At 43.1% G+C, this 105282-nt stretch overlaps 1 long non-coding RNA gene across 1 annotated transcript; it reads right to left on the bottom strand.

Annotated features, from left to right (window-relative positions):
- Positions 1-23038: 23038 nt before the first annotated feature.
- On the bottom strand, positions 23039-81835 carry LOC143837745 (uncharacterized). Its single transcript, XR_013231078.1, has 3 exons — positions 81766-81835; positions 79844-79902; positions 23039-23111 (listed from the first exon to the last, which is right to left on the bottom strand). It is a non-coding gene; the product is annotated as an uncharacterized LOC143837745 (long non-coding RNA).
- Positions 81836-105282: the final 23447 nt, after the last annotated feature.

The following is a 105282-nucleotide window of genomic DNA, read 5'->3' on the forward strand; positions in this document are numbered from 1 at the left end:
GGGGTACTTGTGGACTATAAGCTAAATATGAGTAGACAGTGCGATGTAGCAGTAAAGAAGGCAAATGCAGTCTTGGGCTGTATCAACAGAGGCATCACACCAAAATCATAAGATGTCATAGTCCCACTGTATACCACATTGGTCAGGCATTACCTGAAGTACTGTGTGCAATTCTGGAGGCCTCACTTCAAAAAGGACGTGGACAAAATTAAGAGGGTTAAGAGGAGAGTGACAAGAATGATCCGGGACCTGGGGACCAAGCCCTATGAGGAACAGCTGAGGAATTAGAGAATGTTCAGTCTGGAGAAGAGGTGGATAGGGGATATAATTGCTGTCTTATTTGAAAGGTTGTCACTTAGAGGAGGGCAGGGAAATGTTCCTGTTGGCAGCAGAGAATAAGATCCATAGTAATGGGTTTAAACTGTATGGAGAAAAATATCAGCTAGAATTCAGTAAAAAAAAAAAAAAATCCCCACAATCAGAGTAGTTCAGCAGTGGAATCGACTTCCTAAGGAGGTGGTGAGCTCCCCCTCACTGGCAGTCTTCAAGCAGTGGCTGGACAGATACTTAACCTGGATGCTTTAGGCTGATCCTGCATTGAGTGGTGGGTTATACTAGAAGGCCTATATGGCCCCTTCCAACTCCGTGATTCTATGAGTCTTATAGACTCATAGTCCTGATTATTATTGATATGTTCAGTTCATCCAAAGGGCTTGTGAGGTGCATCTCATCTACATATCACAGAAAAACACTGAATCTAGTCTACACAGAGAAATGTAATTTGGAGGAAGGGAAGTATATGTGTATGTCTGCCTCTTAAATTTGTCTAAGAAACAGCTATAAAATGCTAGCTTTATTTTTCCTGACAGACCAAATTCATGAATATTAATACTGATTCCGCCCCCTGCCCCCTTAAAAAGTGCCCTTGAATATCTCTGGGCAAGATGGTTCAATTACTTCTTCAGCTTCAAAATTCATTTTCAAAAACAACAGCCAAAAGATCAGTTCTAGCAAGGGGCACATTCTTTTCTTACATATGTCAAGGTTGGACAAATCCAACTGAAAACCACTCCAGGACAACATGGGCAATATATCCCTGATACCAGTTCACCAACATTTCCAGGAGGATACTCTATATGAAACATTCAAATGGGAGAAATATGTGTGCTGTTTCAGTTCAAAAATTCCAGTTTAACTTTCAGTGTTCCCTTGTGTGAACAGAATGCATATTTATTTCTGTGAAAAAAACTTTCCCCTTGCACATGTTTTCAATGTTATTTGGCATCAATCAATCAGTATTACAGATTCTACATATATTGGCTTCTAGCCAGTTCTTAAGACTTTAGGGCACTTCCATCGTCAAAAGAGGAGGACATGGAAATTTCTGGTTATTTTCTCTCACACTGCAGACCAAGCTGGGGTTGCCAACAGCCTGGAGAAAAAATGCTGTGTCTCCTCAATAGAGGCTTAATTGTTGTTTACCAGGAGAGGTTATTTACTTCCATACTATGGGAAGTTTGAACTGCTCTTTTCCTTTAATTAAAGAGGCAGGACATTTTTTTCCTGCTGGGTATTAGCAATACTTTCCCCTCTATGCTGTTCCTTAGAGTCATATCATAATCCATACCATCATATAGATCAGTGGTTCCCAAACTTATCTGGCCTACCGCCCCCTTTCCAGAAAAAATTTCCCTGGAAATTATTTTTTTTTAATTTTAATACTTATTCATCGCCCCCAAATGCACCTGTGGCCCATCTCCGCCCCCCTGAATCGCTGCAGCATCCACAGGGGGCGGTAGTGCCCACTTTGGGAATCACTGATATAGATTATGTATAAAAACTATGGAAAAGGCCTCTCCACTCTTTCCTGCAGTTCTGGGACTGGCCAGAAGGCTGTGGTGATGTCAAAGATGGAGCCTCCCCCTTACCACACTATTACTTCCAGGACATGTCTAGGTGGCTACAGCTATGTTAGTGGGGCAGGAAAATCCCTCCCCATTCCCATAAGGTCACAGAACTGTTCTGAAGGGCCACAGCCAAGAGGTAGAAACAACTCAGAAAAGGGGAAGGGGAAGCCCAGACAGACTTACCTACCAGTAGTAGCCTGGGTGGAGCATGGAGGAGGCCTCACCTGTACTGCCAGGGACATCTGGCCAGGATGACTCAGCCACCACAGGCTAAAGAGCCTGGAGTAGGCTGGGAGTTGGAACCACAGGAAGGGCCAGGAGACCCGCAGAGGTTGGGGGTTGTGACTCCTAGCACTGGCCAGCAGGAGGTTGTTTTGAAGTAGTGCAGGGCAGATGAGGGAGGGAAACACAAAGAGTGGTTCACTGGCTCAGAAACTGGGAATGAGACAAGTTCCATTTCTAATTGGAAACCATTGGCATAGCCTGGAGTGTCCCTGCCTCCAGGCAGACCTTTATTAAGCACAACTCTAAGACAGTCTGGGCCTAGTCATGCCTAAGCAATCAGAGGGTAGACTAAGGGCTACAGAAAGATGGCTAGGGTGTTGTAACCGCCCCATCCCCTCCCAGTTCTGAGATGCATGTGGTGTGTGCTAAAGAAAGGAGACGACTAGAGAACATACCAACATTGGACTCAGACCCCTGAGGAGGTGGAGCCTGACAACACAATATAGAAACATTATACATATACATAAAAAGGAATGAAATAGGGAATATACATCCATCTGTGGTTGTGTATGATATATTGTGAAGGGTTCAGTTGCTAGAAAATGGAGGTATGTGACTTTCAAGTGTGAAAGGGTTAACACTGTGTAAGTGCTGAGGTGGGAGAATTTGCTGGTTGCTTTCTTTTGTGAGGTGAAAGGTTCCTGTTTCCTCTCCAGTAGGAAGTTTTTCTTGAGCAGGAGCCAAGAGTCTCCTTTGCTCTTGAAAGAAAAGGTGTGGCATAGATATCTGGAACTCTGTAGAAAGGTTAAGCTAGTTTTCTGAAATCATTTAAGTAGTCAGTGCTCAATAGATGCACCCATGTGTTAACATAAGACTGTCTCCATTCATGGGTGCTATTCTCTATGCCAGCAGTCAATGTGATTTCACATAATCAAGCCAGCACATGAAGGTTGCTATTATAATGTGGTTAACAGAGTCCTGTGTCCTAACATGGACAGCCTAGACTCAGGACCACTCAGCCAGCTTGTTTTAGTGGTCAAGAGCAGCTGCCCCTAATCTAGAAAGCAGGCTTTGATTCCCAGAGCATTAAATATAGTGTAACGCTTACCTTATGAAGTCGTTATATTCCAGCCCCTCCACATGACGTTGCCAACATCCAGCATCTGAGTAGTAACAGGCCAGCTACATCCTCCATTTGAAAGCGCTAATTGGTGAATCCCAAAAATTGGATTTACCAACATATTTAGCACTACCTAATGGAGAGCAGCCATCAGCCCACCAGCCAAAGACAGGTATGGAGGCTCAAGCATATGAAAGGTGCCTGCTTTGTCCCGCCCTTGTTCCTGCCCTGTCTTCCAGGGAGGGGAACATCATTTTCAAAATGTCTGACATCTTAAAAATGCCCCTACCACCCACAGCAAGGGAACAAGGTTCCCCATGATGTTCTGATGGATAAGTTGAAGGACTGCAATCTGGATTTTCAGATAGTTAGGTGGATAGGGAATTGGTTAGAGAACCGCACTCAAAGAGTTGTTGTCAATGGTGTTTCATCAGACTGGAGAGAGGTGAGTAGCGGGGTACCTCAGGGCTCGGTGCTCGGCCCGGTACTTTTTAACATATTTATTAATGATCTAGATGAGGGGGTGGAGGGACTACTCATCAAGTTTGCAGATGACACCAAATTGGGAGGACTGGCAAATACTCCGGAAGATAGAGACAGAGTTCAACGAGATCTGAACACAATGGAAAAATGGGCAAATGAGAACAAGATGCAATTTAATAAAGATAAGTGTAAAGTTCTGCATCTGGGTCAGAAAAATGAAAAGCATGCCTACTGGATGGGGGATACGCTTCTAGGTAGCACTGTGTGTGAACGAGACCTTGGGGTACTTGTGGATTGTAAACTAAACATGAGCAGGCAGTGTGATGCAGCGGTAAAAAAGGCAAATGCCATTTTGGGTTGTATCAACAGAGGCATCACATCAAAATCACAAGATGTCATAGTCCCATTGTATACGGCACTGGTCAGACCACACCTGGAGTACTGTGTGCAGTTCTGGAGGCCTCACTTCAAGAAGGACATCGATAAAATTGAAAGGGTACAGAGGAGAGCGACGAAGATGATCTGGGGCCAAGGGACCAAGCCCTATGAAGATAGGTTGAGGGACTTGGGAATGTTCAGCCTGGAGAAAAGGAGGTTGAGAGGGGACATGATAGCCCTCTTTAAGTATTTGAAAGGTTGTCACTTGGAGGAGGGCAGGATGCTGTTTCTGCTGGCTGCAGAGGAAAGGACACGCAGTAATGGGTTTAAACTTCAAGTACAACGATATAGGCTAGATATCAGGAAAAAGTTTTTCACAGTCAGAGTAGTTCAGCAGTGGAATAGGCTGCCTAAGGAGGTGGTGAGCGCCCCCTCACTGGAAGTCTTCAAGCAAAGGTTGGATGCACACTTTTCTTGGATGCTTTAGGATGCTTAGGGCTAATCCTGCGTTGAGCAGGGGGTTGGACTAGATGGCCTGTATGGCCCCTTCCAACTCTATGATTCTATGATTCTATGATTCTAACTCTGTGGAGTGTGCGCACGCGCGTGAATGCAGGAGGAGGAGAAACAGTGGTACTGAGTCCTCACTGGGTAGTGTGTGTGTGTGCACGTGCATTTTGCGTGCGACAGGAGAAGCAGTGGCAGCAGAAGGGAGGTTTTTTTTTTCAACTGAACTGCCTGGAGCAACGAATAGGCATTCAGTCATGCAGGCAAAGGCAAAAAATCCCGCCCCCCAAAAAAAAGTTGTAGCACAAAGCATGCCTCTCTAAGCTTCCCCCCAATCAGGAACAAGATTTATTTTTAAAAGAAGCAAGCATAGTGATTCCACAAGCAGTGGCAATATGCATCTATGATTAGATGCATAGGCATTTCAATGGAGAACTACTTTTTAAAAATTAGTGGGCATCACAGGGGGCCTTCAAACCATGGAGATAGGGGATTGGCTGCCTGGCTTGATTGGCAGGCAAAAGACATTCATGTATAAATCGTGTTGGTCTCTTCCGCCATTTCTAGTAGCACTTGTGGAGTGGGAGAAGTGCGAAATGGCAGCAGAGAAGAGTGAGACAGCAGGCAAGTTGAAGAGGGGCCAGGAGGCACGATTTTATGTAACATTATGTGACTCAGCTGGTGTAATGTTATTTTTAACCATGTGCAGAAATGCTCCCAGTTACTCCACATGAAACCAGCTGGATGATCTTGGGCTAATAACAGTCCTGTCTGGTGGATCAATTCTTTCAGATCTCCCTCACCCCCCCAGCCACCCCCACCCCCGGTCACAGAGTATCTGTTGCAGGGTTTGGAAAGGAAGGTGATTGTAAGTCGCTTTGAGACTCCTTTGGTTAATGAAAAGCGGGGTATAATAAACCATTTTTTCTTCTTCTAAAAGCCCTGGGAAAACCCCTAACCTTGCCATGCTGAGTCCCAAATACCTGATCTGTGGAAAGTGGTTATATACGTTCACCACTACATCTGTGAGCTTCAGTATATAGCATGCCACTAAAAATGTTCAAAAAACGTACTTATTAGCATTTCTAAGGTAGAAATTAGGTTTGAATCCCAGGCAGAATCGACAATTAAGTTTGATTTCTGGGCTGATTCCATATGGAGGTTTTTATCTGTTTTACTCTAGTTGCGTGCCCTTTGTTTGTTTCCACACAAAATCATCTTACATTCCTGTACAAATTGTCAACGGCCTGTTTTTCTGCTAAAGAAAAAACTTCTTAAGAGAACTGGAAAAAAACGATCTCTTCCAGCAAGCTGTTGTAACAATATTTTTCATGTGTCCGGAAAGGAAGGTATGCCTTGTGTTTGAATGAAAGGAGATGCCCCTTTGCCCTCGTCCTCTGCATTGTCACTATGAACTGCCTTGGTGGCATGCTGAGACCAAGAAAATTGAGTTTTAAAAATATTGTCACTATAGTACATGTGGCAAGAGGTTTTCTCCATTGTTTTTGATTTGCATTTGAAAAGCTCCTGAATTGCTCTCTTGTTTCCCCAAACAGTAGGGGAACAATTAGCCTTGTCAATGAGTGTCAATCAGTGCACACTGATACAGAGTACCTTTCACCAATTAGTGTTACCAGCAGATCCAAGTATTGCGTTACTTGAGCAATGCTATACTTTCAGTGAGTTTTTTTTAACTATATGGAGATTCATGATGATGGCATGACATCCGCATGGGAGAGTGGAAGCAATCTGCATCTGATGTGAATCTGCATCTGATACCCCGCCTTCGGGGGGAGGCGGGGTATAAATATAAATATAATAATAATAATAAAAGGAACCCTTGGCTAACAAGGGTGAAAATATGGATTCCCTTGTCCTTTGTGGAATCTTGGCTACATGTGCAACAAGAACAAGCTCTATGACCACAATGGAGGGGGGGGGGAAACCCTGTGTGCAGTCAGCTCTGAACATGCCAATGAGGTGCTGACATGGGCTGGGAATCAACACACACTGAGTTTGTTTCCTAACCATAGTGCACTGAACTATTTGTGAAAATAGGCTGAAATATGCCAAACAGCATATATGGAAGATAGCACAATTGGTCTATAATTAGAGCTTAAATTGATAAACTGGAATTTGGGTTTCCTGTGTGTATGGCTTACCTAAGTTGATGCTAAGCTTACCTAATACAATGAACCTGTTCAGTAAAGGTAACACTTCTGCCTTGGTATAACATTACCCCAAATATTAAACATTTCAAAGCACAAGACATGCTATGCCAATAAGTTTTACAGATGGAGCATCTGATCAGTGGCCTGCCACAAGCCACAGAGTATCTGATCAGTGGCCTGCCACAGGATTTGCTCATGTCAAATCTTGTTTGAGCATGATGTGCAGAGAAGTCTCATGGATAACACCACAGCGTGCCATCATGATTATAAACTGTAGGTCCAACTGCAGTTCATTTCTCATATTCCCAAATCTTTTCCATACTTTTGGCAGGGTTGTGCCTCAATCCCCAAGCTTTTGCTCCACCTTTCTTGTTTCCCTAATCTATTTAATGCTAGCCAGCTGTTTGCAGTCAGCCTTAAAAACTATAACTAAATTAGCATTCCTGCTGAAGCCTATTCCCTGAACAGATATTGTCCACATCACTGACATACTCTGTTAATGTTTCTGGAGGATCAGATGAGGCTTCACTTTTATTTGCACGAAACTGTATTTTATGCAAACAAACAGCAACAGACGTGTTAAAAGAATTCAAGCAGGCCTGAAACAGCCCCCTGATCCTTTCCCCATAATCCTCTGTATTTCTGAGCATCTTTGATCCAGAATAGATACAAGGTTTTAAGTCTTGATTTGAGACTTTTCGCACTCAAACTCTTCTTCTGGATTCTGTGTGTTTGTGTGTTTAAATACAAAGATGGAGATCGAGCACTCATAAGTGGCTCCCCTGTTAGAATCTGCAGACCCAGATGACTGTTTCTTCTAGCAAAACTTAAGGAAGGTTTGGTGCAATATCCCATGCTTAAGAACAAGCATTGTGTTCCTGTTAAGGTGTGCATTCCTTCTTTTCTTTCTTCTTTCTATCCTTTAGCTGGTAATTGGTGGAGCAAGTTGTCCCCTCAGCCAATATGCCGCTGCAGGTGCCGCTGGAATTTTTGCCTTGTTTATAATAGGTTTCCACTCTTAGCAATTGGTGGTAGTGTTTTTGTCCATATGGATAGGCATTATAATATTATTGTGATGTTGGTCAGTTTTATCACTGCCTATGAATGATCAGAGATATAAGAAAAGATTATTAAAACCCTTGGTACCTCTCGCCCCTTATGAAAGTGGGGTGTGCATAACAATATGCACAAGGCAACTGCCCCAAACCAGTAATCATTTATCTATGGGGATGGGAATGAACCAGCTCACAAACAAAGGTTTGTCACAAATTTTGGCTAGTTCATGATTCACAAAGTAAAGTTTGTAGCAGGGTCACTGGCATAAACGTTCCATTAACTTTCAAACTATCTATGGTTGTTCATGGCAGTATGTGAATGGACACATTTCCAGATAGACTGTTTCGATTAAATTAAATTTTTACTACAACAGAGAGGCAGATTTCTACAGCTTTGGAAACATCAATAGGGGCCCTCCAAAGCATAACAAGCACTGGTGGCTACTAGAAGAAGAAGAAGAAGAAGAGTTGGTTCTTATATGCCGCTTTTCCCTACCCGAAGGAGGCTCATAGTGGCTTACAGTCGCCTTCCCATTCCTCTCTCCACAACAGACACCCTGTGGGGTGGGTGAGGCTGAGAGAGCCCTGATATCACTGCATATAAGAACCAACTCTTCTTCTCTTTTATTTGTTGGTTTATACTCTATTACAGCTCTACTCCTGTACAGAAGCTCCCAGGGCTGGACAAAACCAAAGATATTGAATAGTGACAGGGTGGGACAGGGAGCTTCAGTTTGGAGGGAAAATTGACCACCGAGGTGGGGAAGTGTGTAGAGTGGTATTCTGAGGTACAATTCAGAGGACAGATGCAGTGTATAGCAAAAGTACCTCAGTTTCGTCACTTTAGGAAGAAAGAATTAAAATGCAGCCACATTGAGCATAGTTCCATTTCAGAGCTGGAAATTCTTTATATTGTCTTTACCGTTGAACAATTCTTTGGTGAAACAAGGGTGTACTGGAAACTTGCCCAGAATTGCTTTGTGGATATATTTGTGAATATTTTTCTCTGAGTTATTTTCATTGCACATCAAGATTCAAACAGGAAAGAAAAAAGATGTCTTTGCCACAGAGAGATATACATCTTGCTGTGACAGACCTTTGAAGATGCCAGTCACAGATGCAGGCAAAACGTTAGGAGCACAAACTACCAGAACACAGCCTTACAGCCTGAGAAAACTACAAAAGCCAACTTCTTTGTTTATTTCTGCTTTATTGTATACATAGATATTGGCCACACACAGATTGTTGTTTTCTTGTCATATACCTGGCACTCTGCCCCACAGGAGTCACTGGGAAGAGTGCAGAAATGTTTCCAAGCTGTGGTCTGGAAACAGGGCCCCAGAACTGGAGAAGGTGGAAGGCACAGCTGCTTTGTGGTTCTAGAGTGGGAGGGGCCAAAGAGGTGTACTTGAAGTGGGAATAGCAATACAGAATTTGGATATGGAAGAGGAGGATGCTTCCCCTCACCCTCTGAATCACTACTGTCAGATTCTTCCTCTCCAAAGAGTTTTGCCAGCGGTAGGTATCTCTGGCAATGCTTTTGCCTCTGTAGAGAGACCCAGGAACAGATCAGGGGAAGAAAGATGCCAATACTCCTGGTGCTCCAGTGGTCTGGCAGGATGGGTTTGGTGCCCAGGGATAGGGCCCTGCGATAAACAGGGGGTGGAAGACTTCATGATGAGCATCTTTTGCATGTACTTTCACCCTCATGCCATACAGAGGTGTTTGCACTCAGGAGAGGCCAGAGGGCATAAATGTGGGGAAAATCTAATCCATCCACAACTTTCAGAGATTGTAGAGTAGCAGATGGCTTGTTGAAGTTCACTGTACATTTGGTATGGGTAGCTTGCAGGGTGTCCATTCTATACTCCAGTGGTCCCCAGCCTTTTTCCAGCTGGGGACCGTGGGGAGAGAAAGAGCGGCACTCGCCGGCAGGTGCAAGTGTGGAGCTGCTGCACCTGTGCGTGTGTGCCTGTGCTCCCCCACACAGCACGGTGCTCGCTGGCAGGCACAAACGTGCAGGCATGGAGCTGCCACACCTGCGCATTTGCACCCACACCTCCCCCCACAGTGCAGCTAGGCTTGAGCGATTCGGCCACCAAAGCAGTCGATCGCTCCCAGTGCAGCGAGTGCCACAGGGGGGAGGGAGGCACAACCACTGGCGAACCCACGCCTCCCTCCCTCCCTCCATGGCCCAGTACCAGTACCGGGCCACACCCGGGGGTTGGGGGAACACTGCTATACTTCTTTGAACATGAGTCTGACTTGTCCCCAAAAGCATTTTCCTGGGACATCTTCTTGGGGAAGCACAGTTCAAATGCCCTAAAGTCAATCTGCACATAACTTGGAGGGCATACTGAGAAGCATTAGGGGGATGTTAGAAGTTAGCTAGAAGTCTGATGCTTCTAGCTCTCACATAGTTCATTCTATACACTCCTGAACCTTTTGAACTTGTAGCTGTCCTTTCTCCAGAAGTCACTTTCCTGGGGGCACCTTTTTTGTTGGGCTGTAACTCAGATTCCATGAGCCTCTTGTGGCGCAGAGTGGTAAGGCAGCCGTCTGGCAGCTTTGCCCATAAGGCTGGGAGTTCAATCCCAGCAGCTGGCTCAAGGTTGACTCAGCCTTCCATCCTTCCGAGGTCGGTAAAATGAGTACCCAGCTTGCTGGGGGGTAAATGGTAATGACTGGGGAAGGCACTGGCAAACCACCCCGTATTGAGTCTGCCATGAAAACGCTGGAGGGCGTCACCCCAAGGGTCAGACATGACTCGGTGCTTGCACAGGGGATACCTTTACCTTTACCTTTAACTCAGATTCCAGAAATCCAGTCCTTACCAAATGTGGAGGCAAGCAGAGGAGAGTCAGCCAGAGATGCACTATGAGTTTGGTGTGTCTGGCATACTGTTCTACTGCATCACAAACCAAACAATTTCATTTGATGCCTTAAAGTTCATGGTTCGTGGTTTGCAAACAAAGCAATCAACAAACCATGAACCAAACCACATTTCCCAATTCATGCCCATCTCTCCTCATACTTTTTCCCTTTTCATAACATTTGGTGCAAATACTCCTTATGCTGATGGTATGATGTTGTGTCTGGCAGTCTGGAGTAGCAGCTAGACTAAGATTTTGCAGACTTAGGTTCAACTCCATGCTGTGTCACAAAGTTCACTGGGACCAATTATTCATGGCACTGGGCCACACCAGGCCACTGCCAGAGCACTGTGGTGGGGAAGCATGCTCAGACATTTATGGGGAATGCATGGGGGATGCAGTAAAGCAGTGCAAGTTGGTGCACAGCTTTCTGTGTCCCCACAGGGGACACATTTTGACAACAGACCAGCTCTCTGCCGAAATACATTCCTCTGGGGAATGCCACTGCAGCAGAATGGTTCCACTGTGGGGGGGAGGGTTCATTTTACAAAATAGCGGACAAAGCCCTAGTCGACCTTAATCGACCCCATGGTGCCAGGCAATGGCAAGGAGCTAACTGGGGCAGATTTGGTCCCCCCTGGCTACTGTAGCACAGGGAGGAGGCCTGGCACCTTCCCATGCATGGGCCTGCTCAGCTTAGCCTCCAGTGGCAACCATGGCAGAAAAGGGTCATCGGAGGCCCTACAGTGGGTTGGGCTGGGGAGGGTCTGGGATGGTGCATAAGCAGGGATTAGCCATACTGCCACCAGTCTGGCCTTTCCTCCCCATGACAGAATGATCCTGGATTTGTCATTCTTTCTCATGCTATTTACCTCCTAAGATTTTTGTGATCATAAAATGAGGGAAGGGTGGACCATGTGAATCACACTTAGCTCCCTGGGGAAAAGGCAGGATAAACAGTATTAGACCCAGCACCCCAGGCTAATGTTTGCAGAGGAATGTCAGTATTGTTATAGAGGAGAAGGGGAAACTCAGCATGCAGCCATTTGCATTAATGGCAACAATGCGTAATGTGTATTATGTAAGGCTAATCTGAGAACTCAGTTTTGAAACACAGGGTGACTTTTGCACATAAGAAAATCAGAGTCCAGTAGCACCTTTAAGACCAACAAAGATTTATTCAGGGTGTGAGCTTTTGAGTGCAAGCACTTTTCACACTATGATCTCCTTCCTGACAGGGAATATATAGCAAAAATCAATTCTGTTACATCAGTAGTCTGCATCACAACCAAATACAGCCAATAATAATCCTTTGTCAAAACAGCCAAACAATCCCCTAGAATTCAGTGTACTTTACACAGGGAGAACCCAACTGCCTTTTATCAGTGTTCAAAGGCTCACCTCCCCATATGCTGCTTGCTCCATTTGTCTCCATACAACTGTGAAACATTCCTGGCAGGGAATTGCTGGTAACTATCTATCCCAAGGCTAGGGAGTCAAACTCAAAATTCCATTACATTGCCATATCTTACAGTCACATTATCACAAATAAAATACATAGTAAATAATATGGATACACAAGTTGAACAAGGTTCGCATGAATAGTGAGATAAAAAAACCTTTGTCCCTGTTGAGTCCTGGGTATGTCATAGTATTGAGTGTTGTAATAACTTGCATTTCTGTAATCTCCCTTTCTAGGCCTGTTCTTGAAGTTCCTTTGAAATACAACAGCTACTGTCAGGTCCCTTATTGAATATCCTGGAAGGTTAAAGTGTTCTCCCACAGGTTTTTCAGTTTTGTGGGTTTTGATGTCAGGCTTCTGTCCATTAATTCTTTGGGGTAGGGTTTGACCTGCTTGCCCTATATGGAGAACAGAGGGGCATTGTTGTCACTTGACAACAATGGGCCTTTGATGGCATATACTAAGTTGGAAGATGAGCAGGTGTATAGGCCTTTGATGGTAAAGGTGATGTTGTTAGGTCTGATAATTGTGGCACTGGAGTGTATATGGCTGCAAAGTTGGCATCTGGGTTGGTTGCAAGCTCTAGTACCAGTATCCATGTTCATATGAGATGCTGCATTGTTGGGGGTGAGGAGTTGTTTGAGATTGGGGGGCTTTCTGTGTGAAAGAAAAGGTTTATCCCCTCCCCCCCAGTGCTTGGGAAAGAGTACTGTCATTATGCAGTAAAGGTTGTAAGGCACTGATGATGCGTTGTACTGTCTTGAGCTGAGAGCTATATGTAACCACTAGTGGTGTTCTGTTGTTTTGTCTTGTAGCAGGTTTTCTCTTGGTATCCTTCTGACTTTGTTAATCTATTCCTTGACCTCACTGGCTGTGTACTTTAGCTCCAAAAAGGTTTGTTGTAGATCTTTTAGGTGGGAATCTCTGTCCGTGGGATTGGAGCAGATGCGATTGTAAAGTAGCGCCTGGCTGTATACAATGGATTGTTTGGTATGTTCAGGATGGTAGCTGGAGGCATGCAGGTACATTTGTCGGTCTTTCAGTATAATGTAGTCTCTAGGCATCCAGTGTTTATTTTTACAGTAGTGTCCAGAAAATGTATTTCTTGCATAGATTGGTTCATTGTCAGGTTGATAGTGGGGTGAAAGTCATTGTATGCCTGGTGGAAAGTATCCAGGGCTTCTTTACCATGTGTTCAGACAATAAAAATATCATCAATGAATTGCAGGTATAAAAGAGTTGTGAGTGGGTGAGAGCCAGTTTGGTGTAGTGGTTAGGAGTGCGGACGTCTAATCTGGCGAGCCGGGTTCGATTCTGCGCTCCCCCACATGCATCCAGCTGGGTGACCTTGGGCTCGTCACGGCACTGATAAAAACTGTTCTGACCGGGCAGTGATATCAGGGCTCTCTCAGCCTCACCCACCCCACAGGGTGTCTGTTGTGGGGAGAGGAATGGGAAGGCGACTGTAAGCCGCTTTGAGCCTCCTTCGGGTAGGGAAAAGCGGCATATAAGAACCAACTCTTCTTCTTCTTCTTCTATCTAGGAAGCATTGCTCCAGGTCTGCCATGAAGATGTTCGCATATTGTAGTACCATGTGGGTGCCCATGGCTGTACCATTGATCTGAAGGAACAAGTCATCACCAGATCTGAAGTGGTTATGGGTGAGAACAAATTGGCACAATTTGGTGGCTGGGTCAGCTATGGTGTTGTTAGAAACTGTATTCTGAATGGCTTGTAATCCATCTTTGTGTGGGATATTGGTATATAGGGACTCCACATCCATGGTGGCTAAAATGGTATTCTCTGGAAGGTTGTTCAAAGATTATATTTTCCTCAGAAAGCTGTGGTGTCTCAAACATAACTAGGAGCCTTAGTGGCAAAAGAGTCCATATAGCCAGATACCCCCGTGGTGATAGTGTTTATGCCTGAGACAATTGGGCATCCTGGGTTGCCAGGTTGGTGGATTTTGGGTAGAAGATAAAAAGTACCTGGATGTGGTTCCTTTGGTGTGTCTGAAAGGATTTCTTTCTGAATGCATGGGGTAATTCCTTGATACATAGCATTCTTGTATGTCAGTGCTGAGCATATGCAAGTATTTTTCAAACACTGGAATGATTTGTGCAAATAAATGCTCAGTTTAGTCATATGAAAAGCATTGCTAAAAAGACCTTTGGAACAAAGGTCACAAAAGAACATGTTCACAAACTATTCTCTAGGTTGGGGGACTGGCTAACATAGACACAAATACCTCCTTAGGAAGACGGCTGAATGATATGGACTAGTCAGGTATTTGGAAATTTGATATTGCTAGCTATACATTACATACATGTGAGCAACCCTTGTACAGCTACAGATTTCAAAGTTGTGGAAACTTTGAGTAATAGCCGGTTCACAGGCTCTTTGTATAAACTCTATAATACAGTAAGGTGTTATTTCTTTCTTTGTTTTTTTCTAGCTTTAGGTTACACATTTCAGCACTGAGAGAGTCTATTGTTAGCTGGATATTTCCATTGCTAATTCTGCTATGAGCTATGAACTGCCTCATGACATTATAGAATGTATACTTTATAGCTTTGGGGGATCCTTTGGGTTGTTTGACTCACATTTCTTTGGTTACCTTTCATTATGATAATTCTGATGTCTTTGTTAGACCATGCCTAAGAAGAAGGCTTACGTGCAATGCCTATTGGAGCCAGGTGCACTGGTCGAAACTGGCTTCCCTATTAAGCTTTGTGAGTTAAAATATCGGTATTCTTTTAAGTTATGGGACCAGCACACCCTTAGGAATTGTTGCATTGTGTTCTTACCTACACATAGGAATCCAAAGAGTGGATTATATTCCAATCTGAGGGCCCTGTACAAGATTCTAAATATTTGCTCTAAGCATGAGACATTGAATCCATTGACAACAGAGTAATTTCATGTAGGTGTCAGTTTAATTTCTCCAGAACACCTAAGCAGCCCCTTAAAAATCACAGTTTGGTTGTAAAGGCTATACATTTTCCATTCCTCGGACCTCTAAATGTACAAAATAAACTTGTACCTTTCCTTTTGAATATCCTTTTTGGATTTCTTTACTCCATTCATTTGCATCTTTGCCTCTGGGGTTTAATGGTTACATTAATGAATAGTGCCATCCTAAACTGAGTAACACGCTTCAAACCCCACTGATTTAAAGGGGCTTAGAAGGATATAACTCTGCTTAGGATAGCACTCAAAATTGCTTATTTCAGCTTCAGACCTTGTCTAACTTCCACTTAACCACAAATCTCACTGTAGACCACAGATAAACAAGAAATGGTTTGTGTGTACAGAACTGGGTTAAAGAAAGTAGTTGCAGAGAACTAGTATGTTGTCTTTATATTGCTGGGCAATGCACTACACCCCAAAAAGCTTTCTAGCACCAACAGAATGTATGCACTTAACCCTGTCTCATACATGTTTTAGTTTTCAAACCTTCTTTCATATTTCTTAAACCTTGCTGCCTTGCTATACCTTGATACATACCTAGATGACCATGACCTGGAGATGAAAACTCTTGTCTTCTAAACATAATAATGATCCATTCTCATATAAATCTAATTACCTGATGTTGTTACAGGAACATGGATTTGTGAAACTGCTCATAGCCTAAATAGAAAGCACTTGAGAACAGAGCATAGTTGCAATGGAAAAGGAATAAAAACCTTAAATGCATAGAAACCTTAAAGGAATTACAACTTGCCTGATAAAAAAAGATATGAGGTGCTCTGATGAGATGCAAGGGCTCAGGAATCCCTGACCATAAGCAGAATTTGAAATACATCATGGTAATTTAGGGAGACTCCTTCTGGGACTCTGGGTTGGGTTTGGGGGGTTTACATAGATATTTAGGGCCCTTCCGCATCTGTTAAATGTAGTGAAATGCTTACCTTATGCAGACACCATATTTTTGGTGTTTTGTGCGACGTTGCCAACTTACAGCATCCAAGCAGCAAACCGAAAGCTACAGTCTCCATTTTAAAGTGCTAGTTGAGAAATCACGAAGTGGATTCCCCAGCCTAAAAAGTGTGAGCTACAGGAGAGCATCCAGCAGGCCACACACTAAGGAAATGTGCTGAGCTGAAGTAGCTTTGTCTCTGCCTCAAATGTCCTGCCCTTGCACCTCTCCCTTCTCCCGGGGAATTTTTTTTTTAAAGCAAACTGCCTGGAGCAACTAATAGGTATTCAATCATGCAGGCAAAGCAACCCCCCACCCCCACCACAGTTTAAACACAAGGCATGCCACTAAAGTTTTCTCCACCCCAATCAGGAACAATTCTTCCCCTGTCCCCACAAATCAAAGGACTCACTAAGGGCCCAATCTGGCTGCCTGTGCTTCGGCACCCATAAGTCTATGGCACCATAGACTATAATGGGAATTTCAGCATTCCTGCCTTTCCCAGGGTCTGCAAAAGGTTGGCTTTGTGGTAGAGCCTCCAAACTTTCAAGGTAGCTACAGGAGGCTCTTCCCTAACTCCCCTCCAAATTTCAGAATGATTAGTCCAAGGTGTCCATATCTAGGGGCTCCCAAAGAGAGTGCCCCCATTCCTCCATTTTATCTTAAAGGACAAACTCTCCTTAGGACGTAATGGAAGGGATGCGAGTGCCCTCTTCAGGAGCCCCTAGAAGTGGATCCCTTGGACTAAACATTACGGAACTAGGAGGCGAGTCAGGGAAGAACCTCCTGGAGCTACCCTGAAAGTTTGGAGGCTCTACATCAAACCCAACCTGCCCCCTAGACCCCAAGAAAGGCGGGAATGCTGAAATTCCCATTATATAATATAGAAAGGGGATTGGCTGTCTGGCTTGATTGACAGGCAAAAGAGAGTCGCCTGTAAAGTGCATTTCTGTCTTCCACCATTTCAAGCATGCATGCAGAGTGCAAGGAGCATGAGAAGGAGGCAGACAAAAGCAAGAGCGCCAGAAGGTGAGGAATGGCCAGAGGCGGGATATTTTTTAGCGCTATGCCATTTTGCTGCTGTGTAGTGGTTAGGAGTGCGGACTTCTAATCTGGCATGACAGGTTCAATTCTGCGCTCCCCCACATACAGCCAGCTGGGTGACTTTGGGCTCGCCACAGCACTGATAAAACTGTTCTGACAGAGCAGTGATATCAGGGCTCTCTCAGCCTCACCCAACCCACAGGGTGTCTGTTGTGGGGAGAGGAATGGGAAGGCAACTATAAGCCAATTTGAGCCTCCTTCAGGTAGGGAAAAGCGGCATATAAAAACTAACTCTTCTTCTTCTTCTTCTAGTAGCCATCAGTGCCTGTTAAGCTTTGGAGGGCCCCTATTGATGTTTCCAAAGCTGTAGAGATCTGCCTCTCTGTTGTAGTAATCATTCAATTGAGTGGAAACAGTATATCTGGAAATGTGTCCATTCACAAACTACCATGAACAACCATAGATAGTTTGAAAGTTAATGGAACGTTTATGCCAGCGACCCTGCTTTGTGAATCATGAACCAGCCAAAATTTGTGACAAACCTTTGTTTGTGAGCTGATTCATTCCCATCCCCATAGATAAATGATGACTGGTTTGGAGCAGTTGCCATGTGCATATTGTTATGCACACCCCACTTTCATAAGGGGTGAGAAGTACCAAGGGTTTTAATAATCTTTTCTTATATCTCTGATCATTCATAGGCAGTGATAAAACTGACCAACATCACAATAATATTATAATGCCTATCCATATGGACAAAAACACTACCACCAATTGCTAAGAGTGGAAACCTATTATAAACAAGGCAAAAATTCCAGCGGCACCTGCAGCGGCATATTGGCTGAGGGGACAACTTGCTCCACCAATTACCAGCTAAAGGATAGAAAGAAGAAAGAAAAGAAGGAATGCACACCTTAACAGGAACACAATGCTTGTTCTTAAGCATGGGATATTGCACCAAACCTTCCTTAAGTTTTGCTAGAAGAAACAGTCATCTGGGTCTGCAGATTCTATCAGGGGAGCCACTTATGAGTGCTCGATCTCCATCTTTGTATTTAAACACACAAACACACAGAATCCAGAAGAAGAGAGTGCAAAAATTCTCGAATCAAGACTTAAGACCTTGTATCTATTCTGGATCAAAGATGCTCAGAAATACAGAGGCCCATTCTGCACCAGGATCAATGTGGCAAATTGATTATGGAAAGAAAAAACGGAATTTAAAACAGTGGAATTCGGCGTAACGCATACCTGCCTTTGTAGTGGAATCCAGTTGCGTTTCAATTGTTTCCCACATGTTTCCGGTCTCGGCAAAAATCGCTAGAAAGGAAGCGATTTTTGCCGTGCTTTGTCCCGCCCCTGGCCGTCAATCAAACAAGCAGCCAATGGCTGCTTATTACCATGCTCCGGAAAAGTCCCTTTGCCTTTAAGAACATGTTTTTAAAATAAAGAAAAACACACGTTGCAACGAATATGCCTTGATTCCTTGATTCCTTGCTTTCTCCTAATGTAGAGACCCATCTAGCTGGCAGCTGGCCTGTGAGCTGCCGATTCATCGTTGCCACGCTCCCCTGAGTGAAAATAAAATCCCGCCCCCCATGTGCACGGGTGCAATTTTCAGCCAAAAATAAAGGGAACTTGCAAACGGGGCTGTGTTGTGCTTGGTGACTTGAGGCGAGCTTTAAAGCAGCTCTGTTGAGGGACTGCAGCCAGAGAAGTCTTGCTGGGTGAATGAAGGCTCACCGGTTTTTTGCTCTCCGCTCGCTCCGAGAAAAAAAAATGGTGATTGCTTCGCTGGAAGTTCAGAGGAAAGAGCCATCGGGAGGGACTTTGCTGAAACTGCAACAATGGTAACGCACAGAACTTTTTCGCTAGTGTTGCAGATTGGTTGCAAGAGTGTAGCGCTTTCTAGAGGGTGAATCCACTTTTTGGGATTTCCCTGGAAGCGCTACAACAAAGCGCTTCTAGTGGGACTGTTTCAGGAGTGTGGCAGATTGTGTACTACGTTGTGCATAACTGCATATTAGTAGTGATTACAATTTGCCACACTCCTGCTACATTAAACTTGTGCGGAATGAACCAGAGGATTATGGGGAAAGGATCAGGGGGCTGTTTCAGACCTGCTTGAATTCTTTTAACACGTCTTTTGCTGTTTGTTTGCATAAAATACAGTTTCGTGCAAATAAAAGTGAAGCGTCATCTGATCCTCCAGAAACATTAACAATGTCAGTGATGTGGACAATATCTGTTCAATATCTACAACTCTTCTTCTTCTATGAAGTTTAAGACCAGTTATTGTATTATGGCTATACCTGTATCACTGACTATTTGTGCAGCCATGATTGTCAATGCTGAAGACTTTAGTCAGAAAAGCATAAATAAATAAATGGAAACACAGATATTATACAATGAATCTTTACTGGAAACAGAGAACAGCTGAGAGCAGGAGATAAATAATATAGTATTTTGGGGGGCCATGTGTAAAAAAGCCTACTTGAGGAGTTGTGTTGGGAAATAAAAGGGGAGGAAGAGACAATAGATAAGACTTGACCAGACACGCTAAGTTGCTAGAGCTGCAGGGGATTACTTTGGATGGAGAATGCTGAGGAAAATGGTCCATCATGTCAAAGTGCAGCTTATGCATTAAGGGTTGCCTATTGTAATAGGTAGATTAAAAAATGGGGAGATCCAGGATCCAATCCCTAATCAGAGCCATTTCTGGTGTAGTGGTTAGTGGTTAGGAGTGCGGATTTCTAATCTGGCATGCCGGGTTCAATTCTGCACTCCCCCACATGCAGCCAGCTGGGTGAGCTTTGGCTTGCCATGGCACTGATAAAACTGTTCTGACCGAGCAGGAATATCAGGGCTCTCTCAGCCTCACCTATCTCATAGGGTGTCTGTTGTGGGGAGAGGAAAGGGAAGGCGACTGTAAGCTGCTTTGAGCCTCCTTTGGGTAGAGAAAAGCAGCATATAAGAACCAACTCTTCTTCTTCTTCAACCATAAAGCTTACAGAGGGAATTAGTCAATCAATAATTTTCCAGACTGGCCTAACAGGATTGTGACAAGAGGAAAAGTGAAGAGGGCCATTTATGCCACACTTTGGTCCTTGGGGGAAGAGTATGATGAGAACCAGTTTGGTGTAGTGGTTAGGAGTACAGACTTCTAATCTGGCATGCCAGGTTCGATTCTGCGCTCCCCCACATGCAACCAGCTGGGTGACCTTGGGCTCGCCACGGCACTGATAAAACTGTTCTGACTTGGGAGTGATTGGGAGCAGCTTGCCTCATCCACAAACCAACACTAACTGTGTTAAAAGTTTGTGAAAGCTTGTGATAGTAGGCCCATCACAAACCTTTGTTCCCAAATCACAAACAGAGCAACATTTGTCATAAATTTTGCTTTGTGGTTCAGTTTGTGCCCATCCCTATAGATCTTTGTTTTATATTTATATGGAAAACTGAAGGTTGTTGCCAATATTCTTGCCTTTACAGTTGATTAGCTAACTTTGTGAGTTACCGCAGGATATGGCATGGCCTATTAGGAAATAATAAAATTGACAGAGCTGTGTAAAACTGCTTCCTGAACTGCTTATTTCTCAGGGCAAACCATTTCCATTTAAAGGAAATGGACTATTCAAACAATCTTCATGTTTCTGGCTTAACTGAAAACAGAGGTAACTAATGTAACTCAACAGCAATAGGAAATGTGGTAGGAATCCATCTCCTAAAAGAAGATGGAAAATGTTGCAGGGGATACTTTGAGGAGGAGATCCCACCCATGAGCTAAGACCTTGAATTAACAGGATTTCCTAGGTAGCTCAGCAGATACTTATCTAGGTTGGAAAATATACTAACTGGATTCAAAAATGAAACAATGAATTTAACAGGGAATGGAGGAAGGATAATTGTGAGGTTGCACCAATTGCAAAATAAGGCAATGAGGATCATTATCTGCGATAATTCAAAAAGAAATGGAATAATGCTTTCTTGCCATCATTTTTTTACAGAAACAAAAAAAAATTCACACAAAACAGTGTTCTCATGATTGAGAGGGAAAAATCAATTCCACAGATTAATGAGTGATTCTTTATTTGCAAGAACAAAACCGTCAACCACTTTTAGGCTATTTGATCAGGAATTTGTTAAGATTGTAATTAAAGGTTGACCTCCTAATCTGTTGTATTTTGCAATCCAGAGGCTGTTTTAGCAAAACCCAGGCATTCTTTATTTCAGAAGCAGGAAGCTTTGTGGAGTCTCTTAAAATGCCTTAGTTAATCATGATCTGGTCACCTGGTCTATTTTTCTTCACATGTTCCTCATACAGAACATGAATCTGGTATTTTTTTACATACAAAATAGGTTCTTACAGAATGTACACAGAAGCTCCTCCATGGTGGACATTAGTACATCCTCCACAAGGACACCATTAGTCCACCATTCATCTCTACATTGGAAAATAAACAAGAATAGAAATCTTTAGGTTAAGCAGAGACACTGCTGGATGGCAATATGTAATTTTTGGCAACTAATTAGAAAAGCAGTTGGCCTGCATGGGGAATACCTGAAAACCTATAGCTGATAGTCTAAAGTCAAATAACCTTCCTGCCCCCCCCCCACTCACACACACATTCCCCAATGCAAGAAAGCAAAGTGCAGCATCCAGAAGAAGTTCAACTGAGTATGATGAACTTTGCAGATGAAGCACAAGCAGATCCCTAAGAACCAAAAGGAGATGCAAAGCTGGGGGGGAAATCAGCTTGAGCAAATAAGGATTTACCACCAAGAAGATTCTCCTAGGCAAATTCCGTGTGGGTGGAAAAGACCAAAAGGGTGCCCATATGGAAGTGGGGAAAAGATAAGCATAAAGCTGCCATTTGATAATATATACCTTTTGTATCATCTTTATATTATATACCACATACTGCATTTTTCCAGAGTTTGCATTTTCCCCAAAGTTAGCATATATAGCCTAAAGATCAATTATTTCTTTTTATCTCAGTTTCTACTGTTCAATATAATCTAATATTGGATTCAATTTTCTTCTGAATTCCGATGTTGATTTATTGTGCATCATAGATGTATGTTTGGCCATTGACCCATATTCCATCAGTTTATTTAAACTGTCCATTTGGTAAGAAGTTTTGTTCCATCTTGATGCATAAAGGAGCTATAACCAAGTCAGGGCAGTACAGCCAGTTTTGAGCTTTTCATAAGCAAAAAAAAATGTGAACTGAATCAGCATGAATAGGCATGAAGAACTCAGAAAGGGGCGGGGGAGTTAGTTGGCCAGTTCTGTGAGGAGTTCTGTGAGAAAAAAACCAGCACCCAAACCTAGAATTGAACCAAGACCCTTCTGTTCTTCAGCCTAATGCTCAACGGAGGGCATGCAAACAGCACACACAACACAATATAAACCTTTCCCTGTTTTGTTTTATTTAACCAGGCATCTGATTCTCACAAGGCAGCAATGTATGGACAGACTGACTGCGAGGATAAAACTGAGCAATGAGGAGAGACCAACTATGCTGTACAGTGTAGGTGGTGGAGGAGTTTCCTTTCAAGGGCAGGAAAAAGGAAGAGGGAGAGAAAATATGATGGAATTATGCTTATGAATGACCTTTGCCTTGGGAGTGAAGGAAAAGGGGAGCAGATATCCTCTACAGATGCAGAATTTGTGTTGGTGGCAGAGGCATATAAGCAGCTGAAGAAAATATAACAATTAATACAGGAATTTGGAACAGAAGAACCCAGACCAGTGCAATTTTTGATGATAATGAGGGATGCATAAGGCTTGCACAGGCTGAAATAATTAATTTGAGAACCAAGCATATAAATGGAAAATATTACCTTGTAAAGAACATGCAGAAGGAAGGGTTTATTGAACTAGAGTATTGTCCCACTGAGGATATGGTTGCAGACACATTTACAAAGCCACTCCCATGTGACAAAACTAAGGAGAGCCATATCCTGCAAAGTCAATGTGAAAATTAACACACCTAGCATTCCATAAGAATTTTATTGTTAAAATACTATACAGGTCATATTTAGGTCATCAGTTTTTATTTATGGGATTATAATAATTTGTATTTTAGGAATCAGTGAACTAAAATGGACAGGAATGGGTGAATTTAATTCAGATGACCATCAGGTATACTACTGTGGACAAGAATCTCGCAGAAGAAATGGAGTAGCCTTCATAATCAATAAGAGAGTAGGAAAAGCAGTCTTGGGATACAATCCCCAAAATGACAGAATGATCTCAGTTCGAATCCAAGGCAAACCTTTCAACATCACAGTGATCCAGGTCTATGCCCCAACCACTGCTGCTGAAGAGGATGAAGTTGATCAGTTCTATGAAGCCCTACAACACCTTCTAGAAGCAACGCCAAAAAATGATGTGCTTATCATCATGGGGGATTGGAATGCTAAAGTAGGAAGCCAAAAGATAACCGGGATAACAGGCAAGTTTGGCCTTGGAGTACAAAATGAAGCAGGGCACAGGCTGGTAGAATTTTGTCAAGAGAATACAATGGTCATAGCAAACACTCTTTTCCAACAACCCAAGAGACGACTCTACACATGGACATCACCAGACGGTCAACACAGAAATCAGATTGACTATGTGCTCTGCAGCCAAAGATGGAAAAGTTCTATCCAGTCAATAAAAACAAGACCAGGAGCTGATTGTGGCTCAGATCATGAGCTTCTTGTTGCAAAATTTAGGCTTAAATTGAAGTAAGTAGGGAAAAGCACTAGGCCACTCAGGTATGAACTAAATCATATCCCCAACGAATACACAGTAGAGGTGACAAATAGATTTAAGGAATTAGATCTGATAGACAGAGTGCCTGAAGAACTATGGACGGAGGTTCGCAACATTGTACAAGAGGTAGCAACTAAAACCATCCCAAAGAAAAAGAAATGCAAGAAATCAAAATGGCTGTCTGAGGAAGCTTTACAAATAGCTAAGGAGAGAAGGGAAGTGAAAGGCAAGGGAGAAAGAGAAAGATACACCCAATTGAATGCAGAATTCCAGAGAAAAGCTAGAAGAGATAAGAATTCCTTCTTAAATGAACAGTGCAAACAAATAGAAGAAAACAATAGAATGGGGAGGACCAGAGATCTTTTCAAGAAAATTGGAGATATGAAGAGAACGTTTCATGCAAAGTTGGGTATGATAAGGGACCAAAATGGTAGGGACCTCACAGAAGCAGAAGAGATTAAACAAAGGTGGCAAAATTATACAGAACAACTATACAAGAGCGAGCTTAACATCCCTGATGACCACAGTGGGGTAGTTACTGACCTGGAGCCAGACATCCTGGAATGTGAAGTCAAATGGGCCTTAGGAAGTCTGAGCAACAATAAAGCTAGTGGTGGTGACAGCATTCCAGTTGAACTATTCAAAATCTTAAAGGACGATGCAGTAAAAGTGCTACACTCAATATGCCAGCAAATTTGGAAAACTCAACAATGGCCACAGGATTGGAAAAGGTCAGTTTACATTCCAATCCCAAAGAAGAGCAATGCCAAAGAATGTTCAAACTACCACACCATTGCACTAATTTCTCATGCTAGCAAAGTTATGCTCAAAATCCTACAAGCTAGGCTCCAGCAATATGTGGACCGAGAACTTCCAGAAGTACAGGCAGGATTTCGAAGAGGCAGAGGAACTAGAGATCAAATTGCCAACATACGCTGGATCATGGAGAAAGCTAGGGAGTACCAGAAGAACGTCTACTTCTGCTTCATTGACTATGCTAAAGCCTTTGATTGTGTGGAGCACAACAAATTGTGGCAAGTTCTTAAAGAGATGGGAATACCAGAGCATCTTATTTGTCTCTTGAGAAATTTATATGCAGGTCAAGAAGCAACAGTGAGAACTGAACATGAAATCACTGACTGGTTCAAAATTGAGAAAGGAGTTCGGCAAGGCTGTATACTGTCGCCTTGCCTATTTAATTTGTATGCAGAGCACATCATGAGAAATGCGGGATTAGAGGAGTCACAAATTGGGATAAAGATTGCAGGGAGAAATATCAACAACCTCAGATATGCAGATGATACCACTCTAATGGCAGAAAGTGAAGAGGAACTAAAGAGCCTGTTGATGCGGGTGAAGGAGGAGAGTGCAAAAGTTGGCTTGAAACTCAACATCAAGAAAACAAAGATCATGGCATCCGGCCCTCTCAATTCCTGGCAAATAGATGGGGAAGAAATGGAGATAGTGACAGATTTTATTTTCCTGGGCTCCAAGATCACTGCAGATGGGGACTGCAGCAAAGAAATTAAAAGACGCTTGCTCCTGGGGAGGAAAGCTATGGCAAATCTAGACAGCATCCTAAAAAGCAGAGACATCACCCTGCCAACAAAAGTGCGTTTAGTCAAGGCTATGGTCTTCCCAGTTGCAATGTATGGCTGCGAAAGTTGGACCATAAGGAAGGCCGAGCGTGAAAGAATTGAGGCTTTTGAACTCTGGTGCTGGAGAAGACTCTTGCGAGTCCCTTGGACTGCAAGGCGAACAAACCGGTCAGTCCTAGAGGAGATCAACCCTGACTGCTCTTTAGAAGGCCAGATCCTGAAGATGAAACTCAAATACTTTGGCCACCTCATGAGAAGGAAGGACTCCCTGGAGAAGAGCCTAATGCTGGGAGCGATCGAGGGCAAAAGAAGAAGGGGACGACAGAGAATGAGGTGGCTGGATGGAGTCACTGAAGCAGTAGGTGCAAACTTAAATGGACTTCGGGGAATGGTAGAGGACAGGAAGGCCTGGAGGATCATTGTCCATGGGGTCGCGATGGGTCGGACACGACTTCGCACATAACAACAACAATAATTTGTTTGAAATCAGGACCTTTAGAAACTGGTTCTATGTATATTGCTGTGTACAGATAGTTATAGATTTTGTAAATGAACAATTAAACCAATATATTACTGTATAAATTATTCATCCTCAATCATATTTAAAAAAATTGATTTGGCTGAGTCATGCTAGATTTTTAATTTATGGCTCTATTCATATGTTATTCTGGAAAAGAACTAAATACTGAATCAATGCTCCAAGCACCTTTCATAATCCACTTGCACCATAAAATTATTTTGCTGAAGTATTTTGGCATGCCTTTCATTGTTGGTTCACAACATCAATATCCCCCCCCCCCCTCCAATCTTTTGGAAGGGAATGAAAAAAAAACCCAAGACTTTTATAGAGATATGCAGCATTTCATTTTCAATGTCATAAAAGTCCTAGAAAATTAGTTTCTCTGACCTAATCAGGATGTTTTAAATTCTGGGTGGTGTTGCATAAAAAAGATATGGAAATATGATTGGAATCTCAGGTTCAGTACAAGTATCTCCTTCAGTCCAAGGAAAAAGAATGATGGTAAGTGTAGGCTAAGCTGAAGTATCACCTTTATAATGATTGCTAAAAATATTTAATCACTGACACACTTGAAGTAATATATCATTAAAAGATTGTGCACTTTTTCAAACTAGTTTATTGAAGTCAGCCTCTACAATATGTGTATACTTAAAATATTTTCTTTGTTATATTCTTCAGTAATACAATCAGTGTATATTAAATATAATGACTAAGCTCACAGGATCTAACATAATTCCATGTTATGTAAACCAGTTTATGTAAAATCCGGGGACACAACAATTTAAAGAAAGTCCTTTTTGCTAAAGAATCTGGCTATCCCTGAAAGTTGGCACTAGTGATAAAAAAAAGTTGGGCCACACTTGAGAAAGTTGTGCTATATTCTCTAAGAATGGGATTCTGGAACTCTGCATAATATGTGTGTTTTTATATGTCTGAGTTATGCATATAGCCTTATTATAACCTAGTCTTTTTTCTGGAAGATCATGGTGATGTACATGATATATACATGATATATCCCTAATTTCTTACAACAATTTTGTGAGGTAGGTTGAAGAGAAAGAGAGAGAGAGATTGCACCAAATGCAACAAATGTTGTTCATGTCTGAGCATGGATTTGAACCAAAGTCTCCATGGTTATGCTAGATTAGGTTATGCAAGTTCAAGAGACTTCATTTGCCTATTGTCAGGATGTTCCCAAAGTCCTGTGTGCACATGGATTTGGTGTGCGCATATTCAAACCAGGATGATGAAGTTAAAATAAGCTCTAAAGAGTGTTCATGTAAATCAGCCCCTAATCAGTAAGAGACAGGATTCAAACAGACCCTGGTCCTTTAGAAAGTAGTGACAGAAGACCCACCCTTTCAGTGGGATTCTCTACGAACTACGAACTACGTAGTTCGAACTACGTAGAACTACGAACTACGAAAATTGGAATAATGTTCTTAGATTCTTGCTTTTTTCCACATAAACAGGACAACAGTATCTCATAGCTAACTATGTAGAATTCTTCAGAGGGAATAGGAATGGAATCGCTCCCCTCCACCCCAAAACAGCAGGACATTGTCCATCAGCACTACTAATGTTGTTTTCTGTCCCACGTTCTGGCTGCAGTCCATATTGTGCTGGGTTTAGAATACTGCCGTCATCTGCAGAAGTATTCAAGTGGCCTTTGGCTAACTTCTCTCAAATGTGTGCTGTTCAGTGCTGCAGTCAGTCAGTATCTGTGGGCTTTCCTCTGTTTGTTGATGTGACTCTTTGATCAACATATATTCGGTCCAAGGCATTGGTACACAGACTTGGACTTTCTTATGTCAGGTTTGATAGAAGTCCTGCTTCTAATGTGTAGTAACTTGAGGTTTCCATTTGGATCTTATTCATACTTTTTCACAACCATATGTCCATAATCTTGAGATCAGGAGCAACAGTATTCATTAAAATCCTGGAAAGTGAGTTATGGTACATTTCTCTTTACTAACCCAAATGTCTTTACAAATGGCACCAAATTGAATTTTTCTCAGTTTTTTATATGAATGTCCCTCCCCACAGATGTACTCATGTATAATTATTAAAGCTGCATAGTCAGGATTCTTTTTTGTCTATTCACTATTTAGGTATTCCATAGGATTCTGTTGACAGGGAATATGCATAAATTGAAGACTCTCACAAATTTTTAATTTATGGGAGACAGTTTAAAATAAGAGTCCAGTGGTGTCTTACACTATGTCTGTGTGTCTATGTGAAATTGAATAATGTGAACTAAATTTGATAGGTTGTCTTAGCTTCAAGAGAGTAGGCATATGCACACAAATAAAAAGGACCATTACAGATGCAGCCCGAATCAATTTGAACTGATTTTGAAACACCCAATGCTCCAGTCCCTGGCTCAGATTCTCTATGTCTTTCTTCAGCTGTGGTGCCCAAAACTGAACATAGTATTCCAAGTGAGGTCTTACCAGATTCAAGTAAAGCAGTAACATTCCCTCACATTAAATGGACACCATACTTCTTTTAATATAGCCCAAAATCCCATTTGCCTTTTTTAGCTACCGAGTCACACTGCTGACTCATCTTCAGTGTCTCGTCTACTAAGAACCCCAGATCTTTTTCACATGTACTCATGCGAAGACAAGTTTCACCTATCCTATAGTGATGCATATGAATTTTTCTACCTAAATTAAAAACTTTACTTTTCTCACTATTGAAATTCATTTTAGCCCAGTTTTCTAGCCTGTCAGGATAATCTTATATTCTGATTCTGTCTTCTGGTGTGTTTGCTACTCCTCCCAGTTTACTGTCATCTGCAAATTTATTAAGTACCCCCTCTATTCTATCAGAAGCAGGGGCTTCCAATGTGGCTGGTATTCAGTGAGCAATATGGCTTGGACAAAGGTGGTTTCTGGTGACAGCAGAAGGTGGGCCCCAGCATTCAGGCCACTTCTGTAACTCACTCAACGCGGGCCTACCCTTGTCTCTGACATGGAAATTGCAATTGGTACAGAATGCAGGTGCTAGGGTCCTCATGAGGTCTTCATGGAGGGCCCATGTCCTGCCAATGCTGGGTGGCTGCATTGGTTGCCGGTTAGCTTCTGGATCAAGTTCAAGGTTCTGATTTTGACCTTTAAGGCTATATCCGGCCAGGGTCCTACCTATCTGTGGGACCGCTTATCTCCTTATGCCCCCCACAGGGTGCTCCGCTCTGCGGGTATGAATTTGCTGGTTGTTCTAGGCTCCCGGAAAATGTGCCTGGCCTCAACCAGGGCCAGGGCCTTTTCAATCCAGGCCTCTTTCTGGTGAAATGAGCTCCCAGATGTCCTGAGGGCCCTGGGTTCTCTGGGTTCTGCAGGGCCTGCAAGATGGAGCTTTTCTGCCATACATTTGGTTGAGGATGGGCTGGAGACCGGGGCAGTAAAATCGAGCCCCTCCCTTCCTTGTGATCAGCACCCCCTAGGTTGACATCACCTGGGGTCATCTATTGAGGACATAAATCGTGAGCAAAAGAATGAAGGGTATGCAGGAGATAACAGGGTATTGTTTTATTGCCGCCATCAACTGTGTTGTTTGTACCAACTGTATGCCCCAATTGTAATGGAGTTTTTAATGGTTTTAATATTTTTATTGTAAACTGCCACAAGCTGGCCTGGCCAGGACCGGCAGTCTATAAATCCAATAAATAAATACTAAATAATAAAACAAGATCAAATCTAATGAATAATCAGAATACTTTGAATGCTTGAGGAGCATTCCCAACTGTTGACAGATAACAAAATGGGATTAATATAACATCCCACTAGGAGTATCAAGCTCTTGTAAGCTCCTAGAATAGGTATTTGGATCATGTTTATTGCTTTTATACATTTTTAAGCATTCTGGAATCATAGAATAAGGCAGATTATACAGTTTGTATTTATAATAATCTCTATTCATATTCTGATCTACAAGATTTGTAAACTACTAGTTCAAGGAATACAGTGATGGAAATGGCCTTTGCTCATAGTATTTGGAAGATGATCATAGAAGAACCCTGAAAATATTTGCCTTAAGTTAAGGTAGAAAATACATACAGGTGTCCACAGCATGATGTGCTGCCAGCTTGTTATGTGCAATGAGTAGCTTCTGTGATATATATATTATATTATACTATATAATATAAATATATATACCTTTTTTCCTTCTTTGAAAATCAAAACATCTTTCATCTCACTTCTCGGCTGATGAAGAAGGTCAACTGGGACATAGCTGCTGGAAATCAGATCACATGCAAACAGATGAAATGGATTACCTAACCCAAAATGAAGTATTGAACATTCCTATGCTTGATAGTGAGGAATTGTGCTTCCATTGATGTTCTCTTCAGTGGGGAATTTGGTTGTTTTAAGGGGAAGAATTGCATTTGTGCAAACTCCAAAGGATAACACTCCAAGGATCTGATGTGTTCATGCAAATATGAAACTTCAATATATCATTTCATAGTTGGTGAGAGGGGCTGACCATCATAATTGTGACAGAAAGTCATAGGTGTAGAAATCACCATGATACAAAGGAATACAATAAAATCTCCATCTTTCAAAACTTGATTAAGTGGACTGTCAAAATTATCAGAACTGTTGATAATTCACACAGAAACAATAGGTGAGTACAGGAATCATACTTCCAGAAAGAGCATGAACTACGTAAAATTACATTCCATGAAAACAGCTTCATCCACCTCAGTATAATGGCACATTTTGGAGCACCCAAGAACAGAGATATTACTAGAACAACACTAGTTCACATACTGCACATCATTATGATATTAGTTGTTTACTGTTAATAAGCTCATAGAGTCAAATGTAACCATGGCCTGGTCCAGACATTCTAATACATGTCACAAAAGTGCCATCAAGTTACTACCATGTGCAAGAAAACTAGTCTAATCTGACATGTCAATATACTGGTTTTGTGGCAATTTTCAATTAGATCATTGAGGGGGAAAATGATATCTTGGGCAAGTGGCTAGAATACATAAAAAGTGGAGGTATAGCCAATTTCATCTGTTTCCTGTAGGTTTGTTGTTTTGTTAGCCTCAACACTGCCACTGGAATCCTGCTTGGCCTCATTAAATTAATCTTATCTAACATGTTTACTACTTAATGCTCACAATATGCATATTTTGGAGTCACCCTTCTGGACAACAGTACAATCCTAAGCGAAGTTACTCCTTTCTAAACTAACTGACTTTAGTGGATTAAGAAAGTTATAGCTCTGTTTAGGATTGTACTATTAATACTCATGGGAATAGTATCATCTATCTACAAAATATACGTTTCATAGAAATAGAAAACATTCACATTTAAACAACTACAGTAACCCAGAAAAAGTCACCCATTTAAAAACAACAACAACAAATCTTTGTATACAACAACAAATCTTTGTATGTGGAAAGCATCTGGGTGAAAATAAGCGAGGGGAAAACAAACAGTGTGGTGGTTGGTGTCTGCTACCGTCCGCCTGACCAACGAGAGGATGTGGATGCTGCACTTTGTGAGCAGCTTGAGAAAATATCCAAGCGGCAGGACCTTGTCATCATGGGTGACTTCAATTTCCCAGTTGTGTGCTGGGAAACAAACTCTGCGAAGCGTCCTCAGTCATGCAACTTTCTGACCTGCCTGGCTGACAATTTCATTTATCAAATGGTAGATGAACCCACAAGAGGTTCAGCCATACTGGACTTAATACTGACCAACAGGCAAGAGTTGGTGGATGAGGTGAAGGAGGTGGGGACCCTAGGGGGAAGTGACCATGTCCTCATAGAATTCCTTTTGAGATGGGGAGCCAAGGAAGCTTGTAGCCAGACGCGGATGTTGGATTTTCGTAGGGCAAACTTTAATAAACTCAGAGACATGATGAGTGTCATACCATGGACAAGAATGCTGTGTGTGAACGAGACCTTGGGGTACTTGTGGATTGTAAACTAAACATGAGCAGGCAGTGTGATGCAGCGGTAAAAAAGGCAAATGCCATTTTGGGCTGTATCAACAGAGGCATCACCTCAAAATCACAAGATGTCATAGTCCCATTGTATACGGCACTGGTCAGACCACACCTGGAGTACTGTGTGCAGTTCTGGAGGCCTCACTTCAAGAAGGACATCGATAAAATTGAAAGGGTACAGAGGAGAGCGACCAAGATGATCTGGGGCCAAGGGACCAAGCCCTATGAAGGTAGGTTGAGGGACTTGGGAATGTTCAGCCTGGAGAAAAGGAGGTTGAGAGGGGACATGATAGCCCTCTTTAAGTATTTGAAAGGTTGTCACTTGGAGGAGGGCAGGATGCTGTTTCTGCTGGCTGCAGAGGAAAGGACACGCAGTAATGGGTTTAAACTTCAAGTACAACGATATAGGCTAGATATCAGGAAAAAGTTTTTTTCAGTCAGAGTCGTTCAGCAGTGGAATAGGCTGCCTAAGGAGGTGGTGAGCGCCCCCTCACTGGAAGTCTTCAAGTAAAGGTTGGATACACACTTTTCTTGGATGCTTTAGGATGCTTAGGGCTAATCCTGCGTTGAGCAGGGGGTTGGACTAGATGGCCTGTATGGCCCCTTCCAACTCTATGATTCTATGATTCTATGATTCTATACACACTTTTCTTGGATGCTTTAGGATGCTTAGGGCTAATCCTGCGTTGAGCAGGGGGTTGGACTAGATGGCCTGTATGGCCCCTTCCAACTCTATGATTCTATGATTCTATACGTGAAAGCAGAGTTTTAGCTTGAGGTAGGCAAAGGTGTGTTCATTTTCAAGGGATTTAAACAAATAGTAGTTAGCAACACATTCATAAAAGATTTTAAATGGTTTAACTGTTGTTGGGAGAAAAAAAAACAGTGGATTCTTCAGAGTGCTTTCATAACCCCTTTTTAAAAAACACTTGGTTTAAATTTCCAAATAGCCTTATTTCAAAAGGACAGTATTAAAACACATGCAAAAAATAAAAATCTTAATAAAGCACAATAAATTATTTCACTGCATAGATATTGGATTTCAAAGGGAGACAAGAGAACACACAAGGATATTAGAGTGGACTATATTGGATCATTGGGAATTGCTGTCAAATATTGATGAAAACAGAGAGACTGTAGGAGATCAGATAAAAGGAAGAAATGATTACATTTGGAAGAACAATGTAAAAACTGTAGCCAGCGGAGACTTCAAATGTAAGTGAATAGCATTCTACCAAAGAACAAAGTTGGAGGAAGTCCCACATATCCCACTGCATTTGCACTCAAGCAACATATGCGAAAAATTTTATTTCACATTTCCCCTTCTTTTTGAAACTTACAAAATATAGTGTTTAATGGCTTTGGCTGTACATGCAACTGTGACCTTGTCAATCAGCTTTTCATGAGGGAAAATGAAAATGGAAGACAATGCCAGATTGGGTTCCGTTCCCATCACTTTCTCATTAGCCTTTTTAGTTCAGTACTCAATATAAAATTATGGCACTGTATTACCGACCCATTATTGATAGGCAATGGTTCATTTATAATTATTAGCCAGTATGGTATCTTGAATAAGAGTTGTAGACCTCCACATGAAGCCCACTGGATGAACCTGAGCCAGTCACAGTTTTCTCAGAACTCACTCAGCCCCACCTACCTCACAAGGTGCCTGCTGTAGGGAGAGGAAGAGAAAAGTGATTGTAAGCCACATTGAGACTCCTTAAGGTAGAGAGAAGCATGGTATAAAAACCAACTCTCCTTCATGGGAAGGAAGATGGCATGGTATAGCCCAATCATGACAGATCTCAGAAGCCTAGCAATGTTGGTACTTGGGAGACTACCAAAGAAGTCTTTGCAGAGAAAGACAGTGGCTCCACCTCTGTTTCTCACTTGCATTAAAGCCCCTTGCTGGAGTTTCCATAAGTCAGCTTTGACTTGTTGACAGTGTCTTATCCATGTAAATCTGAAAACATGCAGCTAGATCTAGTGTGTCTATATAAAAGGAAGACACCAGCAGAGAGAGAAGTTCCACTGGCTTCCTACTTAAACTATCCCCATGCTCATATTCATATAGACAACATTCAAAGAAATACATGTTAAAAAGAATAGAAGGAAGAAATATGGATATGCAGAGAGAGAAGCTCCATTGAATTCAGTGGTGACTAGCTATCACTGAAGCTTGGAGATTTTAGATACTGGCCCAGGCCAAAAGCTGTTGTGATGGCTGCTCTTGTATAAAAGCAAAACAAGGCAGGCAGATTGCATGGCTTCCTAGGCCTCCAAAGTAACCTGGGAATACAACCGAAGAATACACTCAGTAGTCCCCATTGCAATATGCTACAAGAAAAGATCACAAAGTTATATTGTAATATATTACTATAAAATCACTAATGGCAGAGATGCTTCTGTAGAAGACTGTTTGTGGGTATTGCACAATACTTCTAGCTTGTTTTGTGGCACTGGTTTTGTTTTAAAGAATGGAAGATAAGAAAAATAACTAACAAAATTATAATCTTCCCATTGAGGAAACCCTTTTCCAGGATTCCAATATTTTGAAACCACTGACCTAATTGAATGGTAAATTAATGTCTTTTGGTGAGTCAAAACATTAAAATAAAGTTTATGAAACTCAGAATGTTGTTAATATGCTGATTTCCCTGACTTAGACAAAAGATATTTGAAATAGAGTCTCTGAAAACCACAAACTCCCACCCACGAAACCTTCATGAAAAATTGAGGTCTTTAGAATTTTCATTGACAATACACTGCATAATATGACAGACTAGGGGCAAAGCCCGTTGTATCCAGGAATCTGGGGGAGAGTCAAGGCGGCCATCCATCAGGAGGAAGAGCTGGGTGTCATCTGCATATTGATGGCAACCCAGCCCAAACTTCCATACAAGTTGTGCGAGAGGGCGCATGAAGATGTTGAATAGGATAGGAGAGAGGACCGCTCCTTGTGGGACTCCACAAGTAAGTTGCCGTTGGTCTGGTGTTTTCTCTCCTATTGCAACTCTCTGTCCACGATCCCGGAGGAAGGAGATCAGCCATTGAAGGGCTGTCCCTCGTATTCCAGCATCAATGAGGCAGCAAGCTAGAAGCTCATGAACGACTGTGTCGAACGCTGCTGAGAGGTGTAGTAATATCAGCAGTGCTGCCGACCCGCCTCGGTCCAACTGGCAATGGAGGTCATCTGTCAGGGTGACTAGCGCTCTCTACCCCTTGGCCAGGCCGGCAACCTGACTGGGATGGGTATAGGACCGAAGCTTCTTCCAGGTATTCCATCAGTTGGTTTGCAACTGCCCTTTCTATCATCTTCCCCAGAAACGCTAAATGCGAGACAGGTCTGTAGTTGTTAGGCTCTCGCGGATCTAGAGATGTTTTTTTCAGCAGTGGGCATACCACAGCCTCTTTCAATCCCTCCGGGAATTATCCCATTGTGAAAGATAGGTTGATTATCTCCCGGAGGAGGCCCTTTATCCTTATGCCAGCTGTTTTTAAGAGCTAGGATGGGCAAGGGTCTAGTGGGCATGTGGTTGCCCATGCTGTTGCTAGTATCCTGTCCACTTTGGTCAGCGTGAGTCATCTGAAGTTACTCATAGTTTTCTCCAAAGACAGCCAAGGGGCCTTTAGTTCACTTTTTGTATCTAAAGTTGGAGGGAGGTCATGGCGGAGTGTTGAGATTTTATCTGCAAAATGACTTGCAAATGCCGCACAGCTGATATCCAATTGGCTACTGTTTTGTTGCCCTTCAACCAGGGCAGTGAGGGGTCGAACTACCTTAAACAATTGAGTCGGGCGTGAGTCTGCAGATGCAATGGTAGCCGAATAAAATTGTGTTTTACTGACTTCACCACCATCTCATAGACCTTCATCTGCATTCTATAAGATGTTCTCGAGGCTTTGTCACGAGTCTTCCTCCAAACTCGCTCTAGCCATCTCAGTTCCCATTTCTTGTTGCGAAGCTCCTTGGTGTACCAGGGGGCCCGCTTGAGATGGGGCCGGAGAGGGCATCGGGGAGCTATCTCATCAATGGCAGTCAGCAGTCTGTCATGCCAGTTGCTGACCATTGAGAGACGTGCTGGGAGGCATTGGTTCCCGCAGAGCGTTCAGGAATCCAATTGGATTCATACGTCTCCGCGGGCGAGCTAAAATTTGCTTGGCGCCCAACTGAGGAGGTGGCAGTAGCCTTAGCCAAGCCTTTAGAGCATAGTGGTCTGACCATGGCATGGCAGTTGCCGTGACCAGAGCCACATCCAGACCTATGCCGGAAATAAGATCCAGGGTGTGACCTGCTTGATGGGTGGGGCCAACAACAAACTGTGAGAGCCATGGTTGCCATGGTTGACACCAGGTCCTGTCCAATTCTAGAGGATGGTAGCTCAGCATGGACGTTAAAGTCCCCCAGGACTAATAGACTGGAGAACTGTAGAGCGCAGGCTGCCACCACCGCTAGCAGGGCAGGCAGGGCATCTGGCGGTATACACCAGCCAGATGGCCACGCTCTTGATTGATCCCCATCCAAGGCCAACACATTCATTGGCTGGTATTGATGGTGCAGGAATGGCCCTGAAGGAGAAAGCCTCTTGGGATAGGATTGCCACCCCTCGTCCCTGCACCACTGTCCAAGACTGGTGGAGGACAGAGAACCCGGCAGGATGTCGCACCCCCGCTGCCTCCTCCCGAGTTGCCAGAGCAATCGGACCCAGCAGCTGACCCAGATCAGGCTAAATACTCAGGGGAGTCTGACGAGGACCCTGGGGAGGGCTGCTCCAGGCAGCCAGAGAGATCCCGGACACTGGCATGGCAACAGCAGGCTGGATCAGATTCTGATGATTCTCTCGAAAGGCGCAGGTGACAACATAGGGTGGGGTTGACAGAACGCCAAAGGGGCCATCGGCTGCAGGCGAGCTGTCAAATTAGATGGGGCCCAGCTGAAAGCACTTTGGGGGAGATCGAAGTGAGTCATCCCCCAGGTGCAGGGAATAAGCTGGGCTGCATTTAGCTGACACGGCAAGAGGCTTCTTTGTGGAAGCAATTTTATGTAGATATCCTTCAGACCAGCTTTTAATTCCTGCACTTTGTTTTGACTTCCTCTGGCTCCTGAGACCCCAGCACCGGCTTGACTACTCTTCTTGGACATCGGACTGATTATTACTGGCTTCCCTCGGCTTCTCTGACCACGGCACCAGATTTTGACAACGCACTCGGTAAAGTGGACTAGCTTTGTGTAAATATCTGATGACTGGACTCCGACCTTGGCTTGTTTTGACTACTTCCTGTATTGCCCCTGCACTGTGCTGATTTACCTCCTGGCAACACAGACTGGACTTGACCTTGCTCCGGTGAGGCTTTGCAGCCCCGGCTAATCCAGCACAGCGGCCACAGGGCGTGGCCGGCTAGGGCAGCATACAGGGGCTAGGTCTTTGAGGGCAACTGTTTCGCCCTCCCTGGTCCAGGTTTCTGTCACGCACGCCAGGTCCGCTCTTTGTTCTGCAAAGTAGTTTTGCAGGGTAGAGGTCTTGTTGCTTATTGATCTGGCGTTGCACAAGTTGTTTACCTTTGCCTCCACCCTAGTGTTGCGAGGGATGGGGGTGCTGGTTCAGGAAGAGGATGTGCTATGAATTTAAAGCACAGGTTGTATCCAGCAACCCAGAAAAGTTCTCAGGGCTGCCAGCTAGATGCACAGGGGCTGGGAGGGTAGGGATACTGGGCACATGTCAAAGGGTTTGGACACCTCAATCCTGACCCTGGGGTTCCTGGGTTGCCAGCATCAAGAGATATGGAGCACTTATAGCCATGGAATTCCCTTTGTTCTATGGGGATGAGGTCCAGGATGATGAACTCAGTCCCTGGATCCAAGGCGACTTGTCTCCATGACAGCACTTGGGAAGTGGAGGGACCCGCATCCAAGTTCTCTGGCTACTCTCTTCAGTGGCAGGCTTCCTCACCTTTATCTTAAGGCCACACATTTTGGATGACTGTTGAAGTAGAGGCAAGTCACTGATTTGGCTCTGGAGAACTTGTTGTGGTTAACACAATGAAAGTACTCCTGCCTGAGGCTCTTTGTCTTTGTTTGGCACTCGAGCTCTGTCCGTTTGTTCCCCAGAGCCCACATTTGGTGTGCCAAATCCTCACCTCCCAGTTATGAGAGTCATTGAGAGCCTCCTGGACCTTCTAATTGGAAAAGATGGCCAGAAGGTCTCTAACCTCACTGTCCCTCTATGTTGGTCCCCTCATACCAGTGGTAGAGGGCAAGGGGGTAGCCTATGAGGTCAAGGGTAAGGATGGTCCCTATGAGCTGGAATTTATCTTGGCTGTGCAGCTGTTCACAGAACATGGCTGGCAAGATGAGCTTGTAGGCTCTTCTGTCTTCCTGTCTCGAACTGCCCAAGGGGATTCTCAACTCCTGATTGGGTACAAAGCCTTGCTGGGCATGGTGAGTGGACCACAAGGATCATGAGTTGGCTTACTTTGTCCTTGGTAATGTTTCTCTCTTCTGTGGAGCATGCAACTGCTGCTATTTTATGTAGTGGTAGAGCTCCATACATGTCTTGCAATGGCCAGTAAAAAAAAAAAAATTGCGTATTCTAAGCACAGAAGAAATACCCCCAATACACAGATGCCTGGCAATGGGTGAGAGGTCTCCCACATAAAATCCCCCTCCTGACCCATTCATGTTCTAAAAATAAAAGATAACAAATAAATGTTTATAGGTGGTTGCTGCTGGCCGCTCCCAATATAAGCATGTGCCCTTAAACATTTAAATTTCTGTGAATTCCATTTATTTACTATGGAATGTATAAATGTTTGTTTTGTGTGACAATGTAATTATTAAAATATTTTTTTTGTCTGCTGTTTTGCGTGTGCGTGGATATGCAAACACATTGCTATGCGAACGGCACCATTGTTTTAATGTCTGCAATCAGGAACTGCATAGAGAGAGGTGGGTGCAAGGGCAGGACAATGTTGACTAGACTACTGCGCTTTCCCCCCTCCATATGGGAAAACACTTGGTTGCACACTGGTTGCTCAATAATCGGACAGGTGATTGAGAATGGTGAATCGAGTTTTGGCGATTTCTGTCATCATGAATTAAATCTGGCTGAAACTCGAGGCAGCTCCTGGACAGCCTTGGGATGCAGGTGATGTCATGTGAAGGAGGATCTAAAAACCACCAACATCCGGAGGATGACCAGTGGCAGATTCCTCATGCAGAATTGGTCCTGGTTCTCATATTATGGACAAACCCTGAGAAAGAAAATTAACTGTGGAAAAGATTTGACAGAGCCTGGCACACTTTTCCCTGTACCGTATTCTTGCATTTTTCCTGGTTAGCACTTTTACTTCAATAGTCTTCAACTGTGCCTTTGAGGAGGAAAAATCTTATTTTGTTTATTTAAGAAAAATATCTTTCTTGGTCATCTACAAAATGCCTGTTTTGCTTCTTCAAGTACAAATTAGTATGTATGCCAAACCTTATTCAAATTTCTTTTAGACGATTGTAACAATGCTCTGCATACACATGTGTGTGCACAAACACACACTTTCAGGATGAACACAATGTAACCAAATCTGTTTCCAGTGACATTTGAACATTTCTGCTCATGTGTAGCCACATATACACTGAATGGAGAGAACAATTTGGCAGTGTTCTTTCCATGGAGTATATGCAAACATACAAGAGTGTTATCCATTGTCACACAGCTGGAAGTGAGACTTAGACTTTTCCCACAAGTACTAGAAGTACTACAATTAGGAAATCCATTATGTTATGCCTTTAGTTCTGAATCCCCTGGGCTGAAATTTTAGATCTGAGGCTTTTGCCCAGAACAACTTTGTACAATTGAGTTACACACATTGGCTGAAAATGCTGGTATACAATGGAAACTCTTCACTCAGTGCCAGTGATAGTGGTATATTTATGTCACTATGAAAATGTATATTCTAAACAGAGAATAAACTGTTGCTACTTTTATGATCAGAAAGTATCTGTTGCACAATCCACGTGGAAAAGCAAACTAATGGGAAGGGCAAGGGTGAATATTGGTACCTCTGTATTATTCATTTTTATTTATTTTTTAAATTTCATGTTATTTAATAGGGTAACTTTCTCGTTGGGACTCAAGGCAGATGACACAAAGCGAGTCAATACAATCAACTGGATGGGACATTCAGTAAACAGTGAAATAGGATTTGTGTTGTAGAACCAATAAGAAATCTTAAAAAAAAAATAAAAACAGAACTGAACTGAACTGAACTGAACTGACACAAATTATGTTAACATGACATATTAAATGATGCCAAATGACATAGTAAGATCCGGCTTAGACCAGGCTATACATAGAAGTATAGACCACAGAGCCTGATCATTTGTCCAAGGAACTTTGTGGACCATTTAGTACAGTGCAACTTGAATTATTCAGTTTTGTGCAGTTTGCAGAAAGCCTGTAGAGTGGGAGACCATGACCTCAAGCAGGCCATTCCACAAATCAGGGGCCACAACAGAGAAGGCACATGAACAGAGAAGGGGGTTGTTGATTGTTCCTATTTAAATGTGCTTTAAGCTTAAAAGGTTAGCATGTTGTTTAGTCCTTTAAAAAGGCTAACAAATGTACTGTGGCATGGTCTTTCATGACTTACTTTATCTGAAGCATCAGGGAAATACTGCACAAGCAGGTCCAAAATAGGGCAAATAATGCCTAGGATGTGTTTTGGCTTGGATGCAACAGCACAAGAATAATAGAATCCTAGATTTGGAAGGGGCCATACAGACCATCTAGTCCAGATCAGCCTAAAGCTTCCAGGATAAGTACCTGTCTAGCTGCTGCTTGAAGACTGCTAGTGAGGGGGAACTCACCTCCTTAGGCAGTTGATTCCACTGCTGAACTACTCTGGCTGTGAAAACATTTTTCGTGATATCTAGCCGGTACGGTCTACACATTACTGTGGGTCCTAGCCTCTGCTGCCAACAGGAACTGCTCCCATCCCTCCTCTGAGGGGGGCAGTTGCCCTTCTCCCAGACTGCAAACCCAAACTGAATAAACTTTTTAAAAGTAGTTCCCTACAGGTGCTGTATGGCTGTAAGGAATGCAAGTCAGATCCAGGAAATACAGACCTGATTGAGAAAAGATGTGTAGTTTGGCTCCCAGCTACTCTCTTGATGCAGGTCAATAGCTGGAACAGAAGATCCTCCTTGAGCTGGCTTTGGTTTTGGAGAACAGAAGGCAGCTGCGGACCTTTCACCTTTTTATATCTCTGATCAGCCGGAGCTTGTCCAAGCTTGGGAGCTAAGTGAGATCAGCACTGGTTATGGATGCCAACCCACAGGTGGTGCCTGGGGATCCTCCAGAATTACAACTCAACTCCAAACTATCCTGATCTGTTACTCTGGAAAAAGTGGATGCTCCACAGGGTGAACTCTAAGGCACCCCTCTTGGTCCCTGTCCTCCTCATGCTCCATACTCAAATATCCAGGAGATTCCCAGCCTGAATCTGGCAACCCTATCCCCACATCCCCCTCTGGCAGCTGGGAGGGACCTAGCAACCCTAACACCGGATAGTACTTGGCTGGAAGATCACCAAGGAACTCAAGGGCTGCTATGCAAAAGAAGACAATGGCAAACCACCTCTGTCCATCTTTTGCCTTGAAAGCCTCTTGAGAGGTCACTGGAAGTTGGTTGTGACTTGATGGCACTTTTATTGTTGTTGTTGCTATTGTTGTTATTTATTTATTTGTTGTTGTTGTGTTTATCCCTTCCTGCCACTACAGTCTCTGGCTCTCACCCCCACTGTACATTCTGCTGTAACCTCAAGGATGGATGACTGTAAGACATTCAACATGGGGCTGCTGTATCTGCAATGCTTCTGCACTGCTTTTAATCCCAAAAGTTTCTCAAAGCAGTTTCCTACTGAAATCAATTGAAAACCATATCACATCGAAGTTCTAAACCACTAGAACAAACCTACCATGCTAATAGAAATTTCCTGTCAGCCCAAATCACTGTGCATTGGCATGACCACTCCCATTTTATTAAATGAATGCCTCCTGCTACAAAAGTATGGAATCGCATGTATAAAAATTAAAAATAGTTCTGGCTCCTTGTGACTAGATACTCAGTACTAGTATCCATACCTTCAAAGTTTGGGGAGGAAAGGCAAGTGGAGGCCCGCATAGAGATATATCCCATCATTAGCATTCATGTCTTTAAACCATTCTTAAAGTATTCTCCCTTCCAAGCATGTCTGTCTGTCCAGTGATACAATCAATTCACAGCCTGCAGGACCTGCAAGGGTCGTTATGCAAAATAAATACATGACTGACAATGGAGGAAAAACAGCCTTTCACTCGCAAATTATTGTGCAACTGAGTTATGCAAGAAGGAAACACCAGGGAGGTAAATGCTGGGATTGGCAGCCAGATAGCTTTGCCTTTCAAACACCATGCCTGACCTTTCAAATTCTTTAGGGAGGAAACAACAGCAACAGAATTTGGGTTAACACGTCCTGATTGTATAAAAGGGGAGAACCCTCTGGGGTGGTCTTTCAGAAATTAATGACTTGTCAGAGAACAGAGGATAGGCTGTGGGCCAAGGAAAATATTAAGACTCGGTGATGCACTGCACTGAACACTGTGTTGGATGCTTCCCTTAGAGCATTATCTGTGTGTGAGCAGCACTCATCAATGGATGATATGTATCTCAGGATTAATTAGGGGACCTCTCTGGGCACATACAGATTACCAGCTGACATTATGAAAAATGCAGGAAACTTTGTTTCTTCCTTCATTGTGAACTAAAGGGCTCTAATATGGGTTTTGTCTTATTCCTTGGTTATTATTGATTCAGTCCTCATTACACACTCATGGTTTTCCTATGGAGTAAAGATGTCCATTACACTTTTCTCTTTCAAACCTGGTACAATGTTTTGCCAGATTAGAAATTTCCGCTTTTAACCATGACACCACACTGGCTCATAGGTCTACATTCTAACCCCTGGGTAGGTAAAGTGATGTCAAGTCATAGCCGACTTATGGCAACCTCGTGAGGGATTTTCAGGGCAAAAGAGAAGAAGATGGTATGCCTTTGCCTTCCTCTGCAGAGTCTTCCTTAGTGGTCTTCCTTCTAAGTAACAACCCTGTTTAACTTCCAAGATCTGACACAAATAGGCTACACTACGACACCTCTAACCACTACAGTCAACCTGTGGTCCTCCAGATGTCCATGGACTACAATTCCCATGAGCCCCTGCCATCAAATGCTGTCAGGGGTTCATGGGAATTGTAGTCCATTAACATCTGGAGGACCACAGGTTGACTACCCCTGCACTACAGTACACCAAATATTGTACTACTAATAGGTATCATAGTTGAGGTGTGTACACATAGTCTGTAGGTATCCCAAGTTGTATGTGTCATTTCCCTTCTTGCTTATTTCTGGCTTGTACTGAGAAGCTGTTTATAAAAAGTCAGCTTTTACCATAAAGCTAAAGAGCTTGAATATACAAGTTCCCTGCTCAGTGCCACCACCCATAAATCATAAGAGACTTCAAAATATATCATGCATGGCACACAAAAATTTGACATATTTTGTACAGAAAAATCCTCTTATCTGGCAAGTCGCATTTACCTTCTGTTCACCAAAGGTAAAGATACACCACTTGAACTTCTCACATAAAACTTTTGGGCTGATTTTCATAGGGTGATTCTGATGGCTTTGGGACAGACTTTCAGCAGCACATATCCAAACAGAACTCTGGGTGTGATTAAGTATGCTGAGAATTTCATGGTGAGTATGCTTGATAGGCAAACTTACCATTTTCAGCAGCTGTGGTCACTCATTAGCTGATCCTCAGATCAGCTTGTTTAGCCTTATATTCTTGACCCCTGACCTGAACACTGTGCCAAGCAGCTTTCCAACTGGGCGGTAAGCATTATGATGCACCTTCTTCCTTTTCCACCTGTATGGCATGTTAAATCAATTTCCCCTAAGCTATGGATGGTTGGGTCAGGTGATGCTGAGAATGCATGTTGAAAACTATAATTCCCATTGAACATTATTCAAATGCTCACATGCAGAGCCAGATTGTGATTTCATTTCAGTGTTTCAGAACATGAGTGCACTCATGTTCTGAAACACTGAAATGAAATCAAAATCAGTAATAAAATGGAATGGGGTAGCTTAATTCAGTTACTTGTAATAAGTGTTCTCCCATAGCTCCTGTGATTGCAAAAGAATCTTTTCTGAAGGTTTTTCATTTTCTGAGCACTCAGTACATATGTTCATATACTTGGGGAAATGCTATAATTCCTTGTACAGAGATACTTATGGATGCTTAAGGGTGATCTTGCATTGAGAAGATGGTTGGACTAGATGACCTGTATAGCCTCTTCCAACTCTTTGATTGTATTGTGTCCATTCCCCACAGACATGATCAGCCATTGGTACTCCTGTAGTGTTGAGTGATTTTGGGGGGAAGAGGAAAATAAGTGTCCTTCCCTTGCTGGGAGAACCATACTTTTCCACTTGGGAACCAACTTTCAATAAAAGTAAACTGACTTTGTCCAAATATTTTAATTGGCTGAAAAAACCCCATCAGAATTGGTTTGTTGAAGCAGCATCTATTGCTACAGTAATAAATCCAAAAGTAAGTAGATTAGAGTAAATTAATTTAAGTGATTATACTAACAAAAAGAGCACTTATTTGCTAGCAAGTTTACATGTTTCCTGCTTGAAGCACACATTTTGTTTCTTTTAGTAAAGAGGGGAGCTTAATCCTGCCTTCCAAAGCATTTGGAGAGTTATTCAAAACCAACATTAAATAGACAGTGGTGTCAAAAATTGTTCCATAGAAACACAGACACTAAAACCTTCAGCACAAATTAAGTCATCCTTATATTTCGGTGGAGTTGGAAGGCAGGCTTGGTCATAAAATCAGTGATTCATTAGTGCTAATTAGCAAGGTCTCCATGCCAGTTATGACTAAACAAAGATTATTTTCTTACATTAATCTGGCTAAAGTTTTAATAATGTTAAGATTTATGTTTCAGTCCCTTACAATTTCAATTGAATGCATTGCAGTGCAAGCTTCTACAAGCAACTGAGGATGATAATGCTCAAGAGAACATTGTACAACTGTGAAAACTCCAGATTACATTCACAAGGCCAAAAGCACAAATACCTGCATTCCCCCATTAAGGTTAACTAGCCCACAGATGCAAAGAGGCTACCAAGTTGCTTGTGAGGGGTAGAGAGCTCAAGAAAATGAGGTTGTACTTCAGCAGGAGTAGTAGGTGTCCTTACTTTAGAAACATTTGTTATCCAGGAAAAATTATTAGCTTGAACTATATGGGTACTAAATGGGATTTAAGAGCACTTTGATCCCTCATATCCGCTGAACCAGGCCAAGCTCTGTGTGATATGAGCTAATATCTTAGTCTAAGCTTGTATGCCTCCAAAATTCTACCCATTTAAAATTCTCCCCAGATTCCAGAAGTCTAAAGAGGACAGAGTGAGATAGGGATCCTCCACTGTCATATTTTGATTTTTCAATTTTGCACCAAGCTCCATGCATGAGTTTGCTACAGCCATTTCCTTCATTCATGCCTTTTCACCCCACCCAAATCTTGTGTACATGGCAACTTTTTAGTTTTTTTTTTTGTTTTCATTTCATTTCATGGAGGAAACTCTCATTATTCCCACCCCTGCTATCAGAGCGGCAGGGAGGATGGGGAGGAGATCTAACTTACTAGGTCCAGGGGGGGAATTCTGACTCTCATTCGCTGGCCCCGGCCTGAACCAAAAACCTGGTGGAAGAGCTCCATCTTGCAGGCCCTACAGAAAGCTGGTAAATCCCGCAGGGCCCGCAGCTCCTCCGGGAGCTCATTCCACCAGGTGGGGGCCAGGACTGAAAAAGCCCTGGTCCTGGTTGAGGCCAGGCGCACTTCTCTAGGGCTGGGAATGACCAGGAGATTCTCCCCCGCAGAGTGTAGAGCCCTGTGGGGGGCATAGGGCGACAGGTGGTCCCTCAGGTATGTGGGTCCCTCAGGTATGAATGAAAAATAAAAGCACACACTAATCGAAAACAGCTGTACTGATGGAGAACAGTTGTTCGTTATATACTGCTTTTCTCTACCCAAAGGAGTCTCAAAGCAGCTTAAAATTGCCTTCCCTTTCCTCTCCCCAAAACAGACCCCTTGGGAGGTAAGCTGAGGCTGAGAGAGCCCTGATATTCCTGCTCGGTCAGAATAGCTTTCTCAGTGCTGTGAGGCTACATGTGGGGGAATCAAACCCAGCTTGCCACTGATCTTAATCGCTACACCATGCTGCCTCACACCACAATAAATAAAAGGCTGCTATAGCTCATGCAGCAGCTTCCTGGGGACATTGCATCTCAGGTCCATTGTGGCTATGGCAGCAAGCTGACAGAGCCATTGAACTTGGATACAGGGGTTAGGTACAGCTGCCTTTTGGCCCCCTTTCTGTTTAACATACTTATCTATAAATGATACATAAAAATGACTTGTATTAGTGAGCATTGTAATCCACCGCATTTGGCCCATTGCAGTATTCTATTTCTGCTTTATGCTGATGATACTACTCTGCTCTGCCAGACAAGAGTTAGTCTGCAGAGATCATTAAACATTTACTCAGAATATTGTAGTAAGGAAGACCTGAAAATAAACATCCAGAAAATGAAAGTAGTTGTTTTCTCCCCAAAAAGGAAGGCTTAAGTGTTCAGATGGACTTTGAATGGGGAAGAAATTCAGCACATGAAGTTTTCATATTTGGCTTTTCTTTCACATCTAACCTAAAATGGGAGCCTCATCAATCACTGATAAGGGGGGAAGCAATAATCTGTGCTGACAGCATACTACATTTTTTTTTAATGGCAGTGGGAATATTCCAAGTGGTGTTCACTTTTTAACCTAAAAGTCATTCCTAGTATCCTCTATGGAGTAGCCATAAGGATTGTCTTGGTAAAAGGAAACATTGGCCATCTTCTTTTATATTTGTAGAGAAGTTGAGTAAACATCTCTTACTGTGTGGCTGGCGTAGTTTTCCGCTCAGAATTCAGACAGCCTTTTCTTGAGGCAAACGCTTGGTTACAAGCATTTATACTGTTCATTGAGGCATATTTGAGCAACAAGGGCTACAAGGCATTGCTGGAAAAAGACTCTTATACATCAATGCAGTTTAAGACTGTCTTTCCAGACACTATCCAGGCCCTGGGTTTTCATGCAGCATTTGCTTTGGTGAGAAGTCATATAAAATGAACCAATCACCGAAGCTCTGCCTTTAGGGCATGCCACACCTGTTCATCCCAATTTTTTTGTATTCCACCTACAAAATGTCTTCCTCCTTATACCTACTAGACGCAAAGCCCGTTGGACCCAGGAATACAACAGGCACTAGCACATTTACCTGCAATGTAACCTTGCTGGGTTCTGACCCTCTTCCCCCCCTCCTCCCTCCCCATTCTCCACTCAGTCTTGAGGTCCAGTATGGTGAGGTGGTTAAAGAGTAGCAGATTCTAATCTCAAGAGCTGGGTTTGATTCCTGACTCCTCCTCAATATGCAGCCAACTTCCTGGTGGGGGCCTGGAAACCTTCAGGAAAATGAGAGATAAACAGGATGAGAAAGAAAGAAAGAAAGAAAGAAAGAAAGAAAGAAAGAGAGAAAGAGAGAAAGAGAGAAAGAAAGAAAGAAAGAAAGAGAGAAAGAGAGAAAGAGAGAAAGAGAGAAAGAAAGAAAGAAAGAAAGAATCAATTCTCCTGGAGAAAACAGCTGCTTTGGAGGGGCTCTTGCCCTTCTCCCCCACACCCATACAACAGCGTCTACACAGGTCATCACTATACCCACCTTCCCATCAAACCCCGCATCTTCCAAAATTCAGGCCAGCCAGGCTGTGAAGGGATGTACTACCACCTTCCCGCCCCACATCTTCCAAAGGCCAGGCAGGAACGGCCACAGGTAGAGTAGGCTGCAACTTTCCTGGCCCCTTTTCCCAAAGGCCATGGAGAAGCTCCCTCTTTCCCACCCACCCCCACTTCCCCCAAAGGCCAGGCTGCTCTGGGAAGAACATAAGGGATAGGCTGACTTCTTCCCACCCATCCACATCTCCCAAAGAACAGGCCAGGCCAGGCCAGGCATGGAGGGGATTGCCTCCTCTCCCACACATCTTCTAAAGGCCAAGCATAGTGGGGAATGCGGTGGGAGAGTGTAGGCTACCTCTTTGCCACCCACTCCCACATCTTTCAAAGGCAAGGCTGCTTGGGGAAGGACAAGGAGGTAGGGCTGCCTCCTTCCTATGTCCTATCACCTGAAGAAGAGTTGGTTCTTATATGCGGCTTTTCTATACCAGAAGGAGTCTCAAGGCGGCTTACAATCACCTTCCTTTCCTCTCCCCAGAACAGACACCCTGTGAGGTAAGTGAGGTTGCAAGAGCCCTGATATTACCTCTTGGTTGGAACAGCTTTATCAGTGCTTTGATGAGCCCAGTGTCACCCAGATGGCTGCATATGGGGGAGTGGGGAATCAATCCTGGCTTGTCAGGTTAAAAGCTGGTGCTCCTAACCACTACACCAAGCTGGCAGGCTGGGCAGAGAAGGCCATGGTGGTGGGCTGCCTCCTTCCTGCCCGCCCCCACCCCTACATTTCCCAAAGGTCAGACCAGGCATGGAAGTTTGTGAGGGGGCTGCCTCCTTCCCACCCCCAACATCTCCCAAAGTGCTTGCAGGACAGGTAAGGCAGCGGAGGGAGGCTGCCTCCTTCCCATCCCCCTCCCACATCTCCCAAGGGCCAGGCTGGGTGGGGAAGGCTGCTGGATCACCCCAGGACCTCAGAGGAGAAGAAGGATGGGGGAAACCAAATGGCCAGCTGCAGGGCCATGTGGAGGTGTTGTGAGCCTACTTCCTGTTAGGGAGGACTCCTTGGAGGAAAAACATTGCCAGGAGATCCCAGATTCACCCAAGCAGCTGGCTGAGAGCTTAGCCAAGCCAGATGTACAACAGGAAGAGAGCTCTGACCAGCAGGAGGGAATGGAGTTGCAGACAAGCCAGGGCTTAGATTCCAAAGTTATTGCAGGAGATCCTCATTCCTCTGTCCAACCTCCAGCTGCAGCTCTCTGTATTGTCAGCCCACTTAGCCAGTTAAACAATGCAAGTTATATGCTGGAAGAGAGATCCAGTCTAAAAGGCACCACAACTTGTTATCAAGACAGTTGCTGACTGCAGAAAACTACGAGTCATCGCAGAGTGAGGACTGAGAGGCTGCTGATAGCCTATATTAACTTGAGGCTGGGAGGTCCAGGTTGTGGACTCAACCTGTGACCTGCTCCTTCTGCTGATGCCCTTGGACTTCTTGAATGAGCCCTTGACTCACTGGACTGAGTTAAGACATTTATTGCATTCTGTTTGTCCCTTGGCATAGAGCTGCCTCCTTCCCACCCACCACCCACATCTCCCAAGGGCTGGGCAAGGCAGGAAAGGCTATGAGGGGCTGCCTCCTTCCCACCCCCATATCTTCCAAAGGCCAAGCTGGGCGGGGAGGGCCATGGAGGATGGGATGCCTCCTTCCCAACCCCCATCTTCCAAAGGGCAGGCCAGGTGGAGAGAGCCACCAGGGAGGGCCAATTGGTTAGGGAGGGCCAACTGGTTAGTCGGGCTAATCAGGTAGGCAGTGAGTTGTCTGCATACAACTTTAACTTTATAATATTTAGTGATCTGTTGTCTTCCCAAAGCCTGTTAAGGACGTTCAGTTTGGCCAGACTAAATGCTCACTTCTTGGCAGTTATGAGTGGCAGGTTCATTCATTTACCTTTTTCAGAATGAATCTGCCTCATCTCTTAGGTAAGATTGACATGACAGCACATATTCTTCTAGTGTGTCCTTTTTGTGTTAATCTTAGGAGATATTATATTTTATCATGTTTGCAAGTTCATTTAGACATTTATTCCTCCGAGTTAACTTTTCACTTTCTGACAAGGATCCAAAAAGAACTCTAGCTGTTAAAAAAAAAATCACCACTCTTGTCTATTGGGTGATAAGTGATTAATAACTATTATCCACTGCACAAGACTGATGTTAAAGGAGAAGGAAATGCACCTTTGCACCACATTATACACATACACACACATATTCTAGGAGCTACATCTTTTCCCAGCACACAAATTGTACCATTTGCACTTCAAATATTCTAGAGTTAGACCACCTCTGAGTGGAACCCAAGATGGCATTGCTATTTTCTCATTCTAATTAAATCTGAATATTGGCTTTCTTTAACCAAGCCCCAATTGCTATCCATGCATTTTAGAAAGTGTTCACACAGACACTCAAGCATAGAGATAACTGGATAAAGACTCAGAAGGAGGAAAAAGATGTAATTAAGAAAGGAAAAAAACAGAAATCATTTTCAAATTCTATTTAAAAAGATTAAAATGATGTAGAATGAGAATAAATAATGAACAGTGCAAAGAACAAGTGCTCACAATAAATATGTAAGTAAAACACAGAAGCAAAATAATAGTACAAGGAGAAAAAGAGAAAAGAAACAGTAGAGGAAAAACATTCTGCATGCCAAAAGTTTATAGTAAAACCCAAGAGCTGGAAAACAGCACAGACAAGCCACAAAACTGCAGTTTCCTCAGCAAGCAAATCTCTACACTTGCTTTCCATGTTATGGTGATGTGTTCCGGCTATGAGTTCTTCAACTGGAAGAGGACGCTTAACAAGGCTATAGGTATTTCATAACCAGAATGTTCATAGTTACTTACAATGTCAAAGTGATTCTTGGGATCAAAAATGCACTTGTCTGAAAATTCAGAAAATATCTACACACTGAAGCAGCCTTTTTCAACCTTTTGACTGTAGAGGATCCCCTGAAATACATTTTCAGGCTTCAAGGACCCCCAGAAGTTATTTCAGCTGGCCATGCCCTACTGCGATGCAACCCGGAAGTGACATGTCACTGGAATTGACATCGCCACGCATACCATTCATACTCCTTTTGCTCCCTCTCCCGTCTTTGCTAGTACTACAGCAGTTACACCTCATCTAGTCTGGAAAGAAGGGCCGGAGCTGAGCATTCAGCCTGGACCCCCATGCCACTCCACAACCAACTCCCCCACTCCTTGAATTTTACATCCAGGAGACAGTTATGGCCATAGCTGGAGTCAGGAAGACTGAGAGAGGTAGGGAAAGAGTGGGAAGCTTCCTGCCTGTGTCACCTTGATTAGGCCAGAGTGTCCCAGATCCCTTCCTCTGCAGCATTGCCCTCCTAACAGAGTCTGTGGCTTCATTAACAGCAAGGCTAAACCATGTGTCTCACTGAGGAGGGGAGAAAAGAGGGAGGCAGGCCCTACAAATTTGATTGTTATGGGCCAGCCTTATTCTGAGGGCCCTCACCTCTTTCTGTACCCCCCCCCAGCTAACCTCACCCCCAAAGCCCAGCCTCCCATTTCCTTCCTGTGGGAACTCCCTGACATTTAAGGCGGGAAAGAAATATTCTCAAAGGATCATTAGTGTTAATAGGCAGCCTCGAGGAGGGCTGGGGGGGGGGGGTGGAAAGGCAGGAGGTGGTTTAAGGAGGGCATAGTTGTGCAGGATTTGCCCCCTTCCAGGTACAAAATGGAGTCCTGCGTTATAGGAGTTTAGATAGCTCTTTGCTTCAGTCAGGTTTTCTTGATTTTCTCAGGGCAATATAAACATGTGAAGAGAATTAGTCTGAGAGCATTAGCTGACCCTACTCTGTGAGAGGATGTATGTACTTGACAAAAGTACCTCTCATAACTGCATGGCACAAAATATTCCATTTGTTTTTTCTAATCTCTGACCTAGAGTTTTTCCTTCCTTATGTTAAAGCAATAAATGAACAATCTTACAAAGATCTATTGCTGTCAATGAACATTGTATCAATTTAAGATGCTAGATTCAGAAGACAAATTATAGGGAGTTCAGAGATTGCAGACTTCTGTTCTAGAAACTGGGTCTTATCATTTAAAAAGAAAACCCAGCCAGGTGCATTTACATCACTTGATAATTTATCAAACTATTGTTTGGGTCTAAAGATGTCCTTAAATAAGTAAAGAACATAAGCTAAAGGGCTGGACTATTTTATTTTGAATAGATTTTCTATTGGAATTGTAGTCCCATATGTTGTATTTCATGCTATTTACTGAGGTTCAGTCTAGATTAGATGGGCACCTCCAGGTTTGCCTTCGGGACACACTGCTGTTTTAGAGCCTGAGATCCCACCTGGGAACTCTTCAGTTCTGGCTGAGATGACTGTAGTGTAGTGTGTAGGGAGGAGGGGATCTTGCCTCCCCACACACGCTGGTTTTTGGATGTACTGTGGCACAGGGGAGTATGGCAAATAAACATTCCACAGTGGGAAGCACGATTCCCTCTTTCTCTAAGCCAGAATCAGGTCCCTGCAACACAGTTGAAAGAACTTCCCAGTTGGTAACTCACTCTCTAAAATGGCAGTGCATTCCTGGACCAAACTCAGGTCCCCTCATCTTATCTATCTTATCACCCTAAAAATTCCAAAAAACACAAGAGTAGCTTTTTACATGGTATTGTATGGTGTGGGGGGAACTATAAAAAGGTAAAGGTAAAGGTATCCCCTGTGCAAGCACTGAGTCATGTCTGACCCTTGGGGTGACGCCCTCTAGCGTTTTCTAGGGGGGAACTATGGAAGACAGCAAAACATGGGGGAAATCAGTTCCATGACCAGCAATCCACTTTTAGTTCTTTACATCCAACTTGTATACTTACAGCAGATTGTGAGAACAGTTTCCACTAATCACATGGAGCTATTGTAAAGCAGGTGTAAAAGCATCCGGGGGCAGTCCCTTGTGACTTTGATGTCCATAGCTTGTACAAGATCCATTCAATACGCTTCTGACTCTCCTGAACCTGTGGCTTTCAGGAGGTTCAGAGTGTATAGAATTGATCTTGAGTAAGCTAGAGACACAAATTTGAAGGGAACTTCCCCCAGATGCTCTTCTACATGTGCTCCAAATTTAGTGTCTCTAGCTTGCACAGAATCCATTCACACTTCTGTACCCGCACCTGTCAAAATGACCAAGTAGTCATTTCCACAGAATGTACTTTCCTGGGGACACCTTCTTTTTTGGGGGGGGGCATAACTTTGACCCCATAAATCTAATTTTCACCAGACTCTGAAAGCAGGTAGAGGATAATCAGCTGGAGATCTCCTGCAAGTCTGGGGTCTCTAGCCTTTGGGGAGGGGGGACCTTCTACCTCATGATCCACATGGCTAAAAGTGCATGATGGTTCATTGTTTATGAATGGGGCACATCACAAACCACAAACTAAATCACCTTTCCCAAATTCATGCCCATCCCTATTCATAGGAGCACAAACCAGCCAAGATCATGGAGAATGATGAAACAAAGATTCTTTGGGACTTCCAGTTACAAACAGATAAACACCTGGATAATAGCACCACTGATGCCACACTCATGGGAGGGGGGAATGAGAAACAGAGTTTCAATCATTGATATTGCAATAACAGGAGACAATAGAATAGAAAAGAGAAGATAAAAAATAACAAGGCCTACAAACAGAATTCCCAAAAGTTGGCTAGATCTCCAATTGCAAAACACCACCTGCCAGTCAAATAAATGACTGTGACAATCAATAATAATATCTGTGGCCTATCATTAACCCAGGTGTTCAGTATCGTGATTTCATTGCAGCATGTTGGGGCAGTTACAGTAAAAGGCAATGGCTGCTGCTGCCATATTAAATCTGGTTCCTGGTGCTAGAACAGACTTATTGGTTGTCCCAAAAGTAAACCTCATGGCACAATGCTTTTAAGGTAACATACAAACTGGCTTATATGGAAGCACTTTGCCTTAATTACTTTTTGGCTTGGCTTGTACAAAGGCCTGTTGACTTTCCATAGCAGGAACATTTCACTGCATATAAATCCGAATTGCTTCATTTTTGCATCAGTAAATTTTGGGGATCGAGGGTGTTTCTGAAGATAAGATTATTTCCATAAAGGCCTTCTATTTAAAGAACAGTCAAGCTCTTGAAATAAGAGTGCCTTTTGTTGGGTCTCTGCCCAATTTTTCTTTTGACAAAACAGTGTATATATTATTACGAGTGCTTTTAAGCAATGTTTTTCCTCTGTGCTGTCTCTCTGCTGAAGATCTCTCTCTAGATAAGCAGTGTAGACAGAGTCCATCTGCAACACTGAAAACCATGCAGTTCCAGTGAGATGGAAATATAAGAGGCTTGAATGGCTTTAGCTGTTCTTGATCTTCAAGCTACAAAATGGAACCTGGGCCTTAACTGCTGTGCTAATGTATATGAAATGCTTTGAATATTGAAACTGCTATATGAATGCTAAGTAGATGTAGATGATGATGATATTAATTATACACCCACTCCAACTATTCCATCAAAACATTGTTAATTGGGTGAACTTACATCAGGATAAATGGGGTTGGGAAATGGTTCATTTTATTTGGTTACTCGATATGTGCTTATTCTAATCAATAACTGCTTTAGTGTATACTAATTGTATTGCATTTTATCAGTTCTAGCTAGCCACCCCAAGATGGAAGTGAGGGGAGGTATATAAATTTGATAATAAAAAATATTCTTACCATTGTTCTCCTTAATATTTGGGAAAGGCCCCTGAGGGCAGAGCGCTGTCCAGGACACATCTGATGTCCGGACTGTGCTCCCGCCTGCACGGGCCAATCCAGCCATGCCCAACAAAGCTAGCTGCAACTGGACCGCCCACCTCCAGAAGCCAGCCGTGGAGTGCTTTGGCAGCCTCGTTCCCAGACACTGCCTGGATGCTGAGGACAGCACTCCTGCCCTGCCTCGGCTACTGATCAATGCGGGCTCCGGCAACTGCCACAAACCAACTGGCTGTGCGGACATTGCCCCAGCTGGCACCACACGTTCCGCCTCACCCGCCACATGCCAGGCTGACTGGCTGTGGGGCTGTCATCCCAGCAGACAGTGGGAACACGAGGTCACCTCGCAATGGCATCAGTGGCTGCGAGCCGCTCAGCCAGCCACGAGCCATGAGCCATGAGCCTCACAACCAGGCCCTGCCTACCCACTGAGCTGGCCACTCCCGTGCTGCCCTGCCTCACCCACCCAATGACCCACCAGTCACCGGCTGTGCCACCTGGACTGGCTGCACACCCATCTCACTGGCTGACAACCAGCCCTCCAGCTCGACCACTGCTCGCATTACCACCTGTGGCCCCATCATCCCGCCCGCCAGCAGGAACAGCACATAAGGTGGCAGCTGCACCCTCAGGGGGGGGGAGCACCGCTAGCGCCTGTTGCATTCCTGGGTGCAACGGGCTTTAAGGCTAGTAAATAAAATAATTGTGTGTAATGGAACCACACCACACCCACTACCCTTCTGTTATGCATAAACACATAGCTTACATTTGTGGCACTATTTAGAAAGACCCCCACCCCAAAAAAAGTTCTAATGACAACAAAGTTATCAACACTGTCTGCCTCGTGTCCTCTACTGCAGTGGTCCGCAATCTTTTACAGGTTGCGGACCAGTGGCAGCAGGGAGGGCGATTGCCTGGCCGCACATGCCGCGCACGCACGGCCGAAAACGCGCAATGCGCATGTGCGGCTGGGCTGCGCACGCACACATGCGCCATGTGCGACCAAAACACGCATGCGTAGCACTTCTGGGCATGTATGGCACTTTCGCACATGCACGCATGCACTGAAGTGCTGTGCATGCATGGCCCTGCTTCCCTCTCCCCTCCTCCCACAGTAAGAAGCTTGCTGGGGCGCAAGCTTGTGGCCTGGGAAGTTTCTTACTGTGGCCTGGGGGCGGGGAGAGGGAGCTGCAGCCCGGTGCCAGGGCCTTCGCAGGACCACCGCTCTACTGTACACTGCAGTTATTTTTATGAAACCCTTTGCCACAAATATCTGGCCTTACAGCTCAAATTCTATGAAAATTAAAAGTATGCAAATTCTACAAAACTTTGCTTTCAATAATTGAATTTTGGTGGGCACTGGGTATTTCTGAAAACTCTTTTGGGGTGAGGGCTGAATTTTAGAACATGTATGAACTGAGTGCTATGACCTGACCACTGAACAATTCTATAACCAATTCCTGCACACCTGGCATTAGAGGAAAGGTCAGATTTTCAGATTACATTTTTCAGATTAAGTGTTTCGACCTCACAGGGTACACAGAAAAGAATTCAATACATAAAAACTCAACCTAACCAAAGTTCCTTTATGAAAACCACTTGTAATGCCCTTCAAAAAAACAGTACAGTTACCGGAAAGCATTAGTTTCATATAAAATAAAATATCTATTTTCAGTTATATATATATATTCAGAAATGCAGGCGGTATGGAACAAATAAAAAAGACAGTATGCATGTAACATTGTGATGGAAGTGAACCAAGGCTAAACTGAATACATAAAATCTTTATTGGATCTCTGGAGGAAGCAAACTCCAAGGTTTTCTAAGGAAAGACGGTTGCTATGTACCATCAACGTTGATCCAACCACGACTGAACAGCCCTTCTAATTATGCTCTGGAGAAGAACAGAGCACTATAGAAAGCATTTGGGAGCTTGTATCCTATTTGCTTTAAAGTATTATGCATACTTTACCTCATGACTTAAATAGGCAAATTATTTGTGAGTGACAAAGCAATTTCTTTGTAGGGACAACCTTGTTCAACTGTTCCTTCCCACCCTTCCCTTCTTGAACTCTTCTTCATAACAACCAGTATTATTTCATTAAAGAAATCTTAGCTGGTTGATTATGAGCTTTAATTAATTGAGTATATTTACATGAAATTCAATTAATAGCATTGAAAAAAAGTTCTTTGTTTTTTTATTATGCATGTATATATGTTCCCCAGATCTGACTCAGATCTAGCCCAGACTAGCCCAGTCTCTTCAAATTTGGGAAACAATCAGGGTTGGCCCTGGTCAGTATTTGATGGGAGACCACCATGGAATTCCAGGGCTGGTATCCAGAGGTGGCCATGTCCAACCATCTTAACATCTCTTGCCTTGAAACCCCTATGAGATTGCCACAAATTGGCTGCAACTTGATAGCCCTTTACATGACCATGGATATATGTTAGAATGAACCGATTAGTGTGATTTGTTGTGAGAGATTTGTGATAGTTTACATTTTATTTTCTGTTTATGTATTTATTTAAAATATGTATATCCAGGTTATCCCTATCTCCAGGTTGAGTCCAAGAAGCTAACAAAGCAACAAGTTGCAAGCACATAAAGCACAATGTAATCGTAAATTGTTAAAATAAAAACAACACAGGCAGTAAGCCAAAGCAATTTATCTTCCACCAAATGCTCTTTGGGTAAAAAAAAAAAAAAACCTGTTTTATATGGTCATATATATATATGCAGCAAATAAACGTTCTTTCTGCACCGACTCTGGTAAGACATTCCAAAGCATTGTTCCTGCTACAGAAAACAAAACAAAACATGGAATCCAATAGTTTTTAGCCAGACACTCCTAAGAGAAGATACCATATGCAGAAGGGCGTCTGAAAAATGTAACTGGTGAATGGGGGTATACCTGTTGATATAATGCCATAAGTCTGAGGGCCCTGGAACACAAAGGTCTGTAATACCCAACTCTTTGATTTGGTCCCCAAAGCAAACAAGTAACAAATGTAGTTGATGCAGCCCTGGAGTTATGTGCTCCATGACAGATACCAGGCAAGAGAGATGCTGTTATAGTTTGTACCAGCTGCCATCTCTATCTAAAGCAACTGAAGAAAATGAAGGGTTCTATATAGACACTAGCATTTTTCTAAAACGACTAATAGCAGCTCAGTGTGATATGGGAAAATAGATTTCCATTAGGTCTATGTTGACGGGCAGGTGGGCATCCCCCAAGAAGGCCCCAAGAAGGACGCAATGCATGGCTTGCCTTAACATGGCCACAGCTTTATTATTATAACCAAACATTGAGTGTTGGCATGACCCAGCTGCCGTAGTCAGTTGACCAGGCCCCCGTTTTTCCTGACAGCCCTCCAGAGATCCCCCAATTTCCCTGCCATGGAATTCCAGGATCTCTTTGCTGCCAGTATCCCGCACAATGGAAGTGCCACAGGGGGTGCACACATCCTTTGGTCCCTTCCAGGCCACCTGGCAGTATGAGCCCCTGGTGCCTTTCTCTTAAGGCTGGCCCTGCTTGTACCCTGCCGCCTCATATGGAGGCCCCTGGCCTGGGAAGTCTGGGCTGAACAAGCTGAACAAGCAAGCTGAACAAAGCTCAGAATACAGGGTGGAAGAGAGGGAAGCTGTCTGGCCACAGCTGCAGGTGAAAGAGGCCGGGCCGGCACACAAGGTGCCTTTTAAGGGCCTGGTCTCCCTGTCCCCTAGCAGCACGACACAGCTGCATCCTGCCACCTTTGGTGTGCCTTCCTAGCACATCATCGCTACGTACCCTCTTGCCGCCTGTGCTGCCGCCCGTCAACATGAGGCCCCGGTAAGGAACAAAGCAACAATTCTTCACTCTCCAGCACAAATGCCCCAATTCAAATTAATGCTGAAAGTGCCATTTTCACTTTAATCATCAGTAGGAATGCCAGAGAGCTTGGAGAGCTGCAGCCCATTAGAATTGACAGTATAGATCAATGGCCTGACTCAAAGCATGAGAGAAACTCATACCATTCATTTACTTACTCATCATGTGTTTAGTTCAATTGTTATATCATTTGTATCCAGCAACGCAATGTACCACCTAATTTGCCAGTTAAAAATATCTCCTAAAGCTTTATGCCCTTGTTGCTTTGTTCGTCACAGCTGGTGAGTTGGGAGGTGCCTGCTTTTGGGGGAACCCAGTTTGCGGCCCAGACTTCCCAGATGGCAGCTAGACTTCCCAGGTTGCCCATGCCCCACCTCCCCTAGGATCGTCTGATATTGCTGATGAAGTGATATCACTTCTCATCAAGATGTCTGTGACAACCCAAGGATTTACACATGGATTAGTCTGTCCACTTGGAGTGGGCAGAAAGTAATCCTATCATACAGTGATTTCATTATTTAGCACATAGAATCATGGAAGGGGCCATACAGACCATCTAGTATAACTCCCTGTACAATGCAGCATCTGCTTAAAGCATCCATGATAAATATCTCTCCAGCCACTGTTGAAGAATGCCAGTGAGGGGAAGCTCACTACCTCCTTAGGCAACCTATTCTGATGTTAAACTACTCTGACTGTGAAAAAGTTTTCCCTGATATCTAGCCGGTGCTATTTTACATGTAGTTTAAACTCATTACTGCATTGCCTATCTTCTGCTGCCAACAGGAAGAATTCCCTACCCTCCTCTAAGTGTCCCCTCTCAGTCTCCTCTTCTCCAGGCTGAACATTCAGCCTTTCCTCACAGGCCCTATCATCCTCATCACTCCTCTGCAATTTTGTCCATGTACTTTTTTGAAGTGAGGCCTCCAGAACAATACACAGAACTTCAGGTGCAGTCTGACCAATGTGGTATGCAGCAGGAGTAGGAGCCTATAAACATAGTTGCTATTGTTTCACTGGGCAATAATGTGGTATGTAAAAAATCCTTCCTTTGAGCTCTGTGTCTGCTGTAAATAAGAAGTCCTCTCCATGGCTTTCACTTGCTCCAGAAGCTACTCCATACAGAGAGATCCAGTTTCTAGTAGGCCTTACAAAATCATGCAGCATGTCATACAAAATCATGGAGCTCGGAGCTGAAGTCACATTGCAGCTTCCACCTCTCCTTCTCCAAACCCACGAAAAAAACAAGGAATAATCTGCCCTCAGAAACCTATGTGTAAGACTACTATATAAATATTGTCCATGTAAAAATTGGCTTACCGACAGGAAACAGAAGGCGTTAGCAAAAGTGAAGAGTTGAGAGTAGGAAGAGGTAATGAGTAGTATGCCTGGAAAGGTCAATATTGAGATCCGGTTTTGGTTTACCATATTTATGAATGGCCTTGAGAAGTGCAAAAGTACAACTTCAAAAGCCACAGTTGCTGATGACACATAGTTAAGTGAGGGTGGGAAGCAACAAAGAAAATGAAAAGGGGAAAAGCTCCACCAAAGAGTCTCAAGGAAATGAATGTTTGAAGCTGTTTTGGTACAAAACCAAGCATAAAACAAAATGTCAGCAGCACAGAAAAAGACTTATGCAGCTTAGGCTTGACTTAAAGGTAATATTGGAGAAGGGAAAGTACTGGCTTGCATTCAGGGTCACCAATAAACTGGGCGGCTCCCTTTGAAAAGCACTCAGATAGAGTCCTTATCAGCCAACTAAAAGCTATCCTTGAATTGCCACAGTAGGGTTGCCAACTCCAGCTTGGGATATTCCTAGAGATTTGGGAGCAGTGCCTGCAAAAGACAGTCTGGGAAGCTGAGATAGCTCTGAAGCTGCCATTGCCCTCCAGGGGAACCGATCTCTGTAGTCTGGAGATTAGTTGTAATTAGTTGTAATTCCAGAAGGATTCCAAGTAGTGTTGGGCGCTTGGGCGTCCGAAGTGGCCGTTCGCACCCAAAGCAGCCAGCGCCATAGGGTGGGGGAGGCATGAGCAGAGGCACGTGCCTCCCCTCCTCCCCCCATGCCATGGCACTGGCTGCTTCAGGCCCATTTCGAACACCGAAGTGCCCAACCCTAATTCCAAGCTCCACAAAGATGTCCACAACCCTAAACTGCAGTGAGATTAATTTATTTATATTTATTGAGAGACTGACCCTATAAAACCGGCCATCTAAGGGCAGTTGACATCAATTAATCTTTGGCCCTAGTCAAGGCCAGACAGACATCTTTGGGCCATGGGCAACCAATCTGTTTACTGTAGCTGACCAAAGCACTCTCTGAGGGATATATTCAGAGAGGCAGTCCCTTAGATACACAGGGTCCAGAATGCATATGTCCTTAATGATTAGTACAAAAACCTTGAAGCAAACCCAGAACTCAACTGGGAGCCAATGTAGCTGCCACATGGTGCCCTGGTGAGAACCCGAGTGGCAGAATTTTGGTGCAGTTGTAATTTCCAGGTTAGGATCAAGGGTAGGCCCACACAAAGCAAGTTACAGTAATCCAATAAGAGGTGACCGTTGCATGGATCACTGTAGTTAGGTGTTCTGGGTGCTTGCCAAAGATGGGGGGAAAGCCAGCTTTGCTAGTCTCATTATTTGAGCCTCCATTTTCAGAGGCATCTAAAATCATGCCCAAATTCCTGGCCATATGTGCAGTTGTCAACTGTACTCTGTTCAGACACACACTTCCTGGTCTGGCACTTTCCTCCCCAGCCACAAGACCTCCATCTTCAAGGGGTTCAACTTCAAGCAACTACCCTTGAGCCACTCCATTACTGCCCTGAATCACCTAGCCAGAGCATCTGGCTGACCATTTATTAGGAGATAGAGCTCGGTGTCATCTATATACTGGTGACCCCCAAGCCCATAGCTCCAGGTCAGTCTGGCAAGAGGGTGCATAAATTTGTTGAACAATGTCAGGGAGAGAAACACCCCCTGCAGAACTATGCACTGTGGTCAGTAGAAGTGCAATTGATTCTCCCTGATTGCAACCCTTTGTCCTCAACCTTGTAGAAAGAAGGTAACCCACTGATGGACTATCCCTCATGTCCTCAAGAAGCTCATGGTCTACCATATCAAGTGCTGCCATAATATCTAGCAATACAAGCAGCCCTGACCCACCTCATCCCAGCTGTCTCCAGAGATAATCCATCAAGGCAACCAATGCCATCTCCACCCCTTGGCCAGGGTGGAAGCCCAAATGGACCAAAGCTTCTTCCTAGTAACTGGTCCATGGCTGCTCGCTCAACCACCTTCCCCAGGAATGTAAGATGCAATATGGGGCTGGCTCACGTGTGTCAAGTGATCGTTTCTTCAATAGATGGTGAACCACCACCTCCTTCACACCCTCTGGGAAGATCTCTATAGTTAGGGGTAGGTTTATTATCCCCCGGAATGGTCCTCCCACCCTCTCGTCACTCATTTTAAGGAGCACGGGTCTAGATTTCAGATTGTGGGCCTCACTGAAGTTAGCACCTTGGTCTGGGTGGACCTGTATGACCTGATTCTTCTGTCAGCACAGTTATGATGACATATGTGAGGACAGGACAGTATCCCCCCTTTCTCTCCTCATGGCAGCCTCATGACCTGCTTATTTATTAGACTACATGGGTCCCGACGTGGTTAAACAAGAAATGAGAAGACTGAACGACGTGGTTAAACAAGAAACAAGAAATGAGAAGACTGAACATCGACATTTTAGGAATCAGTGAACTAAAATGGACAGGAATGGGTGAATTTAATTCAGATGACCATCAGGTATACTACTGTGGACAAGAATCTCGCAGAAGAAATGGAGTAGCCTTCATAATCAATAAGAGAGTAGGAAAAGCAGTCTTGGGATACAATCCCCAAAATGACAGAATGATCTCAGTTCGAATCCAAGGCAAACCATTCAACATCACAGTGATCCAGGTCTATGCCCCAACCACTGCTGCTGAAGAGGATGAAGTTGATCAGTTCTATGAAGCCCTACAACACCTTATAGAAGCAACGCCAAAAAATGATGTGCTTATCATCATGGGGGATTGGAATGCTAAAGTAGGAAGCCAAAAGATAACTGGGATAACAGGCAAGTTTGGCCTTGGAGTACAAAATGAAGCAGGGCACAGGCTGGTAGAATTTTGTCAAGAGAATACTATGGTCATAGCAAACACTCTTTTCCAACAACCCAAGAGACGACTCTACACATGGACATCACCAGACGGTCAACACAGAAATCAGATTGACTATGTACTCTGCAGCCAAAGATGGAAAAGTTCTATACAGGCAATAAAAACAAGACCAGGAGCTGATTGTGGTTCAGATCATGAGCTTCTTGTTGCAAAATTTAGGCTTAAATTGAAGAAAGTAGGGAAAAGCACTAGGCCACTCAGGTACGAACTAAATCATATCCCCGACGAATATACAGTAGAGGTGACAAATAGATTTAAGGAATTAGATCTGATAGACAGAGTGCCTGAAGAACTATGGACGGAGGTTCACGACATTGTACAAGAGGTAGCAACTAAAACCATCCCAAAGAAAAAGAAATGCAAGAAATCAAAATGGCTGTCTGAGGAAGCTTTACAAATAGCTAAGGAGAGAAGGGAAGTGAAAGGCAAGGGAGAAAGAGAAAGATACACCCAATTGAATGCAGAATTCCAGAGAAAAGCTAGAAGAGATAAGAATGCCTTCTTAAATGAACAGTGCAAACAAATAGAAGAAAACAATAGAATGGGGAGGACCAGAGATCTTTTCAAGAAAATTGGAGATATGAAGAGAACGTTTCATGCAAAGATGGGTATGATAAGGGACCAAAATGGTAGGGACCTCACAGAAGCAGAAGAGATTAAGCAAAGGTGGCAAAATTATACAGAAGAACTATACAAGAGCGAGCTTAACATCCCTGATGACCACAGTGGGGTAGTTACTGACCTGGAGCCAGACATCCTGGAATGTGAAGTCAAATGGGCCTTAGGAAGTCTGAGCAACAATAAAGCTAGTGGTGGTGACAGCATTCCAGTTGAACTATTCAAAATCTTAAAGGATGATGCAGTAAAAGTGCTACACTCAATATGCCAGCAAATTTGGAAAACTCAGCAATGGCCACAGGATTGGAAAAGGTCAGTTTACATTCCAATCCCAAAGAAGGGCAATGCCAAAGAATGTTCAAACTACTGCACCATTGCACTCATTTCTCATGCTAGCAAAGTTATGCTCAAAATCCTACAAGCTAGGCTCCAGCAATATGTGGACCGAGAACTTCCAGAAGTACAGGCAGGATTTCGAAGAGGTAGAGGAACTAGAGATCAAATTGCCAACATACGCTGGATCATGGAAAAAGCTAGGGAGTTCCAGAAGAACATCTACTTCTGCTTCATTGACTATGCTAAAGCCTTTGATTGTGTGGAGCACAACAAATTGTGGCAAGTTCTTAAAGAGATGGGAATACCAGAGCATCTTATTTGTCTCTTGAGAAATTTATATGCAGGTCAAGAAGCAACAGTGAGAACTGAACATGGAATCACGGATTGGTTCAAAATTGAGAAAGGAGTTCGGCAAGGCTGTATATTGTCGCCTTGCCTATTTAACTTGTATGCGGAGCACATCATGAGAAAGGCGGGATTAAAGGAGTCACAAATTGGGATCAAGATTGCAGGGAGAAATATCAACAACCTCAGATATGCAGATGATACCACTCTAATGGCAGAAAGTGAAGAGGAGCTAAAGAGCCTGTTGATGCGGGTGAAGGAGGAGAGTGCAAAAGTTGGCTTGAAACTCAACATCAAGAAAACAAAGATCATGGCATCCGGCCCTCTCAATTCCTGGCAAATAGATGGGGAACAAATGGACGTAGTGACAGATTTTATTTTCCTGGGCTCCAAGATCACTGCAGATGGGGACTGCAGCAAAGAAATTAAAAGACGCTTGCTCCTAGGGAGGAAAGCTATGGCAAATCTAGACAGCATCCTAGAAAGCAGAGACATCACCCTGCCAACAAAAGTGCGTTTAGTCAAGGCTATGGTCTTCCCAGTTGCAATGTATGGCTGCGAAAGTTGGACCATAAGGAAGGCCGAGCGTCAAAGAATTGAGGCTTTTGAACTCTGGTGCTGGAGAAGACTCTTGCGAGTCCCTTGGACTGCAAGGCGAACAAACCGGTCAGTCCTAGAGGAGATCAGCCCTGACTGCTCTTTAGAAGGCCAGATCCTGAAGATGAAACTCAAATACTTTGGCCACCTCATGAGAAGGAAGGACTCCCTGGAGAAGAGCCTAATGCTGGGAGCGATCGAGGGCAAAAGAAGAAGGGGACGACAGAGAATGAGGTGGCTGGATGGAGTAACTGAAGCAGTAGGTGCAAACTTAAATGGACTCCAGGGAATGGTAGAGGAGAGGAAGACCTGGAGGATCATTGTCCATGGGGTCGCGATGGGTCGGACACGACTTCGCACATAACAACAACAACACATGGGTCCCATGACACCCAGGTATTCACCCAATGCATACCCTGATTAGGAAGCTGGAAACTGATTATTCAAACATGGTGTATGAAGGGCAAAGCTGATTTTGCGGCATGAATACACATCAGTATACACACCTTTATCCATACATACACACCTTTATACACACATAAATACACACCTGTACACCCCTTCATGCTGCAGTAGCAGTCTGATGTAAAGCCGAAATATGGATGGTATTCAAGAGCTGTTAATTGCAAAGCGACTGAAGCAGCCAAGAGCATTTCTGTAGTTAAATTAGGAAAGTTTGGAAAATGTTGTAACTTGTCTCCAAGTTGATCTTTTTATTACTTTATAGTAAAAGCTGTTTAAAACCATATTCACGTAGCCACTCTTTATATTCCATAATAAAACAGGCTGTACTTATAACTAAAAGGTAGAGGTGCAGTTAAATAGCCATTCATTTAATCTGGCAGTTTTTACATTCAAGAAAAAGCATGCTTGAAAAGAGTAATGTATTTGTGAATTATTTTTTTTTAATGTACAATTTTACACAGTTTTATTGCTTGGTAAAAAGCAATGAAACACCTTATATCTCACTAGAGACATCTTTATACAGTTCTCTCCTGGCTGATCAAAACTAATGCCTTAAAACACATTGGGATTTTCCAGTAAATTTAGTTTTAAAATCTTTTCCTCCATATTTTGTATAGGCATGTAAAAGACCCCTTGCAAAATTGCCCTTCTCCTGCAAGACAATAATCTGTAATGCACTTAGGTGCTGTGTTGTTTATCAAACTGTGAGAGTATTTTTAAGCAGCAGATCCTTTTTGGAGTTATATAGTTCACAAGTCAATGATGTTTGTTTAACAAGGGTTGGAAATAGGGTTGTAAATCAGTTTAATTATCTAGTATCTTTTCAGGCTAGCCTGCCAAGCTACTAGCTGGGATGGGAGATGTCCCACTCCATGCTCTCAAGTTCCATGTGGCAGTGGAAGAAGAATTTTTAAAAAATATAAAACAGCTATGTAAGTGTGATGGCATTAATCCCAGGAAAGCTCATAAGCAACAGAAAGAGTTCTAGGAATCAACAGGAACTCTGGTAAAATATCATTTTACCAGAGTTCCATGTGATTCCTAGAGCCACTGCCATAGCTTCCAGATTTTCCCTGGAAGTGTATCATGTTTGCAGTGCCATACCCCAACCATATTTCTGCTCTCACACTCCTTGCCAGTTGCATGGCCTAGCCTGGCAACACTAGTTCAGATCTATCAATGCATTATAAGTATGGCTGTGATTAACTTCACAGTAGGTAGGCCTGGCAGATGACTGACTGTTACTAGTTCTGAGGGCTGAGCCTGCCGCACGATAGTAAGCCTTGAGCAGCTGGCTGTGGCAGAGGCTACGGCAGCAACGAGAGTCTGCAGGAAACCTGGATGGCACCCTGCTTGTCAAGCCACTTCCACATGACTTTCACAGCACTGTACTATACTACCTACAGAAGTGGCTCAACAAACAGGCACCCTTATTAGCCCACTAATGGGAAGAAGAGAAGGAAACAGAAAAAGAGGAGAGGCTATTGGTTTTTTTTAGGAAGGGCAAAAAAGAAAGAGCGGGGGAGGTTAAATGAGATGCTCCTCACAAGTCCTTGCACGTCCCCACTTGTATAATGTAAAAACATGTCACTTATTTCATATGACAATTTCATCTTCTGTCACACTGTCACACACAATTTTGAGTCTATCTGTCTTAAAATCATAGACTTGAAAACGGCCTTGTAAGCCATCTAGGCTAACTTCCTGCTTAATGCAACAAACCTGTAAAACTGCATCCCTGACTGGTGGCTGTCCAGCCTGTTTTAAAGCTTCCAGCAGGTAAGAACCCACCTACCCCTACAGGCAGAACCTTCACCAACAGTATACTTCTCTGCACATTCAGTCGAAATCTGCCTTTCTGAAATTTAAGCCCATTATCAGATAACTCTCTTAGTATTGTCTTTTCCAAGCCGTATACTCAGGGTCTAACCACACTATCCTCATATTATGTCCAGTTCAGCCATGAAGATATGCTCTCAGGCATGTGCTGATACTGGGGACTGAGTGTCCAGGCACATGGAAAAGCCAGCTTGGTGTAGTGGTTATGAGTGCTGACTTCTAATCTGGCAAACTGGGTTTGATTCCCTGCTCCTCCTCCACATGCAGCCGGCTGGGTGACCTTGGGCTTGCCACGGCACTGATAAAGCTGTTCTGACCGAGCAGTAATATCAGGGCTATCTCAGGATGTCTGTTGTGGGGAGAGGAAAGGGAAGGTGATTGTAAGCGGTTTTGAGACTCCTGGTAGAGAAAAGTGGCATATAAGAACCAACTCTTCCGCTACTGCTGCTTCCGCTTCATGGGGCCTTGATTTAGACTGGGACTTCACTGTACACACACAGAGAGAGAAAGAGTACTTAAGCCTCCATTGCTTACTAGTTCCAATTTTCTGACCAGAAACTGCCTGAGGAGCACTATTTGCCCCTTTCAAGAAACCAACAAGTTGGAGAAGGCTTCTGCAGGTTCCATGAACAGCAAACCTCACTAACAAGCAAATACTACAGCATATAAAGCCTGATATAACACTGGAAAGCAAAATCACAAAACTCCAACTCATTTACTTTGGCCATATCACGCAATCCAATTCAATGGAGAAAGCAATTAAGCTACGATTGGTCAGTGGTAGAAGGAAACCATAGAATCATAGAATCATAGAGTTGGAAGGGGCCATACAGGCCATCTAGTCCAACCCCCTGCTCAACGCAGGATTAGCCCTAAGCATCCTAAAGCATCCAAGAAAAGTGTGTATCCAACCTTTGCTTGAAGACTGCCAGTGAGGGGGAGCTCACCACCTCCTTAGGCAGCCTATTCCACTGCTGAACTACTCTGACTGTGAAAAACTTTTTCCTGATATCTAGCCTATATCGTTGTACTTGAAGTTTAAACCCATTACTGCGTGTCCTGTCCTCTGCAGCCAACAGAAACAGCATCCTGCCCTCCTCCAAGTGACAACCTTTCAAATACTTAAAGAGGGCTATCATGTCCACTCTCAACCTCCTTTTCTCCAGGCTGAACATTCCCAAGTCCCTCAACCTATCTTCATAGGGCTTGGTCCCTTGGCCCCAGATCATCTTCGTCGCTCTCCTCTGTACCCTTTCAATTTTATCTACGTCCTTCTTGAAGTGAGGCCTCCAGAACTGCACACAGTACTCCAAGTATGGTCTGACCAGTGCCGTATACAATGGGACTATGACATCTTGTGATTTTGATGTGATGCCTCTGTTGATACAGCCCAAAATGGCATTTGCCTTTTTTACCGCTGCATCACACTGCCTGCTCATGTTTAGTTTACAATCCACAAGTACCCCAAGGTCTCGTTCACACACAGTGTTACCTAGAAGCGTATCCCCCATTCAGTAGGCATGCTTTTCATTTTTCTGACCCAGATGCAGAACTTTACACTTATCTTTATTAAATTGCATCTTGTTCTCATTTGCCCATTTTTCCATTGTGTTCAGATCTCGTTGAACTCTGTCTCTATCTTCCGGAGTATTTGCCAGTCCTCCCAATTTGGTGTCATCTGCAAACTTGATGAGTAGTCCCTCCACCCCCTCATCTAGATCATTAATAAATATGTTAAAAAGTACCGGGCCAAGCACCGAGCCCTGAGGTACCCCGCTGCTCACCTCTCTCCAGTCTGATGAAACACCATTGACAACAACTCTTTGAGTGCGGTTCTCTAACCAATTCCCTATCCACCTGACTATCTGAAAATCCAGATTGCAGTCCTTCAATTTATCCATCAGAACATCATGGGGAACCTTGTCAAAAGCTTTACTAAAATCCAAGTAAATGACATCAACCGAATTTCCCCGATCCAGCAAACCTGTTACTTGGTCAAAAAAGGAAACCAGGTTGGTCTGGCAGGACCTGTTGGAGACAAATCCATGCTGACTTCCTTGGATCACCAAATTGTCCTCCAGATGTTTGCAGATCGCTCCCTTTAATATCTGCTCCATTATCTTCCCCACAACAGAGGTCAGACTCACTGGTCTGTAGTTTCCCGGGTCACCCTTCCTCCCTTTTTTGAAGATCGGAATAACATTTGCTCTCTTCCAGTCCTCCGGGACATCTCCAGTCCTTAAAGAGGTTCCGAAGATGATGGACAAGGGCTGTGCAAGTTCTCTGGAAAGTTCTTTGAGTACTCTCGGGTGCATTTCATCCGGACCAGGGGATTTGAACTCATCCAGTGCAGCTAAATGCCTCTCGACAACCTCTCTATCCATGTTAACCTGCCACCCAGACACTGTCCTTTGGCTATGGCCATCTCTAGATGTGCCTAAACACTTTGACCTGTGGGAAAAAACAGATGTAAAATAGGCACTAAGCCTTTCTGCTTTCTCTGCATCTTCCGTTAGAGTTTGTCCATCCGCACCCAACAGTGGGCCTATTGCCTCCTTTACTTTATGTTTGCTCCTCACATAACTGAAAAATCTTTTCTTGTTACAATGGGCTTCCCTGGCCAATCTTAGCTCACTCTCAGCTTTGGCCTTTCTGATGATTGATCTACAGTGCCTAGAAACCTGTAGGTACTCTTCTTTAGAGCTCTGCCCTTCCCTCCATTTCCTGAACATTTTCCTTTTCTTTCTTAGTTCCTCTTGAAGTTCTCTGTTCATCCAAATAGGCTTCTTAGAGCTCCTGCAGTGTTTTCGTCTTTCTGGGATAGTCATTGATTGAGCATGCAATAGCTCCTGTTTGAGTAGTGCCCACCCTTCACATGCTCCCTTCCCTTCCAGCATTCTCGTCCAACAAAGGATGCATTGGTTAGAAGCAATCAAAATGGACACCAGACAGAACATTACACAACAAGAAGAAGTAGTACAAGATCAAAAATCATGGTGGCAGTTGAACCATAGGATCACCAAGGGAACTCCCACACATCGAAAAAAAGTGTTACACTAGTGTAATGGTCTAATGCTAAATATTATCGCACCTCCAGCCATTCCTCATCTTCTTGCTGTCTCGTGTCTGTTTGCCGCCTTTTCACGCATAAAGTGTGCCCATACAGCATGCCTCCCACCACCAAACAAACAAACAAACAAACCACTACCACCCATTTTTTTAAAAAGCTTGAAGGCTCCGGATTGCAAGAGGGCTTGCAGTAAAAAGAGCCCTATGCATCTTGACTGACAGAGGGAAGAGAGGAGCATGTATAACATGTTCCCCTCTTCTGCCATTTCAAGCAGCTGTGCAAAATGCCAGGAAGCATGAGACAGCAGCAGAGGAGTTAGCAGGTGAATAATTCCAGGAGGCGTGGGGGTTTTTAGCGTTACTCCATTGCACTGGCTTAAGACTTTCTTTTTTCTGTGCGGAATGGCCCCTGCTTTCTGCAGAGAGCAGAGGGTGAAATGACTCCCATCCATTTCAAAGTGGTTTTTTGCTTGTTGCCCAAAGCTGCAGCAAGCAAAAAGCTGGCCATGAATTAGCTGGGAGGCATTTTACCCCTTGCTTTTTGTTCCCTGCCAGTCTGTGTGGTAAACAGAAAGCAGGGGATTAAATGGTTCACAAACTAATTCAAACCCGTTTGTTTCACAAACCAGCATATCTGTCCCTTGTTCAGTTTGTGGTTCAGCCACGGCCTATGAACCACACCATAAAAATGTGATTCATGCCCATCCCTACATGGACTTCAGGAGCTAAAGTCCTCATGTAGTGTTGCCAACTGCAAGTTGGAAAATTACTCAAGGTACAACCTGGGGAGGCTGGAGTTCAGGAATGAGAAGGAGCTCTGCATGAATGTAATGTGATGTCACAGACTCTACCTTCTGGAGCTGTTATTGCCTCTGGGGATCTAATGTCTGTCATTTGTACATTAGCAGTAATTCCCACATGGAAGTTGACAACCCTTCCCCATGATGAGACTGAGTTAAGGGATTGCCATTGCTTTTGTTAAAAGGCCTGAAAACAGCAGGATCAAGAACGAATACAAATATGCTGTTTTTCTTACAATGTGGACACAGTGTTAGACCCTAAACTACTAGCTGGTTGGAACATTAATTTGACCAGTTTTAGCTGCCCTTACATCAAAACAAGGCAACTTGCTGCAATGTAAAACCATAAGAAATACAATTTGAAAAATGTACCAATATGCATGCAAACATTAAATTCTTTAAGTACAATTTGGGCCTTTAAGTTGGCAAGAAATGAAATATCTTAAGGGAAAAAATGGTGAGTTCATAACCCCAAGCTGATGGAGTCATAGAAATTCTTTTTAAGAAAAAAAGGACTCAAAGTTTCCACTATGATAAAACCAGAAGCTAGTCTTGATATAAGTTAGTTTTAACATCCATTGTTCAGTGTCACAGGAGGTTATTTTTTTCATTATGGGGGAACAGTGGTTAATTCATGGTTAGTGAGATTTTTAAAAAAACATAAATCAATATTACTTTTCTCTATCAATCAGAGGTTTGTGAAAAAGAAGAAGGATGAATAAACCATACACACTGGCAAGCAGAATTAGTGGCAGTTAAAACAACTGTGGTAGTCATAAACAGTAAATAAAACATAGTAACTGACTGAAACACAAGAGATTGTTGTATGGCAGGAATGCAAATTATTAGTTGAATAATTTCAACTGCCAGGATGGCAAAATGCAAAATCAAGCCAACAGTTCCCCCTGTGGCAATTGTGGAGAACTATATTTCTAAACAGAGAAACAATTTGCAAAAAAAGATGCTAAATTGCTGCTGAGCATGTGAAGATGTAGCATCTTCCTGGACTGAAACAGACCATTGGTTCATTTTAGTTCTGCCAACTCTGACTGGCAAAGGCAGTCTTGGGCACTGATGTGTGTGGGACTCCCAGGGCGTGGCCCAGAGAAAAAGAGAGGCTTTTTGCGAGTCTCTCTGTCAAGTGCTCAGCTTGCAAAAGGGCTATTGCAAGTGCTTGAAAAAATGCCCATGGAAAAAGAACCTGACAGCACACAGGCAATTTCTTCCTCCTTTGCCAGCTTCTACCAAGCAAGAAACCTTCGTTTAATGAGGGGGGACTGTAAGAGAGGGTTCGTTCATGCTGCCATAACGTTTCCCAGCAAGTCCCATCAGTGTTTCCTGTCAGCAGGAATTACAATTTTCTCTGCTATCCTGGAATGTGAAGAAGTACAGGCAGGATTTCAAAGAGGCAGAGGAACTAGAGATCAAATGGCCAACATACGCTGGATCATGGAGAAAGCTAGGGAGTTCCAGAAGAACATCTACTTCTGCTTCATTGACTATGCTAAAGCCTTTGATTGTGTGGAGCACAACAAACTGTGGCAAGTTCTTGAAGAGATGGGAATACCAGAGCATCTTATTTCTCTCTTGAGAAACATATATACAGGTTAAGAAGCAACAGTGAGAACCGGGCATGGAATCAATGATTGGTTCAAAATTGAGAAAGGAGTTCGGCTGTATACTGTCGCCTTGCCTTTTTAACATGTATGCGGAGCACATCATGAGAAAGGCGGGATTAGAGGAGTCACAAATTGGGATCAAGATTGCAGGGAAAAATATCAACAACCTCAGATATGCAGATGATACCACTCTAATGGCAGAAAGTGAAGAGGAACTAGAAAGAGCCAGTTTGGTGTAGTGGTGTAGTGGTTAGGAGTGCGAACTTCTAATCTGGCATGCCAGGTTCGATTCTGCGCTCCCCCACATGCAGCCAGCTGGATGACCTTGGGCTTGCCATGGCACTGATAAAACTGTTCTGACCGAGCAGTGATATCAGGGCTCTCTCAGCCTCACCCACCCCACAGGGTGTCTGTTGTGGGGAGAGGAATGGGAAGGCGACTGTAAGCCGCTTTGAGCCTCCTTCGGGTAGGGAAAAGCGGCATATAAGAACCAACTCTTCTTCTTCTTCTTCTTCTAAAGAGCCTGTTGATGTGGGTGAAGGAGAAGAGTGTAAAAGTTGGCTTGAAACTCAACATGAAGAAAACAAAGATCATGGCATCCTGCCCTCTCAATTCCTGGCAAATAGATGGGGAAGAAATGTAGATAGTGACAGATTTTATTTTCCTGGGCTCCAAGATCACTGCAGTTGAGGACTGCAGAAAAGAAATTAAAAAACGCTTGCTCCTGGGGAGGAAAGCTATGGCAAATCTAGATAGCATCCTAAAAAGCAGAGGCATCACCCTGCCAACAAAAGTGCGTTTAGTCAAGGCTATGGTATTCCCAGTTGCAATGTTTGGCTGTGAAAGTTGGACCATAAGGAAGGCCGAGCATCAAAGAATTGAGGCTTTTGAACTCTGGTGCCGGAGAAGACTCTTGCGAGTCCCTTGGACTGCAAGGCGAACAAACCGGTCAGTCCTAGAGGAGATCAGCCCTGACTGCTTTTTAGAAGGCCAGATCCTGAAGATGAAACTCAAATACTTTGGCCACCTCATGAGAAGGAAGGACTCCCTAGAGAAGAGCCTCATGTTAGGAGTGATTGAGGACAAAAGAAGAAGGGGACGATAGAGAATGAGGTGGCTGGATGGAGTCACTGAAGCAGTAGGTGCAAACTTAAATGGACTCCGGGGAATGGTAGAGGACAGGAAGGCCTGGAGGATCATTGTCCATGGGGTCGCAATGGGTCGGACACGACTTTGCAGCTAACAACAACAACAACAACAACAACTGTTATCCAAATGGAATTTGCACCCTCGTGGAGAACTATGAACAGAGAAGATAGGGAATTATAGCAGCCAGATTAACAAAACCACCCTCACTACTAGTTACTAATGTTCCCTGTATTTCTGCTATTGAGAGAAGCAGTTTGCATCCTGAGTAAATACAACTGCTCTAATGTGAAAATGGGCAGTGGGCAGTTTAAACTACAAGTACAACGATATAAGCTTGATATCAGGAAAAACATTTTCACAGTCAGAGTAGTTCAGCAGTGGAATAGGCTGCCTAAGGAGGTGGTGAGCTCCCCCTCACTGGCAGTCTTCAAGCAAAGGTTGGATACACACTTTTCTTGGATGCTTTAGGATGCTTTGATCCTGCGTTGAGCAGGGGGTTGGACTAGATGGCCTGTATGGCCCCTTCCAACTCTATGATTCTGTGATTCTATGATCAGCAAAGAATGCTGATGGAGACGGATCTTTCCCGCCTTTCCCCAACAGTCTGTGAGCACTGAAAAGGGGACACAGAGCACTGAAAAGGGGATGACTTGAGTATATTGAAAGCCATGCAAAAGAGGAAGTTGCAAAAATGATGGGAAGAAAATGGTCAAAATATCCCCTTGTGCCTCTTGTAGCAGTGGGGTTTCTACCATACGCAGAAAAGCTCTAACACAGATAGGAAGTAGGAACCAATTCATAACATTGTGACATTGGTAGCATATCCAGGGTACCCAGCATATCCAGGGGCACATGCCCTGGGTATTACTTTGGATTAGGCCTTCTGTACCCTGCAGCAGCCTAGCTTCAACAACACTCCTCCTAGGCAGATGGTTGAGAGATCTCTGGCATGCCAAACGGCTGGTGGCCCTCCCTCAGGCCTCTCAATGGTTGGTGGGTGGCCTGGTGGAGAAGACATTCAGGGCAGGTGGATGAGCTGTGAGGTGGTACCTGTGGTGCCCTCCTACCTCCCTCCCTCCAACCAGGTGCTGGTCTCCAACACTGGGAGGTGGTGGCAAAGTGGAACCCAAAGTCAGCAGAAGTGGACTTTTATTTTGACATGGCGGCTGCACCTGCCTGGAGTGGGGCAAGCACAATTCCTCTTCCCCAAACATTATGCCAATAAAGGTTTCTGAGTTCCTGAGTCATTCCCCAACTGAATAATGGGCAGCAGGAAGACACAGGTAGTGGTGCTGCCCCAGGTACCAGTTTATATGCAGGGCAAGGCCAGTCCAGATATGGCAGCACACAAAAGGGCAGTCTGGGAGCCTCCATCCAGCCCCCCAACTGGAACTGGAACTGCCAGTAATTTGTGAAGGTGGCTGGGCACATGTTCTAACAGCTGCAGATCCCACTAAGGCACACCGCCTGCTCACCCACCCCTCCATTACCATGCCCTGCCCCCTATCACAACACGTCACCAAGCCCACTGCCCACCTTCCCCAGGCACCCGATAGGCTAGGTGTGCCACTGTGTGACATCACATTCTCAAATGACATCCTCACATTGACTTTGTGATCCCTGGCTGGCTAGGATCACACTAGGAGAAAGAAGTCCCAGATGGAGCAGGGGACTAGCCCTAACAAACTGAAGGGAACAGCATCAGCACAAGATGAGCATTTGCTCAAGCCTCCAGTTGGGGTGGGTTACTTTCCCTTTCCCTCTAAATGCAGTACTTTTGGACCACAAAATTAAAACATGAGGACATTCCACCCAGCCCAATTTTTGACCTAGAAAGACACATTGGGTTTAAATGCTTGGATACAAAGTAAAGCTAGATCACTTGGGAATTTGGGCAAAACAATCCCCCTATTTTTATAGCTGACCTGTCAAAACATTACAAATGAAGTCCAGGGGAAAAAACATGATGTCTGATTTATCACTGGAAAGCTCTCAAATACTGGGATTTCATACACTGCTTTTTCCTCCATATATTTCAGTGCAAACTTTTAAGAGCAAGTAAGAACATCTCCTTGACTATGTTTTCTGTGTGCCAAAGGGAATAGCAAAGGCACATCAAAAGGCTTTTCTGCCTCCCAAGCTGATTCAGCAGAATAAAAGTCTGAACATTCCTGTTTGGACAGTTTTTAAATGAACAGTGTTAAGTAGATGTGGGGTTCTTGTTTTAATCAGACTTAGTGCATGTTTATTTTCTATTTGAAGGTATACATTTTGTACTTTTATGCAGTTATTCTTCCAATTGATATGATTTGCTTTATGCACATAGGACAGAGCCAGTTAGAAATAAAATATAGATGTGCTCTTATGAATGGACTGTAGAGTCATGTGTAGGAGATGAACTCTGTTTTTCATATAGCTATAAATCCCACAATCAAATCAAGATTGTAACTGCTGGAACTTCCTTGAATCCTGATTATTGCATCTGTATTTCATTCCTTCCTGTGAACCAACATTAAGAATACAAAAACCTAGCTAACACAATCATATGAGGGCCATTGAGCCTAGCAATTGAAGTGTTAGACTGAACTTGAATTCAAATCATTATTTTGACATATTGTGTATTGAATTGCTTTTGCCCAATCTAATACTCTTATTTTATTGAACATCACAGAAGCCCTTTTCAGATGTTACAGCTATGTGCACAGGGAGCCTTCCAACTGTTAGTCAAATGGGCCTTTCCAATCTAGTTTCAGAGCTTCATGTTTCCAAGTTTTAAATAGATCCAATCTCCAGGTTGGTATTGATGAAGAGGAACATCTAATGCAGTGGTTCTCAACCTGGGGGTCGGTACCCCTTTGGGGGGATCTAACAACCCTTTCACAGGGGTCACGGCAAGGTGAGCAGCTTGGCTGGGGGGGGGGCACACCACCATTGTTGCCACTCTTCCTGAAGGTGCCTGCCAATTTATATACAATTTATAACCAATTTATATACAATCATGAACAATGGATCTTCATGGCATTGATCAGTTTCAGTTTGATTTCTGTGAAAGAACACTTTCATAATTTTATGGTTGGGGGTCACCACAACAAGAGGAACTGTATTGAAGGGGCGCGGCATTAGGAAGGTTGAGAACCACTGATCTAATGGGCTAGATTGTCTCAGCACTGCATACCTGGAAAGAGAGGATAAACAAAACTGAAAAGCAATAAAATTGTGAGGTTTCAGCCAATTGCTTTCAATAAGAAAACTCAATATGTAGGAAAATCTCTTTATTGAAAAGGAGAAAAAAACTTACTACTTGGAAGCTTTGCTAAGATAAACTTTCACTGTCTATTACTTTAACCTCCAAGTTCCCCCTGTTCCCCCTGTTAATCCGTTTAGGTATGAAGATTCCAGCCATCCTTCAGTTAGCTAGGGAGACACAACCACTGTTCAAGACCACTGTAAGAGATAGTGGTGCCATGGCAGCAGGACAGGACAGGAGATTCCTCCACCAACTAGCTAACCCACTATTCCAATAATTCATACCTAAGACATCTAAAGCATGGACAGAGAACAGAGCAAACAGCAAAGCAATAAAAGAACAAATGGCAAAATTAGGTATGGTTTTGACAAACATATTCCTTCAAGTTAGTATGGTCTAGAATACCAAAGTATACTAACAGTCAAATACTTAAAGAAAATTGGTATAAAATGTTTTATAGGTGGTATGTGATCGCTAAAATTGCCAAAAATTGTAACAACAAATGTTGGAAATGTGATGATAAAGTAGGTTCTTTTTTTCATATGTGGTGGAGATGTGAAAAAGTCTATAAGTTTTGGGCAAAAATACGTACTATTATGCAGAAAATGTGGGGTCTTAGATTTCCTATGAAAGCTGAAGCTATGCTATTAAGTGTTCCTCCGCAGTGCCTCCCAACCCACACACAGAGTTTCTTCTTCTACGCAACGACGGCAGCAAGACTAGAATTGGCCAAGAAATGGAAAATGCAAGAACTACCCTCGACAGAAGACTGGCTGAATAAACTAGCTGACTTGCCAAGATGGCTAAACTGACACTAATAGTTAAGGGAAGAACAGAAGAGGCCTTTCAAGAACAATGGGGCCCTTACCTGAACTATTTAAGAAAATAATACAAAGGGGGATTGAAACGGGGAACTAAGTGTATTAAATGAAGAGCATAACCCTCCTTTTTTCTGTACTGACAATGTAGATTGCATGTATTTCACTGTCTTTAACTCTGGAAAATAAAAATAAAAATTTTCTATAAAAAAAATATTCCTTCAACATCCAATTTCAAATTTTGCTTTTGTGAGAGACATTGAATTCTAAATAAGTAAACTCCTTGAAGTAAAGTTTCTTTATTAGAAATGCAAGTACCTTCTACATTGAAATCACAGTCAGAACTGATTCACAAGGCATAGGGTAATCAATACAGGGGCTCCCCCTCCCCTGGGAACTCAAAGCAGGCACAGTTCAAAGGAGGGTTAAAGGAGTCATAACAAAATGAGTCATAACAAACAGTCCAGGCTTCAAGGGATGGGAAGGTATGGGAAAAACACTAGAGGGCACTAAAAGGGAGGAGGTGAGGAATGTATGAGGAGGATGAGATGCATAAAATACAATGGCAGGAAATCAACCTTGGGATGTCAGGCGAAGGCATCTGGGTTACATCAGGGCACTAAATCTCATTAGAAGAATTCCCCTGCCTGTTAGAAGATGAGTAAACTTGGCTAGATCAACTACTCCCTCCTTTCCTAGGCCTAGTCTGCACACATGAAATAATGCACTTTCAATGCACTTTAGAAGTAGATTTTCCTGTTCTGCACAGGAAAATCCAGCTGCGAAAGCACATTGAAAGTGCATTATCTGTTGTATGCAGACTCGGCCCTAGAATAACCAGAATCCCAATGACCTATTATCTTCATGACCTATTATGCACAGCGGCAGCCACACTGGGCTGCCACCATTCTGTTGTGGTGGGGAGAAAAGCCCCGCCATTCCCCAGTTGTCTAGGCACTGTGTGAATTAGCTGTTAGTAAAAACTCAGTTCTCTAGCTAAAGTTTCTCCTCAGAGCAGATGATCAACTAAGGATTTGTCAGATTACTCTCTGAACCAGCATCCAAATCAGAATCTGATTCAGTACACAGCTAGAATATCAGCTCCTTCTCAACAGTTGCTGGCCAATTGGAGTATTCAAACAACCTGTTATTCTGGGCCTCTCTTCCTAGTGAGAATTGTTAACCCTTCATTCACTTGTTACTGATGCTTCAGCACGTGGGACCTAATTTTCAAAGCACTGACCATCACAGCTTCTTTTTGCTCAGATAGGACTTGCTGAGACCCTTGGGAGATAATGTAATCCAGATATTTCATTTCAGACTTCAGAATCTGTGCCTTTATTTTTCACTCTCAGTACTCAGTTTTCCCCAGAAAATTTAGAAGTGACACAATCATCTGTATAATTTATTCCAAATGAGTAGCCATTAATATCCAGTCATCTATGTATTGTAACAATCCAATTCCCTGTCAGTTTCACAGCTTTTTAGCCCTTTTTCCTCAAAAAAATGGCTGGTAAGTCAATAAATCCTTGGGGCAAAACAGTCCAACTCAAATGCTGCTCTTGGCCACTGTCTGGGACCTCCCACTGGTAAATGAACAGATCATGATTATCAGGTTTCAGTGGAATGCTATTGAAGGTGTCAGTTAGGTCAAGAATCATGAACCATTTATGGTCCCCATTTATAGTGGTCAAAATAGTGTATGGTTGGGCACAATAGGAAATATAGACACCATTAAGCTTTTGATTGCCTTGATTGCCATTTTTGAGGGATCCTGGGTACTTTTTTACTGCTGAAATAGGAGTGTTATATGTTTTAAAAAGGTTTTTAAAACATTTGAACTCTAATAATAAATTGTTTATATTTTTCTAGAATTGGTTTTATCCCTAACCTTTTTGATTCTCGACTGTTTTTCAGGTTGGATTTTTGTTTCCCTTTATGTTACTTGTTGGGATACAGCATAATCTGGAGAATAATTATTATAATTTCCCAATTCTTAATCAGACACTGAAGAGGGCACAGAGGCCTTCCAGATTTACTCGGCTTAGCTCCCATTTTGAGTATCAGTGCATGAAATCTGCTCGTTGTGGAGATCTATGCTCAATCTACTCTCGGACTTATCCCAATCAACTCAAAGGCAATATGCAAGACAATGAATGAACAAAACCAAATCTAGTTACCTGTTCCCAAGGTGACTCCAGTTCTTCAGTCCATTTTCCAGAATGTCAGAAGAGTCAGCCTTATTGACCAAAGTATTATTATTATTTATTAAATTTCTAATTTAACACCAATGGAAGATTCAAACCATCTGGTATAGCTTCAGTCCTTATACTTTCTGAGCGACTAGACAAAGTCTCATCTGGGGTACCAGAGATTGTTAGCCAAATGGGCCTTTAGCCTAGTGTGCCAATGCTCTATGAGGAGCACAGTCAATGAGATTTGAAAACCATCAAAGCTTTATTCAAATAAAGGGGTCATTGATAGCAAACACCCAAGGAATTCACCCAAACAGCATCAGCATTCGTTTTTTATACCTTGTAATAAAGAACTTTTAGACATGCACAGATGTCTACAGGTTACAAAGTTTAAACTTTGTATAAGTACATTTGCCAATAATATATGTCTTTTAAGAGCCTCTTGTGGCACAGAGTGGTAAGGCAGTAGTCATGCTGTCTGAAAGCTCTGCCCATGAGGCTGGGAGTTCGATCCCAGCAGCCGGCTCAGGGTTGACTCAGCCTTCCATCCTTCCGAGGTCGGTAAAATGAGTACCCAGCTTGCTGGGAGGTAAACGGTAATAACTGGGGAAGGCACTGGCAAACCACCCTGTATTGAGTCTGCCATGAAAACACTAGAGGGCGTCACCCCAAGGGTCAGACATGACTCGGTGCTCGCACAGCGGATACCTTTACCTTATTTTGCTCAATTAGTTATGTTCTGGGATATCTTGCCCCCTTGCCCACTTTACCACATCTTTTTTGCACATTTGCTAAAAGTATCTTGCTGACCCCAACTTGCTTACTGAAATTGACTTGCTTAATCAGCCACAGCTCCACATACCAATTCTACAGATTTTAATTTTTTTTAAGATGACATTAGTTTTGTTTTCTCACTATCTTGCCTATCACAACCATATGGAGATTCTCTCGATACATGCCATCACCATGTTATCTGAACAGAGGAAATGCACATATTTTGCCTGCACCTAAAACTTCAGGACATGCAAACTTGCCACTACATTTTTGAGGGTTCTAGTTCACATGTAGTAAAATTGTACATGCATGCAAAATACATACATTCCGTCATACAGACAACATGATGACTCTGTATTCTGGAAACACCGAGGGTAACTCATGCTCACAATATGTGTGGTTGTCATGGTCCCAATATGCTAGGATAGATAGATAGATAGATAGATAGATAGATAGATAGATAGATAGATAGATAGATAGATAGATAGATAGATAGATAGATAGATAGATAGATAGATAGATAGATAATGATCCTTCTTGGTCATTCATTTTTCCCAAGGACAGCAGAGAAATTCAGTGTATCAAGTATATTTGCATGCTGAAGAAAGTCAGGACTTAGTGATTCCTATCAGCAGTGCAATCTCACTAGTAGCAGTTACGGTTGGTGGTGAGTACATCATTAGATAAAGAACAATTGAAAAGAGAAACCAACAATCTGTTTATTGCATGATTGTATTTTTAGCAAACCCAAGGAGAATGTACCCTCAGCTGTACTCATAATAAACTGGGAACTGGAAAATCTGTCCTAGTAAAGCTGTACTTGAAAAACATTTCAGTTCATCCCTTCTTGTTTACATAGGAAGGGAGGTGTCTTGACAATAATTTAAGGAATTAATCCCATGTTTACTGGCCCATTCTTCCATGTAATTATGCATCTAAAAATCATTTGAGCCTGTCTTTATATTATAATCATTGGAGTCCTCAAAGGGCCTCAGATGAGCTTTGTTTTGATTTCTTATTTATTTTATAGCTGCTTTCTGTGACAAGAGTTCAGAATCTTTCTAACCCCATTCAATTTTCTTTTTTTCCCACCCTAATACGAGCACTGGCTATGTCATGGTTCAGTTACTTACCTCAAAAGGGCTGAAATGGTTCTGTGTTGTTCTGAACTCAGAGAAAGTTTCCTCTGCCAGCCATTCAGAATCCAACTATCTTTGTGATGGATCCTAAGCTACCAGAATCAAAAATCATGATGCGACATCTGTTGTTTATGTTCAAAAACTCAAAAAAAATTGAATTTTGCCGATTCAGGGAAATGACATCCACCTTTGCCTCAGTGAATATTTTTCCTCCTAGGGAGAACTCAAATTGGAAGATTCACAGTTCCAAACAACTTCATTAGGAACCCACATCAGTAGCTAAATCATGTTGATTTTTAAAAAGTATTTCTGCAGAGATATATTTGTTTCTGAGTTTTCATTTTGTATTGGTTGGAGAGTTAATGGGAAATGGCTACTTTTTTGTATGTGGCTATAGGGTTATATCCTACCACTCTGCTTAGCTAAGTAGCCTTATTCCAAACCAACATGGATCTTCCTCCACAGGAGCCTGACACTTCAATGATCAGAGTGGCAAGATCCACCCTGTTATGTGAAGGTCTTAAAATGTATTTTATTTATAGATCTTAAAATTTCTTTTATCTACACGGCAATTTCCCCTCGTGTTGGGTCTGTATTTAAACTTCATTTTCAGACCAAACATCCTTTTTGTACTATGCAATTTCTTGGTTTGGGGGGTGAAAGGCAGGGGCAATGGAAACATGGCATTCCAAATTATCTACACCGATTTCCATTCTCAAAATCCAAAAAGTACCCTGAATGGAGAACATACAGTGCAATCTTAAACAGGCCACCCCTCCCTACTTTTATCCTTCCACCATGGAGCTGGTTGCACTGTTTCAATTATTTGTAAGAAGATCCCCACCACCACCATGGGTACACTACTTTATTATCAAACTAAAGGTTGTTTTTTTTTAATTTTGTGAAGAAGGATAAACTATTAGACTATAATATTTTAACATCTAAATGGGCTGCCTCCAGTCTCAAATAAATGATTTAATTAAGATTACCCCTTCTTGTCTCACTTAGTGGAAGGGAGGCTAGTTCTGCTAATTCTCCCCTTCCACGTTAGACTCCAAACTGCACCCAGCACTATTTCTAGGGTTCCCCTGAACCCTGGAGTCAGCGTTTTAGGGGGCCCAAAGGATAAAAATGATGGGAGGTAGAAAACTATTGTTCTGCAAGCAAGTTCCCTCTTCTCACTGTTCTCATTGGCTACAAGCCATGATATACTTAAAATGCCATATTATTCGTTTCAGATTTGTCATCCAGCTGGATCCCTTGAGGACAGGGTGATTTAAAAGTTTCAGCATGCCAATCCAAAACATGATTACTTGTTCAGTAAGGTCAATTAGACTTACTCCTCATAAGTATGTTTAGAATTACAGCAGTAATAAATAAATAAAATTACCCAACACTTACTCAAACCATACTAAAAATGATAAAATAAAACATGCATGCAAACTTTGAGGAAAATGGGGTCAACCACTTAGGGATTATGGGCCATATACTGGAAATTGAACTTAGAAGAAGTAATGTGTCAAATATGTGAAAAAGATCATTTTATCCACCAATTTTAGTGTTATGACAGTTGTGGGGGTGGGCAGGAGAGGGGATCAGTTCACATGATTAACTGTCAGAAGCTCTGTACATACCATTGGAAGTGCCAAAACTCAACTTGAAAGGTTTTAAATGTTTCAAGCTGTGCAAGCATGCGTTGCTTCAACAAGGCAGAACTGATCACCGTGATCACAAGCAAAAACCTTAGTTAAACAGAGGGCAGGCCTCTTTTTCTTTTTTTTCTTTGAAATCGTTATACCGTGATTATTAGCTATTGAAATAAATGGTTTTGAATGTTTATTAGCCTTAGAATTATTTTGTGCCCTCTCCTCTCTTTACAGCTGGTGGAGAGAAAGGTCGTTTTAGGCAGCTGGTGGGAGGAAACTGAGCAAACTGACAACAAAGTCTGAAAATATTTTTAACAGATATTTTAGATATTTCAAATTGTGTACTAATGAACACACAAACACATGAAACTGCAGTATACTGAACTGGACCATCAATCCATCCAGGTTAGTATTGTTTTCTCATACTGACAATGGCTCTCCAGAACCTCAGTGGAGGTCTTTCACATCAGCTGTTGACTGATCCTTTTAGCTGGAGATCTCAGGGATTGAATTTGGGACCCTCTGCATGTCAAGCAGATGCTCCACTGCTGAGCCATAGCCCCTCCCAATGAATATGGCTATGTAACACAAATGCAAATATCTGCTTGCATACAAGCAGGAAATGTTGCAGATTGGAACACTGTAGACTGCCATGTTTGCTGCCCCTTCCCCAGACAATGGACAGCATTTGCCATGCCATCTTTAATGTGTGAGAGTGGCTGCTAGCTGGAATGGATATCTTTCCCCTCCAGTCCCAGAGGCTGTATATTTCTTTATATCAGCTGCTAGGCAGCGCAGGTGAGAGGATGTTTTGCAGTCATCCTGCTTGTGGGCTTCCTAGAGGCAGGTGGTTGGCCACTATGTGAACATGCAAACAGCCCCACAGTGCAGGCAGATAGACCAGTTGTAAACACACGCAATTCCGAAGTTCTCTCATATCAGTAGCCAGGAAGTAGACACACACTTGGGGGAGCATGCAAAAGGAACCAGAAGGAACACGACATTGGAGCTGACCAGGGAGCCACTGGAGCCAGCAGGCAGAAACATCCAGCTCCTTCAGCTCCACCTATCTCACAGGGGTCTGTTGTGGGGAGAGGATGGGTAGGCAATTGTAAACTGCTTTGGAACTACTTTGGGTAGTAAAAAGATGGGTATAAAAACAGCTCTTCTCTTCTTCTTCTCTAAAAATAAAACTAAAGAAGAATTGGCAAGCAGAGCTACCTTTCAGTGTTTTTTAAGGTGAAAACTAAAAGAGGATGCCTGCCTTCTTAGCTTAAGGATCTTGTTGCTATGGCTTTGGTGTACAAGGGACCTCTTATGGATTTCTGTTTTTAATTTCCAAAAGACTTGAATGTTTATTCTAGAACTAACAAACACCACCACAGCAATGCACTTGTAGGAAATCTCTATCTAACAGAGATATGCTCTTTGTTAAGCTGCTGAGTACTTTGTGTTATTGTTATAAACAAAAGATTTTGCCCATGAATGAGGGAAAACCAATTAAAACCAAATGCATATCCAATGGCCAAACCACATCTGATTGTTGTGTGCCCAATAACTGGCAACAAGAATGCTTCTATGTTGCCGTGAATTCAAATTTGCAAGTAGTATTGAAACAGTCTGCAGATGTACACATGAGGGTAGAGGTACTGTTTATATATGATTTTATTAAGAACAGTTTTTTTCTAATAAATCCTTGTGATTCATCCAACAACTAAAACACAGCAAGGCAAAAGAGTGCACAAAGGTCAGTGCGCATACCAGGTTGTGATTATGTAAGCCTTTCAAACGTAGTTATCATGCTTGACTAGCAATGGGCTACCCTTCCTTTGACTTCCATTTCCTGGCTCCCCAAAACAGGCGGGAGAGCTTTTCGATACTTCATGTGTAAAGTGCAAGAGGCCTTTGTGATGTATTCTGCTATTCCATGTTTTCTTTCACAGTAAATTGTAGCCTTTCCCTTTCAGTTCCTTCTCCTGTTGCCCCACCTCTTTCAACACACCTTTGACTTTGGAACGTGGGTGTGAGCACGAAAGGAATAATAGAGGTCATGCCACTGGCTCTCAACTGTGTTGCCTCTCCCTGATCAACTGCCAATCTTGGCATGTTCTCCTTCTCCTCCCACTGTGAATATTCCTCCCATTGCTACGTGCATCCCAGATGTTTTCTTATCATGCTACTGGATTGTTCTTTCTCAAGTGAGTTTGCTAAGCAGATGTTCTTAGGCAAGCATCTCTTTGAAACTCTTTTTCTCATATAAACAGTAGAGAGATTTGTGATCTACGTGATAAGAACAAACAAATGGAACAAAAAATGTAGGGACTTCAGCTGAGGTGAGGCACGCTGAAGACATACCCCAGGGTGCTCCAGAAACTACCAAGTAACACTTAAGATGCTTGGGGAGGGGGGAAAGCTGATAGGGTTTCTGCCAGGTTGCCTGCCAGCCTGCCAGCAGATATTAGTACCTCTCATACAATGAACTTAAAATGGTAACCTTAGATGGAAGTAACTGTATATAGGATTGCATTGCTAATGAACAATTTCGGTGATTTTTCTAACATGGAGGTGAAATTGTACCTTCACTTTTCTCCTAAACAATTATATTGAAATTTTACTTATACATACAGTTGTACAAAAAAAAATTAGTTATACATACCAAAAAAAATTGCGTGGTATTTCATTAATATTTCATGACCAAATGTGAATGCCACTAAAACACTGCACAAAAGAACCGTGATACAGTCCTTCATATTATTAAACTTGCCCCACTTCTCTGAGCAGTGAAAAACTTGCCTTGAGGAGTCAGTGCTGGAGACTTATAGCACTAGGGTTTTTGTAGTGTTTCATTTATGTAAAATTACACAGGTAGATTCATTGAGCCACCTCCTGCAAGGAAAAAAAAATTACTGTGTCACATCAGATCAGAGAGAGAGAGAGAGAGAGAGAGAGAGAGAGAGAGAGAGAGAGAGAGAGAGAGATTTTTTTGCAACTGCTGTGTTCACTCCTTAACAGTTGTTTCTTTCTGACTCCTCTTTTCCATGTCCCAAATGCTTTTCCTGCTGCTCACAAAGAAAGACCCCTACATCTGTCTCATCCCTATAGCTGGGCAAGAGGTAGTCATCACCAGTAATTATGTTAACAATGGTGGGATTCTGGGCAAAAGTCCCATAGGGGGGCCACAATCAGGGAGACCAGGCTGCCTCTCAGCCTGCTGCTGCCCAAGCTCTGGAGAGGCAGGCAAGTGTGGTCACCACCAAACCAACTACCCATAAGTGGCAATGGCAATCTGCCTGTCCACTCTTCTTTCCCCCTTCATTGGGGAACAGGATCGTGGCCAGTCACCCCACAGGGGGTGGGATAGTGATAGCTAAAAACACTCCTTCTGACATATATTTGGCCAGAAACATTAAAGCATATTTTGGGGAAATACCTACAGCCACTAAGAAGCATTATTGAAAACCATCCTTTGGTCATTTAGGATAAAAGAAGAGCCGAGTTACTTGTTGAAAAAATCTCAAAGCTGCCAAATGAAACCAACATTTTTCAGGTTTGATCAGAACAGTGATATTTGTGGATAAGGGCCTCCCTCCACACCATTTTCCTGACCTATAAAGGCCCAGGGAGCAGGTATTTACCCAAATGGGCAAATTTATGGGTAGCTGTCACTAGCTTCCTCAGTGAAAAGTCATACAATATAGTAATTATTAGGATTTGTTTCTTGCAGTGTTTAATGAATGTGCATTGTCTTTTTTAGAATGTGGTGCAAATTTATTTATTTATTTATTATATTTTATCTCGCCGCTCCCACAGAGGCTCGTGGCGGCTGAAGGAACTTATAGTCACATCTATTGATTTTAGTAATTCTCCTACTTAAACCAATGGTACAGACCAATGTTGAGGGACATGAAAGGAACAGAAGAACACATAACTGTCTGTCTTTTCTTCAAGGAAATCCTATAAATAAAAATGAGCTTTTATTAGGATTGAATCAAAGATTCGACAGTAAACTTTTCCTGCTCAGAATGAGAACTTTGAGGGCAGGTGGAAGGTTGATGAAGGTCCTTTCTCTTGTTCATTTAGCTTGGTCCTTGGAAACAGCTTGATTATCTAGTTACCATTCTGGCTTGATCATACTTTACTGAAAGGAACTCTTGAATAATAAAGAGAGGAATACAAAGTAATTTTGTTGAAACGGTTTATTACTAGGGAATGCCATTGGGTTGTTTTTCTTCTTGGTTTTTTTGGAAATGTAAGGCAAATACTTTGCCATTTTTTATATTGTCCCTTCTCCCCAAAACTGCCCCAGTAGGGAATCTTGTTTACAAGATGAGGACGGGGCAGAAAAATTCGAGAAGGGGAAAGATTTGGACTCAGTTTAATTCTTCTCTGTCAACAGGAGGACACTAGTAAGATGTTTCCCTGGGCAGGCATAAAAATTGATGCCACCACAGAAAAGTCGTGCTCCATGTATGTGTAAGCATTACATCAGATGATGAAGCAAAATGGATTATCTCCACATCTAAGTGGGTCAGCATGGTGTGCCATGAGTTCAGTCAGCTTCTCTACTCCCACCATCCCAAAAAATTCTCTGAGAATCAAGTGTGAGCACAGAATAGTATGGGAAAGAATAAATGAAATAAAAAGTAGGAGACCTTGAATTAAGTGGAAAGTGCTTTTGACTGGATTTCACATAATTGTGGAAAAGTGCTACATTAAAATGGGAAACATTTAAGAAACTTATAGAAAGCAAGTAACAAATATTTTCCAGATCACTCTAAATGGGGAACAGTACAACATAGGCCATTGTGGTTAGGTAAGATATGAAATGCAAAATGTTTTACAAGCTCCAAACTGAAAGCTCTTTATCCAGTGTACATATATACAAATCCAGGAAAGAGGGCTCAGAGATTCTGTCAAAAATAAGCAATCATTAAATGAAAGGATCAAATTAAAGGAACCAGCAGGCTTATTGAATGCTGAGCTACAAAAATACAACAATGACCACTCTATAATAGGCATACATGTTGCACAGAAGGCAAAATAGAATAGGTATTTCCTATAAACATAAGCAAATAAGAAACAGAGGAAGAGAAATGTAGAATGTTTATCTGCTTCTTAATCTTTCCCACATGCTATACATACAAATGGACAGCCTTCATGCTTTGCTTGAATTAATCTGGAATGAAAACTATCCCAGGTTCCATATGTTAGGTTGGAATTCACCATTCAATCCATAGTGAACACTAACAGTGTGAAAACAGTGTGAAAATAGTTTTCCTTTTACCATTCTTATGGATTGCGAATCGGTCAGTCTGGTTAAATGATGTTAAGAGGTCATTCATCTGCTGCATCACATGGTCTTGACATATGGTTCTTGAAACTCTTGATACTGAAAGGCTAATGAAAACAGAATGATTCTTTGGGCTCTTTAAATCAGGCAGCTACCTTTAACCTGAATTGTGTAATTACAGCATTTACACAGCGTTTTGTTCCCCAATGGGACCCACAGTTGATCACAAAATATGCCAAAATACAACATTCTGATATAAACAAAGACAAACAAAGCAAATACTGGACTGGTCCTGATAAGTGAGGCTCCCAACAAAGGCCTTAGGTTGTGAGGAATGGCTACGAGCCAAGAGTCAAGAACTGTTTTGCTCTTGCCCTCCAGCTCTTGTTCAAGGGCTCTTTCCTCTAGATAATAATCTACAGAGAGAACAAATTTATCTCAGAGAGAAATCCACTACTCCTAGTTTGCTACCAGCAAGAACTTTCCCACCCCTGATTTCCATAACATTGTTGCCATATGTTCATCTTCTGCATTTCTCCTTCTCCTTACCCCCTGGCGGTGGCAAAGCCAGTACCACTTATCTTCAGCAAATAGATCACCTGTCAAAGACCAATGGTAGAGGAGTCCTTCAGGTATCACATGCTGGTTACACTGTGGATAGGAATCCATTTGTTCTGCATTATGTCAGACTGTTCCTCAATTCTGGTATAAATAAGTTAATTTCTCATATTAGTTTTAGAATGGCCTCATGGACAATTTACTGTGTTTTCCATTGTTTCTGTCATTTGCATCTTTTGACTTACATTTTAATAATGATATTTTATTTATTTATTTAAATATGCATATTCTGCCTTTCCTCTTCCACTTTGAGCCAAGGTATGCATTTGCACATAGGTAAAACACCACTCAAAAAAACCTAGACACAATCTATGTACAATAGCACCAAGACTTTTAAAAAGTATTATCAATAAGTATATGTCAAAAATGTCATTTATTAAGAGGAGAAGCTTTGAAACACTTTGTATAAAAATGGGGTCAAAATATGAAACATGGAAAAATGTGTCAGTTTCACTTTCAAAACAAAAAAAACTATAATTCAGAAATCTAAATTTCAGAGGGAATTCAGAAGAAGAAAGATATTCCTACTTGTGGATTAAATTTACCTAAATGAATTCAGCTGTTTGTCCAATTGGCTGTTAAGTCCTAGTAAGAGAGGATCCATAGCACCCAGTGACATCCTGTTCCAGTACTCAATTGCCCTTGTAGTCAGAAGAAAGCTTTCCCCAATTTTCAATGTAAAACTTGTTAACCAGAGTTTGAATTATTTCTTGGCTGGTCCACAGATCTAGAATTTATTTTATGTATGTGTGTGTGTGTGTGTGTATATATATGTAGGTTCGTGTGGCCTTCAGCACTTTAACGCTGCCTAACATCAGCCTGGCCACGCTTATGCCTCAGAGCCTGCCTGTTCCTGCTCTTGCTCTCCCGGCACCAGCCCTCCTGCTGCTTGCCGCACCTTCGCCACTGCCATCTGCTCTGCCTGCCTATCAGGCCCCGCTGCTGCCTGCACCTCCTCCTGACCCAGACCCAGGCCAACCGCCGCCTTCCCTGAAATCGGCTATCTTGGCAGCGGCCTCTTGGTCTGCGGAGCCCACTGCTTTTCCAATTTTTCTTCCGCCTTTTGGTCCCCCTACCCATGCGCCCTTTGAGTTCCAGCTCATAAAGGAACTGAAGACGGCTGTGTCCATGTACGGCATTAGTTCTCCCTATGCTCAAGGATTAATGGACAATGTTTTTTCTCTTCGCCTCATTCCCGAAGACCTTAAGTTGCTGGCGTGCACTCTCCTCCCTCCTTCAGCCCTGGTCATTTTTAATAATGAATGGGAGCATGAGTGCCGCGAGCGGGCTCCTGCGCTCGTCCAGCAATATAATACCCAATTGCCCCCTGGAAGTGCTCGGGCGGATGAGGCCATCATGCTGGATGGCTTCTTGGGGCGAAGCACTCAGGCAGCAATAACAACGCAGGTTGCCTTGTACCGCCCGATTCAAGAGGCCTCCATGGCCGCTGCGCGAGCCGCCTTTATTCGCACCCCCGACCCTACTGGGAAACTGCAGAAATGGGGAGCGGTCCGCCAGGGTCCAACGAAGCCTTACGCTGAATTTATAGATCGTCTTATGACCGCCGTTCAGCGACAAGTCACAAGTCCCAAAGCTCAGGAGGTGGTAGTCCGCCAGCTGGCTTTTCAGAATGCCAACGACGATTGTCAGGCAGCCCTCCGTCCCATTGCCGACCTACCAGGGACTGATATTCATGCTATGCTGCGGGCCTGTCAATTGCAGGCCGCATACTCCTGTGGAGCAACATTTTCGTGCAGAGGAACCCCTGGCTTGACCACTGGTGGCCTACCGACGCCTCCCCGATCCGGAGTGGAAAGGTCCTGTCCCGCTGATAACGTGGGGTCAGGGATACACTGCAGTCGACGTAGAAGGCACTCCGTTGTGGGTGCCAAGCCAATGTGTTCGACCATGGAAACCAGGAAAATGAGCCTTTGTATTTTTCTGTTCTGTTACATGCTTTTTTTTGTTGTTGTTGATTGTAATCTCTTTGTACGTCATGCTCACTACATGTTCGAGCAACATGGTAATGATTCTATCTTGCTGTATGAATCCCCTTTATTGGGGGAGAAAGGCAGGTTTTGTCCCTGGCCTACTGACCTCACCACAGTTGGTGATAGGATCCCTTAATGAAATGGGAAGTAAACCTACTGTATTTTGGCCCCCTGAACAAGCTCGAAATTATACAGAAACAGGTTTTTGAATTAGATGGATGCGTGTGACCATGTATACTAAAAGATTGTGTTTTTGTTGTGGGGTTAATAATGTTATATATAACAAACATATGAGAGAATACAATGCATCACAAAAATGCTTTGAAAATTTAAAACATTATCCCTATTGTAGTAGTAGAATCTGGCTGCGACAAGCAATAGTGGGAATAATATGTGTGATTTGTACATTAATAACAGGATGCTGGTGTGGCTAAAGATGTCGTCCTGAGAGGGTGGCAGGGCATCTGCTCTGCTATCTCTGAAGCCTGACAGGGGTCAATTGCGCAAGCAATTGGCAGAAAAGAGGAGGGGTACACAAACCCCACCTCACCTTTCTACCCAGGAAGTTCTTGGGGCCGTCTCCAATCCTTTAGGGAGTATATCTCCCTGGATTATAGGCTGTCAGCGTTCCAGGTCCAGAGGACGACTGCCATTTTCTATCTCGGACTTTCTTTTCTTTCTTTAATCTTAAAGTATCTGCTTCAACCCTACACGATGATTTACCACAAATGAACGTTTTGAACTGAGGGGAGGACATCGGCTGAGTTCCAAAACATCATTTACTGCAAGTATCTCTCGTTTTTTTTTTCTCCGTCTCTCTTCCTGCATCAAAGCCCTTTGTTTCCCCCCTCCTCTTACTCTGCTCTGCCCGAAGCCACCTCGTTATGAGGCAGGCTAATGCTCCTAACTAAGCAGAAGAAGGACTTAAATCAACTCGAATTAATTGGCAAAAGCTCTTATTGTAATTGTTTTGGTTTTCGGAAATAAGAGATAAGAGCTGTGAATGGGAAGATCTCACGAGAACTCTGTGCCAGCACGAGAATACCTGCCTTAACTGACTTCAATACGTCACATGCCAGAGGATAAAACAGAGGACCTCTACTGGCCACTTGTAAAATTGTTTGAGGCCGGTTTTTTTTAAAGTCAAAAACATGTCTATGTTAAAAAGATTGGCTCATCTAATAGAGATACAAACCCAAGATTACAAAGTATTTATAGATGGATTGGTCAAAAATATCTCCAAGGAGATCCAAGATGGCAAGGGAGAAGTCTCCAATAGGAATGATGGATCAATAACAGTGGCTGATGACAGCTTTAAACAAGGTGGAAAACCAACAGCAGAAGAGAAACCTGAAATTCATATCTTCAAGGAGATCCAAGATGCCAAGGAAGAAGTCTTTAACAGGAATGATGGATCAATAACAGTGGCTGATGACAGCTCTAAACAAGGTGGAAAACCAACAGCAGAAGAGAAATCTGAAATTTATATCTTCAAGGAGATCCAAGATGCCAAGGAAGAAGTCTTTAACAGGAATGATGGATCAATAACAGTGGCTGATGACAGCTCTAAACAATGTGGAAAACCAACAGTAGAAGAGAAATCTGAAATTCTGGAGACAGAAAATGGGATGCCGGAGTTCTGCAGCCCAGATAAGGACACCCTTTTTAAAAAGACATACAACCATCTCAAAGCAACAGTGTACAAAAATCAATCAAAAGAAATATGGATCTGCAGTGAAAGTAACCGATTTAAAGGAGCTCTTTGGGGAAAAAATTGTATTGATACTGGAGTCCAGGAGGTGCAACGGCCTCAAGATTTATCGATGCATATTCTGCGGGAAAGAGTACAACTGCACTTTCTACGCCAAAGGCCAATGGGACAGAATATAAGTCTACGGGAACGACAAGATGTAGCAAGCCTCGAGATGAGACCCCCTTAAGAAGACCGAAAGCTCATATTGTTTTATGTTTAATGTTATACTGTATTCTATATTTCTATTTTTATGAAAAAGGGGAAGCAGTGTCTCTTTCTCTCTTGTTTCTTGTTTCTTTTCCTTTGTAGGCATATAGGTAATATAATCATTAGTGTTGGAAATATAAAATGGGGTTCTCCCCCCTTATTTTTTCTTTCTTCTATTAGTGTATTGTTCTAGGATCAAAGCCTACACTGACCTGTAGAAAATGTTTAATGTTAAGCTTTCAACTTAAATCTGAAAATATACCTGTCAGGATGGCTCTTAGAATGGGTCAAGTATAAATTGTTTTGTAGATGTATAAGAATTAAGGATAAGGAGAAGCTATAGAAGACTGAAAGCTTATATTGTTCTATGTTTAATGTTAAGCATTTAATCTAAACCTGGAAATCTTATTATTCTCTGTATTAACAACATATACTGTATCCTACATTGCTATTTTTATGAAAAAGGGGAAGCAGTGCCTTTTTTCTCTCTTGTTTCTTTTCCTTAGTAGGCATATAGGTAATATAATTGTTAGTGTTGGAAATATAAAATGGGGCTTTCCCCCCTTATTTTTTTTATTGGTGTATTGTTATAGGGCCAAGCTCATATTGATCTGTAGAAAATGCAAAGCTCTCAACTTATACCTGTCAGGATGGCTCTTAGAATGGGTCAAGTATAAATGGTTTGTAGATGTATCTGTATTAAGAATAAGGAGAAATTATGAAATCCTTTTGTAATTTTTTTTCTTTGTACATCTTTAAGGCAAAGCCCTACTTTCCTCTCCCTTCATCAGGGTATTGATACAGGGCCAAAACTCATACTGTTCTATAAGAAATGTTTAATGTTAAGCATCTAACTTAAACCTAGAAATATCTGCCAGGATAGCTCTTAGATTGTATCAAGCAGTTAACGTGAGGTCTACGATCTCTCAAGTAAGTTGATTAATAATAACTTTTCTTTTGTATATCTAAACAGGCCTTTTTTTAATGTAGTGGAAATGTGGATGGCTCTTAGACTCATGGCTTTTAGAGTTTTGGGCAAAAGTTTATATCACTGTGGAGTCAATGTGGGGTCGTATATTTTCAAATGATGATTATATTTTATTTACTGCTTTTTGTATCAATAACTCGTGTTGCATCCTATATTTCTATCTTTATGAAAATAAAAAAAATCATTACAATAAAAAAAAATAACAGGATGCTGTTGCTTACAATGTATTCCGTCTTTGATGACACAGATCGCTGATTGGTTTCATGCAAATAAATTGGCCAAAGCCGTTTCTAGACATAACTTCACAGCGCCTGTATATCAGGCAGTGCCCACTAGAGACATACTTGGCTATTAATTAAAAGAAAAGTGGGCATGTGGGAATCATTCAGCGTACTGAACCAAAGCGGAGCCATGTTGAGCTGAGTGACCAAAGGAGGGAGTACAGAGTATGGAAAAATACTGCCACATTGACAGGAATAGAGCTATGGGTCCTAAAGTCCAGAAGACTGAAAAACAACTCCATATAGGAAGGGAAGTGCCATGTAGGCTCAATGTATGCTGTAGGCTCAATGTATGTTAATGTATAACCTTGTAGTATAGATAAGCATATGCACAAAGTACATGGAGATTAAGACTGTAATAATAAAAGAGGAAGGGCGATGGGAGTCGACAGCGCACAATCCCCAGATGGGGAATCTCTGCCCGGACTCCCCTCGGCTCCGACCTAAATGAAAAGGCACACCGACTCTGAATCTTTTTCCAGGGGCTACCCGCTGTGGGCTGGTACCGACACACAAACAGAACTGTGATGCAAAATTCATCATGAATATTGCCCTGTTCCTCATTTGTGAACAGACGTTTATGACGCGTGTACTGTCAGGAACTTCCATGATCTTCACAAGAAGTTGATGGTGGATTGTAGTGGTTCATGGCTGGAGCAGAAAGCAGGGCTTTAAGGGGTCTCTGAGTCCCTTTAAAACCCTGCTTTCTCTTCCCCATGAAAGCCACAAAAACAGCTGAGCAGTGTAGAGGCACTCCCCAATGCTCAGTTTCAGGTTGTCTTGTGCAGCCTCTTTAAATTCTAAATTGACCACACAAAATAGCTTTAAACAGTCTATAAAACTGTTTTTTCTGGCTTTTTATAAACTCCAATAATAGAAAATGTGGTCCCTTTCAATCTTTAACAGCTTGCGCTGTTAAAATAATTGACCAAGGTGTAGTTGGGCAGAGAGTGGGTGGGGATTGTCCAGACTGTCCCCGCCCCCAACAGCCCAGCCAGGGGCAATCTGGAGCAATCACTGCCAGTCTGCCCCTTACTGCCGCCAGGAGAGGTCAGTAGGGCTGCTGGGGGGGGGGGAACGGATGCTTGGACAGGCTGCGCCCACCCTTTTCATCCCAAGGCTGTCCCAACTGTCATGTTTAATAACTTGCCTCACTTTTCCTCAGACCACTGACAGAACTGGCAGGTGGCCGGTGAGTGCACTCCCTCCCCCCTTCCTTCAGGCCTGTTGTGAAGGAAGCCTCTGTCAACCACTGAGAGAGGCAAGGGAAGGGCAGACATCACAAACCAGGCAATAGACTGGGGTGTCTGGGGCCACATGCATTCCCTTTGAAGGGGTGCATATGAGCGAGGAGAGCTTTCCCTTCAGCCTAACTTCCTGGAGATGAGCTGTACTTCCAAGGGATCCTCAGTATCCACCTGAGGAGACTGACATCCCTAAACCTCAGTGGGATACAATGCTACAGAGTCACCGCTCCAAAGCAGCCATTTTTGCCTGGAGAGCTGATCTTTATAGTCTGGAGAGAAGCAGCAATTCAAGGAGATCTCCAAGCCCCACCTGGAGGTTGGCTGTCCCTGGTCTGAACATATTCCTTGAAGTCTGGAGAAGTGAAGCCTCAAAACTGTGTAATGCTGCTGCAGCCACCTAGCACCCCCTGACTTATTTCAGGTCAAGAAAACACTGCAGAGAGAAGGTAAGGTTGCCAAGATTGGTGTAGGTTCATTTTCTGGAATTCCACACAACCTAGGTGTGCCTAAACCTGACTAGGGTCAAGACTGCTATGCACAGAGAGACCTCCTCTTAGGGTTGCCAGCTTCCATGTGAGGCTCTCTACCCTACTTCTGTCACGGGGAGTCTGCTATGGGTAGAGGAAGGAAAGATGATTGGAAACTGCTTTGAAACACCTGAGGCCTGCTGGGTCACTGCGGCCCATTCCCAGTTCTCTAAGACCTCTCACAGCCCCACATCCCTCATAGGTCATCTATTGAGGGGAGATGAAGGGAAAAGGTGTTTGTAAACCGCTTTGAGACTCCTTTGAGTAGTAAACGACAGGGTAAAAAAAAACAGTTCTTCTTCTTCTAAGGAGCAACCATGAAAGAAGGATGTGGGCACATAACATTTTAACAACAGTAACAAAATGGAGACAGAAGGAGCAGGGTGGACATCTGTGTACCGTGACTACCCCATGTGGATTAGGGCAGGGAAACATTTCGGTGTCTGTGGCCTAATTCACACAAGAAGGGAAATTATGTTGAATGCAGAACTGGGAGGAATTGGTTGTCATGTAATCTCCCCCAATCTCTAGTGTGGTTTTCCCTTCACATGTCTGAAGACATTTAGGAGATTTTTGATAATTAAGATATGGGGGCCAGGGACAGAAGAATGGTAGTAGGTGGAATCAGAACAATCCAGATCATTGTACTAGCTAAAAAAATCTGTACCAGAAATGGAACTATTTCATTTCTTCTGGATCCTTGGGTACTACCATTAGAGCATCAACTCAGCACAATTTTTCCCCAGTAGAACTGTTACAAGATAACAATTGAGGAGGGCAGGGAAATGTTCCTGTTGGCAGCAGAGGATAGGGCCTGCAGTAATGGGTTTAATCTACGTAGAGAACGCTATTGCCTAGATATCAGGAGGAAACATTTCAGAGTAGTTCAGCAGTGGAATCAGCTGCCTAAGTTGGTAATGAGCTCCCCTCATTGGCAGTCTTCAAGCAGCGGCTGGGCAGATATTTATCCTGGATTCTTTAGGCTGATCCTGCATTGAGCAGGGCGTTGGACTAGATGGCCTGTATAGCCCCTTCCATGATTCTATGATTCCATATGGGAAAACATTCTAACACTGGGAAATTGCTTTTTAAATAGACATAGTAATAATACAGCCCTGAGCAAAGTCACATCCTTCTAAGCCCACTAGCTTCAGTGGATTTGTATGGGTGTAACTGAGTTTAGGATTATATTGTTAGTGTTCAATCACAAACTGCCTATTTCACAGGATTCCCAATAAAAGCCAGTAGGTCTTATTCCCAAACAACTGAATTGAAATGTGGCCTTAGAGACTCCAGTTTGATTTATGAAAGGTAAAAAAAGTCTTTGCTAACCAGAGTTAATAAAAGCCTGCATTTTTTAAAAAAATGCTTCTTGAGGAATTTTCCTGAGTCCATTCTGTTAATAAAAGTGTGAGAACTTTTTCAAAGCCAGATTTTCTGTGGTTACTTAAAGGAGAACGTATCCTATACTAGTTCCTGGAACAAAAGAATGGAATGTGAGAAGTCTCCAGACAAGTCATTTAAAACTTTTCTACAATTTTCTAGGCAATTGACTTTTGTTTATATTTCCTTTCCCAAGTACTGTGATTCATAGGGAATCATACAAACAACCCCCCATCCCAAATTATTCAACTTTATTTGTGTACAACTAGTTATAATTTAGGATAATTATGAATTCTGATAGATGGTTCAGTTCAAACACCCCCACTTGATTCATTTCTTCTTTCTGAGAATCAACCTGTGCATCTCTTTGCATATCAGTTCCTCTTCCCTTGCAATATTTTCCAGTAATACATTTTATCTTATTTTATGTCAATTGCCTAAAATGGGAATGTAAAATTTAAATTATGCAAAATTGCATATAAGAAAGAAAGAATTATTGGTGAAAGTAATGAAAATGAGACAAATTGAAGCAGATGTGAATTGAATCTCATGGATTGGATCCAGACCTAATTTTCCCAGCAATAGAAGGGTTAGAGCCAGGGCTGGTTACAGGTTTTTTGTGGGGTGTGGGAAGCAGAGTTTAACTAGGCCCCCTTTCTGTTTTGGTACAGCCCTCTTCCTACTAACCACATCTCTTTCAAGTTGCCCCTCCCCTTTGCACCACCTTTTCTCATTTAACCACTCCTTTTTCCATTTCAAATAAAATTGACATAAATGTAGCAGAAATATTGTTCTGGAGGGGCTTCCGCCTCAGTCTAGTCTTATCACTGGAAATGAAGAGGCCTATCCACACCTACTCAAAATACTTAAGCAGCTGGATAATCCCATCATACTGAAGATTTTCATATGGACCCATCTGGCAGATAGCAGGGAATAACTTTATCCCTCAGCACTAGACCAAAAAAGCTATAACTTACCTAATATAAGAAAAATATTTAGAAACAGATCATTCATTTAAAAAACAACAACAACCATGAGTTATATCTTTGTTTCAATAAAATTGTGAAGACCTGAGGATCCCTTTAAAGGTGCACAACCCTCCAGTGCCCCCTTCAGTTGGTGTCCTGGGGTCTCTAGCTCCTTGGGTACTCCTCTCCTCCAACTTCCACTGCCTCTTTCCTCCTCCACTGATGTTTTCCTCCTCCCTCTCCTCCATCTGATCTTTCTCACACACACACTTACTCTCCTTGGCTTTGCTCCTCCATTATTCATCCACACTCCTCTTTCTTCCAACCCCCTCATGCTTCCAACCCCTCCTTCCTTTATACCCAGTTGCCTCCCATTTCCCTGCCTCCAATTCCCTGAGGTCTCCATAGCCAGGTGGCAACTGCACCAAGTTGCTACACAAACATTGAGCTTCTGGGGCCATCTGGCTGCCATTTGCAAGAATGGGGCCCTGTGCTTCCCACCCTCTTGCTGGTGTGGTACTGGGACATGTCTGGGGTCAGGGCGAGCACTCAGGCCATAGGGGGGGCTGCCCCCTTTACTGGCCTCATGGCCAGGTGGGCTCTGCTCCTCATAGGTTCCTTTTCCTTCTCCTATGTGCGTGCCCTTGCTTCTCTTGCTCTGCCACAGAGGACCTATCCCATTCTACCACATGGGTCACTGGCGGACATTGTTTCGGCCAGACATACTGGGCTTTGGGAGCAGCTGGAGGCCCAGTGGTGCTCAGTGCTTGCATCAGTTTCTCTCTTTCCTGGTACCAAGCTGTTTCAGGGACTCCTGCTGCATTGGAGTGACTTGAGATGTGGGTTTGGGCAGGACAGGATTTGACGGAAAAAGTCCGGGGTGCCCAGGAGGGAACCTGAACAAAAATCAATCCTCTAACAAATTTTATCCTCACTCCAACATATGACTATTTGGACCCCTACAGCAGGTGTCCTTACTGAAACTATTTTTAGATATCTAATAATCTATACCCCAAGGGCCCCCATTGACAGTGGGGGGGGGGACTGATCAGTGTCCTGACATAGGAATTACTGCTGTGTGGTTAAAGTGGGAGGGAGTTGATAGTGGTTATGCTATACTGTCATAGGTGGTTATTGAAAAGAAATTGGACAGCCATCTGGCTACTCCCCAGACTCTTTCACCAGATATTTGGAGGCTATGGCTGATTGGCTCAAGTGGAGTTGGCTGAAGTTAAATCCGGGTAAGATGGGTTTGCCTCAGATGGGTTGCTACAACCTCAGGGCTAACTGCATTGCAATTGCTCTAGATAAAAGTATCAGCTCTGGTCTACCAAATATTTCTTCCAGTATATATTTTTTGGTAATAATAGAATCGTCTTCAGCCAAAACTAACTATCTAGGTTTTGTTGTATGTGTGTGTGAATTATTGTTGGTGAAAAAATATACTTTTACATTGTGTGTTTATAATGGCCTGTTCTCTATTTTTCATCCAAGTCCTGAATCAAAACCCCACTCAAGGGAGCTTTGCAGGATTTTAAGTCTTCAGAGAAATGAATCCCAGAAGTCTTCAGAAGCCCAGAACCAACCTAGCAGGATCAAGTTTTGAAAAGGAAAAAAATAGTTTCAGTTGTGCTAAAAAATCATCAGAATCTACTTAGCTTGTATTTTAACTCTCGCCAAATATGGCCTCATAAAGGAAAATTATGCAGAATCTGAACTGGAAGATCAACATATATTGATCCTACTTCAATAAAGAGTTATGGATATAAAACTATACTGAAATGAACTGACTGAAACATATTTAGCAGTAACAATAACTACCTCAATGGCTTCCATAAACCACAAAGTTTCTGTGAGATGCTTTGTGAACGGATGTGAAAGGAACTAATTCACATTACCCCTGAGAGCTGTGCTGGCTCCTGCTGTCCCTCGATCCTTGGAAAGTTTTCCAGGTCAGGTCTCAGAACTATCAGCTGGTCAGGAGGGGGACTTATCACCAAAATGGAAAGAATGCCTGATGTTTTAGCGACTGGGCTACATTATTTTAATGAGACCCAGAAATAACATAAGCACATCAGGGTGATGCTGGGGCAAAAATTCTATGGTAGACAGTCATTCTACCATAGGAGTTTTTGCCCCAACATCACTTACAGTTCACATTGGAAATAATGTGGGCATGTCACTGAAACATTGGGTGAGACTCACTGCTCCCAGTAAGCCAACTCCCCATCTCCCACCAGCTGCCAGGAAGGAGCTGGCAACCCTAGGCAAGAGCTGTCCCATCTTTAACATCTATCTACTAAGCCTGCCAAACTTGCCTTGTCTTTTTCTTGCTTGCTACCTTTCTTCTTTTTTCTGTGTGCTACCCATCTTCTTGCTACCGTTACTCCTTCTCCCTGCCTATCCTCTTCTCTGTCCCACTCAGCTTCAGTGGCCAATGCCCAGTCCCACTGGATGAAGCTCCTGGCTATTGACCAAGGTGCAATGTCATGGCTAATATGACCTTGGGGATGTGCAAGGGGAAAAACATTCAGACCGTTTCAGATTTGATCCAAAGAAATTCAGACCAAATCTAATTCACTCAAATCCCCCATAGTCTGCTCTGATTTGACCAAATCTGAATTGATACAGTGCCACTGAAACCAATGACACCATTGAAGTCTAAGGGAATTTCCCCCTTTTAGCCTTATAGTCTTTTCCAGGCTTGGGGGAGGGGGTTGAGGCACCAAACTTGCAGCATGGCTGTAGGAGTCTCTCCTTAAAAGAACCCCCCAAGTTGCAAAAAGATTGACCTTCAATTCTAGGGGATCCATTATTTCCTGATGAGAAAAAATATTATTTGGTCTGTTTGTACATTCTCATCATAAGATATAAGATCCGATCTTTTTGCAACTTGGAAGGTTCTTTTGAGGAGAGGCTTCTGCAGCCATGCTGCAAATTTGGTGCCTCTATTTTAGTTCCCCTACCCCACCTCCCAAGTCTGGAAAAGACCAAAGGGGGAACTTTCTCCCCATACCCTTTCCCTTTAAATTTTAAATGGACACTTGTCTGAATTGCCAAATCATGCTGGATCACAATTCAGCTATTCAAACAAGGTTGATCTGGCCATTTAAGTTTATTGTGGGATGGTGATTAGGACGGGATTCAGCCAATTTAGGGCTGAATCAAAGCTGGTATGGGTACTTTTTGGCCAATCCAAATCAAACTGCACATCCCTACTTCTGACTTGGCAAACAGTACAACTTGATTCCTTGATTACAGGCAACTGTCAGCTAACACTTCCTATTCCGAATTCCTGCTGGGACTCTTATCCCAACACTGATTTGCTCAGTAATGACAAAGCCATAGCATGACAAAGAACAACAGCTAGCTGAGGATTATAAATGGAATAGTAATAAAGCCCGCTGTAAAAAAAATACAGCGGGTGCTAGCCGTCCCCAAACGCCGTGGCAGCGTTGCCTGGGCAGTTAGGAAGGGCTGCCCCCCCGAACTTCCCCTCCCCTGGGTAGAATGCTCCCCAGGGCCCAGGGAGAGCCAGGGCGGGCTCTGAGAGCCGGCAATCTGGCTCCCAGGGGCCTGGAGAGTCATAACCTCCTCCCCAAGAGAAAAGGCAACCTGGGGCATGGGGAGGGGTTGTTTTTGGTGGGGGGGAGGGAAAGCGATCCCAAAGCTGGGGAGGACAATTGGCGTCCTCCCCGGGGCCTGGGGAGCGGGTTTCTTCCCCCCCCCCCCCCGATGCAAAAACGCTCCTCAGGCCCCGTATGGTTGTGTCAATTAAATGGGATACCTTTGATTATAACTTTGATATGCTATTCTGGATTTTTACATGGAAGAAGGATGCAAAAGTAAATCAAGACATCACAAAATTCATGTAAAATACTTCTCTTTGGAAGGAATGTCAAGCCTCACCATGGCAAGAAATGTGATGCTTCAGCAAGTGTGTTTTATTTCACTTTACAATCTTTTTGGTTCCTCTTAGAGACAAATTTAACCACACATCATTTTTACCTTTCAAAATACCATTTTTACAGTATTTTCTAGCATTGTGTGGACAGATGCAGTCACACAAAATGAGGATATTGCAATGAAAACATAAACAAGACACTGGTTGTTGTAAGAACTATGCCTCTGTAGATCACCCCAAGAGTGGTGCCGTACTGCTGGGGAACTGAGGTAATAAGTGATGAAAAATGGAGGGGGGGGGAAGTTACTAGTGGCACATGGACTGGTGGTGGAATACATTGCTACCTCGCTTTAGACAAATAAATGGCAAAATGTGGAAGCCATAAACATAAGACCCCAGTAGTATTAAATGGGAAAGGGAACAATTGCTTGCTTCACATGTGTTTTCTGAACTAATCCACATATGCAGGAGATTAAAATGCCTTCTCCAAACTTCTGTGAATCTCAAAGTGAGCATTGGGCCTCTCCAAGGAGGTGCAGTCAGTGGCCAAGAAAGATGTGAGTGGATTCAGAAGATGAAGGCAGTAAGAAGGAAAAAGAAATCATAGATAGGGTTGAGCTTCATACTACAATGTGAGATCCTAAACATATTTAATTAGAAATGAATCCTGTTAAATTCAATGAGTTATAATCTATATTATCAAACACTGGATAAGCCTGTTTTTACCCTACTCACACACATACACATCTGATCGAGTATTTCCTAATATTTTACCTGTATTGTTTTTGCTCGGATTATTTGTTTTACTAGCTTCAAAGCCCGTTCCTAAGAACGGGCCTTGAAAGGGTCCCCTCCCCTGGCCAAGCAGCTTAAGGTGGCCTTGGGTAGCAGCTCGCAGCCAGATCAAGTGGGGTGGGTGGGGCCTGGGCAGCTCATCAGCAGGGCCCAGACAGAGCTCCTTAGCAATCCTTAATGAGCAGTCAGCAGGTCCAGCCTAGCAGGCCAAGGGCCCTCGTTAGCAAGCCCTCCACCATGACCCTTTGCCCAGGGCCTTCTCCCCTTACCTGCTGCTGACTCCAGGCACTGATGTGTCTGAAAACAAAGAGGCTAGAGTCCAGGGACGGAGGGCGGGAGCTGCAGGGGCAGGGCCAATCAGGACAAAGCTGGCTGCACCCTGATTGGTCCTATTCCAACTTGGACAGCCGGACACGTCCCACCCCCTAGGCTGTTTCATAAATATATAGAGGAACAACAATGGATAAGGATAAGCATAAAGTAATTTAAAAAAAACAAAGGAATAGCCAGATTTCTTCGCAAGCTTTATTTAGAAATGTGCCAAATATTTGCAACCCAACTATTAAAAGTGAATTAAATAAAAATATACATCTGATAACAGAGTAACACAGGCTTTTGTGAGGGCCCTGGAAGGGTTTTGCTGATTGAGTGGGAGTTAATGTTTCAATTTTTACATTAAAAAATGTATCATGCAGCATGACCATATATGGTCATGTCAACTCCCCTCCCTTGCAAAATGGTTAATGATGGGCCTGGTGGGGGTAGGAAGGGGAGAGGCCCTGGTCATACAAATCCTTGCTGGCTGAGGCTCATTGTATGTGGTAGCAACTGGAGTCTAGAGAGATAAGTAACATCATTTTAATTTAACTGCAGAGTGGGGGGGCAGAGCAGCATAGGCCTGCTCTGGCTGTTTCTGGCACTGGTAGGGTGGAGGTGATGGAGTAGTATAGGACTGTTCCGCCCTATTCTGGTGTTGGGGAGGGGGGCAATGGACCAGGATGGGCCTGCTATGGCCATGTTTCTGCAGCTCCCACTGCAGGCTCCTTTTGGTGAAGAAGCACAAACTGGTAGCCAGCACAGAGTGCAGGTATGATTTTGTTCACAAATCATCTGAAAATATTTCTGTGCTGTCACTTCCTCTCCTGTGGGAGTGGCCTGGTGACATCATATCCAGTGGGAATGTGTAGGTGTTTTCACTTCTGGCAACATAACTTTTGGGGATGTGGCAGGAGGGTGTGATCTGCTGACATCCTTTCGCAGGTTTCTCAAAGCCTGAAGAATATTTCAAGGGTTTCTCAATGGTAAGGAAGTTGAGAAAGGCTGGAGTAGCATACACAGAGGACAAGCAGTGCAATCCTAAACTAAATTACATCAAAGTCAAGGTTTATAGAAGGGTATAACTGTATTTAGGATTGCACTGTAATTCAAGTAAAAGCAAGTCTTGTCTTTACAGTGAGCATGCACCATTTCAGATTGTTTAATAAGTGTCTTTTATAAAGTGTTAACACTTCTCCCTCAAGTAGTTTTCAACTTTGTTGCCTTATTTTAGAAATAGCATTTCTGGTCCTGTAATTTGCCAAACAACTCATAACTACAAAATTATAGCTTACATAACTACATACCATACCTCATGTACACGGTAAAATGACAGTGAAAAACATTTCTTTTTCATTTAGTCACTCCTGTTCGGATATAAGAAGATTGCAAGGACTCATCTGCTCTTTTCGAAGATGGATAGAGCCCAAATGAAAGCTACCACTATAGAATTATACTGTACAATCATAGAATTGAGAAGAAATACTTTGTACAAACATCTGGTTGCTTTGCACTGAGTTAGTCTACTGGCCTATCAGGTCAGGACCATCCATCCTGACTGGTACTGGCTGCCTTGTTATCATCAAGACTCCATTCAA

This window comes from Paroedura picta, chromosome 1 (assembly GCF_049243985.1).
Source record: "Paroedura picta isolate Pp20150507F chromosome 1, Ppicta_v3.0, whole genome shotgun sequence".
In the NCBI taxonomy this organism is placed as follows: domain Eukaryota; kingdom Metazoa; phylum Chordata; class Lepidosauria; order Squamata; family Gekkonidae; genus Paroedura; species Paroedura picta.